General features: G+C 37.7%; 9 protein-coding genes and 1 pseudogene across 9 annotated transcripts; 4 read left to right on the plus strand and 6 right to left on the minus strand.

Moving 5' to 3' along the window:
- Positions 1 to 17,385: 17,385 nt before the first annotated feature.
- Positions 17,386 to 18,330, plus strand: LOC128055567 (olfactory receptor 2H2-like). Its single transcript, XM_052648177.1, has one exon. It carries the CDS (start codon positions 17,386 to 17,388, stop codon positions 18,328 to 18,330), a length of 945 nt encoding a protein of 314 aa, XP_052504137.1.
- A 4,948-nt stretch (positions 18,331 to 23,278) lies between these two features.
- Positions 23,279 to 24,224, minus strand: LOC128056893 (olfactory receptor 2W1-like). Its single transcript, XM_052649714.1, is given in 2 exon segments — positions 23,279 to 24,137; positions 24,139 to 24,224. Coding segments are annotated over 2 exon segments (945 nt in total).
- A 9,487-nt stretch (positions 24,225 to 33,711) lies between these two features.
- On the minus strand, positions 33,712 to 34,649 carry LOC128056721 (olfactory receptor 2W1-like; annotated as a pseudogene).
- An 18,993-nt stretch (positions 34,650 to 53,642) lies between these two features.
- On the plus strand, positions 53,643 to 54,605 carry LOC128055568 (putative olfactory receptor 2B8). Its single transcript, XM_052648178.1, has one exon. The coding sequence runs from the start codon at positions 53,643 to 53,645 to the stop codon at positions 54,603 to 54,605; it is 963 nt and encodes a 320-aa protein (XP_052504138.1).
- A 14,463-nt stretch (positions 54,606 to 69,068) lies between these two features.
- LOC128055368 (olfactory receptor 2G3-like) lies at positions 69,069 to 70,019 on the minus strand. Its single transcript, XM_052647903.1, has one exon. It carries the CDS (start codon positions 70,017 to 70,019, stop codon positions 69,069 to 69,071), a length of 951 nt encoding a protein of 316 aa, XP_052503863.1.
- Positions 70,020 to 87,252: 17,233 nt separating this feature from the next.
- Positions 87,253 to 88,185, minus strand: LOC128055936 (olfactory receptor 2G3-like). Its single transcript, XM_052648530.1, has one exon. The coding sequence runs from the start codon at positions 88,183 to 88,185 to the stop codon at positions 87,253 to 87,255; it is 933 nt and encodes a 310-aa protein (XP_052504490.1).
- A 6,921-nt stretch (positions 88,186 to 95,106) lies between these two features.
- On the minus strand, positions 95,107 to 96,039 carry LOC128055423 (olfactory receptor 2H1-like). The gene has a single exon (XM_052647983.1). It carries the CDS (start codon positions 96,037 to 96,039, stop codon positions 95,107 to 95,109), a length of 933 nt encoding a protein of 310 aa, XP_052503943.1.
- Positions 96,040 to 103,191: 7,152 nt separating this feature from the next.
- LOC128055570 (olfactory receptor 2G3-like) lies at positions 103,192 to 104,136 on the minus strand. Its single transcript, XM_052648179.1, has one exon. The coding sequence runs from the start codon at positions 104,134 to 104,136 to the stop codon at positions 103,192 to 103,194; it is 945 nt and encodes a 314-aa protein (XP_052504139.1).
- A 14,909-nt stretch (positions 104,137 to 119,045) lies between these two features.
- On the plus strand, positions 119,046 to 119,981 carry LOC128056282 (olfactory receptor 2G3-like). The gene has a single exon (XM_052648992.1). It carries the CDS (start codon positions 119,046 to 119,048, stop codon positions 119,979 to 119,981), a length of 936 nt encoding a protein of 311 aa, XP_052504952.1.
- A 6,810-nt stretch (positions 119,982 to 126,791) lies between these two features.
- On the plus strand, positions 126,792 to 133,151 carry LOC128055571 (olfactory receptor 2G3-like). The gene is made up of 2 exons (XM_052648180.1): positions 126,792 to 127,706; positions 133,086 to 133,151. Exons 1-2 carry the CDS (start codon positions 126,792 to 126,794, stop codon positions 133,149 to 133,151), a joined length of 981 nt encoding a protein of 326 aa, XP_052504140.1.
- The last annotated feature ends 11,028 nt before the right edge of the window (positions 133,152 to 144,179 follow it).

Raw genomic sequence — 144,179 nt, forward strand, 5'->3', positions numbered from 1 at the left:
AAATAAAGTTGATTTTCTTCAGTCTGTGGAAGTTTTCAGTTATTTAGTTATATAACCCAAGGGCACCTAAAGTCTTTCATCCTACTTTGCGAGTTTAAATTGTCATTAGACTCTTGAGAGTCCCTTGGACTGCAAGGAGATCCAACCAGTCCATTCTGAAGGAGATCAGCCCTGGGATTTCTTTGGAAGGAATGATGCTAAAGCGGAAACTCCAGTACTTTGGCCACCTCATGTGAAGAGTTGACTCATTGGAAAAAACTCTGATGCTGGGAAGGATTGGGGGCAGGAGGAGAAGGGGACGACCAAGGATGAGATGGCTGGATGGCATCACGGACTCGATGGACATGAGTCTGAGTGAGCTCCGGGAGTTGGTGATGGACAGGGAGGCCTGGCGTGCTGAGATTCATGGGGTCGCAAAGAGTCGGACATGACTGAAAGACTGAACTGAACTGAACTGAACTGAGACCTATCCCATTTGAATTTAGTGGGAGAGTGCTAAAATAGATAGTGCTGCTAGATTGACTTAAGAAAGAAGATAAAATAAGAAGAATTGACATATTTTATACCAGGATGGAATACTTTCCCCCCCCAAGTTAGTAACGCTGATATATAAACTATAACTTTAGCATGGGATGCCTACATGAGAATGAATAGAGATGGTGCTAAGATCTATAGTTCTTTCCATTAGATGTAGTTTTAATTTTGGCTTTTTAGCTACAGATACATTGTTATTTAGTAAATACCAATAATACACTTTCAGTGGAAAAATAGAAAAAGATGTAAGACAACTTATTTGTGTGTACATTTAAATTTTCACATGAATAAGTTCATGCAGTGATAAAGGATAAATGCAAGATGAAAAATGTGCAGTGCTTATGGCAAAGATGGTACCTAATAATTATGAGAAAAGACTAAAACTCTAGTAAAAAAGAGCAATGTATATAAATAAGCATGTTGGGGAAGAAAAAATATGATGCAAAGGTGAAATATTAGAAAAGATGTGCAACTTTTTCATCAATGAAGAAAAATCAAAATAGGGAAATGCTACAATGTCTACTCACTAGGTAATGTTTTTTAAAAAAAATCGCCTTAAAAGCTAGCTTTTCAGAACATTGCCTCTGTAGCTAGAATCTCCCAACATTTTATATCTGATGCGAAAGTGAAAATGTTAGTTATTCAGTTGAGTCCAACTCTTTGCGACCCCATGGACTGTAGCCTGCCAGGCTCCTCTGTCCATGGGATTCTCCAGGCAAGAATACTGGAGTGGATAGCCATTCCCTTCTCCAGGGGATCTTCCCAACCCAGGGATCAAACCCAGGTCTCTGGCATTGCAGGCAGATTCTTTACTGTCTGAATATGGTTCTGGGCAAATTGGTGAATATCCTTGTGGTCAAAATTCAAAGATTCTGTATTGATAATGAGAGTTATTGTATATCTAACACAGCAATGCCTACACATCTGAACTTAGGACAGCTCTGGAACATAGTAAGCATTTAGTGAATGTGAACTAGTTATCACTAATAGCATCAAGAGCATTAATCATTATCAGTAAGTATTAATAGAAATAATATATCATTATCTCCACTTTTCATGTATATGAAAAACAGACAACCAACTTACTATTGGTGGAACCAACACTTATTATAATTTTATAATATTATAGTATGAAATGATTAAATGTACAAGTCATTTTTTCTTTGTTTCTAGTGTAATACTGCGAACATCGTTTCCATTTAAATGACAGTCAAGTCAACGGTTAGTAGGAGATATTGAGTTGCCTTTGGGTATGGGAGATAAAAATGCTTTACTCATCAGCTGTTTTTTTCCTATTTCTGTTTTTCACATCTTCTACTCAGTACTCTTCCCCACATTTTGTATGACACTAATGTCAGCTCATTCATTAGTTCCCTTTTTACATTATCAGAAAAATGAACTTGCCCTTTGAAAAGGATATTTTCATCCCACTGTCATCATAACACTTCTCCCATTTCTATATTCTCTACTAATTAAAAGAATCCTGAAATACTCCTAATTTTATTTATTTATTTTTTTGCTTAAAAATCCTGCTGACTCTCTCTCTCTCTTTTTTTTTTAATGACAATATAATGGGCAAACATTCATTCAAAGGAGTGAAATGATAGGAAGTATTTTTGGAGCCACTGAAAATATTTGACATTTATTTCAAGATTCCCAAGAAGCAAACTGAACTCTGGTTACTTAATGTGAAGCAACCTAAAGACAGGGAAGTATATGAAATGATCTTGAGAGATCTTTCCCACTCAATGGTAATAACATAATTCTCATCAGCAGACATCACTCACCTTTTCTTTTTTCTTGTGTTGAAAAGATGTCTGCCCTATTCTTTGTGCCATGTTTTGAAGGAAGTTTAACCCAAAGACAAGATGAAAAATGCAGTGACTTTTTGACATTTTACCTCTTGTGAATTTCTTATTCAGCTACATATTGCCCACAGACTCAGAATGAAATTAGCACATAATTGGACTGCTTCAAAAACATGTGAGAAAAGTTCATATGTTGAGGTAAAAGTATATTAGATATAGTGTCTTCAGTCACCCAGGTGTTTTTGACTGAGCCTGGCTCTTCTCACCAAATTCCTAATACAATGAGAAGCTGATTTTATAAATACCAGCAACACTGACAGAGTCATGGAGAGAGGGTTTAACCTTTAACTCAAGGGCTTACCGTTCATACAATGCTCTGTGCTCTTTTAGCCCTAGGGATTCGAGAGTCCCTCAAGTTTAATTGGTCATTGTGTCCAGAGTGAAACCATGTGAACTCTATTCCCACCTGTACAGGTAGCATAATACTGGCCCATAGGTGGTTCACACATATTAAAAACTAGATTGAAAATAAATCATGAGGCATAATACTAATCATGAAAAATTAGCTTGGAATTGTTTAATCAGAAAAACACAAGTCTACATGAACTTTTAATCCATTCTTTTAAACAGTCTCAGGGTAAAATACCGAGACCACAAATGGTATATATGGGATAATAGTATTTCTATTGTTATTGGTTTTGTGATGAATGTGTTTGGTCGAAACCTGCTAGAGAGCTCCACGTTAAAAAAACTATATGATACAAAGTTCCAACATAAAAATTAACACATAAATTTGAGGTTAGTATGAATTCACTGGAGCAGAATTACAGCTGACTCTCCAACAACATGGGTGTGAGCTGCAAAATCCACTTATACACAGATTTTTTTCAATAAATATATAAAAATATAAGTATAGAGCATTGTGTGTAAGACTTGTGTGGAAGAGGATAGCATATCCTCATATAGGTGTGAGTGATACTTACTATAAAATTAATAATTTAGTTTTTTTATTGCTTGTAACTTTGCTTTCAAAGAATTACATTATCATACAGTAAGCCAACTTTTTCACTCTCCTCTTTCACTTTCATCAAGAGGCTTTTTCGTTCCTCTTCACTTTCTGCCATACGGGTGGTGTCATCTGCATATCTGAGGTTATTGATATTTCTCCTGGCAATCTTGATTCCAGCTTGTGCTTCTTTCAGCCCAGCGTTTCTCATGATGTACTCTGCATAGAAGCTAAATAAGGAGGGTGACAATATACAGCTTTGACGTACTCCTTTTCCTATTTGGAACCAGTCTGTTGTTCCATGTCAAGTTTTAACTGTTGTTTCCTGACCTGCATATAGGTTTCTCAAGAGGCAGGTTAGGTGGTCTGGTATTCCCATCTCTTTCAGAATTTTCCACAGTTTATTGTGATCCACACAATCAAAGGCTTTGGCATAGTCAATAAAGCAGAAATAGATGTTTTTCTGGAATTCTCTTGGATCCAGATCATGAATTTCCATGATCCAGAGGATGTTGGCAATTTGATCTCTGGTTCCTCTGTCTTTTCTAAAACCAGCTTAAACATCTGGAAGTTCACAGTTCACATATTGCTGAAGCCTGGCTTGGAGAATTTTGAGCATTACTTTACTAGCATGTGAGATGAGTGCAATTGTGCAGTAGTTTGAGCATTCTTTGGCATTGCCTTTCTTTGGGATTGGAATGAAAACTGACCTTTTCCAGTCCTGTGGCCACTGCTGAGTTTTCCAAATTTGCTGGCATATTGAGTGCAGCACTTTCACAGATCATCTTTCAGGATTTGAAACAGCTCAACTGGAATTCCATCACCTCCACTAGCTTTGTTCGTAGTGATGCTTTCTAAGGCCCACTTGACTTCACATTCCAAATTGTCTGGCTCTAGGTGAGTGATCACATCATCGTGATTATCTTGGTCATGAAGATTTTTTTGTACAGTTCTTCTGTGTATTGTTGCCACCTTTTCTTAATATCTTCTGCTTCTGTTAGGTCCATACCATTTCTGTCCTTTATTGTGCCCATCTTTGCATGAAATGTTCCCTTGGTATCTCTAATTTTCTTGAAGAGATCTCTTTGAGTGAACTCAGAGTTGGTGATGGACAGGGAGGCCTGGCGTGCCGCAGTTCATGGGGTCGCAAGGAGTTGGACGCGACTGAGCGACTGAACTAAACTGAACTGAACTGATACTTTTTTCTCTCTTTCACAGTTAAAGAAACTAGGTTTCAGCCTATCATCACAAGTAAGTAGTTTTTTTTTTTAAAATAACAGTATTCTCAATACTGTATTATGACTATGACTGTATAACGTATACCAAAAACATTTTATAATGATTCACTTATTAGTGTATAAGATATGCTACTGTGCAGCAATTATATCAGTTATTTATTTATAAAACATAAAGTAATTATCTAGCTCCTTTTTTATCAATGTATAAGTCATTATACCTTTAAATAAATATGAATTTATTTTTTGAATTCTTTTTATTTTTTGATTTCTAGTAATACATGTATACAGTGTTTTGTATCATATAAGGTGATATTAATGTAGGTACTGACAGATGATTTATCTTGTAAACAGAGGATGTAAACTTATGGTATTGATATATACAGTACATACTGTAAATATATTTTCTCTTCCTTACGCTTTTTTGGGGCTTCCCTGGTGGCTCAGATGGTAAAGCATCTGCCTGTAATGAGGGAGACTTGGGTTCGATCCCTGGGTCTGGAAGATCCCCTGGAGAAGGAAATGGCAACCCACTCCAGTATTCTTGCCTGGAAAATCCCATCGACGGAGGAGCCTGGCAGGCTACAGTCCATGGGTTGCAAAGAGTCAGACATGACTGAGCGACTGAACTGAACTGAACTGAACAATGCTTTTTAAATATCATTTTCTTTTCTCTAGCTTCCTTTGTCGTAAAGAATACATTATAGAATACACATAACAGGTGTTAATAAACTGTTTATATTATCAATAAGTCAACAGTAGGCTAGTAGCACTTAAGTTTAGAAAGTCAAAAGTCATGGATTTTTGCCTGAGTGTGGAGTCAGCACTCCTAACTCTTGCATTGTTCAAGGGTCAACAGTAGTAGAAATGTATGGAACTGGAACAGCAATAGTTTTTGAAAATAAGTTGATTTATAACTTGATATCTGCTCACCTAAGATGGGGTGATGAAATTGAACTGAACATCAGCATAGATATAATCTCAAAGACACCTTTTGCTAGTAGTTTAATGTATTTGTTTTCACTTGTTTCTCTTTTGTATAATGCATTTTTTTATAAATTGTAAAACCATCCGTGTAGAATATAATCATTTTCTAAATTATTACACTTTTAATACTTGTCTCTATTGTTCAGTTCAGTCTCTCAGTCGTGTCTGACTCTTTGTGACCCCATGGACTGCAGCATGCCAGGCTTCCCTGTACTTCACCAACTCCTAGAGCTTGCTCAAACTCATGTGCAGTGAGTCAGTGATACCACCCAACCATCTCATCCTCTATCCTCCCCTTCTCCTCCTGCCCTTTCCCACCATCAGGGTCTTTACCAAAGAGTCAGTTCTTCGCATCAGGTGGCCAGAGTATTGGAGTTTCAGCTTCAGCATCAGTCCTTCCAATGAATATTCAGGGTTGATTTCCTTTAGGATTGATTGGTTTGATATCCTTGCAGTCCAAGGGACTCTCAAGAGTCTTCTCCAACACCACAATTCAAAAGCATCAGTTCTGCACTCAGCTTTCTTTATAGTCCAACTCTCACATCCATATGTGACTACTGGAAAAACCAAAGCTTTGATTAGACAGACCTCTGTTGGCAAAGTAATGTCTCAGCTTCTTAATATGCTATCTAGGTTGGCCATAGCTTTTCTTCCAAGGAGCAAGTGTCTTTTAATTTCATGGTTGCAGTCACCATCTGCAGTGATTTTGGAGCTCAAGAAAATAAAGTCTCTCATTGTTTCCATTGTTTCCCCATCTATTTGCCATGAAGTAAAAGTTATGACCAACCTCGATAGCATATTGAAAAGCAGAGACATTACTTTGCCAACAAAGATCCGTCTAGTCAAGGCTATGGTTTTTGCAGTGGTCATATATGGATGTGAGAGTTGGACTGTGAAGAAAGCTGAGTGCTAAGAATTGATGCTTTTGAATTGTGGTGTTGGAGAAGACTCTTGAGAGTCCCTTGGACTGCAAGGAGATCCAACCAGTCCATTCTGAAGGAGATCAGCCCTGGGATTTCTTTGGAGGGAATGATGCTGAAGCTGAAACTCCAGTACTTTGGCCACCTCATGCAAAAAGTTGTCTCATTGGAAAAGACGCTTATGTTGGGAGGGATTGGGGGCAGGAGGAGAAGGGGACGACAGAGGATGAGGTGGCTGGATGGCATCACTGACTTGATGGACGTGGGTGTGAGTGAACTCCAGGAGTTGGTGATGGACAGGGAGACCTGGAGTGCTGTGATTCATGGGGTCGCAAAGAGTCGGACACGATTGAGCGACTGAACTGAACAGAATGGGACTGGATGTCACAGTCTTTGTTTTTTTCAATGTTGAGTTTTAAACCAGTTTTTTCACTCTTCTCTTTCATTTTCAACAAGAGGCTCTTTAGTTCCTCTTCACTTTCTGCCATAAGGGTGGTATCATCTTCATAGCTGTGATTATTACTATTTGATTCTGGCTTGTGCTTTATCCAACCCAGAAGTTTGCATGATGTATTCTGCACATAAAATAAATAAACAGGGTGACAATATACAGCCTTGTTATACTCTTTTCCCAATTTGGAACCAGCCCGTTGTTCTCTGTCTGGTTCTAACTGTTGCTTCTTGACCTGTATACAGTATTCTCAGGAGGCAGGTCAGGTGGTCTGGTATTCCCATCTCTTTAAGACAGTTTGTTGTGATCGACACAGTCAAAGGCTTTGGCGTAGTCAATAAAGCAGAAAAAATATTATTCTGGAACTCTCTTGCCTTTTTGATGATCCAACAGGTGTTCGCAATTTGATGTCTGGTTCCTCTGACTTTTCTAAATCCAGCTTGAACATCCGGAAGTTCATGGTTCATGTACTGTTGAAAGCTGGCTTGGAGAATTTTGAGCATTGCTTTGCTAGAGTGTGAGATGAGTGCAATTGTGTTGTAAGTCCTGATATTTTTTTATTTTTGCTCCAACATCTGGTCATTTGGGGATCCTCATGAGGCCATAAAGTGTAGTTTAAGAGTGCAGCACTGATAACAGAGGTAGGTGATTAGTATCTATGCCATTAGTTCACGTAAGTTATGTCCTCTGGACATGCTCTGGTCAGATCCAAATGTTTGGTTTCCAGTTGTATGTTGAACTTTTACTGCATGAATCCAACCCTATGCAATGGTGGATCTGACAATATCGAGCTTAATAGGAAGCCCCAGTTGCATAATCACTTGACGTCTATACTACATCAGAATAGGAGCTTTGAAAGTATTAGCTTAGTGCAAAAACAGTTATGGTTTCGGACTGTAAATATTTTTAAAGCATTATAACCAGGCTTAAACATATCTTCATTAATCAAAATAGGAGCCATTACAAGCAACACATTCTTGCCAACGACAAATAAGTCTGTTTAGTGAAAGTGAAAGTCGCTCAGTCATGTTTGATTCTTTGCGACCCAGTTCCTGGAATTCTCCAGGCCAGAATACTGGAGTGAGTAGCCTTTCCCTTCTCCAGGGGATCTGCCCAACTGAGGGATTGAACCTGGGTCTCCTGCATTGCAGGCGGATTCTTTACCAGCTGAGCCCCAAGGGAAGCCCAAGAATACTGGAATGGGTAGCCTATCCTGTCTCCAGTGGATCTTTCCAACCCAAGAACCAAACAGGGTGTCCTGCATTGAAGGCAGTTTCTTTACCAACTGAGCTATCAGGGAAGTCCAATTCTGTTTACTTCTGTAGCATAAAAATCTGTGCTTTGGGACTCAGTGTATTGGAAATCATTTTCTGTCTCCTGCTGGTTGTGACAGTGGTTTCCTTGCAAAAGGTTGTCAAAATCTTGAGGAAGTGGTATTCGATTGGTAAGAGGTCAGGTGGTTATGGCAAATGAGGCAAAACTTTGTAGCCCAATTCCTTCAACTTTTGAAGTTTGGTTGTGTGACGTGGGCATTGTCTTGGAGAAGAATTGGGCCTCTTCTGTTGACCAATGCTGGCTGCAGGCATTACAGTTTTTGGTGCCTCTCATCGATTTGCTGAACATGTTTCCAGATGTAATAGTTTCACTGAGATTCAGAAAGCTATAGCAGTGGATTAGACCAGCAGCAGACCACCAAACAGTGATCATGGCCTTTTTTTTTTTTTTTTTTTTTGGTGCAAATTTGGCTTTGGGAAGTGCTTTGGAGCTTCTTCTCAGTGCAACCAAGAGCTGGTCATTGTCCATTATCACATAAAATCCATTTTTTGTTGCACATCACAATCTGATTGAGAAATAGTTTATTGTTGTGTAGAATAAGAGTAGATGACACTTCAAAACGATGATTTTGTTGATTTGCAGTCAGCTCATGAGGCACCCACTTATTGAGCTTTTTCACATTTCCAATTTTCCTCAAATGCCAAATGACCGCAGAATGGTCGACACTGAGTTCTTGGGCAAATTTTCATGTAGTTGTAAAAGGATCAGCTTTGATGATTGCACTCAATTTGTTGTTGTCAACTTCTGATGGCCAGTCACTTTGCTCCTCATCCCCAAAGCTCTTGTCTCCTTTGCAAAACTTCTTGAACCACCACTGCACTGTACGTTTGTTAGAAGTTCCTGGGCCAAGTGGGCTGGTGTTGTGAGTTGTCTCCACTACTTACAACCCATTTTGAACTTGAATAAAAAGAATCGCTCAAATTTGCTTTTTGTCTAACATCATTTCTATAGTGTAAAATAAATATAAAGTAAACAGCAAGTAATGTCATTAGCAAAAATCATAAAGTGAAAAATGCCAATTAAAATGATGTATAACATAACCACATTTATTTAAGAATGTATTTCAATATCAAACAACAGAGTTCAACACTGAAAAACAGCAATTACTTTTACACCAACATAATACATTTAATTTTCTCTTGTGTGAGGCATTTCCCTGGTCCAAGACTCTAAAAGTCTGTATGCCACTCTTTTTTTTTTTTGGCTTTCAGAGATACCATATGAAAAGTGCTTACCTATTACAGATACTACTAGCACCACAAATATATTTTGTTACATGTTTCAGGCAACATGATAGCTTTCAGCACTGCTTCTACCTGCTAGAAATCTCTCTCTTGCTCTTAGCTCCATTTATAACTTACAGCCTTCTCAGTCACCTGACAGTTTATAGCAGAATATCCCATGTGGCATGCGCTGCCTCCAAATCCACTGGATTCCATCAAACATTGAGCCTCTTTGTGTTAAGTAGCAAAAATTAAATACATTTTTCTTAATATTAGAGAGAATGTACAAGCACACCTAAGATGATTGAACTTCTGAAACTTCACCTAATGTGGAGGGCCCTAAATCTTTGTAAGGTTTATCTTCCACCCTTTGACATGCTATTCAGACTTCTTGCAATTTCTTGCTCTTTAGATCTGATTTAGGGCTTCCCTGGCAGTTCAGTTGATGAGAATCCACCTGCAATAGAGGAAACCCCAGTTTGATTCCTGGGTTGGGAAGATCTGATGGAGAAGGGATAAGCTACCCACTCCAGTATTCTGGCCAGAAGAATTCCATGGACTGTGTAAACTAAGAGTTGGACACAACTGAGCAACTTTCACTTTCATTTGGATCTGATTAGGATGCTGTCATCAATATTGTGGAATAATTATGTTCTGTGAAATATCAGGACAGTCAAGATTTTCATGGACTGTATTTTATCAGAAAAGGGAGAGTTGATTTAGATCCAAGGTGGGACAGTGAGTATGTCCTGTTGTCCTCACATATATGTAAATTGCTTTTAATTCTCTGTACTGATGGGGATTGAAAATGATACACTTAATAGATCAACCATATGCTAGAGCCTATATTAATCTTTTCTTGTTAAGATTCTACAACAGATACACAGCTGCAAATGGGGCAACCACTTTTTAGGTTTAAGGTTATGCACTTTCATGTGCCTTAGTACCTCTGGTACTAAGTAGATGGGAGCCTTTATCAATTTATTCTCCATCTTCTGGTTCAAAGTCTGAACTAATCCATGCATTTTATTCAGGACACAGTATTGCTTCTGATTTTGGCTGATGACAGGCAGGTCTATGGATTTTCCCTTGGCTTTTATTCCATTAAGGTATCAATAAGAGAATTCTTCCATTGGCTAAATATATCTGTCCTCATTATGCATTGAGACCATTAAATACCATGGAGCAAGTCCACAAGCCTTCTGGACTAATTGTAAACTGAACTTAGGCCAAGACTCCATTTATCTCCTATTCCTCTAAGCCTTTGCTATCATTGGGGGTCATTGTGACATTTTTCATGTCCTGTATCAGATAAGACTCAATGTTGGATGGCCCTCACACTTTGGTCTCAGTACTTGTCTTTCCCCTTGTTCAGTTAATTTGGTAAATGGCCATAGGTTGCATTTAAAAAGTGAAAGTGAAAGTCGCTCAGTCGTGTCTGACTCTTTGTGACCCCATGAACTATACAGTCCATGGAATTCTCCAGGCCACTATACTGGAGTGAGTATCCTTTCCCCTCTCCAGGGGATCTTCTCAACCCAAGGATCAAACCCAAGTCTCCTGCATTGCAGGTGGATTCTTTACCAGCTGAGCGATAAGGGAAGCCTTAGAGTGCGTTGGAGAAAAGCTAAGTAGAATATTTACTGTATATTCTTGAAGTGGCATTTCAAAGTTCTTTCTTAAGGGACCTTTAATTGATGGAATCTAGGTCTGAGAACAGACTAGATATGAGAGCTGGGTGAAGGATCATTATTTTTATTGCCGTTCCCATTTCCATTTCAGCAACTCAATATTTTTGACGTATCTACTCCAGCAAATTTGTAATTGTCTCTACATATGTCTCAACCCTAGGAAAATTATAATGTATTAGCCATCACCATAGATATTTGTGTATTAAGGTTCTCTCACTGCTGAGCCAGCCCGCTGTCCATTCTGTTAATTGTAGCTGGATTTGAGTATTGAAGAGCTGCCATTTTGCCTCTGCTTATTTGAAATTTTATCATTAACATTCTTAGCAAGGATCTCAGTTTCTTGAAAACATCTCCTATTGTTAACCTTGGTCTGCAAAGGACATTAAGTTTCCCCAAAATACCTTGCCCCTTTACTAGTACATTCTCTAGTCACTTAGTAGAGTGTGTCCTCTGTAACATCACAGGAAGTGTGGTTAGATGATAAATTCTCTGTTGGTACATCATAAATCCATTCTAACATTCCTAACTCTGAGCCATGTTACACTTTATTATTTTGTCAAGGCAACTATAGCAATGTTATCATATTCACTGTACATCAGTTCAGTTCAGCTGCTCAGTAGTGTCGGACTCTTTGCAACCCCACGAACCGCAGCACACCAGGCCTCCCTGTCTGTCATCAACACTTGGAGTCCACCTAAACCCACGTCCATTGAGTTGGTGATGCCATCCAACCGTCTCATCCTCTGTCATCCCCTTCTCCTCCTGACCTCAATCTTTCCCAACATCAGAGTCTTTTCAAATGAGTCAGCTCTTCTCATCAGGTGGCCAAAGTATTGGAATTTTAGCTTCAACATCAGTCCTACCAATGAACATATAAATTTATAAAAGTTTTATACTGCATCCCTGAAGTACTAATATATTAGAACTGAATCCAGCATTCCTTTCAAGAAGTTGAATTCCTAAGTACTACAAAAGTGTTCTAATGTCTATAAACTTTTCCATACCCAGGTTTGTATTCTGTTTCTCCTCTAAGAGAGGTTGCTGATAGTACATGTTAGCCAGATACAGTAGATTTTAGAATACTCTATTTTCTCTTATAGTCGGGATCACAGTTATTGCTCTGGAGTTGTTGAGTAAGGACAATGAGAGACCGTGAGAAGGTCTGAAGCATCTTGCAAGGAACAAGTTTACATGACCTCTGGCAAGTGGAGTTTTCTCTCCTCTAACAAGAGGGAAGAGACTGCTTTTGTCAGTTTTAGAGGTTCAGAGAAGTCTGAATGGAAGTTCATGTTTTTGAGGTGCAATTGTACACAGATCCACCATCTTAGGTGTAAAGTTATGGCTTCATCCCTTTCAGTGTCCTGACTTTAATATAAACAGTCTGTTGAGACGTGCATTTTTTCTTCTTTGCAGTCCTGTCAGTCTTATAATCAAGTCCTGGGTCTGATTTTCAACACTCTTTCCTATGTAGGATATGAAAATCTCTTTAAGTGCTTCCATGGAAGTTTGCTTGCTTTTATAGCTTTCCCTAGTTATAGTTAAGGTTGCTCCCTGGACCTGCTGCATTATCATCAACTAGGACTTTATTAGAAATGCCAATTCTTGGGCCTTACTCCAAACCCAAGGAATCATAAACTCTGGATGTGGGGCCCAGATATCTGTGTTTTAACCAACAGTTTGAGAACCATAGCCTTAGGCTATAATTGGCTGACTGACTGGAACATACTACTCTTTGTGTTTGTGTTTTTTTTCCCAAGGCTTCCAAGATAGTCAATGAAAGCCAGCAATGTTGACAATTATCTGAGTATCATTACCCTCATATCTTTCAAAGGCTAGATGTACTCCAATGTTCCCTTCTATCTGTATGCCAAACCATAACATATAAGACTATTAGTAATAGTAATGTTAGAGCATGTTGAGTTACCACTATTCCATTTACCCCTATCAGTGGAAGGCTTGTCACAACTTGACTAGTGAGTGACTTATTGCCTGAATACTCTTCTAAAAGTCTGCTTTCAAATACTGCTTTCAGACCAATTCCATTTAGGTCCTCCAGAAGGCAGAGCTTGAGAATAGAAATTAGATTCAAGCAACTAACTTCAAGAATAATGAGTGAAAGACAGGAAAATTGAGACAGGTAAGAAAAACAGACAATATTAGGGCATATTAGTCAATGTGTGCAATGGAAGATCAGTTCTCCCAGGACCTCCTGGAAAACATAAGATTTTTTCACATGAAGGAAGGTTTGCTGGAACACTTATCCACTTGCTACCATTCTCCCTTGTTTGAAAGTTTCCTCTAGGGTCATTAAATCTCTTGCATTTGGGGGCAGCACTTGTCTTTGTGCCAATTAAACTCCCACAGTGTTATACAAGGCCTTGGGGCCAACCGGGAAGGCATATGCAGCATGCTTGAGCTAAGACACTGTCAGGGTAGATGAGATGAATCTGAATTCACACAGAACTGTCCCCTAAAGTTCTGCTGAAATCAGAGATGGGCTGTGCATTGAGATATACTTCACGAGAGGCATCTGTTTTAGAAGGTGAGATGTAAATATTGTATTCTACATTTGTAGCCACATTAATTGGGATGCATTGGCTCTCCACAGAATCTCCTCTAGATGTTGTCCCAGAAGCAGAGGAGATGAGCTAAAAGAAAAGCACAGGCAAAATTGATGTTTGTGAGAAGACAATCTCAACAGAAATAAATATAAAGAGAATTCTTGTGGTGTTTTGCATAGTGAATATGAACTAAACTAAGACTCTCTCTTCCTACCCAAGAATCTTTTGAGAATATTTGATCCAGAACAGGGCAGGGGATACCTCTTTCAATGATTTGTAATTAGACAAGAGCTTAGATAGATGCACGGAGACACAAATGTATTAGATAGAAATATAAATAGATATATACATACAGAGAGTATCTTTTAAAAGACAAAGAAAACCAGGAAAAGTAGAATAATCTAGCTTTATACAAGGAACACAAGCCGAAAGTTACTGGAAGTAGATAAAAGTCATAGGATGGAATAGGAGGTATTTTGATTTTGGAGATCGGAAACTCATCAACTCAGACTTTTTAAAACATTAACTTGTTTCTTCTACTAAATATTGAACTCAGATTCATAATCAAAGGCTAACATATCAATTCTAGTTTGCAAAAGTTTACAAAAAATAAAGGAAAAGAATAGAGGCTCAGAGGGTATATATGGATTTTCAAAAATTGATATCATTTTAAAGAAAAAAAAAGCTAAGTAAAATAAAAATATGAGATATGAAGGATCTTGTGCATCTTAATTCCTTTCAAAATATTTGTGTTTGTGAGTTCTTGTAGATTACTATCCCGTAAGAGATACTAATGAGAACTATTGATTGAGAGAACTTCAAATAAACCTACTTCTAGTATTTCGATAAAATCAAATGTGATTCATGATAGGTGGGTAAGAGTAGGGTGGATCGATAGAAAACAATAGGACCAGAATATTCAGGAAATATCTTCCAGCAGCTGTGTAAAAGTAAAAATATATACTGATGTAAAAAGCTGCATGATATTATGTTGTTGAAACTCTATTAGACTGAGATTAAGAATTCACCCCTATGAATTCATATAATAGATTGTAAATATCAGGGCATATCATAATTTTTCTTAGAATCTTGGCTTGAATGGTCCATTTGACACAATGTATTATTTTTGAAAAGAAAGTGAAAATATTAGTCACTCAGTGGTGTTTGATTCTTTGTGACCCCCATGGACTGTAGCCTGCCAGGCTCCTCTATCCATGGAATTCTCCAGGCAAGAATATTGGAGTATGTTGCCATGCCCTTCTCCAGGGGATCTTCCAACCCAGGGATTAAACTTGGGTCTTCTGCCTTGCTGGCAGATTCTTTACCGTATGATTTTAAATGTTTTCAACACATTTCATTTCCATGCATTTGATTTCCTCTAGTTCACATTTTCATTTTAAAAATTATTTTAAAGTGATAAAAATATATAGCACAATTGCTGACAAAATATAGGAAGATGACTCAGACATATTTCATCACCTGATACATTTTTGTATGTGTGAGGATTAAATAAGATAAGCCACTTATCAAATTATCAAGTTACATGGTAAGAACTCAGTCAAGCAGAGCTTTGCTGCTGCTACTGCTTAGCAATGTCTGTTTAGTTTATGGATCTCTGATTAAAATTTCTTTCTATCCATTGATTATATGTACATTTTCTTAAGTCTATGTTTGTTAAATGATTTGGTATATAAGGAATAAATTATGAATAAAGTGATAGATACAGTGCCTGAAATTTGCCATGAGAATTGTGATAATTTAGTTTGTGTGCTTAGTTGCTCAGTCATGTCTGACTCCCTGGCTCCTCTGTCCATGTGGACTCTCTAGGCAAAAATACTGGAGTGGGTTGTCATGCCCTCTTCCAGGGGATCTTCCCAACCCAGGGATCAAACCCAAGTCTCCTGCAGTACTGGCAGATTCTGTACCATTTAAGCCACCAGGGAAGTAACTGTTTTGGAAAAGGAATACTTTTATTTAAATGTTGGCATAAGTAATACTTTATCAAACATTGATTTGGATGAGAGAATGGAGTCCAAGATTTTACATTTCTTGAAGGACTGGCAGCTAAAGGGAGTCACTGAAAGGCATAGACTTGTAAAATCTATTTCAAATCTTTAACTTTGATTATTTTCCTTCTGTATGTCTTGCTGGGAGACTCTCTTGGCAAAAGCTTATTGTAAATGAAAATACTTAGAAATGTAAAAAGTATATCAAGCGTTAAGTGCATTAAAGTTGAAGAGCTGACAGATTTTGTTATGCTACACAAATAGGAAAACTGGTAGGGAACAGAAAAGCATGAAGGTGAAGGAAAAGAGTACAGAATCTTTAAAAAGTAACAAAAGAAAAAGGGAGAAAGAAGGAAAAGGCACAAAGGCCCGTCATCTTTCTTTAGGATGTTAAGAAAATACCACCAGTGCTTGAGTGGAAAGAATATTTCCCCAAACCTTCTTTTAATCTGCTGGAAAGATAAATAATAAATAGTACATATTTCAAATTTGTTTTGTAACCTCAGGTTTTGTGGGAAGAAAAGCATATTAAAAACTGATATGTCTGTATTGCAATATAAAGATAGATTATTTAAAGTAATGAGAAGTGGGTCAAATTACTTTTCAAGGGAGAAAACGTAGATATCTGACATTTCTGTTTTCTAAATGATATAACTTATATTCTCTGTAAAACTTTGCTTCTATATTTTGATGTTTTGCTGCTGCAACAATCAACTGAAAAGTATCATCATCAGGATTATGATACGTAATAAACACTGAGCAGTTACTATGGGCCAGGAACTCTCTTCACATTACTTTATTTTTGTGGCACATCCCACACATGGCATATGGGATCTTAGTTCCCTGACCAGGCATGGAACCCACACCCTGCCTTGGGAGGGCAGAGTCTTAACCACTGGATGACCAGGGAAGTCCCCATATTTAGTTTCTCCAACAGGCATTGGGAGGTTCTATGATTCCTCCACCTCCCCTCCATTTTTCAAAAGATAATCTAAAGAAATAAATAAGAACAGCAAGTTTAAATAACTTCCTTAGATCACATATCATAAAGTGTCTGAGGAATAATTCAAGCTCAAAAATCAAGAGAGATAGTGGCAAGGTGGAATGAAGAAGAGAAAGGGAAGATGAAGAGAGAGGAATGAAGACTGAGGGATGGGAGAAAGGTATTCAGACAAATTGAGATACAAAAACATAGAAATGAGAACAAAAGGAAAAAAGAAAAAGAGAATGTTATTGAACAGTGATTTATATAAAAATCCATGCAGAAAATGTAATAAATGTGTAGTCTTTGAGAGCAAGGATAAAATAATCTCATAATACTTAGCAAAGATATTTTGAGTAGAAGGTGTTCAGTATTTATGTAATATTTATAATATAAAGTTCTAATCAGATACAAAATATGAACAAGTTGGGAAAGAAAAATAGAGAAAATAAATTATGGGTATGAATGATTAAAACAGATTACTAAACTTTGTATTTTTTTAAATATAGAAGGGAAAAATCTCACTCTTGAGCCCCTGAGTAGAAAGTAATCAAATAATTCATACTGCCCTTCTCCCTGTCTCTGTGCAGGCCTTTGAGCAACTACTTTTGAACCATTGCCTGAAAAGACAATTGCTCCAGAAGCTATGTTCACAATTTGTAATGACAGCCATAGTGATTTCATCCTCCTGGGCTTCTCTGACAAGCCATATTTGGAGAAGACACTTTTCTGGGTGATTCTCATCTTTTATTGCTTGACTATTACAGGAAATTTGGTCATAATTCTTATCTCCTTGAAGGATCCAAAACTCCACAGCCCGATGTATTACTTTCTTTCCAACCTATCTCTGTTAGATCTCTGTTTTACCAGCAGCTGTGTTCCACAGATGTTGGTTAATTTCTGGGGTCCAGAGAAGACCATCAGCTACACTGGCTGTGCCATTCAACTCTATGTCTTCCTGTGGCTTGGGGCCACTGAATGCATCCTTCTTGTCATCATGGCTGTGGACCGCTGTGTGGCAGTGTGTCATCCACTGCAATATACCACTATCATGCACCCAAAACTTTGTCTACAGCTGGCTGTCTTAGCATGGGGGACTGGCCTGATTCAGTCTCTGATTCAGTCTCCGGCTACCCTCCGGTTACCCTTCTGCTCCCACCAGAGGGTGGATGACATAGTGTGTGAAGTTCCAGCCCTCATTCAGGTCTCTAGTGCAGACACCATCTATAATGAAATCCAGATGTCCATAGCCAGTATTATTCTCCTGGTGGTGCCCTTGATTATTATCCTTTGCTCTTACATTGCTATTGCTAAAGCTGTGCTGAGAATAAAGTTAACTTCAGGCAAGAAGAAAGCATTTGGCACCTGCACGTCTCATCTTCTTGTAGTGTCCCTCTTCTATGGCACTGTCACAGCTGTCTATCTTCAACCCAAGAGTCGCTATGCTCATGAACAGGGCAAGTTTCTCACCCTTTTCTACACTGTTGTAACCCCGACTCTTAACCCACTAATCTACACTCTAAGGAACAAGGAGGTAAAGGGGGCACTAATAAGACTAGGGAGGAGGACCTGGGATATTTGGAATAACTAAAAATGTTGGACTTTTGCTTAACCTGAGAAGAGAGAATGACCTTGTTCTCTCTGGGTCTTCAAAAAATCTGAAGATATACCTCCCAACCTTAAAGTAGTAAAGAGCTGCATTTTGTTCAAGCCGAGATCCTTATTTGCTTCATGGTGCTGATTTAGGCACAGTATGTGGTAGAAATGAATATATTTATTAGTCATATTTAAAGAGCACATAATATAGTTGAATTGGGGCAACAAAAGAATCACAAGGTTGCAAAATAAAAGACCAAGTAAAATGTCTCATGCTTTTACATTTATTTCTTTTTGCTTTGGTCTATTTTCCTCCAAACCCAACCACTACTTTCATCTAACCATCTAGTCCCAACAAGGCTCCTAACATTTTCAGAGATTGTTTAATAAGCACTCAGGAAATCTAATCAGTGGTTCTTGATTCCGAGTTTCTTCTGCCTCCTTGCCTCAGTCTGTCCTTTGTCTATGTGTAATGTACCTAGAAATCCCCAGTGCCAAAGTATTTGCCAAGCAGAGGTCAGTACTTATTGTTCCCGGTACTGCTGCTGCTCTACAACCCGGTGTGTCCAAGTTTCTTAGTCTGAGCCCCAATAGTATGGGCCACCAATTATGGGAATAGACTTCTTCTTTCTTCATTCTGAGTCTCTGTCATAATTTTTATCAGATCCAATTCTTATTCATTCATCTCAGAGATATTTATTGATTTTTAAAATTAGGCTTCTATTTTGTACTAGATCCTGGGTATATAATGCTAGATAAGATAGAAAAATTCATGAATGTCATGGAACTTACTGTCCAATGGTATGAAGAGATATTAAGCAAAGTATTTTTAATTTATCAGCTTAATATAGAGAGACTTGCTCTTCATCTTCTGCCTACATCTGATCACTATGCCACGTGCCTTTTGAATATTATCCACCAAAATTTATTTATTGATGCTTTTTTAGCTACTGTTTATAAGTGTTCACTACTCTATTTTATTTCACTGAATCCAGGTATAAATTGTTGATTCTCCTGTAAGATTGTCTAATCAAATATGCCTTCTATCTGTTTATGCCTAATTCATGATAGATAGAATTAGTATTAGGCTGTATTCCATCCCATTTTCCTGTACTGATAAACTGTACCAATACTTTCTGATTTGGAGATTTCATATCAAAATTTTTTAAAAACTTAAATTCTTATTTGCAACCTTAAAAAGCGATTGCTGCTCAAACCAACAGTAAACTGGTTAGAAATAACATAATATTTCTCACTGTTGATAAGAGAACAATGGTTATATAATAATTTTGTTATCTTTTCACTCAATTCAAAGATTAAAAGGAGTAAATGGGAAGAAATCTAAAAGGACAGAAGTTGTTTTGCGATATTTTGCTTTAAGATTGTACAGCTGGAGCAGCTCTAGGAGTGATGAGATTTATGATGTGGACATAATAATGAGTTCCTGAGACTGAGAGGTAGTATCTACCTTGGAGAGGGAAACAGGGATGCTGGCATATTTGAAAGTTCATCTTACTTTCGACACCGGCTGAAATGATACCAAGGCCTTTAGTAAGAGGAAAGCTGTGCATCTGATGCCAAAATGTAAATGCATGTGGAGAGAGGCCATGATACCAGTAAATGATAGCAGTAAGAGGGAAGATATACAGTCCTCAGACTTTACAATTCATAAGATTCACATGCTATACTTGTTAAAAATTAAAGTACTTGTGTTTCATACTCAGAATTTCTGATTCAATGCATCTGATTGTCCCCTGGGATGGACGTTTTGAATAACACCATGAGTGATTCTGATGCAAGCTGCCTAGGACCAACTGTGGGAAGTTCCAGTCTAGATCGTTGCTCAGCCAAAATGACATGAGTTTCAAATGAACCCATGTATTTTAAAAATAGGAGCAAAGGGAAGAATGGTCTAGAAATAGAATAAAACCAATAGCTCAAATCCCGCTTTCTGAAGTGAGGGTGGGATTATTTTCTCATAAGGGAGATGTGGTTGAAATATTGTCTTCAAGAGAGGGTCTCAATTCAGTTAACCTAGGAGGTACAGAAAATGTTAAGTAAATTATTTTAAGATATACGTGAATTATTAATTATGGGACAGGAGATCCCAATGGTACCTTGGAAGGTTTTAGGAAAGATAAGGGCAGGTATGTGGGAAAGGAAAGGGATTCCACTATGGGAATAACAGCATGGAAAATGTAGATGATCAAATGCATTTAAGTTTTGGGAGATGAGTGAGGAAATAGTGATCAGAGGCACTGTGGACTTAGCTTTGTACTGTCTTCTTTGTTGATATGATTTTGTTTTGCTCTAATCACAGATTTTTATGGAATGTATACTGAGATACAGGTACTGTTATAAAACCACAAAAAAGCCAAAAAATATTGATTCCTTCATAGATATTCTAGATAATAATCAATATTTCCTTGTATAAGTGACTAATTCAGGAAAAAGCTGGCTATATTATGGATTCAGGCATTCTATTCCTTTGAAATTTAGTGTCATATTCTGGCACATGTGCTGTAGATGATGGTAGATTGAACCTTCTGGTGGTTGCACGGTAAGTTCTGTTTATATATTGTCCTGTAATCCACTCAAAGTCCTGAACATAGGACCTGCTAGAGGGTAGGAATATATGTTCACCAGTATAAAAACCATAATCAGTGGTATGTTCATATATGTACCTGTGTTTGTTTGCATGTTTTTTAGTGTGTAGCCATAAAAATTCAGATATACATGAAAAAAGTAGCACTTAAAACATGGCTATTATAAAAGTTATAAATCTTGCCCCTTTTCAGGTGAACGGAAGGAGAATTCAGTAAGAACAGCATTTGAAAGAGCAAATAAGAACAATAAAAGCAAAAGTCACTAATCATCAGAGAAATATTTGAGAATATAGACTCCACATTTTTTTAACAATTGGCTTAAATTTACCTTTTGGATTCTTTTCTCTCTCTACCAACATAGCCTATACTTTAACAACAATATTATTATTCTGCAAAAAACATTCAAATGCCTATTTTGTCTGCCTTTAAATGTTACTGGATTTTTGTGTTTACTAAAAGAATAAAATGCATTGTTTATACTTAAAACCCGATTCAACTGTTAAAATGTATTATGTCCTCCTCAATGCATTTTATTCTTTTATTAATGAACTGCCTAGAAAATTTTATCAAAATTCACATATTTCTGTGATACTAGCCTGAGGATGGAATCATCTGACTCATACTGTGTGGTCAGTGCTGAAATATTTCAGCCTCTTGATAAAGCTTGAATTGAACTATAAGGAAGACACTTAAAGAATGGAACATGATTTATAGAACAGGAATGGTGAGTGAGGACTTTTTCTTTTACTTTTCATGCATTTTTTAACTTGAAGTATAGTCAGTTTACACTGTTGTGTTAGTTTCAGGTATACAGCCAAGTGTTTCAAATATATATGTATGTATATACATATATGAATATATATATTTTTTCAGATTATTTTCCATTATAGGTTATAGGCTGTTATAAGATATTGAATATAGTTGCCTGTGTTTTACAGTAGGCCTTTGTTTATCTATTTTATATATATTAGTGTATATATATTAATCCCAAACTCTGATTTTAGCTCCCCACACCTACTTTGGTAATCATAAGTTTATTTTCTATGTCTGTGAGCATATTTCTGTTTTGCAAAAAGTTTGTTTGTATCATTTTTTAGATTCCACATATAAGTGATATCATATAATATTTATCTTTGTCTGACTTATTTTCTTAGTATTATAATGTCTAAGTCATCCATGTTGCTGCAAATGGCATTATTCATTTTTTTTACTCATTTTTTATGGCTGAGTAATAACCTATGGACTGCAAGGAGATCAAACCAGTCAATCCTAAAGGAAATCAGTCCTAAATATTCATTGGAAGGACTGATGCTGAAGTTGAAACTTCAATACTTTGGCCACGTAAAGAGAAGAACTGACTCATTGGAAAAGACCCTGATGCTGGGAAAGATTGAAGGCAGGAGGAGAAGGGGATGACAGAGGATGAGATGGTTGGATGGCATCACTGACTCAATGGACTTGGGTTTGAATAAGCTCTGGAAGTTGGTGTTGAACAGGGAAGCCTGGTGTGCTGTACTCTATGGGGTCACAAAGAGTAGGACAAGACTGGATGACTGAACAACAACAAGAATAACCTATGCTCACCTATATTATAATAACCTATAACACATACACCAGGGCTTCTTTATCTCTTTTGTTAATGGACATTTAGGTTACTTCCATGTCTTGGCTATTGTAACTTGTGCTGCTATGAGCACTGGCTGGTGGAGCAGGAAATGGCAACCCACTCCAATATTCTTGCCTGGGAAACCCCATGAACAGAGGAGCCTGGAGAACTGCAGTCCATAGGGTTGCAAAGAGCCAGACATGACTGAGCACATACACACACATGAGCATTGGGGTGTGTATATTTCTTTTTTTGAATTAGAGTTTTCTCCAGATACATGTCCATATAATAACTTTATTTTTAGTTTTTAAAGGAACCTCCGCATGGATTTCAATTGTGGCTCCTCCAACTTACATCTCCATCAACAGTGTAAGAGAGTTCATTTTTCTCCACATCTTCTCCAGCATTTATTATTTGTAGACTTTTAAATGATGACCATTCTTACTGGTGTGAGGTGAAACCTCATTGTAATTTTGATTTGAATTTCTCTAATAATTGATGATTTTGAGCATCTATTTATGTGCCTGTTGGCCATTAGCTAGTGACTTTGAAAGGCATTTTTAGTTTATAATCAACCCTTGGCATTATAGGACACTGACATTAAAATATAAGCACATTTTTCTAGGTATTATTTTCACTTATAGGTAAAGGCTGCTACTAAAATAATTTCACAATGAACTAAAGGTTACATGAGGCCAATTTCTTTATTGGAAATGCCTTGTGAAAAGATGTTAGTGTCCTATTGTTTCTCCAGAAAGTTTTTCTTTTCTAATCAGCCTCTTCATGGCCCCCTTGAACTCCTTATTCCTTAGTGTATAGATCAGTGGGTTCAAGCTGGGAGTAACAATGGAATAAAAGATACTGAGTAGTTTACCCTCATCCTGAGATGGACTGTTTCCTGGTTGTATGCACATGTAGATAACAGTCCCATAGAAGATGGAGACCACAATGAGATGGGAGGAACAGGTCCCAAATGCTTTTTGTCTCCCTGCTGCACACTTGATCTTGAGCACAGCTACAGCAATGAAGCTATATGAAACCAGAATGAGAAGAAGCGGTGGGAGGAAAATAAAAAAACACAGTGCAAATAAGATTTCTTCCATGACTGTGGTGTCCACACATGTGATTTTGACCATTGCAGATATCTCACAGAAATAGTGATCCAGGTGGTGGTTTTCACATCGGGGAAGACTCATAGCATAGGGAGAGAGGATCATGCAATTAATGATACCAATTATCCAGGTCACGGTCACTAGGCCTCGACAGAGTTGAGGGTTCATTATTGTCATGTAATGTAGAGGCTTGCAGACAGCATTGAATCTGTCATAGGACATCACAGCCAGGAGCATACATTCAACTGTGCATAATGTCACATCAGTGAAAAGTTGAAAGGCACAACCACTGAAAGAGATTTTTTTGTCTTTACCCCAAACATTGACCAACATCTGTGGGACTCTATTTGTGGTATAAGAGAGATCCAAGATGGCCAGATTTCTAAGGAAGAAGTACATAGGAATTTGGAGACGTTCATCTAGTAATGGCAGCAGGATGATGGCGATATTTCCTATCAAGGCAATAGTGTAGAAGAAAGACAACCCCAGAGATGATCATCTCCAGTTGAGGCCATCCAGGGAAACCAAGGAGTATAAAACCACCAAAGTAGCTATCATTGATCATTTTCTTATTTTCTTAATATCAGCTGTGAACATAAAATATTAACATATTGGAAACCATAGTGAGTATGTTTTTAAACAATATTACAGGTATATATTGCTAAGATAAACATCACACAATTAAAAAATTAGTATTTAAATCTCATAATTATTTTAACTTTCCTGTTTATTCGATTTGGTATAAAATTTATTTAAAGGATACTTTGCCTCCAGAGTTTATACTCTCAATTACTTTGTCTCCTTTTATGTCAAGGCAAAAAAACTGCAGAAGTCTCAGAAGAAAATCCTGAGAAAAATGGTTGAACGAAGCCAGATGGACTTCCCTTTACAAATCAGGATGCTGGAAAGGGGGTTGGGAATCAGTAACAAATTGTTGCCTCCTTCATCCAAGGGTTCATAGAAAATGAAGGCTGCATAACTGTTATGACTTTTCCAATAGTTAAGCACAAAGGTTCAATCCTGCTGTCCATGTTCACTCTGCTATATAAATCTTCTGATCTTATATTTTAAAATGCAAACTTTCAACTAAAAACTTGTATTTCCAAACATTATTTTTCTTTTTCCATCACTCCCCAGAACAGTGTTCTCCCTCTTTCACTGCAGACACAACTTTTTTCTTTAAAAAAAAATGTTATTTATTTTAATTGGATGCTAATTACTTTACAATATTATGGTTCAACTGTACTTTTGATTCCAAATTATATCATTTCCTATGAAGTAATTCTTTTAAAATGTACCTATTTCTTAGTTTTATCTCAATCATTAATATTTATTTATGTCCTATCCCTCATCTTACAGGAGTTCCAGTTCTACTACTTATGCATTTAAAATGTTAAACAACTTCAAGAGGGGGAATTGTGTTATTTTTATGTTTATATCCCTAGTGACCTTTCTCAGGATTAGCACAGAAAAAAAAATATGTAAACATTTGATGTTGGTCCAAGGAGACTATGATGACCACACATGGACATTTCTTTTCCTATCTAACAAACCTAGTGTCTTTTTTCAAACTCATTTCTGCTAAGAAAATGTCTCTCAAGCCCACAAATAGATTCCTAGTTTCTAAACCAGAGGTCTTTTCTAAATTATTTTTCTGCTTGAATTCTCAATGGTAGGTTAATATCTTCTATATTAGACCTGCCCTTTGCCTTCATAAATAGTTCTTTTCAATTTTTCACTAACATTTCCCTCAGTGAAATTTCCATTCTTTCCCTCCTTTCTTCCTGCATATATAAACCACATTCTCTAATGGAATCCCCTTTGTCCCATATTTCCTCTGCCTCTGTGACTTCAGTTACTAATTCTGTGCACATAACTTAGAATTCAATTTTTTCTGGTCCCTTCATCTTTTGCAGCTTCAAACTTACAAATTTAGCTAATCTGTGGGATTTCCACTGGGTTTTTACTCCCATATCAATCATATATGCAAAATTGAATTCATTCTGTTTTATATCTTAAAACAAAAGCTTTTGATCCATATAGCTGCCTCATAAGGTATCTCCTAGGTTCTTAACAAATGTTTGTTAAAATGAATTTATGAATTTGGGGGGTAGAAATTAAAAACGCAAATAGACATTTTCAAGTGAAATCAATTTAGGATTTAATGTATGTTTTGAACTTTGAAGTAAAGAAGATTGCTATAGAAACCAGAAACTTTTATGCAAATTCTTTAAATTGGAAATCTTATCAAATGTTTTAAAAACAGCATAATTTCTTTTCCCACTTACCCTAATTAAGCTTAGTGAGCTTTTCTGTGGTAGTGATTTAACCAAGGACTTTCTGGAGGAGAAAAATTGAACTCTTCTAAAGAAGGAAATGTTCCTTTCTCTCTTTCCCTAAATAAGACTGAATATATAATTCTTCATTACTTATTTCATTATACCATTCCTCCCACTTGCCATTGAGATCCTATGTGATAGTGGCAGGAGGCAGCCACTGCCAGTCATCTTTCACAGTTCAAGTACCCATTCAAGAAGAACCTTACCATTATACATTTCAGAGAAGAAAACGTGTTCAATGTGAAAGATAACAAGTAGTTTTCCCTAACCAGCAGTGATAAAATTTGTTGAGTCTGGGAAGACCTTGGGGACAATGGGTTACTCATTAGCAATTAAATGTGTATTGTGTAATTATCCAAGGAAGAAGATCATTAAAAAAAAAAAATCTCCCCGGAGAAATTCTCCCAGGTAATCAATACTATTAATATAAGTTTAAATAAGTAACTACAATTTTACAAGTCAGTATACATTTCTTATATGCACTTTGATCAATAAAATACTTTTATTGATGGCTTTATTATTCTACTTTATATGGGAGAACATTGCTTGTCAAGAAGTTATAGACTATCACAAGGTAACAGACATAATGAACAATACAGATGAGACATACAAACCTACATATGATAGTAACTGTACTTTTTTAGTTTCTATCACCTCTAATTTGTATAACCTAACTTTCAAATATTTTTTCATAACAATGAAATACCCAATTTTGGCAAAGAAGGACAATTTCAGCAATAGGCGTACCTCACAGAAGTGTACCAGACTCACTACCACAGACAGAAAGGGTGAGAAAACTATGGTGGCAATCATTGGATAGCTTTAAGTTTGAAAACCATGATTTATTATTTAGACATTTGCCTGTTACTCCCATTGAGGGCACACTGATCAATTACACACTCCCTGGAAATTGCCATTTTGTATGTATGTAATTCCAAACATGAGAAACACTGGGCTGGAGAAGCACAAGCTGGAATCAAGATTGCTGGGAGAAATATCAATAACCTCAGATATGCAGATGATGCCACCCTTATGGCAGAAAGTGAAGAGGAACTAAAAAGCCTCTTGATGAAAGTGAAAGTGGAGAGTGAAAAAGTCGGCTTAAAGCTCAACATTCAGAAAATGAAGATCATGGCATCCAGCCCATCACTTCATGGGAAATAGATGGGGAAACAGAGGAAACAGTGTCAGACTTTATTTTGGGGGCTCCAAAATCACTGCAGATGGTGATTGCAGCCATGAAATTAAAAGACCCTTAGTCCTTGGAAGGAAAGTTATGACCAACCTAAACAGCATATTGAAAGGTAGAGACATTACTTTGCCAACAAAGGTCCATCGAGTCAAGGCTATGGTTTTTCCAATAGTCGTGTAGGGATGTGAGAGTCAGACTGTGAAGAAAGCTGAGTGCTGAAGAATTGATGCTTTTGAACTGTGGTGTTGGAGAAGACTCTTAAGAGTCCCTTGGACTGCAAGGAAATCCAACCAGTCCATTCTAAAGGAGATCAGTCCTGGGTGCTCTTTGGAAGGAATGATGCTAAAGCTGAAACTCCAGTACTTTGGCTACCTCATGTGAAGAGTTGAGTCATTGGAAAAGACTCTGATGCTGGGAGGGATTGGGGGCAGGAGGAGAAAGGGATGAAAGAGGATGAGATGGCTGGATGACATCACCCACTCGATGGCTGTGAGTTTGAGTGAACTCCGGGCGTTGGTGATGGACAGGAAGGCCTGGCATGCTGCAATTCATGGAGTCGCAAAGAGTCGATCATGACTGAGTGACTGAACTGAACTAAATTCCAAAAAATATTCAGCAGCTTTTGCTGTTGAATAGTTTTAGTAATGACATCAGAAAATGTAAGCCTTGTCAGTGACCCTAAGATTATTTGTAATGGCAGATTAAATTTCTATTACTAGTATGATGAAAAATCATTAATTCTCCTTCTCTGAGAAACTGCCTCAAAAAGGAAAATAATAAAAGCATGAAAGCAAATTTCATTTTAAAATCTGGCCTCTGAAACATACATAGATCATAAAATAGAAAAATATTTTGGAATTAGAGAAGACCAGACAGGTGTGGAACAATGGAGGAAAAGGATGCCCACTACTGCAAATAGCTGACAGAACCCCTCTCTCTCTGTGAATATGGCCTGCGGTGAATTATCTGACTCTCATTAAAACAACAGGAACAGGAAATGAGGCATTATCAATGGAAGAGTTCTTAACCCTGAAATGACTTCTAGAAGAAGCTAAGAAGAAACCACTGGGCTAAATGATATTTGAAAGATATAGTTTTTTGTTTGTTCACTGGACATGAGTGAGACTGCACTGTGAAAAAACATAATGTAGAAAATCTTAGTTGACAACATAAAATTATAGCCTAAAAAGCTCACTTCTACACACAACCCTGGGTCTGAAGAAACATTCATTTCTTAATTTAATTTGTATTTTATATTGGAGTAGTTAATTTACAATATTGAGTAGAATTCCCTGTGCTGTATAGTAGGTCCTTGTTGATTATCTATCAGTCTTCTTGCCTGGAGAATCCCAGGGATGGGGGAGCCTGGTGGGCTGCCATCTATGGGATCACACAGAGTTGGACATGACTGAAGCAACTTAGCAGCAGCAGCAGCGGCAGCAGTGTATATACATTAATGCCAAACTCCTATTTATTCCTCCCCCTGCTTTTCTGTTTGGTGACCATAAGTTTGTTCTCTCTGTCTATAGGACTGTTTCTACTCTGTAAATAAGTTCATTTGTATCACTTGTATGTAGAATCTTAAAAAAAAAAAAAAGCATACTATTAAATAGATTCCTGACTTCATTTAGACTTCATCAATTATTTCCTTAGTGTCCTGGTTCTGTCCCCGGACCCAAGCTAAGATGCCACATTGCATTTACTGTTTTATCTCACTATCCTCTGGTCTGTGACAGTTCCTGTCTCCTTTTTTCCCCCCATTTTTAAAATGACATTGACAGTTTTGAGGCATACTGTGAGGTATTTTACAGAATGTCCCTCAGTTTGTGTCAATTTAGTATTTTTCTCATGATGAGAGTGGGGCTGTGGATTTTTGAAAAGACCACTGCAGAATGCCACCTGTCTTGGTATTCTTTTCACATCATCTCAGGGGTACATGACATAACAACACACTTATGGAAACGTGTAGAATAGTGAGGAACCAGAAACACATGCTCAGAAACAGGAATAAATTTAGTATCTTTTGTTATATCTGTATACAGGGATATTTCATAGGCATTTTAAATTATGATGTAGGTTAATATTTTTAAGTATAAAAAGTAGATTGCAAAGCAGGAGACATAGTAAGATTTCATTTAGTAACTACAAAATATCTTTACGAATATGTGGTTTAAAACCTCTGCACACTGCCTCACAACAACCCTACAGGAAAAACGCCGTGGTCCCAGAACCTGCCTCTGAGGGCCCTGAGGCCCACGACTGTAATAGCTGTGTACCGTTCCCCAACAGGAGCCAGTGTCCACACCCACATGGAGGTTGACCCTAGGACCTGGGAAGCAGAAAAACATTCTCCATCAGAAGGAGTATGTGTTTTTCAAGACGTGATCTACGTGGTGGGGCTAATGATGACTCCTAGATTTACTGCAAAGAGTAAATAAGATAACAGGTGTGAAAACAGAAGACTGAAAAGGTAATTGTAGATGTTGGCCCTGGGAAGAGTGGGTCTATAGGGGAGGGCATTCTGCTGAGAAAAATCCTGTTTTTCCTTTAAATCTTTTTTGCGGACACATGGACTCACTTTTTCAGATTTAACCCTCTGCATGTTCATTGCCTGAGCTCATACTCTAGAGGATTTCCTTTCCACAAATGGGACCTAACTAAATTTAAAAGCTTTGCACAGCAAAGGAAACCATAAACAAGATGAAAACACAGCCTTCAGAATGGCATAAAATATTGGCAAATGAAGCAACTGATGAGGGATTAATACCCAAAATACACAAACACCTCATGCAACTCAATATCAAAAAAACAGCCCAATCAAAAGTTGGGTGGAAGACCTAAATAGATACTTCTCCAAATAAAGAAAAGAGGACATTTCAGTGACCAGTAAAGTCACATTTATTTGTGGCAGTTTTTCCGAATGCCAGAGCAAGAATTTTACCTTTTCTTAAAAGAGGTGCCGTGGTAATACCCCCATCAGTTTAGTTCAGTCACTCAGTCATGTCCAACTCTTTGTGACCCCATGAATCACAGCACGCCAGGCCTCCCTGGTCATCACCAACTCCCGGAGTTCACCCAAACTCATGTCCATCGAGTCCGTAATGCCATCCAGCCATCTCATCCTCGGTCGTCCCCTTCTCCTCCTGCCCCCAATCCCTCCCAGCATCAGAGTCTTTTCCAATGACTCAACTCTTCACATGAGGTAGCCAAAGTATTGGAGTTTCAGCTTTAGCAGCATTCCTTCCGAAGAATACCCGCGACTGATCTCCTTTAGAATGGACTGATTGGATCTCCTTGCAGTCCAAGGGACTCTCAAGAGTCTTCTCCAACACCACAGTTCAAAAGTTATAATTCTTAGGTGCTCAGCTTTCTTCAGAGTCCAACTCTCACATCCATACACGACCACTGGAAAAACCATAGCCTTGACTAGATGGACCTTTGTTGGCAAAGTAATGTCTCTGCTTTTCAATATGCTATCTAGGTTGGTCATAATTTTCCTTCCAAGGAGTAAGCATCTTTTAATTTCATGGCTGCAATCACCATCTGCAGTGATTTTGGAGCCCCCCAAAAATAAAGTCTGACACTGTATCCACTGTTTCCCCATCTATTTGCCATGAAGTGATGGGACCAGATGCCACGATCTTCGTTTTCTGAATGTTGAGCTTTAAGCCGACTTCTTCACTCTCCACTTTGACTTTCACCAAGAGGCTTTTTAGTTCCTCTTCACTTTCTGCCATAAGGGTGGCATCATCTGCATATCTGAGGTTATTGATATTTCTCCCAGCAATCTTGATTCCAGCTTGTGTTTCTTTCAGCCCAATGTTTCTCATGATGTTCTGCATAGAAGTTAAATAAGCAGGGTGACAATATACATCCTTGACGTACTCCTTTTCCTATTTGGATCCAGTCTGTTGTTCCGGGTCCAGTTCTAACTGTTGCTACCTGACCTGCATATAGGTTTCTCAAGGTCAGGTGGTGTGGTATTCCCATCTCTTTCAGAATTTTCCACAGTTTATTATCATCCACACAGTCAAAGGCTTTGGCATAGTCAATAAAGCAGAAATAGATGTTTTTCTGGAACTCTCTTGCTTTTTTGATGATCCAGAGGATGTTGGCAATTTGATCTCTGGTTCCTCTGTCTTTTCTAAAAACAGCTTGAACATCTGGAAGTTCATAGATCATGCATTGCTGAAGCCTGGCTTGGAGAATTTTGAGCATTACTTTACTAGCATGCGAGATGAGTGCAATTATGCAGTACTTTGAGCATTCTTTGACATTGCCTTTCTTTGGGATTGGAATCAAAACTGACCTTTTCCAGTCCTGTGGCCACTGCTGAGTTTTCCAAATTTGCTGGCATATTGACTGCAGCACTTTCACAGCATCATCTTTCAGGATTTGACATAGCTCAACCAGAATTCCATCACCTTCACTAGCTTTGTTCGTAGCGATGCTTTCTAAGGCCCACTTGACTTCTCATTCCAGGATGTCTGGCTCTAGGTGAGTGGCCACACCATCGTGATTATCTGGGTCGTGAAGATCTTTTTTGTACAGTTCTTCTCTGTATTCTTGCCACCTCTTCTTAATATCTTCTGCTTCTGTTAGGTCCCTACCATTTCTGTCCTTTATCGAGCCCATCTTTGCATGAAATGTTCCCTTGGTATCTCTACTATTCTTGAGGAGATCTCTAGTCTTTTCCATTCCATTATTTTCCTCTATTTCTTTGCATTGATTGCAGAGGAAGGCTTTCTTATATCCCCTTGCTATTCTTTGGAACTCTGCATTAAGATGCTTATATCCTTTCTTTTCCTTTGCTTTTCACTTCTCTTCTTTTCACAGCTATTTATAAGGCCTCCCCAGACAGCCATTTTGCTTTTTTGCATTTCTTTTCCATGGGGATGGTCTTGATCCCTGTCTCCTGTACAATGTCACAAACCTCCATCTATAGTTCTTCAGGCACTCTATCTATCAGATCTAGTCCCTTAAATCTACTTCATCATAAGGAATTTGATATAGGTCACACCTGAATGGTCTAGTGGCCCCAGTGATTTCCCCTACATTCTTCAATTTAAATCTGGATTTGGCAATAAGGAGTCCATGATCTGAGCCACAGTTAGCTCCCAGTCTTGTTTTTGCTGACTCTATTGAGCTTCTCCATCTTTGGCTGCAAAGAATATAATCAGTCTGATTTTAGTGTTGACCATCTGGTGATGTCCATGTGTTGAGTCTTCTGTTGTATTGTATTGCTATGTCCAGTGCATTCTCTTGGCAAAATTCTATTAGCCTTTGCACTGCTTCATTCCGTATTGCAAGGACAAATTTGCCTGTTACCCCAGGTGTTTCTTGACTTCCTACTTTTGCAATCCAGTACCCTATAATAAAAAGGACATCTTTCTTGGGTATTAGTTCTAAAAGGTCTTGTAGGTCTTCATAGAACTGTTCAACTTCAGCTTCTTCAACCTTACTGGTTGGGGCATAGACTTGGATTACTGTGATATTGGATGGTTTGCCTTGGAAACGAACAGAGATCATTCTGTCGTTTTTGAGATTGCATACAAGTACTGCATTTTGGACTCTTTTGTTGACCATGATGGCTACTCCATTTCTTCTAAGGGATTCCTGCCCACAGTAGTAGATATAATCGTCATCTGAGTTAAATTCACCCATTTCAAATACCCCCATGCTGACCCCTAAAATAAGAAATTTGGAAAATCTGTGGGAAAAATAAAAGCATTCCTATTGATATCTTAAAGATGGTTACTCGTGTGTGACATAAAATATTTTTCATTTTGTGCTCACAATTACTTTTTGGAGTAATAATATGGGTAGAGGAAAATATCAAAAAAAGAAATTTTTGATGTGGTCAATTAACATTGCATCACTGTGAAGATGATTGATAATTGGAACTCTTGTTCTTCTTGGTTAATAGTGGTTTTACTGCTGTCAGTAAAGAGCAGCTTTCAACCCCTTAAAATTATGAGAATATCTAGTTAGCATAATGAAAGGAAAATATTACAGTTAACTGAGGAATGTAAGTAAAATTTGCACATGTATAATCTAAAAGAATCAGTGCATATTGTAAAATATTTTTAGTTTTGGTGCCTCAGTTTAAAACTTATTTTAAATTTTTTTTGTACATGTATCATAATACATTAGCTATTAAATAATGCATTATATTTGATAATTTTTTGTATATTTCATGAGTACTTCTCTCAGGTGAGAAGTGACTTCTCTGGTAGCTCAGATGGTGAAGAGTCTCCTGGAGACCTGTTGGACCCCTGGGTAGGGAATATCCCCCAGAGAAGAAAATGGCAACCCACTCCAGTATTTTTGCCTGAGAATACCATGGACAGAGGAGCCTGGCAGGCTGCCGTCCATGGGGTTGCAAAGACTCGGACACGACTGAGTGACCTCACTTTCATGTACTTTATCTCAGGTGATGACGCAACATAAATTGTCAACATATAAAGGTTGTAAAAGACACATTTCCATAATAGAAATTTCTGGAAGGAAAAATCAGCATCCTATTGTTTCCACAGAACTTTCTTTTTCCCAATCAGTCTCTTTATGGCCCCCTTGAACTCCTTATTCCTTAGAGTATAGATCAGTGGGTTCATGCTGGGAGTAAAATGGAATAAAAGATACTGAGAAGTTTACCCTCATTTTGATTTGGACTGTTTCCTGGCTGGATGTACATATAGATAACAGTTCCGTAGAAGATGGATACCACAATGAGATGGGAGGAACAGGTCCCAAATGCTTTTTGCCTTCCTGTTGCAGATTTGATCTTGAGCACAGCTGCAGCAATGAAGCCATAAGAAACCAGAATGAGAAGAAGAGGAGCAAGAACGATAATCAGGCACATGGCAAATGTGGTTACCTCCATGGCTGTTGTGTCCACACACGCAATCTTGATCACTGCAGACATTTCACAAAAGAAGTGATCCAGGTGGTGATTTCAGCATCGAGGAAGACTCACGGCATAGGGGGAAAGTATCATGCAATTAATAACACCAACCACCCAGGCAGTGCCTACAAGGCCCTGGCAAAGTTGGGAGTTCATTATGGTCATATAGTGCAGAGGCCTGCAGACAGCGCTGAACCTGTCATAAGACATCACAGCCAGAAGGATACATTCAACTGAGCAGAGAACCATATCAGTGAAAAGTTGGAAAGCACAGCCACCAAAGGTAATTCTCTTGTCTTTGCCCCAGATATTGACCAACATTTGAGGGACTATGTTTGTGGTATAACTGAGATCCAAAATGGCCAAGCTTCTAAGGAAGAAGTATATGGGAGTTTGGAGATGGTCATCAAGAAAAGATAGCAGGATGATGGCCATATTTCCAATCAGGGCAATGATGTAGAAGAAAAATACCACCCAAGAAATAATCATCTCCATCTGAGGCTGACCTGTGAATCCAAGGAGTATAAATCCACCAAAGAAACTGTCATTGATCATTCTTTTTCTTTTTCTTAATAGCAATTCTGAAAGTAGAATAATCAATATAGTAGAAATCATATGGGTATATTCAGAAACTTCTCTATCAGATTCAAATCAGGATTATATGAATAATATAGATAACAATTTTATTATCAAACACATAAATGTGTTTTTTCAGTGATACAAATCATATAAAATTTAACATATGATAGTAATAGATTATTATATAAATTTTTGAATATCTAGTGAAATGTCCAAATGTGGATTATAGTGGAGAGTTTGATAAAACCTAGAAATTGACATCAATGACTGGAGTGTATAAAAGAGAACTTTGCTCAATTTAATGTCATTTAATGTAACTCTTTATTGAAAGAATTTTCTCTGTGCCTATAATATAGCATAGCAGTGCATGCTAAAAGATGAAGAATTTAAATCATTAACTTTGTTTTATCTTTAAAAATATAATTATATTTATATAGATCCCATTAAGAAACAAAGTCATTAATATTAAATAAAACAGAATAATTTCTGATTCTGTCTGAAGAAAAGATTCTTGGAGTTATTTTCAAATATGGAGATTCCTGGTACTTCTCTAAAATGTTTAATTAACTTATTGATTGATTGACTGGGAGATAAGTACAATAACCATTCTTATTATTCTAACAGTCACAGGAGGGTAGAAATCTGTTATCGGCCTGCTTCTTTTACACCATTATTGTAATATAATTACAATAAAACTTGAAATATGTGTTTATACCTCAAGAACAGGATACCCTAGAATGAGGGAAATATAATAATATAACTTATATCAACATTATTACCTATTCTGTCACTTTATTTTAGTGAGCACTAAGATTTATAAGGACTGATGCTAAAGCTGAAACTCCAGTACTTTGGCCACCTCATGCGAACAGTTGACTCGTTGGAAAAGACTCTGATGCTGGGGGGGATTAGGGGCAGGAAGAGAAGGGGATGACAGAAGATGAGATGGCTAGATGGCATCACTGACTCGATGGACGTAGTTTGAGTGAACTCCGGGAGTTGGTGATGGACAGGGAGGCCTGATATGCTGCAATTCATGGGGTCACAGTTGGATACAACTGAGCAACTGAACTGAACTGAACTGAAGATTTATAACCAGGTCTTTCTTTCTCAAGGGCCTTCTCTTCACCACCATGCGTGTCTCTTTTTGCAGATAACCTCCCACTTTCTTTCTCAAAAAAGCAAGTCTCATCTAGTTCTGTATGTACGACAGTGAATTCAAGTTTTAAATAAAATCAGGAATAAAAGGACTGGAAGACACTTGATATATCATGAGGGTCAGGATATTGGAAGTTAGGAGTGTAGGGCATTTGTAACAATAATATCTTTTTTTAAAAAAATATTTGCTCTAAACCTCTTTTATTTTTTTAAATTTAATTTAAAAATTTTAACATCAAATGCATTTTGGGGGGGGGGGTATAGCTGATTAACAAAGTTGTGATAGTTTTAGGTGAACAGCGAATGGATTCAGTCATACACATACATGTATCCATTCTCCCCCAAACCCACCTCCCATCCAAGCTAGCACATAACATTGAGCAGAGTTCCCTGTTCTATACAATAGGTTTTTGTTGGCTATCCATTTTAAATATAGCGGTGTGTACCTGACCTTCCCAAAGTCCTTAACTATCCCTTCCCCGCAGCAATCACGAGTTCGTTTTCTGTGTCTATGAGTCTGTTTCTGTTTTGTAATTCGGTTTATCTGCCTTCCCTGGTGGCTCAGAGGTTAAAGCATCTGCCTGCAATACAGGAGACCTGGGTTCAATCCCTGGGTTGGGAAGGTCCCCTGGAGAAGGAAATGGCAACCCACTCCAGTATTCTTGACTGGAAAATCCCATGGACAGAGGAGCCTGGGGCCACTAAGAGTCGGACATGACTGAGTGACTTCACTTTCACTTTCATCTGTATCATTTCTTTTTAGAGTCCAGATATGAGGGATGTCATATGATATTTCTCCATCTCTATCTGACTTACTTCACTCAGTATGAGACTCTCTAGATCCATCCATGTTGCTGCAATGGCTTATTTCATTCTTTCTAATGGCTGAGTAAGATTCCATTGTATATATGCACCACATCGTTTCCATCCATTCCTCTGTCAATGGACACCCAGATTGCCTCCATGTCCTGGCTACTGCAAACAGTGGTGCAATGAACACTGGGTGCATGTATCTTTTGGGGCCATGTTTTTCATCGGATATACTCTCTTCTAAAGCAGGATGTTATATCACTACTATTACTTCTTTTCAGTTCATTCTTTACCTTCACTTTTCTTCACTGTATCTTCTCATTCATTTCTCCTCCCCTCCAGTTAGCTCCAATGTTTTCTAACCAACTTCTGCTTTTCTCTTTGCTTCATTGATCCTTTATTCCTGTTAGCTTCAGTTACTAGCTCTGGACAGATAACTCTCCCAAATATCTTTATTAATTCAACTTTCCTTCTCTTTCAGATAGGCAATTTTACCAGTGTACTCAGCATCAACACAGGGCTTTAAATCAATACCACACAGGTTTACATCTCATTTCACAGCATCATAGTTCAAAAATGAGTTCATGATTTTTATTCCTACAACAAATCTACTGCTTTTTTTGTGTGTTGCACATTAATTTTATTAGGTGAATTCTCCCTAAAGTAATTAGTATGTTCTTGATAAATATTTGCTAAAACAGATTATGGGACTCATTAGAAAAGACCCCAATGCTGGGAAAGATTGAAGGCAGGAGGAGAAGGGGATGACAGAGCATGAGGTGGTTGGATGGCATCACCGACTTGATGGACATAAGTTTGAGCAAAGTCTGGGAGTTGGTGATGGACAGGGATGCCTGGCGTGCTACAGTCCTTGGGGGTAACAAGGAGTTGGACACAATTGAGTGACTGAATGGAACTGAACTGATGGGATAAATATTTAATCATGAGCACATGAGTAGAAAGGTATAGCAATTTTTATTTATAGGATCTCCATTTCAACAGATATTAGTTTAGAGATCAATAGATGTTCTAGATGATGTGGTGAGGAGAACACCTGGGGTGAAAGCCACAGGTTGTATGCAAATCATTTTGATTTTGAGAAACACCTTATAATATTACCCAAGAAAAATTAATTTCTCCTCCACTTACCTTAATTCAGCTGAGTAAACTTTTCAGTACTGATGATTCAGCCAAGAAAAATTTGGAAAAAATGTTATTTTATAAAATAGAAATGAATATTCGTTATTAAATATAAATAGAGCAGAACCATCCCTAGGCTTCCACTACTTCTGCCCAGTTCTCACTCTGAACCTTTATGCTTGCCCCTCACCATTCCCAGTTCATAAGCACAGTTAATAAGAATACTTTTGTCTCCTCCAGTGAAGAAGAATCCAACAAGGAGACACATGTGTGCTGTGAATAATAGCTAATTAGATTTCCCTTAAGAACAATGATGAAATTTGTTGAGCAATGATAAAATACCTTGGGATCTGGAGTATCTCATAAGCAATTAAAGTATATTAATAATTGTTCAGAAACACAAAACAAAGGAAAATAAAACAAATCTCCTTAAGAGAATTTATCAGTTTCAAAAGTCAGCTCCTTTTGTCCATTTTGGATTGAGACTAGCATCATCATTACTATTACTCTTATAAGTGAGGCTAATAGGAGTGAAAATAATTATAGTGGTTTTATATTGTGCTTTACTAGTCATATACATTTTTGGTATGTTATGTCTTATTGATCCTTAAAAACTTTTAAATGGATGTTACTTCTTTTTTTTATGTGGATGGAAACTGGGTATAATAGAAGTTTTGTGATAAGCCCTGCATGACCAAGTGAAGCACTTGTCTAAATCTTCTGACTCCATGATTTGTTTTTTAGTTGAATGCATATTATAAGTAATCTAATAGTTTGAAATAAATGTAATTGACAAATATATTTATGATTTCAGCATAGAATAGCAATTTATCAAAATGAAGGAGAGGAGAAAGAAATATAATGGATATAAAAGTAACACAGACATACCTATGATAATGATCGATAGAGGTAAACTTAGAAACATAGTGCAAAATTTAGAAATGTTGCTTCTTCCATTCATAATACATTTTACAGTGTAACCTACTGTAACTACCACTAGACATGGGTTATGAAATCAGCTTTGCCTTGTTTTCCTTCCTGAAGGTTTATTTTGTAGGAGCACATGTATCAGTCCTGTAATGATCTTAGAGGCTGATCATCAATGAAAGTAAAAATTTCAGTGATCTTCTAGTTAAATAAGAGCTTCCCTGTTCTTCTCTCAGAAATAAGCCCAAAATTAATAAATAGAATAAAATACAAAAATCTAAGATACATCTGAAAATTAAAACAATTAAATAATGGTTTCTGAAACTAGAGCAATCAAAGTGGGATGCTTAGGATAATGTCCATCATCACTGAAGTCAAAACTAACTGAAAAACCAGCTTCCTCTAAACAAATGGGAAGGTCTGGAGCAAACAACACCACCACCAAAAAAAGGAAAAGAAAATAGTACATCTATCTGTCTCTTGTTATAATAACAGGAATAGAGAATGAAGATTGGCAATATCAATTATCCTGGATCTCTTTATGGAGTCTATGAAAGGAAAAATAGAAATCATGATTTAAGTCTCTTCTGAAACAAGTAGTCTGTTATTGAAAGAGTGAATAAAACAGGCTTTGCATTATAGCAGATCTAGAGTGGAAAATCTCAACTATCTTTGAGATATAATTGACATATAACATTATATTAGTTTCAGCTGTACAATATTTGTATGTATTGTAAAATGTTCACCACATAAGTCTAGTTAGCACCTATCACTACACACAGTTACAATTTTTTCCCTGTGATGAGAACTTCTAAGATCTACTTTCTTAGCAACTTTTATTTATTTATTTATTTATTTGCTGGGTTTTTTTAAATTTTATTTTTACTTTATTTTACTTTACAATACTGTGTTGGTTTTGCCATACATTGACACGCAGTACAGTATATTAACTGTAGTCACTGTGCTATACATTATGTCAATATTTCCATGATGTTGATTTTATGACTGGAAAAATCTCAATTGAGGAAAAGTAAAGGCCAAACCTGGTGGCTCAGATAGTAAAGAATCTGCCTGCCGTGTGAGAGACCTGGGTTCTATTCCTTGGTTGGCAAGATCCCCTGGAGAAGAGACTAGGAACCCACTCCAGTATTCTTGCTTAGAAAACCCCGCAGAGAGGCGCCTGGCAGGCTACAGCCCATGGGGTCACACAGAGTTGGACATGACTGAGCAACTAACGCACACACACATACCAAAGGCCAGAGTAGCTCTCATACACATTTAACCTGTGTCATGGTGGTTTTGCTGTCAACAAAGATTGCTATGAGCAAGGTCTAGGCCAAGGATTAACCTCTTCTCCAACATGGATGTCTTATAAATAGTTGGTCTAGAAAAGTAAAAACTGATACAGTTAATGATGAATAATCAAAAAAAAGTCAAGGTTTTGTACAAAAGATTTATTACTGGCCATGTGCAAAATACTAAAATATGAAACCAAGAAAGTAATGAGAAAAGGATTGACAGATGAGAAATATTCATTACAAAATGCTGTGTTGGAGGTAAGAACTCTAACCAAACATAATGTCATTATTGCTAAAAAGCCAGCCATAAAATTGTGACCGACAGTATGAAACTATAACACAAAATAGAAGAGCAAAAAGTCATGGCAAATAAGTGGCAAAATAGCAAAGCTGAGATTGTATCATGAACCGGCAGAACTCAGGTCAGAAATAGAGGGGAAAATTGAAAATCAAAAAGAAGAAATAAAAATTAAAATTATAAAAATAGAAAGGAGACTAGGCACTGAATCATAGAAATAAATAAATAACAGAGTATTGTTAAAACCAAGAAAAAATAACCAACAAAGTGCACAATCAAAATTATAATAAACTGTGATTTACAAGTTATAAAGGAATATATAGATCTACAGACTAAAAAATTCTCACTTTATTCCAGCTAAAAAATACATTTACTGGTTAAAAACCCTACTAAGACTACTAGATTTCAAGGAGAATAATCTTCTTCTTAACAAAAAGTTGAAGCATCATTGATTTAAAATGTGTTAGTTTCAGGTGTACAGCAAAATTATGTCTTTACTAAGCTTACACGCTCAGTTGTGCCTGACTCTTTGCAACCCTTTGGGCTGTAGCCTGCCAGGCTCCTCTGTCCATGCAATTTTCCAGGCAAGAATACGGGAGTGGGTTGCCATTTCTTATTCCAGGGAATCTTCCTGACCCAGGGATTGAACCTGCGTCTCCTGTGTCTCCTGCATGGCAAGCGAATTCTTTACCCACTGAGCCAACAGGGAAGTTTTATATATATATATATATATATATATATATATATATATATATATATATATATATACTTTTTCAGTCTTTTCCATTATAGATTATTACAAGACAGTTCCCTGTACTATACAATAGGTCCTTGTTGTTTATTTTATATAGTAATGTGTATCTGTTCATCCCAAACTCCCAGTTTATTCCTTCCTCCCACTTTCACCTTAGTAACATGTTTATTTTCTAAGTCTGTGAGTCTGTTTCTATTTTGTAAAGTTCATTTGTATCATTTTTTTAGATTCCACATGTAAGTTATATCATATATTTGTCTTTGTCTGATTTACTTCAGTTAGTATGATAATCTCTAGGTCTCCAGGTCCATCCTTGTTGTAAAACTGGCATTATTTCATTCTTTTTTATGGCTTAGTAATATTCCATTACATATATATAGTAATATTCCATTATATATATATATACACACACACACACACACACACACACCACATCTTTATCCATTCATCTATAGGCAGACATTTAGGTTACTTCCATGTCTTGGCTATTATAAATAGTGTTTCTGTGAACGTTTAAGTACATGTATCTTTTCAAATTAGCATGTTTGTCTTTTTCAGATTTATGCCCATGAGTTGGATGGCTGAATCATATGGTAACTATTTTTAGTTTTTTAAGGAACTTCCATAATGTTCTCCTAGAGAAGGAAATGAAAACCCACTCCAGTACTCTTGCCTGGAGAATTCCATGCACAGAAGAGCCTGTTGGGCTATAGTCCGTGGGGTCACAAAGAGTCCGACACGACTGAGTGACTAACACACACAACACATAATGTTCTCCATAGTGGCTGCACCAGTTTACGTTTCCACCAACTGTGTAAGAGGGTTCCCTTTTCTCCACAATCTCTCCAGCATTTATCCTTTTTAATAATAGCTATTCTGACTGGTGTGAGGTGATACCTCATTGTAATTTTGATTTGCATCTCTCTGATAATTAGCGACATTAAGCATCTTTTCAGGTACCCATTAGCCATGTGTATGTCTTCTTTGAAAAAGTGTTTATTTAGGTCTTTTGTCCATGTTTTGATTTGGTTGTTGTTGTTGTTTTCAACTGAGCTGTATGAGCTGTTTGTATATTCTGGAAATTAATCTCTTGTCAGTAGGATCATTTGCACCTATTTTCTCCCAGTTTATAGGTTGTCTTTTTGTTTTGTTTATGGTTTCCTTTGCTATGCAAAGGCTTATAGTTTTAATTAGATCTTATTTGTTTATTTTTGCTTTTGTTTCCATTACTCTAGGAGACAGATCCAAAAACATATTTCTACAATTTATGTCAAAGAGTATTCTGCCTATGTTTTCCTTTAGAAGGTTTATAGTATCTGGTTTTACATTTAGATTTTTAAACCATTTTGAGTTTATTTTTGTATACAGTGTTAGAAAATGTTCTAATTTCATTCTTCTACAGGTAGCTGTCCAGTTTTCCCAGCACTACTTATTGCAGAAACTATATTTTCTTCATTTTATATTTTTGCCTCCTTTGTCATAAATTAATTGACCATATATGTATGGGTTTATTTCTGGACTTTCTATCCTATTTCACTGATGTATGTGTCTGGTTTTGCTCTAGTACCATACTGTTTTGATTACTGTAGCTTCCTGAACAATCAGATAAAGGGAGTTATCATTGGAAAGGTACAAGTCAGGCTAGCCCCAGTCTTCTTTACAATAATACTTACAGGAAGTAGAGCAAATCTTGCAAGTATTTAAATGAAAATGTGTGAGTTTAATTTTATTCCTGTAAATACTCTCCTTTAAACATAGAAAGAAGAATACTAGCAGAAACAGAACAGCACAATTACTATGAAATTCATCAAGATAATGGAATAGAAAATTAATATACAGAAATCCAATTTTTTCATATACATTAACAACATGTTAGGGAAGATAATGTAAAAGAAGATTGCATTAACAATAGCAAAACAAAAACAGCACAACTTTATAGCAAATGTAGAATCCATTAATAATGAAACCTTTAATTAAACTATTGAAGGAAACAAAACAAAAACTGAAAAACTGGAAAAATTACACTACACTATATTCTTACAGAAGAGAAATTCCTTTAGAAACTTGAAATAACTGAGATTATTTATCTATGAGTCAGAAACCAGAAGCCATAAAATGGAAAAAAAAAAAAAAAAAAACCAAAACTAAGATCAACTTGTAATCGTACTGAAACAAATAAAAGACAAATGACCAACTGGGAATTACAGTTCTATAAATAACACCAAAACAAGTAAAACTGACTGCCATTTATATCAAAGATAAAGCACCAATTTCCATCAGAGATAAAAAGTTCCTAAAATTGATAAGAAAATCCACCCCCTCCCTCAATAAAGGGTAAAGTATACAAACAGGTAGCTTTGAGGAAAGCAAATAAAATAACTCTTTTAAAATTACACATTCCTCAGTCACACTCAAAATAAGAGAAATGAGAAATAAGACGGTCAATTCAGTTCAGTCGTGTCTGACTCTTTGCAACCCCATGGACTGCAGCATGCTAGGCTTCCCTGTCCATCACCAACTCCCGGAGCTTGCTCAAACGCATGTCCATCGAGTCAGTGATGCTATCCAACCATCTCATCCTCTGTCATCCCCTTCTCCTCCAGCCTTCAATCTTTCCCAGCATCAGGGTCTTTTCCAGTGAGTCAGCTCTTTGCATCAGGTGTCCAAAGTATTGAGCTTCAGCTTCAGCATCAGTCCTTCTGATGAATATTCAAGACTGAAGAAAAGAAGAGAAGCTAAAGGCAAAGGAGAAAAGGAAAGATATACCCATTTGAATGCAGAGTTCCAAAGAATAGAAAGGTGAGATGAGAAAGCTTTCCTCAGTAATCAATGCAAAGAAATAGAGGAAAACAGAATGGGAAAGACTAGAGATCTCTTCAAGAAAATTAGATACCAAAGGAACATTTCATGCAAATAAGACTATAGGGAGAGACAATTTTTTGACTCTAGGTGTGATATTTTCCACACTCATGTGTTTGGTGAAGGCTAGTGCAGCCACTGTGTAGGGCAATTTGCCAACATTTCTCTAATGTAAAATTCATTTGCATAAGTTTGGGCCATTTTCTTTTTTCTTAAATCATTTTTTCTCTTGGAGTCCTTATTTGTATATTCTGAGAACTCATCTTTTATTAGTGACTTGTAATGCAGAAATCTATTTGGGGGGATTGTCTTATTATTGTAATTTTTCATAAATTATCATAATAAATAGAATTCTATTTATTATAGGTGAATGTATCCATAGTATTCTTTATGGTGTATTTTTTTTTGTTTCTAAGATATTCTCAAATAATAAATATATTCTCCTCTACCTAACTCTGAAAGTTAAAAAAATATGTCTTTCATTTCTGTGTACTTATTAACCTACAATGTATTTATGTATGTAATATAAGGTAGAGACCCAATTTTGTGTTTTCTCCAAATGGTTAAAAAGTTTCTCTTGTGACACCAAGGTGAGTTTCTGAGAAAATAATAATTTTTATACACTTCTAAATGGAGGGTATATTGGTATAGATATATTTCAGGTTTTTGGCATTATTCAATATGCAAAATTTATATGACCTTTGACGTAAAATTCTCATTTAGCATCCAACTGAAATACTATTACATACACAGCAATACATGTTCACAAACTGTCTACTGCAGATTTTGTAAAAGTGAAAAACTGGAAAGAACCAAAATGTCAATCATCACTGCAAGAGTAAATAATCCATTTAAGTATAAATTGTTGACATTGTTCTGCATTAAAATAATAAGATCTCTGTGTACTGATGTAGAATAATTTCCAGACACACTGGTAAATGAAGAAAGGCAGTTGCACAAAAATACATTTTCCATGATAAAATTTGTTTTTCAAAGTGTTCATGTAAACTTGAGTCTGTCTATGTATGTGTGTCTGCCCATGCAAGGCGGGGGAAGAGGAGGAGAAGGAGAGATGGAGAGGAGAAGGGATCAGGAAAGCTTGGTTATAGCCAAGAGGTTAAATCAGCAAAAACTATTTTTTTGTTTTTGGAAAGAACGTGTTATAGTACCAAGGCTACTTAGTCCTACAGCTTGATCTCATCAGCTCCCTCTTAGATTGTCTTCCTGCCAGGCATGAAGTCTTCCATTTCACTCTTCTCCACAGCAGTGCTCCTGGTATGCCTGTCATCCCAAGTCCAAGTTCCAAAGATTCCTAAATGTCCTTAGGGAGGTCTTACCCTCAGACCCCAGCCTAACTATCCTATCTCTTTATTTCTGCTATGCTAACTATACAGTCTATTTTGATGAATGCTGTATGTGTTTTGTAAAAAAAAAAAAAAAAAAAGTTTGATTCACTTCAACTAGTTCAAGTTGGCTGAGTGGTTTTCAAATACATTCTGTATCGTTATTATTTTCTTGTCTAGTTGTCCTACTCATTATTGAGAGAAATGTGTTGATAGTCCCAATGATGTTTGTACATTTCCTATTTGTCCTTTGATGTTTTCAACTTCTGCTTCATGAAGTTTGAGATTTTATTAGTTGTGCACACACTTGTGACTGTTACCTATTCAAGATAGAGTTGCCAACTTAATCTTTATATAATATTCCACTTTTTCTCTTATAATGCTCCTTGTCTTGGAGTCTGGTTTATTTGATATGAACATAGTTAAATCTTCTTTTAAAGCTTTGTGTTTGCATGGTATACTTTGCTAACTCTTTTAGTAAAAAGAGTTTTAAAAGAATCAATTTATCTTTTGTTTTTAAAGTCTATTTCTTGAAAACAGGATATAGTTGGATGTTGTTATTTATTAAGCATAACAATTTCTGCCTTTAGTTTGGAATGGTTTTTCTGTTTTTGTGTAATGTAAGTGAATAAAAAGCCTCTTGATGAAAGTGAAAGAGAAGAGTGAAAAAGTTGGCTTAAAGCTCAACATTCAGAAAACGAAGATCATGGCATCTGGTCCCATCACTTCATGGGAAATAGATGGGGAAACAGTGGAAACAGTGTCAGACTTTATTTTTGGGGACTCCAAAATCACTGCAGCCATGAAATTAAAAGACACTTACTCCTTGGAAGAAAAGTTATGACCAACCTAGATAGAATATTCAAAAGCAGAGACATTACTTTGCCAACAAAGGTCCGTCTAGTCAAGGCTATGGTTTTTCCAGTGGTCGTGTATGGATGTGAGAGTTGGACTCTGAAGAAAGCTGAGCACCTAAGAATTATAACTTTTGAACTGTGGTGTTGGAGAAGACTCTTGAGAGTCCCTTGGACTGCAAGGAGATCCAACCAGTCCATTCTAAAGGAGATCCGTCCTGGGTGTTCTTTGGAAGGAATGATGCTAAAGCTGAAACTCCAGTACTTTGGCCACCTCATGCGAAGAGTTGACTCATTGGAAAAGACTCTGATGCTGGGAGGGATTGGGGGCAGGAGGAAGAGGGGATGAGAGAGGATAAGATGGCTGGATGGCATCACCGACTCAATGGACATGAGTTTGAGTGAACTCCAGGAGATGGTGACGGACAGGGAGGCCTGGTGTGCTGCAATTCATGGGGTCGCAAAGAGTCGGACATGACTGAGCGACTTTACTGAGCTGAACTGAAGTGGATTAAAATATGGTTGGGTTCAAGTCTACAATTTTTTGCTTGTTTTCTATTTGTCTCAACTCTTCTGTTTTTGTTTTATTTCTCCTTTGCTGCCTTCTTTTTATGAATTCATTTTTTTTTTACTATTTCATTTTATCTCCTTTATTAACTTCTTAGATTGTGTCTTTTTTGTTGTTGAAGTTGCTTTAGTGGTTAAAATACATATTTTTAACTGATAGGAGTGCACCATCAAGCCATTTTATTTTAATCCAGAAACAATAAAATAAAATTAAAGCAGTATAATTCCATGTCCTCCTCTCTTCCTTGTGCTCTTTTTGTCATCTATAGATTTTATTTCAATATATGCCAAATACTACATATGCATTTTCCACACACATTTTTATTTTTTAAACAGTCAGTTGTCTTTAAACTGACTTATACATATGTACATAAAATAGACAAATCTTTGATATGTTTATCTACATATTAATACTTGTGTACAGACTTCCCTTCAGCCTGAAAGGCTTCTTGAACTTTTCTTATAGAGGTTTTCTTGTGCAGATGATCTTAAACATTTAAAAAATCTGAAAATGTCTTATGTTGCCTTAATTTTGAAAGTCCTTTTCCCTGAATATAATATTCTAAGTTGATAACTTTTTCCACACCTTAAATATGACATTTTATCGACTTTTGGCTTTCATTGTTTCTGATAATAAATCACTCATTGTTATCATTATCACCCTATATTCAATCTTTCTTTTTCTCTGACTTCTTTCAAGCTTTTCTCTTTGTTTTTTGCTTTCATCAGTTAGATGTAAGTTGGCTACATTAATTTTATTTTTATTTATCTAGATTTGGGTTTGGTGAATTTTTTTAAAATTTGTAGTGTGTTATTAACCAATTTTGTATTATTCCAAGCCATTACTTCCCTGATAGCTCAGCTGGTAAAGAATCCACCTGCAATGCAGGAGACCACAGTTTGATTTTTGGGTTGACTGGAAGACCTGACTCATTGGAAAAGACCCTTTCCCAATTGGGAAAGATTGAAGGCAGGAGGAGAAGGGGACGACAGAGGATGAGATGGTTGGATGGCATCACTGACTCAATGGACATGAGTTTGAGTAAGCTCTGGGAGTTGGTGATGGACAGGGAACCCCGGTGTGCTGCAGTCCATGGCTGCAGAGTTGGACACGACTGAGCAACTGAACTGACTGACTGAAACCATTATTATCTTTTCAAATAATCTTTATAATTCTTTTTTTCTCTTGTCATGTTATAGGACTTCAGTTACTCATATGTTAGAGGAGTTGATTTATCCTACAGAACATGAATGCTCTGTGTTTTGTTTTCTGACACTGTATTTTTTATATCTAATATTTACACTTTTTTGTATAATGCTCATCTCTTTGATGAAGTTTCCTGTATGTTCATAAATATTGTCTGCCTTCACCACTAAAAATTTAAACATATTTGTTACAGCTTTTTAAAATCCTTATAATCCTCAGGAAAATGCAAATTAAACCATAATGAGATATCCTTTATGTACCCAAATGGAAAGAATACTTTTTTCCAAAAGTTGACATTTCCAAGTGAAGAGGCTATAAAGGAAATAAATGCTCAACTTTGGAAATTTATTGGCAGTTTTTAATTAAAAATGAGTACACTCAATACCATTTACACCAGAAATTTCAATCCAAAGTATAGACCCAAAGAAATATTTGATTTTTTTCCCCTTGCCTATGCATGTGGCTTGTGGGATATTAGTTATCCAACCAGAGTTAGAACTCAGGCCCTTGGCAGTGAGAGTGGGAAGTCCTAACCACTGAACCAGCAGGAAATTCCCCAGAAATGCATACATTTGTCCACTGAAAGACATATCCGATAATGTATACATTGACACTATATGTAATAGCCTTCCAATGAAACTATCCAAATGTAGGCAATAAAAATAAATTGCATTATATTCATAAATGTATAAGCATATGGGAATGAGAATGAATGCCCTAAATGGTACATGTAAAAACATAGATGAATCTTACAGACACAAAATTGTACATCTTAGATGAGTTTAGTTATTTAAATTTCAAAACCAAGCAAATATGGCTTATGGTTTTGGTAATCAAAAGAGTGTCTTAGGGGATAGTGACTAGAAAGAGGCACAAGGAGAGCTTCTGACCTGATGGATATATTCTCTCTTGCTTCTATGTGCCACTTCACAGGAGTCTTTCAACTCTAAAAATTCATTGAGCTTATACTTATGACTTTTTCATTTTTCTATATATGTTTTACTATTATACAATAAAAAATGTAATAAGAGAAGTTAGAACACAAGTTACAATCAAAAAAATCGTATTCATATTGTTGCTAAAGGGCTAATCTCCTAATATATAAAAAGCTTCCTCAAACCAAGAGGAAACTTATAAACTCATAGTAAAATGGACAACAACATCTTCAAATACCAATAGCTATTTCACAAATAGGCAGCAGCATCTGAACATACAGAAAGAACATCAACCTCATTCATTATAACAGAAATACAAAATGCAGTGACACAAAGATACAATTTCTTAACTATCAGGTTGAAAACTAAACCCAAAAGTTTCACAACATATTATATTGGTGAAGCTCTGGATTACCAAATGATGTAATTCAGATTAAGCTTTAATAAAAAGGTGTCAAGCCCTGATAGCTCAGTTGGTAAAGAATCTGCCTGCAATACAGGAAACCCCAGTTCAACTCCTGGGACAGGAAGATCCCCTGGAGAAGGGATAGGCTACCCACTCCAGTATTCTGGCCTGGAGAATTCCATGGACTATTGGTCGCAAAGAGTTGGACATGACTGAGTGGCATTCACTCCAATTTCTTTCACTTTCACTTATTCATCTTAAGATTTGTGAGTTTATACACTATGGCAGAATTATGTATAATTCATTTGCTTTGTAAGCAGTTTATGACGCTATTTTTATTTTTTGTATTTTCCCCATGGCCCTAAGTGCTTTTCTCTATGAGTTTTAATTGCAACTGGCAGATTGGTTCCCCAAGGTCAGAATTTCCAGCATGCCCCATCCTAAAGTCACTACATTCCCTGAGGAGTAAAAAGCAAGGAGACCCTAGGTATCCTTGTATTCTTTTAAATATGGCATTAAAAAAAGAGGAGAGTCAATATTGTGATGAGATCTAGACACAAGGAATTTGTGCTAGGACTAGCGAGAGTGAGACACCTTACAAGCTGAACAATGCAGCAAAACAGAAGTAAGTGACACAGAACCTCTGAGAGGCTTCTTTCAGAGGAAAAGGAAACTTAGTTCCAAAAGAGGGGAAGTTACTTTTACTCTTGGTGTTATTCTTAGTCTTAGAAACTGTTGCTTAGAAGACTGTCACTTTGACAAGCAACAGGTTTGTTTGTGCAGACCAAGACTACGGACAACAGCAGGAGGGAGAGGTACTATCATGGCATGTGAATTAAAATAATTTTATTAAGGATAAAATTAATTAGAGGTAAAGAAAAAGGAATAATGATACTTAAATATTTGAATAGTAAGAGTGAGTAGAGTATTTAGGTTCCATCAGGTAACTTTTTTTCTGTTTTAATTTCCAAGATTGTTCATTTTGGGGAGAGCTCACTGCCAGGTGAGGAAAATTATGCTGAGTAATCCTTCTAAAGCATGAACTGATCTCTCCCCAACCAAGTCAATGTAGATTTGGTAAGATATCTTAGAGTTTTGGGAAACTACCCAAGTAATCAAGTGGATGAGTTCCTATTTACTAAGGAACCGTATTTCTACATATTTGTAATTTGTAATCTGGAAAGGATTGCTCGTGGATTTAGGGGTAGTACAAATTCATTTCAGCATAACAACAGAGTACAGAAACTTTGCGGATGTGCACAAGCTTCAGTGAATTTATTATTATGTCAGTTTGGTAGCATAAAATGTACAAAGAGATACTGTACTTGTTTCTAGGACCGATTTGATTACACACTTCCTGTTCACAATGTCTTATTCTGTCAAAGATAAAAAATTCCATTTTATACTATTTTATTTTAAGAATGCATACAGTAAGAAAGCATATACTAACTGTACTATATACTAAGAAAGCATGAGGAAAGATGTTTTGAATGACTGTTGTGAGGTATTTATTTAGATTAAGTAGGATGTAAAAGTATTTTCTGAATACATCTTCAGCTTATATTTATCATATGACACTTGGTCTTCAGAAAATGTCCCTATGTAGAAACTGTTATTCTTAGCAACTGTTCTTTTCAGGAAACATTAAAATCAGAATCCCTTCCTGCCTTTCTTTCCTCTTCCTGTCCTTGCTTCCTTCCTGCCATCCAAAAGGAGTAGTGAATAATATCCTTTGAGAGGTGAATATTACAACTGGCCACAGACTAATTTTTGAATTAGCTGAATTCTGACTTTGGTGACTTCATTTCTATTTCATAGTCTTATACTCCATTATGATTCCTTCTCAGTTTGGGAAGTTTTCTACACTGTCCACATAACCATCCATGCATAGAAGATTCCATATGCTGTAGAAGGCCCTCTTCTTTCCATAAGAATGACTCTCATATTCATATCAAACAGATCAAAATATGAATGATGAATGATGTATATATGGAAACAGTATAAATTTTACCAGGACACTATGGTAATCCAAAGGGTTTAAGCTTTTATTTTTTTTCCTTACTGCCTGTCAAATAATTCTGCATATTTGTATTATGGATTTGACTAATCACAAAAAACAAATACTCCGGTATTCTTTCCAGGAGAATTCCATGGACAGAGGAGCCTGGTGGGCTACAGCCCATAGGGGTCACGAACAGTTGGATACAACTGAGCAACTAAAACACACACACACACACACACATATAAGAAGAATGCTTAATCACTGAATATAATTTGGAAAAGTGAAGTGAAGTCACTCAGTCGTGTCCGACTCTTTGCGACCCCATGGACTGTAGCCTACCAGGCTCCTCCCTCCATGGGATTCTCCAGGCAAGAGTACTGGAGTGGGTTGCCATTTCCTTCTTCAGGGGATCTTCCCAACCCAGGGATCAAACCCTGGTCTCCTGCATTCCAGGCAGACACTTTAACCTCTGAGCCACCAGGGAAGTCTTTGGAAAAGTGGAACATAATTATATAATGAAAATCATTAGTAATCGCAAACCCCATTTTTTTTTGTAGTTTTCTCATTCTTTTGTAAGCATAATTTACATGTATTTTAGCAATATTCAAAAAATATGTCATATTTTATATTAGGCATGTTTCATATACCAAGATATTATGATAATGATGAATAGGCATTGCATGTATGTAATTAATTTTATTGACTGTAACAGTCTAATCAATAGATAAATTACATTCAACATTTTGCTCTTCTGAAACATTAAAGTTATTTTTTCTAATTTTTTAAATCATGTAAATATACCAGCAATGCCTATCCTAGCATGTAAATATGTATGTGCATTGATTTTATATCTCAAGTGTTTTCTTAAGGAAAGGTTGACAAATGATATTTTTAATATCATTTAAAATAACATTCCTATATACTTTTAAATTATTGGTGATGTTTAAAATTTTTCAGAATGAAATTTTATTTGCATTTATATGCTAATCTTTTGGAATTGCACCTTTATTTAGTATTAATAATTATTTGCTATATGAACTTAATTTTAATAGGATTTTTAATAATTAGATCTCAGGATAGTAATTACATATAAATTATGTCAAAATATTTTATTCTTCCTAGTCTTTTTACTTCTTATTTAATTTTATTATTTCACTGTGCTAGCTAATAAACCAGCTCACTGTTCTTTCCAGGACACAATCCTGTTTTGCTTAATGTACTTTGCCATCTTTAAGTTCAGACAAGAGTATCCTTGAATCCAGGCATACAGATAATTAAAGATAACAGATTTCATATCTTTACTAGCTAATATCCAATGTGACAAATAAAATGTTATTAAGTGAATGTTTATTCACACATTACAGGTTTATTCATGAATCCTATGGCTACATACAATAGTGTTTAAAAAACAGGGTTTTCTCGGAGGCAGAGACGAAGAGTCTGATGCTGATACTACCATTTACTACCTATGTAATTATAGGCCATTTACTATCTATGTAATCCAGGACTCACACAAGAGAGTTTGTATATTTTTCACAGCTTTTCCACTTTGCTACAGCCCATTATGAGAATTTTTAATCCTTAGAAGTGCGGCCAAATGGAGGGAATAGTAAAACATCCATGGAAAACAAACTTTTTAAATATAAATATATACATATCTACATATATATATATCAAAACTTTTTTGATATATATATACTATTTGGTAGAAATGTGTTCAACATAAGTAAAATAAGTAAAAATTTTAGTCCTACTTATGTTAGCTTCTACTAATTATTTCTTGGCTAAATGTGATAATAAATTAATTCTATAAGGGATTGTCTTTGGTCCTTGGAATTTTATCTCTATTAACTTAATTACAATAAGAGGAAAGGAGGCATACAGTAATTAAAAAGGAGGATTTATATTCTTTAACTGACAGTGCCTATCAAAGATGGTAAATTTCACCTGCTATAATATAAGTGCATTATTATCAGCAAGAAAGTGAACTGAATTGAAAAAAAATAAGTTAAAAAATATATCGAGTGAATTAGAGATTTAATGAAGCTCCAATGAAGTCTCAGTGTCTCTCCATCTTAACAGATCCAACACTTTCTTTTTGCAACGAATATTGTGTAATACACCTTTACAATATTTACTTTTGTAATACCTCTACTTAGTTAGCGATGTGCTTACCAAATGAAAGTCATGGCTTAAAATATGGTTGTTAAAATATAGATATATTATCGTTAACTCTCATTCTTCTTGCCTAGGTAATAAAAGGAAATACATTAATGATTTTATTTGTTTCAGCATCCCCTACCCAGTTCCTCTATTACATGTAGGTTCACGAACCAACATTAAGTTCTAAGCAAAGGCTAATCAAGCTCCAAAATCTGCCTGTGGTGTTTCCAGCAAGTAGAGTCACAGCAATGAGAAGATTCAATAACACTCTTCATCACTCTAAAGGCTTTGTTCTGGTGGGCTTCTCTGAATGGCCCAAACTAGAAATGGTTCTTTTTGTGGCCATCTCCATTTTCTACATGATGACTCTCCTTGGGAATTCAGCCATCATTATCTTGTGGCGCCTTGATCCTAGACTCCACACCCCAATGTATTTCTTTCTGGCTAATCTCTCTTTTTTGGACCTCTGCTATACTACCTCAACTGTCCCCCAGATGCTGGTCAACATACAGAACCGCTGGAGAAATATCAGCTACGGAGGCTGCATAGCTCAACTATTCATATTCCTTGGCTTAGGATCCACTGAATGTGTCCTTCTCTCAGTAATGGCCTTTGATCGTTATGTAGCTATCTGCCAGCCTCTGCATTACACAGTTATCATGCATTTTCGGCTATGCCAACAATTGGCAGCAGTGGCTTGGGCCACAGGTTTCAGCAACTCTCTGGTGCAAACAGTGTTGACTTTCCTGTTACCTCGCTGTGGTCAATATCAGGTGGAGAATTTCTTCTGTGAAGTACCCGCCATGCTTCAATTATCATGTGTTGATACATGGATCAATGAAGTGGAGATGTATGCTGCTGTGGTGGTCATAAAAGTTATCCCAGTGGGATTAATCCTGTTCTCTTACATCAACATTGTTAGGTCAGTGGTAAGAATCCAGTCTTCTGAGGGTCGAAAGAAGGCCTTCAACACATGTGGGTCTCATCTGCTTGTGGTTGTTATGTTCTATGGCTCAGCCATTAGTGGTTATGCATACATGGCACCCAAGAGCAATTCTGCCAAGCTGAAGGGCAAGCTTCTTGCTCTTTTCTATGGGCTCCTAACTCCAATGCTCAACCCCCTCATCTACACCTTGAGGAATAAGGATGCAAAGGAAGCAGTAAGGAAGCTGCTGGGGAGACAACTAGAGCAAGGGTGGAACACGGCTTAGGAGAATGTAGGCCTCTTTTAATTCAAACACCACACTCCCAGACTGTCTTTACCAACTTTCATTACTCCTTTCACTCCCAAGTAACAGTGGCTGATTGTTACTATTATCACCCAAGTATTTCATAGAAAGTCAAATGTTGATTATTCTCCTCTTGAAATAATGAAGCAGCTTGAAAAATGGATAATAAATGTTTATAGGTTTTAATTAAATATTTCATTTTTACTCTGTCTTTTCTAATGAAGTTTAAAAATTAACATCCAAATATAATTTCTTATACATAGAATACTAAAACTGGTGATTAAGGAAGTGATCTTGAGACTTCTTTAAAAAGCAGAAAGATGACTACTGGAAAAGACTAAATTATGCTACAAAATTAGCGGAATGCACCTATAGAGCATCAACAGGGCAATTCATTTCTTCTTTTCATATACTGTCTTCAAAATGCTGTCAGTGTAGTTGTTGTATATGTAATATAATTTAAATCAAATGAGAATGGAAGCTCCTCAGGGAGCCAAGTACATGCTGTGGTTCTCTACACTATTCTGAAGAAAAGGGGCATACCTGTAGAAGGCTCTGTGCCTATGACTGTTAGCTCACTTATCCTTTCCTGCTAGCGACCTCTTACAGAATATTTTTACAACTCTGCAGGCCATTCTACAGAAGTTTTCCCTCATGGCACTCATCTCACATACTAGCAAAGTAATGCTCAAAATTCTCCAAGCCAGGCTTCAACAGTATGGGAACCATAAGCTTCCAGATGTTCAAGCTGGATTTAGAAAAGGCAGAGGAACCAGAGATCAAATTGTCAACACCTGTTGGATCATCAAAAAAGCAAGAGAGTTCCAGAAAAACACATACTTCTGCTTTATTGACTATGTCAAAGCCTTTGACTGTGTGGATCACAAAAAACTGTAGAAAATTCTTCAAGAGATGGGAATACCAGACCACCTGCCCTGCCTCTTGAGAAATCTGTATGCAGGTCAAAATCAACAGTTAAAACTGGACATGGAACAATAGACTGGTTTCAAATTGGGAAAAGAGTACGTCAAGGCTGTATATTGTCTCCCTGCTTATCTAACTTATAAGTAGAGTGTACATCATGAGAAATGCTAGACTGGATGAAGCACAAGCTAGAATCAAGATTGCTGGGAGAAATATCAATAACCTCAGATATGCAGATGACACCACACTTATGGCAGAAAGTGAAGAGGAACTAAAGAACCTTTTGATGAAAGTGAAAAGGAGAGTGAAAAAGCTGGCTTAAAACTCAACATTCAGAAAATGAAGATCTTGACATCATTTCATGGCAAATAGATGGGGAAACAATGGAAACAGTGACAGACTTTATTTTTGGGGGCCCCAAAATCACTGCAGATGGTGACTGCAGCCATGAAACTAAAAGACACTTACTCCTTGGAAGGAAAGTTATGACCAACCTAGACAGCATATTAAAAAACAGAGACATTACTTTGGCAACAAAGGTCTGTCTAGCCAAAGCTTTGGTTTTTCCAGTAGTCATGTATGGATGTGAGAGTTGGACTATAAAGAAAGCTGAGTGCTGAAGAATTGATGCTTTTGAACTGTGGTGTTGGAGAGGACTCTTGAGAGTCCCTTGGACTGCAAGGAGATCCAACCAGTCCATCAGAAAGGAGATCAGTCCTGACTATTCATTGGAAGGACTGATGCTGAAACTGAAACTCCAATACTTTGGCCACCTGATGTAATTGACTCATTAGAAAAGACCCCGATGCTGGGAAAGATTGAAGGCAGGAGGAGAAGAGGACAACAGAGGATGTGATGGTTGGATGGCGTCACCGACTCAATGGACATGAGTTTGAGTATGCTCTGGGAGTTGGGGATGGACAGAGAAGCCTGGCATGCTGCAGTCCATGGGGTCGCAAAGAGTCAGACACGACTGAGAAATTGAACCGAACTGAACATGTGGGGAACATGTACATCTCTCAGTAATGGTGTTTTGTCTAAAAACATCTTGTTGCCCAAACAGTATATATTTTATTCTTGGTGCTCATTCATCTTTATCAGCATTGTAATAGCTGTTCTCAGCAGGCCAAATGGAAAAACTATTTTTTCTTTAAGTTGGAATGCAGGAAATCATATAGCTTCTTTACACAGGTTGTATTTCCCTAAACCCATGTTTTACAAATTCTATGTTTTTATGTAATGACTATTGGATGTAAAAGCCTGTGCTGTACTGTGCTTAGTCATTCAGTCCTGTGCAACTCTTTGCAACCGCATATACTGTACCCCGCCAGGCTCCTCTGTTCATGGGGATTCTCCAGGCTGTGTTGAGTTGCCATGCCCTCCTCCAGGGGATCTTCCCAACCCAAGGATTGAATCCATGTTTCCCACATTGTGGGTGAATTCTTTACCGTCTGAGCCACCAGGAAAGCCCAAGAATACTGGGGTGGGTAGCCTATCCCTTCTCCAGGGGATCTTCCCAACCCAGGAATTTTTACAAGCTGAGCTACCAGGGAAGCCTGGATGAAAAGCCTACTTCTCAGCAACAGTGTCTGGGCTTGAAACAGTCAAGAGCCTCTTGCATGTACTCTGAAAATAGCCCAAATATCTGAAAGAAGTTCCTACATGGATACATGCCACTATATATTAATCACATCTTTTCTTACCTTCTTATGCAAATTATGATGTTCCCATTGGGAACATAGGAGAAAAAAGCAGACTGAGTGGATTTAGCACAAAGTACAAAAAAGCATGCACTCTCAAAGATTGTAATGCAATAGGTCATTTTATTAATGGTGATGTACACTTGTCCTTTTCAGATATGTTTCAGCAGTGGATATATAGTTTATTTCTCCTAAAGAGTATGGAAGTGAGTTGCTTGAAGATGTTATAAAATTCCCATCAGAGTATTTTTTAAGAGCAGTTTTAGCTACAGGGGCTTCCCTTATGGTTCAGCTGCTAAAGAATCAGCCTGCAATGTGGGAGACCTGGGTTCAATTTCTGGGTTGGGAAGATCCCTTGGAGAAGGGAAATGCTACCCACTCCAGCATTCTGGCCTGGAGAATTCCGTGGACTGTATAGTCTATGGGGTCACAAAGAGTCTGACACAACTGAGCGACTTTCACTTTCACTTAGCTTTACAGCAAGTTTAAGAAAAATGTTCAGAGATAGTCCATATATCTTCTCCACCTCCCTCCCACCACCCCCCACCCCCATCACCCCACGACACAAACAGCCTCCCCCGCCCCCCCCCCCCCCCCCCGCCCCGGACTATCAACATCCCACCTCAGAATGCTACATTCATTTTAACTAATGAACCTGTACTGATACATCATTATCTCTCAAAGTCCATGCTTTACATTAGGGTTTATTCTTGGTGTTGTACATTCTATGAGTTTGAATACATTTCAATGACATATGTCCACCATTGAAGTATCATACAGGTTATTTTCACTGTCTTAAAAATCCTCTGTGCTCTGCCTACTCATCCTTCCTTCCACCTTAATGCCTGGCAAACACTAATCTTTTTGATCTCCATAGTTTGGCCTTTTCAATATATCAAACAGTTGGAATCATTATAAACTGTAGCCTTTTCAGACTGGCCTCTTTCACTTGGTGATATGGATTTAAGTTTCTTCTATGGCTTTTCAATGTTTGATAGTTCATTACTTTTTAGCACTGAATAAGATTCCATTGCCTGGAAGTATCACAGTTCATTTATTTATTCACTTACTAAAGGGTATGTTTTGGGGTGTTAGTTCTAAAAGGTCTTGTAGGTCTTCATAAAACCGTTCAACTTCAGCTTCTTCAGCATTACTGGTTGGGGCATAGACTTGGATAACTGTGATATTGAATGGTTTGCCTTGGAGACGAACAGAGATCATTCTGTCGTTTTTGAGATTGCATCTAAGTACTGCATTTTGGACTCTTTTGTTGACCATCATGGCTACTCCATTTCTTCTGAGGGATTCCTGCCCGCAGTAGTAGATATAATGGTCACCTGAGTTAAATTCACCCATTCCAGTCCATTTTAGTTCGCTGATTCCTAGAATGTCGACGTTCACCCTTGTCATCTCTTGTTTGACCACTTCCAATTTGCCTTGATTCATGGACCTGACATTCCAGGTTCCTACGCAATATTGCTCTCTACAGCATCGGATCTTACTTCTATCACCAGTCACATCCACAACTGGGTATTGTTTTTGCTTTGGCTCCATCCCTTCATTCTTTCTGGAGTTATTTCTCCACTGATCTCCAGTAGCATATTGGGCACCTAATGACCTGGGGAGTTCCTCTTTTGGTATCCTATCATTTTGCCTTTTCATACTGTTCATGGGGTTCTCAAGGCAAGAATACTGAAGTGGCTTGCCATTCCCTTCTCCAGTGGACCACGATCTGTCAGACCTCTCCACCATGACCCACCCATCTTGGGTTGCCCCGCAGGCATGGCTTGGTTTCATTGAGTTAGACAAGGCTGTGGTCCTAGTGTGATTAGATTGACTAGTTTTCTGTGAGTATGGTTTTAGTGAATGAAGCAGGGCAAAGACTAATTGAGTTTTGCCAAGAAAATGCACTGGTCATAGCAAACACCCTCTTCCAACAACACAAGAGAAAACTCTACACATGGACATCACTAGATGGTCAACACCGAAATCAGATTGATTATATTCTATGCAGCCAAAGATGGAGAAGCTCTATACAGTCAACAAAAACAAGACCAGGAGCTGACTGTGGCTCAGATCATGAAATCTTTATTACCAAATTCAGACTTTAGTTGAAGAAAGTCGGGAAAACCGCTAGACCATTCGGGTATGACCTAAATCAAATCCCTCATGATTATACAGTGGAAGTGAGAAATAGATTTAAGGGCCTAGATCTGATAGATAGAGTGCCTGATGAACTATGGAATGAGGTTCGTGACACTATACAGGAGACAGGGATCAAGACCATCCCTATGGAAAAGAAATGCAAAAAAGCAAAACAGCTGTCTGGAGAGGCCTTACAAATAGCTGTGAAAAGAAGAGAAGTGAAAAGCAAAGGAGAAAAGGAAAGATACAAGCATCTGAATGCAGAATTCTAAAGAATAGCAAGAAGAGATAAAGCCTTCTTTAGCAATCAATGCAAAGAAATAGAGGAAAAGTACGGAATGGGAAAGACTAGAGATCTCGTCAAGAAAATTAGAGGTACCAAGGGAACATTTCATTCAAAGATGGGCTCGATAAAGGACAGAAATGGTCTGGACCTAACAGAAGCAGAAGATATTAAGAAGAGGTGGCAAGAATACACAGAAGAACTGTACAAAAAAGATCTTCACGACCCAGATAATCATGATGATGTGATCACTAATCTAGAACCAGACATCGTGGAATGTGAAGTCAAGTGGGCCTTAGAAAGCATCACTACGAACAAAGCTAGTGGAGGTGATGGAATTCCAGTTGAGCTGTTTCAAATCCTGAAAGATGATGCTGTGAAAGTGCTGCAGTCAATATGCCAGCAAATTTGGAAAACTCAGCAGTGGTCACAGGACTGGAAAAGGTCAGTTTTCATTCCAATTCCAAACAAAGTCAATGCCAAAGAATGCTCAAACTACCACACAATTGCACTCATCTCACATGCTGGTAAAGTAATGCTCAAAATTCTCCAAGCCAGGCTTCAGCAATATGTGAACTGTGAACTTCCAGATATTCAAGGTGGTTTTAGAAAACGCAGAGGAACCAGAGATCAAATTGCCCATATCCTCTGGACCATTGAAAAAGCAAGACAGTTCCAGAAAAACATCTATTTCTGCTTTATTAACTATGCCAAAGCCTTTGACTGTGTGGATCTTAATAAACTGGAAAATTCTGAAAGAGATGGGAATACCAGACCACCTGCCTTGCCTCTTGAGAAATCTGTATGCAGGTCAGGAAGCAACAGTTAGAACTGGACATGGAACAACAGAATGGTTCCAAACAGGAAAAGAAGTACGTCAAGGCTGTATATTGTCTCCCTGCTTCTTTAACTTCTATGCAGAGTACATCATGAGAAACGCTGGACTGGAAGAAACACAAGCTGGAATCAAGATTGCCAGGAGAAATATCAATAACCTCAGATATGCAGATGACACCACCCTTATGGCAGAAAGTGAAGAGGAGCTAAAAAGCCTCTTGATGAAAGTGAAAGTGGAGACCGAAAAAGTTGACTTAAAGCTCAACATTCAGAAAACAAAGATCATGGCATCTGGTCCCATCACTTCATGGGAAATAGATGGGGAAACAGTAGAAACAGTGTCAGACTTTATTTTGGGGGGCTCCCAAATCACTGCAGATGGTGACTGCAGCCATGAAGTTAAAAGACGCTTACTCCTTGGAAGAAAATTTATGACCAAGCTAGATAGTCTGTTCAAAAGCAGAGACGTTACTTTGCTGACTAAGGTCCGTCTATTCAAGGCTAGGGTTTTTGCAGTGGTCATGTATGGATGTGAGAGTGGGACTGTGAAGAAGGCTGAGCACCGAAGAATTGATGCTTTTGAAGTGTGGTGTTGGAGAAGACTCTTGAGAATCCCTTGGACTGCAAGGACATCCAACCAGTCCATTCTGAAGGAGATCAACCCTGGGATTTCTTTGGAAGGAATGATGCTAAAGCTGAAACTCTAGTACTTTGGCGACCTCTTGCGAAGAGTTGACTCATTGGAAGAGACTCTGATGCTGGGAGGGATTGGGGGCAGGAGGAGAAGGGGACGACCGAGGATGAGATGGCTGGATGGCATCTCAGACTCGATGGATGTGAGTCTGAGTGAAATCCAGGAGATGGTGATGAACAGGGAGGCCTGGCATGTTGCGATTCATGGGGTTGCGAAGAGTAGGACACGACTGAGTGACTGAACTGAACTGAAGGGTATATTGGTTGTTTCCAAGTTTTGGCATTTACAAGTGAAGCCACTGTAAACATCCATGGTCAGGGTTTTGTGTGAACATAGGTTTTCAACCCCTTTGCATAAATACTAAGGAGTATGATTGCTAGGTCATAGGGTAAGAACATGTTTAGTTTTGTAAGAAACTGCCAAACTATCTTCCAAAATGGATGTACCATTTTGCAAACCCATCAACAATGAATGAGAATTTCTGGTGCTCTACATGCTCACCAGCATTCAGTGTTGTCAATGTTCTGAATCTTGGCAGTGCTTCTAAGTGTAGAGTGGTATCTCATTGTTTTAATTTGCATAATTTGCATTTCCTTGGTGGCCTGATATGGAGCATCTTTTCATATGCTTACTTGCCATCTGTGTATCTTCTTTGATGAGGTATCAAACTCTTTGGCCCATTTTTTAAATTGAAATATTTAATTATTATTGAGTTTTAATATTTCCTTGTATATTTTAGACAGCAGTTCTTTATGAGATTTTTTTTGCAAATATTTTCTCCTAGTCTGTGGCCTTTCTAGAGGTAGTATCTTTTAAGTTTTACCTATATAATTTATTCTTCCTGCTCTGTTCAAAGCCTCACATATTTTAATACTATAAAAATATAAACTTTCTTGTTTTTCCAATATGTATTTATATGTGATGTATGTACAGTCCAGTAGTTTTGGGCTCTGTCTCTTGGTCACACATGTTAACTATGACTTTGGACATAGTTTAATTCCATTTAAACTAATTTAAAATTTAATTTCATTTAAACCAACATTCATTGGGTCTTCAAAATTTTGCTAGCTATTGTTAGGCATAAGTAGTGATTTTCTCTTGTAAGACGTTTACAGCTACACTTTATCATATTAATAATGTTCCCCTCTAATGTTAGTATGCCAAATGTTATTATGTTTTTATGTTATCATGAATGGATGTTGAATTTCATCAAAGGACTTTTCATTTCGACCTATTGAAATGATGCTATGGTTTTTCCCCCCCTTTTTTTATTAAGACAGTATATTCCATTGATTGACCTTTCAACATTAATACAACTTTGAATTCTTGGAATAAAATCCCCTTGGTCATAATCTATTCTCCTTTTGATATATTTTAGATTCACATGTTAATAACTTGCTTAGAATTTTTCATTATGTTCATGAGAGAGAAATAGATCTATAATTTTCCCCTTCGAACAAAGTGGGAAGACTTGGGAATCTTGATATCAAGATTTATTTATTAATAATAAATGTCTCATGGGCACAAGAATAGACAAGGAAAATAATTAAACACAATGGAGAATCCAGAAAGAGACCCACATTATTTTAGACACTAGATTTATAACAAACTTGATCCTGAAGAGAAGAGAGGAACAGTGATTTTTAAATAGTGCTTTGTCAACTGGATATTCATAAAAAATAAATATTGACATTTCTCTCACAAAAATTATTTTAGAGAATATAAATGTAGATTTTAGAGACTATAAATGTGAACGGCAAACATGAAACCATCTGGAAAATAACACTGATGAATATGTTTTTGATCTGGAGGTTGAAAAGAAAAGTTTTTTAAAAAAATAATGCATAAGTGTACATAAGTTCCTGTGGCAGATTCATGTCAATGTATGGCAAAACCAATACAGTATTGTAAAGTAAAAAATAAATAAATAAATAAATAAAATAAAAATAATACATAAATAGCACTAATATAAGGAAGTCATTGATAAATCAGATGTCATTAGCAACTTTTTAAAGCACAAGATATCATTAAGAAAGTGAAATGTCAAACCATAGTGCAGGTTAATATGTTTATAAAACTTACTACAGCAAAAGTTAGACCAGAAAATAAAAATATCTGCAAATACAGAAGAAGGAAAAGCAGATAATCTAACATAAAAATGTCTTAAAATCTTGAATAGGTGCTTCACAAAAATTGATTCTTAAATGACCAATCAACATACAAAAAAGATGCTCAACTACTTTAGCCATCATGGAAATGCAACTTAAACTCACAATTTAATACTACTATAAGATTCCCAGAATACCTAAACTAAGACAGACTAATACTTCCAAGTGTTATTAAAAATGTGAGCAGAAGGAATTCTCATACATGGCTGGTGGGAGTCTACAACGGTTCCTCCACCTGAAAACTGTTAGGCAGTACGCATACTGAAGCTTAGCATGTGCATTCCATATTACTTAGAAATTCCATTACTAGATACACTCATCAAAATATTTAAAATAAAACATTCATACAAGCAGTACTATAATAAAACCAAATAGAAATTATCAAATATTCAGTAGTTAAATAATCAATAAAGTGTACTATATTCATAATATAGAATACTATCCAGCAATGAAAGCAAAATACTGCTACATGCAATGTTCTGGATGAATCTCAGAAACAAGTGAAATGAAAAGATTATGTGTGGCACCATTCAATCTATGCAAAGTTCATAAACACATGAAACAAACTTTGTTTTTAGACATCTGGATAGTGATTTCATACTGTTCATACTGTTCATGAGATCATCAAGGCAAGAATAGTGAAGTGGCTTGCCATTCCCTTCTCCAGTGGGCCACGTTCTGTAAGACCTCTCCACCATGACCCGCCCGTCTTGGGTTGCCCCACAGGCATGGCTTGGTTTCTTTGAGTTAGACAAGGCTGTGGTCCTAGTGTGATTAGATTAACTAGTTTTCTGTGAGTATGGTTTCAGTGTGTCTGCTCTCTGATGCCCTCTTGCAACACCTACCATCTTACTTGGGTTTCTCTTACCTTGGGCGTGGGGTATCTCTTCACGGCTGCTCCAGCAAAGCACAGCTGCTGCTCCTTACCTTGGATGAGGGGTATCTTCCCACCACCGCCGTTCCTGACCTTCAACGTGGGATACCTCCTCTAGGCCCTCCTGCACCTGCGCAGCCACTGCTCCTCGGATTGCTTCTCCCGGCCGCTGACCCTGGCCTCTGGCGTGAGGTGGCTCCTCCCAGCTGCTGCCCCTGGCCTCAGGCTCGGGGTGGCTCCTCAAGGTCACCGCCCCTGGCCACAGGCTCGAGGTGGCTTCTCCCGGCCGCCCCTGACCTCGGACGCGGGGTGTCTCTTCCCGGCTGCCCCTGACCTCAGACACGAGGTGTCTCCTCCCGTCCGCCCCTGACCTCGGACACAGGGTAGCTCCTCTCGGCCGCGCTTAGTTCCCCAGCCGGCTCTCACAGCCGCCTGCACTTAGTGCACTGGAACCAGAGATCAAATTGCCAACATCCACTGGATCATGGAAAAAGCAAGAGAGTTCCAGAAAAACATCTATTTCTGCTTTATTGACTATGCCAAAGCCTTTGACTATGTGGATCACAAGAAACTGTGGAATATTCTGAAAGAGATGGGAATACCAGACCACCTAACCTGCCTCTTGAGAAATCTGTATGCAGGTCAGGAAGCAACAGTTAGAACTGGACATGGAACAACAGAATGGTTCCAAATAGGAAAAGGAGTACGTCAAGGCTGTATATTGTCACCCTGCTTCTTTAACTTCTATGCAGAGTACATCATGAGAAACGCTGGACTGGAAGAAACACAAGCTGGAATCAAGATTGCCAGGAGAAATATCAATAACCTCAGATATGCAGATGACACCACCCTTATGGCAGAAAGTGAAGAGGAGCTAAAAAGCCTCTTGATGAAAGTGAAAGAGGAGAGCGAAAAAGTTGGCTTAAAGCTCAACATTCAGAAAACGAAGATCATGGCATCCGGTCCCATCACTTCATGGGAAATAGATGGGGAAACAGAGGAAACAGTGTCAGACTTTATTTTGGGGGGGCTCCAAAATCACTGCAGATGGTGATTGCAGCCATGAAGTTAAAAGACGCTTACTCCTTGGAAAAAAAGTTATGACCAACCTAGACAGTATATTCAAAAGCAGAGACATTACTTTGCCAACTAAGGTCCATCTAGTCAAGGCTATGGTTTTTCCAGTGGTCATGCATGGATGTTAGAGTTGGACTGTGAAGAAAGCTGAGTGCCAAAGAATTGATGCTTTTGAAGTGTGGTGTTGGAGAAGACTCTTGAGAATCCCTTGGACTGCAAGGAGATCCAACCAGTCCATTCTGAAGGTGATCAGCCCTGGGATTTCTTTGGAAGGAATGATGCTAAAGCTGAAACTCTAGTACTTTGGCCACCTCTTGAGAAGAGCTGACTCATTGGAAAAGACTCTGATGCTGGGAGGGATTGGGGGCAGGAGGAGAAGGGGACGACCGAGGATGATTGGCTGGATGACATCACGGACTCGATAGACGGGAGTCTGGGTGAGCTCCGGGAGATGGTGATGGACAGGGAGGCCTGGCCTGCTGCGATTCATGGGGTTGCAAAGACTCGGATACGACTGAGCGACTGAACTGAACTGAACTGGAGAGTGATTATATGTGGGTAAGAAAATTAATGAATGGAATAGGAATGAGAGGGCCTTGGAGAGTGTGTAATGTTCAAGTTTCATATCTGGGAAATGGCTCCATGTGTTTTTATTTTCTTTTTGTGATTAATCAAGTTGACAGTCATGTTTGGTATTTTCTTCTTTATGTCAAGATTGTATAACTAGAAATTTATGCTAACATTCTTACAAGGAGAAATACATAGAGCAGTTTTTAATGACAAAATTGTTAAGCAGTCTAACATTTCAAAAGAATAAACTTAAGTAATGATAATATATATATGTTTTCATACATAGTTACATATCACATTTAAAGACTTTAAAATTGTTCAAAACTAATGCAACTTGATTCAGTTTTATTTTATCATGTAGCCAATAATAAAAACCATTAATTAGATTCAGAAAATATTTTTTAACTTGTAGTTCCAATGTGAGGAAAAAAACTTCTAAAAAGTCAATCCGTAATTTAAAGCAAAATGATACATGATCTTAGAAGTCTAAATATCTTTTCCTTTAGGTTGATATAGCATGTAGCTTATCTTTGTAAATCAGCCATAACACCATGGCATTTTTAAAAAATTATATTTTAATTAATTATCTCCCTCTTCATGAAGAAAAGAAATACTGATTTGTTTACTTAAAAATATATTTATAAAAATTGAAAATTTTATCAGTTCATAAATATTAGATTAGTAAATGTAGTAGAAAATGATTTAAAGTAGAAGCAGAGCACTGCTACATAGTAAAGAAAAAAAGAAATAAAGACATATAACTAAATATCATTAGATCTCTCAAGAGGCCTCATTGGTGAGAAATCTTAGTAGTATTATGACTCCCTTTTGAATTTGACAGGACATTCTCTTTTCTCAGAATCCATGTCCTTTAAGAACGGCATTGGTTACCCTTAGTTTTCCATTAAAAGACTAATTTGTTTATGGTTTTGAGAATATTAAATCTTGATTGATACTGCTGTAGGAAACCCTCATTTTCCTGAATCATTTTGTCTGATTTGCAAGGGCATAACTTTTTTGTCTCTGCTTTACTCAGCCTATTTAAAGAGTCTTGAAAGAACACTGATTTCAAATAATCTAATCATTTGAAAGTTTTGGCAAACCAATCAAAGAAATGCAAATGTGAGAAGTGAGGGATTCAGTTTCCTTTTAGTTTAAGGCTTTTAAGTATAAAACTTTACTAAAGCCAAAAATGCAAGAGACTCAGGAGACCCAGGTTCAATTCTAGGTCAGGAAGAACCCTGTAGTAGGAAATGGCACCTACTTCAGTATTGTTGCCTGGAGAATTCCGTGGGCAGAGGAGGCTGGTGGGCTATAGTCCATGGGGCTGCAAAGAATCAGACACGACTGAGCACATTACACACAAAGCCAAAAATACCCTGTATGCGAGACAGCAAAAGAGACACAGAAGTATAGAACAGTTTTTTGAACTCTGTGGGAGAGGGAGAGGGAGAGGGTGGGATGATTTGGGAGAATGGCATTGAAACATGTATAATATCATATAAGAAACGAATCGCCAGTCTAGGTTCGATGCAGGATACAGGATGCTTGGGGCTGGTGCACTGGGGTGACCCAGAGAGATGATATGGGGAGGGGAGTTGAGGGGGCATTCAGGATTGGGAACATATGTACACCCGTGGCAGATTCATGTTGATGTATGGCAAAACCAATACAATATTGTAAAGTAAAATTAAAAAAAAAAACATGTAAGAGAGGGTGGCATATCAAGATATACAAACTCCATTTTTGCAGGCACTGACAATTACTGAACTGACAACGAATATATATTTTAAAAATGTGAGTGTTGGGAGGAGAAAAGAAGGATCTAACTGTTAAGATGTAGGAACACTCATACTGGGGCAAACACAAAACACACGGAGAGGATTCCTCCAAATGTCAGAAAGACAAAGGACTAAAAACCTCTCAACCCTCTATCTACCATATCAGGAAATACAATTGCTAGAAATACTGGTACCCTCAACACACACACACACTCACTTATGAAATGAAATGAAATGAATTAGATTTAAATGCCCTGTCACTTAGCACATGGCAAAGACTGGATCCTATAATCTGTCACTTGATAGAAATCATTTAATCATCTAAATGCAAAATGAAAACTTAAAATCCACATTCCTGGCACCAGTGTGGACACAATTTCTATGGACAATGAAAATATCAAGGAAAAGCTAACTTGACAATGACTCAAATTAGACTGTAAGAGTGAGAAACAAACAAACAAAAAATTAAACTGCAGACTTAAACAGGATGGCCAAGGGACAGTGAGTTGCAGAGTCAGTGCAGATAAGGTGGATTTTCAAGCTACACAGGTTTCTACTGGTCCAAGGGTGGGATCCAGATGGGCAATACTGCAGCAGACCACCAGAAAAAAGCTGCTAAAGAGCAGTTACTAGTACTCTTTGAAAGTGAAAGTGAAGTCGCTCAGTCGTGTCCGACTCTCTGCGACCCCATGGGTTGTAGCATACCAGGCTCCTCTGTCCATGGGATTTTCCAGGCAATAGTCCTGGAATGGATTGCCATTTCCTTCTCCAGGGGATCTTCCCAACCCAGGGATCGAACCCAGGTGTCCCACATTGTAGACAGATACTTTACCATCTGAGCCACCGGGGAAGTCCTTAGTTGTAGTAAAATTACTAGGTTAAAAACATCTAGCTCGTGAGAATCACTCTGTTTATTTATACAAAGTGAAAGTGAAGGTGCTCAGTCGTGTCCGACTTTTTTCGACCCGTGGACTGTAGCCCACCAGGCTCCTCCATCCATGGGATTCTCCAGGCAAGAATACTGGAGTGGGTTGCCATTTCCTTCTCCAGGATTTATACCAATAGATTGATTTCATTTAACAAGGCAAAGCCAAGACTTAAAAAAAAGGGCAGAGAGAGAAGAAAATTAGCCACAGAGATTTTGGAAATAGTAAGTCATGCTTGTAATTTATTGACTGACAGATAACAAAGATGTCTGTTTAGACAGTTTATCCTCTACTACTTTAAGTGAGGAAATGAAAGAAAGCAATTTTAGGCTTATGGATTCTCTAGAAAGTCTTGCAGGTTTGGTTTTGCAGCGTATATGTGAAGCTGTCTCCAGATAATGCCTTCTGGTGCATCTTTCCTTCAGCACCTCAACCTTAGTCAGGCCATGTCTATACATTAACCTCATCAGAGTTTCTCACTCTGCTGTGCTCTGTCTTTCTGTACCAGCCTCTTTAAAGCCCCCTTTACATCTTTGTTTCTCAGAGTGTAAATGAGAGGGTTAAGGGTGGGAGTTACAACAGTATACAAAAGGGTTATGAACTTTCCTTGACTGTGGGCATAAGAGCTGTTGGGCTGGATATAGATAGCTGTGATGGTTCCATAGAAGAGAGTTACTACCAAGAGGTGGGACCCACAAGTGCCAAGGGCTTTTCGCCAGGCTTGAGCTGACCTGATCCTCATTACTGCTTGAGCAATGCATCCATATGAGATCAAGATAAGTGTCAGAGGGAGGAAGAGAAGCACCAAGGAAGCCATGAAGAGCTGGACCTCATTGGCATGAATGTTTACACAGGCCAACTTGACCATGGCAGGCACTTCACAGATGAAGTGGTAAATCCTGCGGTTCCCACAGCGGGGCAGCCGAAGGGTGATGGTGCTCTGAATTAGGGTGTTGCCCACTCCACTCAACCATGCCATTCCTACCAGAGACTGGCAAAGTCGTGAGTGCATAACTGTGGCATAATGGAGTGGCCGACAAACAGCAGCATAGCGATCAAACGCCATGACAGCTAGGAGAACACATTCAGTGGATCCCAGCGCCAGGGATATGTAGAGTTGAATGGCACAGCCTGTAGGACTGATGGTCTTGTATGGACCATGGAGGTTCCATAGCAGTTGGGGAGCGATGCTGGTGGTAAAGCAGAGGTCAACAAAGGAGAGATGGGTAAGAAAATAATACATGGGTGTGTGGAGCATGGGATCCAGATAAGAGATCAAGATGATTGCTGTGTTGCCAACCAGTGTCAGGAGATAGGAGATTAACACAACCACAAAGAGGATCTTCTCAAGCTGCGGGTTATCAGAGAAGCCCACCAATATGAAATCCCCTGCCAAGCTCTCATTAATCATCACCATCACCCTGCTCTTGAAAAGGAGAGAGGTGCATGTGAAAATATAGAAGTCAGATAGTGAGAAACAGTTAAGATCAGAAATACAGTTGAGAGAAACTGATCCTGAAGGTGAGATAAGAGGGGTGTGCCATTTGGGGAAAGAGAGAGAACCGTTTGTCTCTAGGAGGAAATTAAAAGTGTGCAAGAGCTTACAGAAAACAATTAAACATATGATGACATAAAGTGGACCGTATAAGAAATGATTAATCATTAATTATTGCTCTGTTCTCCAAAGTGTTTCTTTTTTCTTATAAATCCACCATCTTATTCCCCAATAATATCCTGTAAGCTTGCAAGCTAAAGAAAATAAGGAGATGTTATCCAATCAAAAAACATCTTTGTCGACATTCTATCGCTTGTCAATAATAAAAATAGCAATAAGAATATTTTTTGATGAAAATTATATAATTATTTCCATACTCTATAGTAACACATGCAATTCTTAAAGTCATGTTAACGGTGAAAAACCTAATCATCATAGAGTTTTAATTAGTTATTTGATACCATCTATAGAAATAGTTTCTCTCAATATTTTTTCATAATAAAAAAATGGATAGATTAAATGGTGTTATAGAGTCTTCAGAGAGAACCATTGTTGCAAGTTGCAAGTAAATGTTTAGCTCCTCATTAAAAACATTTTGTTTTTAATCAGATATTTTATTTTTATATTAATTAAAGGACCCAACACTACTCAAAAATTTCATTTATTTCATAAAACTTTTTGGAATATTATGAATTTTTCTTTATATAACTTTGTATTATATAGTAGCAGAATATCAAGTCTGTTTGATTCCTTTGTGATATGTCACTAATTCATAACACTTTCATTTCATAGTAACTGCTGACTCGCTGCTGAAGAATTTGATGATAAGAGACAAAAACCACCATTTTTGGAAAGGAGATAAAGATGCAGTACATTTTGAAAATGACAGCCTCTTTTGGCAAGTGAAGTAGAGAGTGAATAAGAGCTAACTAGTGGATAAGATAAGGAAGGACTATTTTCAGCAGAGGAAGTAGCTTGGTAAGGCTTTAAACCGAAAAAGCATTGAGGAGCTGAGAAATATCTGAGAAATATCACTGAATAAGGAAAATGATGGGCAAAGTGTCTTATGGTTAGCCTGTAATAGTAAGCAAACAAAATAATCAAGAGAAGTGTTTGAGATTTGTATCTATCGAAAGCACCTTAATGGTTAGGCTTTGAGGGATTTATAAACAGGTCAAGGGGTAATGAATGTCAGGAGGGAGTCAATAACCGACATGTTGTTTTTGTTCATTTGCTAAGTCATGTCCGATTCTTTATGACCTCATGAACTGCAGGATGCCAGGCTTTTCTGTTCATCACTATCTCCTGGAGCTTGCTCAAACTCATGTCCATTGAGTTGGTGATGTCATCCAACTATCTCATCCTCTGTCAACCCCTTCTCCTCTTGCCTTCAATCTTTCCCAGCATCAGAGTCTTTTCCAATGAGTGGGCTCTTTGCATCAGGTGGCCAAAGTATTGGAGCTTCAGCATCAGTCCTTCCAGTGACTATTTGAAGTTGATTTCCTTTAGGACTGACGGGTTTGATCTCCTTGCTCTCCAAGGGACTCTCAAGAGTCTTCTGCAGCACTGCATTTCAAAAGCATCCATTCTTTTGAGCTCATGTTGTTTGTGTTTAAAAAACAGCTGGCCTCAGATTGCAGGATGGATTGACAAGTAGTGAATGAACAAGGGAACTGGTTAGGAGGCCGTTGCAATACTTCAGGAAACAGATGGCTTGGTGGTAGCAGGGAAGATTTGTATTTTTAGACACATTCTACAGATTAGTCTAGACAAACTTGAGACTCTGGATGTGGAAAGTGAGAAGGAAGTATCAATAATGGGTCACAGGTTTATTTCTTGAAAACTTGCATGTCATCTCCAGAGAAGCATGAAAGCTGAAAAATTTTTGTAGAGAAAATGCTAGATATACATATCTCTGTTGATGATTTTGAAAAAGCTGAATGGATAAGAATGTCAAGCATGATTCAATTCTACTTTTGATTATTTGTCACACATCTTCTTCTTAAGTTATCCAGCTTGGACATACCTCAGTTCAGTTCAGTCACTCAATCATATCCAACTGTTTGTGATCCCATGGACTGCAGCATGCCAAGCCTCCCTGTCCATCACCAACTCCCAGAGCGTACTCAAACTCATGTCCATTGTGTCAGTGATGCCATCCAAACATCTCATCCTTTGTTATCCCCTTCTCCTTCTACCTTCAGTCTTTCCCAGTGTCAGGGTCTTTTCAAATGAGTCGATTCTTCACATCAGGTGTCCAAAATATTGGACTTTCAGCTTCAGCATCAGTCCTTCCAATGAATATACAGGGTTGATTTCCTTAGGATGGACTGGTTGGATCTCCTTGCAGTCCAAAGGATTCTCAAGAGTCTTCTCCAACACCACAGTTCAAAAGCATCAGTTCTTTGGCACTCAGCTTTCTCTATAGTCCAACTCTCACATCTGTACATGACTACTGGAAAAACCATGCCTTTGACTAGATGGGCCTTTGTTGGTAAAGTAATGCCTCTGCTTTGTAATATGCTGTCTAGGTTAGTCATAACTTTTCTTCCAAGGAGCAAGCATCTTTTAATTTCATGGCTACAGTCACCATTTGCAGTGATTTTGGAGCCCTCCCCCCCCAAAAAAAGTCTGTCACTGTCTCCATCGTTTCCCCATCTATTTGCCATGAAGCGATGTGACCAGAGGCCAGCGTCTTAGTTTTCTGAATGTTGAGTTTTAAGCCAGCTTTTTCACTCTCCTCTTTACCTTTCCTCAAGAGGCTCTTTAGTTCTGCTATAATTGGAAACCTTCAGTACTTTCCCTGACAAAAAAATTGTTCACTTTGCAGTATTCTATCAATTGTATTCATCATTTGGATAACATAACTACCCAAATACAAGTTTGAATGTGATGATTACATTCATGCATTTTAACCAATATATTCTTATTTCATTTAATTTTCTAAGAAGACTTTTTAATTCATATCATCCTAGATGGCAACACATTCTAGACGATCTCATATCTTTTGGTTTGTATTCTTCATTACCTTCCTGTACATGATTGTCAGAATCATACAACAATGGGATATTTATCAAGATACAACTTCTATTTCTTAGAATGTAAAATTGACTTTAAGGCTCTGTACAATTTCAGTTTCCCTTTCTGCTTTCAGAATTATGTCCCATCATTTAGAACTTGTTCTGGCCAAATCAATCTCTCTGTTTCCATAAAGTTATAATGTACTGAAACTGCTTGCTAACTCCAAGTCTCCTCCTCTGAATGTCTTTGAACCCACTTCTTTCACCCTTGACAAACTCTACTTATCTGTTAATGTTCATCTCTATATCAACATCTAAGATGCACTCACATCCTTACTGTACAATATACTTGTCTTCTGAAATCCTGAATTACTTCCTAACACTGTGTCAATATGCATAAGGACCTTTTTCATTAAGCATGCCAAGTGTTATAAAATGGAAAGTAACCTCTTAATGGGCTAAGATATCTATCTTAAATATCTTTTGTATTATCCTTAGCATACAGGTCTTTTTTTTTTTTAACATAGTCAAAGCCAAATAAATATGTTTTGAATAAACTAATAACTTTGCTAATTCTACTAAACCACTCTTCCCCTGAACTAGCAAAAAACATGTCTAAAACATATATTTAAACATACAGCAACATAGTTACATATAATAATGTTAATTTAAAAACCAAGTATCTATTCAACTGCTGTACCAACTCCCTCATTATTTAGTCAGTGAATTTTAATGTCATCAGCAGCAATATCAGAAGACTCATTTTTAAAACTGTAAAGCTCTGAAATATACTTCCCAGAAACGTTAGGGGTTTTCTTAAGATAGATAGGTAGATAGATAAAATCTCCAAGTATTTCTTCTGATACAGTGATGATGCCCATATATATTTAACTCACTCATTAACCCAATGCCATTCATGCAACTTGTCCCTAGGAAAATAGGATACATGAGCATCACAGTTTACTGCATCCCACATTTTAAACTGCATACATTTAAATATGCATAGAGTCTCTTCAATTCTCTGCCACTCTTGAAAAAATAAAATGATTCCAAGACTAATGGGAGGAAAAACACATACATACAAACACAACATAAACATACATATATGTATGAATCCAAATGTATGACTTTATCAGAAGAGTTCATATCTTCAATACCTTAACAAACTGTATAAGTGGAAATAATTTACGAAAGCTAAGAGTGAGAAGGAAATTCTTCCAAATGTAGAGAAAGCACACTTTCTTTCTTTTCTGTTTTGCATTTACCCATCCTAAATGTACATTCTTCAAAATTAAAGGATGTGTACAAACATCTTACTTCAAATTGAGCTCCCTTCTAAACTAGTAAGTTTACAATGATGTTCAGAAATGAAAACACGTTATAGACAATGCACATGAAAGCTGGGAGAATTATTATTGGCCAGGGTGGCTTGAGGAAGACTGACATGAGTGATTGTAGAAAGTAATTATTATTTTGTCTTTATATAGATAACTTTTGGAATATGTAAATAAGCAAGAGAAAATATGTGGTTCTCATTATTTCCTCACCTCTGAAAATTTTGTCCTTCACTCTTCTAACTAGTTAAATAAGCCAGGAAAGTGATGCTTATCCATGAGCTTTCCAAACCACAAGGTTCTAAATATGTATCTCTAAATCCAAGACCAAGCTGAGGTGGTAGTGTTTATTTCTGGAGCCAGAATAAACTAAAGTTTGTTACTATAGCAGGAATTGATATCAAGTCTGGAGTGGAACCTTAGAGACTTTATATTCCTAATAGGACAATTAATACCAAGCCCAATAGTGACCAAGAACAAAGGTCTCATAGGAAAACTATGTGGAAAGAACTACTTCTGATTACACAGATCTTCAGTCTTGAAGACTTATAGACTCCAATGTACATGCTAAAATAAAATCTTAGAAAAGTGAAAATGAAGTTCTCACTCTCAGCACAGTGTATGTATCTTCCCAACCGAGGGGTCAAACTCATGTCTCCCACATTGCATGTAGCCGCTTTACTGTCTGAGTCACCAGGGAAGCCCAGTGTATGTGTAGAGGCATGATTTCCATGAATTATGACCGTTACTTTCATGTTTAAATAATCACTGTAGAATCATCAAGGGCTCAGAAGTGGAATACATGTGCCTGTGTCACAAGTTGAGGCCGCCAACAGGACAGGAGCCTCCCATAGAGGACTCGGGAGTGACACATTTACTCTGGCCAGCGTTTCCAACACTTTTCAAAAGTTTCTCTGGTCAAATAAGTTTGAGAAACTCAGCATATACACTCCTTAGAAATCCACAAAGTACACTGATATGGTAAAGGCAATGCCTGTTTTCATTAGATTTCTTCCAGAATATCCCAAGTTATTTGTCCACAAAACATTTTATTGAGTAATGCTGTGAACATCTTATGTAAAGAGGATAGTGGAATAAGTTTTCAGGGACATTTAAACAACATTTTACAACAAACATGGATTTTATGGAGAGTAATTATAAAATGTGAGAGTTGGACTATAAAGAAAGCTGAGCATCAAAGAATTGATACTTTTGAAATGTGGTGTTGGAGAAGACTCTTGAGAGTCCCTTGGACTGCAAGGAGATCCAACCAGTCCATCCAGAGGAGATCAGTCCTGAGTGTTCATTGGAAGGACTGATGCTAAAGTTGAAACTCCAATACTTTGGCCACCTCATGCGAAGAGTTGACTCATTGGAAAAGACCCTGATGCTGGGAAAGATTGAGGGCAGGAAGAGAAGGGGATGACAGAGGATGAGATGGTTGGATGGCATCACCGACTCAATGGACATGGATTTGGGTGGACTCCGGGTGTTGGTGATGCACAGGGAGGCCTGGCGTGCTGCTGTTCACGGGGTCACAAAGATCGGACATGACTGAGGGACTGAACTGAACTGAATTGAATTATAAAATGTCTGAAGTTACACAGAAGAGGATAAAGGTAATTTTTACCTACTTATGACTCTGAAAGGATCCTGAAATTGGCCCCAGTTTATTATGTCTTACAAAAAACAAGCTAATAGAAGACATTACATACAAATTTGTGAAATTGCTATATATATATATATATATATATATATATATATATATATATAACTATGATGGATTAAAAATAAGGGTGTTATTATATGCAGATGAAATTAAGTTAATAATCTTTCTTGAACAGATTAATTGGTAGATACAAAATAGCCAAAATTATAAATTATTTAAAAACTTAGAAGAGTATGAGAGCTAGGAAATGATAAATAAAAACATTTAAAAATTCTAATATCTTCTCACAGTTTGTAGAAAAATGTTTTAAAGTGATCAGTACAATTTTTTTAATTTAAATTTATTTATTTAAATTGGAGGCTAATTAGTTTACAATATTGTATTGGTTTTGCCATACATCAACATGAATCCGCCACGGGTGTACATGTGTTCCCAATCCTGAACCCCCCTCCCACCTCCCTCCCCATACCATCCCTCTGGGTCATCCAAGTGCACCAGCCCCAAGCATCCTGTATCCTGCATCGAACGTGGATTGGCAATTCATTCTTTATATGATATACATGTTTCAATGCCATTCTCCCAAATCATCCCACCTTCTCCCTCTCCCACAGAGTCCAAAAGACTGTTCTATACATCTGTGTCTCTTTTGTTGTCTTGCATACAGTTTGAAAGTAAAGGAAAACACGCACAAAGAACTAAAGCATATCAGAAAAATAATGTGTAAACAGAATGTGAAGTCATAAAATTGGTGAAATAGACGTTTTCTACCCTCTTTCCCCCAATAATGGTATTTTTGAGACTTTCATTATGGAACTCCAGGAATCCAGAGATTCTGGGGATGGAGGCATTGACAAAGGTCAAAGAACAGTTTCACGTTACTTGTGTCGCCTCTCCCCCATGGTGGCCCAGTTAATGCCAAGAGAGATGTTCTTGGCCTGTGACTTCTCCCATGGGAAAAAGTGAGACAAGAGAGTGAGTGCCCAGCTTCCTGGGCAGTGTGGGATGCTGCCAGAGAGACCCACTTCTTTTAGAATACTGAGAGCATGACTAGTGGGTAGGAAAAGGCTGGGAGAACAGCAGCCAGGGCTCTTGGAGTGCATCAGAGAGACAAGGATCCTACTAACTAAGTTCTGGAGCCCCTTAGGAAGCCTGGCCTTGAGTCACTGAGGATGTCTTATCTGAAGATCCCTCAAAGGGTCCATGGGTATTCCAGAGGCTCTGCATGCCTCAGCCACACACTTCTCTAGCCAGTGGCCAGCTTCGTTTATGCACTGGAGGCAAGCCTTAGCAGATGGCTGCAGAGTTTGTGCAGAAAGCTGATCCAACTCTGGGACTGGAAGAAAACACACGAATTTGAGCATTCAATACTGTCTTAGGGAAAGTAAACAGAAGACTATTGGTACCAAGTGAGGCTTTGCACTGTAATAAGAAGGCATACAAACTTAAAATTTTTCTCCCCAAAGGAGACATTTGTCCTTACTGTGTGAGCTGCTATGTGAGTCAGCCATCAGATTGAGTTCCAAGGCAGTAGATGGATTGTTGTTTAGTTGCTGAGTCGTGTGCGACTCTTTGTGACCCCATGGACCACAGCCCGCCAGGCTTCTCTGTCTATGGGATTTCCAAAGTAAGAACACTAAAGTGAGTTGCCATTTCCTCCTCCAGGGGATCTTCCTAAACCAGGAATCGAACCCATGTCTCTTTTATTGGCAGGTGGATTCTTTACCACTGAGCCCCACCAGGGAAGTCCTTGAGCATCTCACTCTCTTTCTGTAGACAATGATTGAAATTAAACTTTCTTTGTATGTACATAAATCTGACTTCTACTATATGGATCTCAGGGTCTCCAGACAAAGGTCAGTATTGAATAAATCCTGAAAATAGTAGAAGTGTAATGAAAAAAATCAGATATTACCTGGTTTGGCATTATTCTAAGTGACAGGGACAGAGAAGAGAATTTGACTGCAGTTGCTTCTATCCTTACCTCCAGTGAGACCTAAGTATTTATTTCTATATGATTTAGCATTTATTTCTAGACAGAGTATCATTATTTGTCAGTTTAAATATTTAAAAACACTCACAGACCTTAACTACTTCTGATATCTTATTTTCTTAACTGACCCTGAATTTTGTGAACATCTAGTGACATTTTTATGTACATACGTATTTTTGCTTTTCTCTTTTAATCATGGAAAATGAACTGGAGATGAAGATAATAAACGGGACGGGGGCTAATTATGGATCTGGGTGGCTTCTCTGGTGGCTCAGAGGTTAAAGCGTCTGCCTGCAATGTGGGAGACCTTGGTTCAATCCCTGGGTCGAGAAGATCCCCTGTAGAAGGAATGGCAACCCACTCTAGTATTCTTGCCTGGAGAATCCCATGGATGGAGTAGCCTGGTGGGCTACAGTCCACGGGATCAAAAGAATTGGACACGACTGCGCGATTTCACTTCCACTTTCCCTTTCAATTATGGATCGTGACATAAAATTCTACAAGAGAGAGTGTTGTTATTATTCAGTCTATCAGTCACATCCAACTTTCTGTGACCCCATGGACTGCAGCAATGCCAGGCTTCCCTGTCCTTCACCATCTCCCTGAGCTTGTTCAAACTCATGTCCATTGAATCAGTGATGCCATCCAACCATCTCGTCCTCTGTTGTCCCCCCCTCCTCCTGCCTTCAATCTTTCCCAGCATCAGGGTCTTTTCTAATGTCAACTCTTTGCATCAGGTGGCCAAAGTATTGGAGCTTCAGCATCATCCTTCGAAAGAATACTCAGGATTTATTTCTTTAGGATTGACTGGTTGGATCTCCTTGCAGTCCAAGGGACTCTCAAGAGTTTTCTCCAACAACACAGTTCAAAAGCATCAGTTCTTCGGTGTCCGGTCTTCTCTATGCTCCAACTCTCACAGCCATATATGACCACTGGAAAACCAATAGCTTGACTAGATGAACCTTTGTCGGCAAAGTAATGTCTCTGCTTTTGAATATGCTGTCTAGGTTTGTCATAGGTTTTTTTCCAAGAAGCAAGTGTCTGTTAATTTCATGGCTGCAGTCACCATCTGCAGTGATTTTGGAGCCCAAGAAAATAAAGTCTGTCACTGTTTCTACTGTTTCCCCATCTACTTGCCATGAAGTGATGGGACCAGATGCCATAATCTTTGTTTTTTGAATATTGACTTTTAAGCCAACTTTTTCATTCTCCTCTTTCACCCTCATCAGTAGGCTCTTTAGTTCCTCTTCAACTTCTGCCATAAGGATGGTGTCATCTGCATATCTGGGTTATTGATATTTCTCCTGGCAAACTTGATTCCCAGCTTGTGCTTCATCCATACCAGCATTTCACATAATTTACTCTGCATATAAGTTAATTAAGCAGGATGACAATATACAGCCTTGATGTACTCCTTTCCCAATTTTGAACTAGTCCACTGTTTCATGTCCAGTTCTAACTGTTGTTTCTTGACCTGCATACAGAAAGATAGGAGAGAGTGCATATGAAGGCAAATTTATTATGACAGTGTGACTGTATTATATATAGGTACTGCTGTAGCTAATGCTTATTAAGTACTTTGCCATTTTTCTAAGTGCTCTTAAGGAAATTAATCCACTTACTCTTCATTACAACCCAAATAGGGAGGTATTATTATCACATCTTTTTACAAATGGGAAAATTGAGAAACAGATATTTAAGAAAATTTTAATTTTGAACCTAGTTTAGATGGCTGTACTAGGAGCTGAACCCAGATAGAATATATCCAGAATACCCATTTCTATGCTATTCAGTATGGATTTGAATGTGTGTGCTTTTGTGAGTGTACATGGGTTCATGTATATGCAAAACTACACGTTTTATACATACTCTTTGGTGAATGCTCCCAGTATATTTGCTGTTCATAATAACTTGGAGCCTAAAAAAGCATGCTATTGTTTTTTTATATTCTGGAATCAAATGTTAATGAGGAATAAACAATAATGTGCTATGAACAAATATATAAGCATAAGCTCAGATGATGCTAATAAACAGATAAGAGTCCAGAGGAATGAAGATAAAACCTCTTCATTCTTCTGCCATTTTCATGGAAAAAATTGTTTAGAAATTTGGTTGATGACATTTCAGAAGAACAAACTAAGCTGTGGTACACCCACAAAAAGAACAAGGAATATTTTGTCAGGAATTGATAATGATGATCAGATTGAGAGAAAAATAGCCATAACATTTGAGATATTTGAGGAAGAGAGATTTATCCATAATTAACTTCAGAAAACAGAATATGTGCCAATGCGCAGAATATATGGACAGCCAGAGTAAAGCTTAGCATTCATAAAATTTTTCACTCTGTGTCTGTGTCTGAGACTATGCTCAGGAAGACGTGAACAATTAATTGTCCTTGGGGTAGTGTAAGTGTTCAAATAGCAGTTATAGAGTGGTGGAAACACATAGTGGAAGGGGCATGTAAGTGACTATTATGGGGCTAAGGGAGAGGAGTTGTTGGGAAGAAAGTTCAAGAGAGGAGATGAAGCTATGCTGGACTTGAACATAGGCTATTTAGTAGATGGACAAATGAGGAGGCAAATGTCAAGTCCCTTATCCCCAGGAAAATAAGCACAAAGAAAAGGAAATACATGCAATACTGGGCATAACAGTGTCATTTTTATTATTTTATTTAATGTGATGTCTATTTGAAATAATAAGAATTTAAATTATTTGGGTAATCATCTTGCTTATTAGACCTTTGGCTGCCCTAAACCATAAATGGAATAATTTATTTTGAATATTACTACAATAATGAGGCTTCCCCGGTGGCTCAGAGGTTAAAGCATCTGCCTGGAATGCAGGAGACCCGGGTTGGATCCCCAGGTCGGGAAGATCCCCTGGAGAGGGAAATGGCAACCCACTCCAGTACTCTTGCCTGAGAATCCCATGGAGGGAGGAGCCTGGTAGGCTACTAGTCCATGGGGTCGCAAAGAGTCGGACACGACTGAGAGACTTCACTCACTCACTCATTACAATAATAATTATTGGGATTCCCTGGTGGCTCAGACAGTAAAGAATCTGCTTGCAATGCAGGAGACCTGGGTTCAATCCCTGGTTGGGAAGATCCTCTGGAGAAGGGAAAGGCTACCCACTCCAGTATTCTTTCCTGGAGAATTCCATAGACAGAGGAGCCTGACAGGCTACAGTCCATAGGGTCACAAATTAATACTAACCAAAGTTTGTCTTATGAATAGAGAAATACAGTTTACAGAGATAACACTTAAGTTACCTTATCAATGGCTTCTGACTTCATCATGGTTTTCTTCTCCAATATGGTTGAATACTCTTTGACAATTCCATTTAACTTTGTATTATATTCAGCTAGAGTTTCTTATCTTTGTTGAATGATTCCTTAGGATTATCTTCTATTAAATATATTCAAAAGCCACACTTTTAAAAGAACCACATGGGGAGGGAGGTGGGAGGGGGGTTCATGTTTGGGAACACATGTAAGAATTAAAGATTTTAAAATTAAAAAAAAAAAAATAAAAGAACCACATGTTGCAAGTATGCCTACCCAGGCTCTAGATTTAAAGCCAGTAAGAATCTAGATGATCCTGATGAAGAGAAGTGAAAGGCAAAAGAGAAAAGGAAAGATAAACTCATTTGAATGCAGAGTTCCAAAGAATAGCAAGCAGAGATAAGAAAGCCTTCCTCAGCAATCAATGCAAAGAAATAGAGGAAAACAATGGAATGGGAAAGACTAGAGATCTCGTCAAGAAAATTAGAGATACAACAGAAACACTTCATGCAAAGATGGGCTCAATAAAGAACAGAAATGGTAGAGACCTAACAGAAGCAGAAGATATTAAGAAGAGGTGGCAGGATACACAGGAGAACAGTACGAAAAGGATCTTCATGACTTAGATGATCACGATGGTGTGATCACTCACCTAGAGCCAGACATCCTGGAATGTGAAGTCAAGTGGGCCTGAGGAAGCACCACTATGAACAAAGGTAGTGGAGGTGATGGAATTCCAGTTGAGCTATTGCAAATCCTGAAAGATGATGCTGTGAAAGTGCTGCACTCAATATGCCAGCAAATTTGGAAAACTCAGCAGTGGCCACAGGACTGGAAAAGGTCCGTTTTCACTCCAATCCCAAAGAAAGGCAATGCCAAAGGATGTTCAAACTACCACACAATTGCACTCATCTCACACGCTAGTAAAGTAATGCTCAAAATTCTCCAAGCAAGGCTTCAGCAGTATGTGAACTGTGAAATTCCAGATGTTCAAGCTGGTTTTAGAAAAGGCAGAGGAACGAGAGATCAAATTGCCAATATCCTCTGGACCATTGAAAAAGCAAGAGAGTTCCAGAAAAACATCTATTTCTGCTTTATTGACTATGCCAAGTCTTTGACTGTGTGGATCACAATAAACTGGAAAATTCTTCAAGAGATAGGAATACCAGACCACCTGCCCTGCCTCTTGAGAAACCTGTATGCAGGTCAAGAAGCAACAGTTAGAAGTGGACATGGAACAACAGACTGGTTCCAAATAGGAAAAGGAGTACATCAAGGCTGTATATTGTCACCCTGCTTATTTAACTTATATGCAGAGTACATCATGAGAAATGCTGGGTGGGAAGAAACACAAGCTGGAATCAAGATTACTGGGAGAAATATCAATAACCTCAGATATGCAGATGACACCACCTTTACGGCAGAAAGTGAAGAAAAACTAAAGAGCCTCTTGATGAAAGTGAAAGAGGAGAGTGAAAAAGTTGGCTTAAAGCTCAACATTTAGAAAACGAAGATCACGGCATCCGGTCCCATCACTCCATGGCAAATAGATGGGGAAACAGTGGAAACAGTCACAGACTTTATTTTTCTGGACTCCAAAATCACTGCAGATGGCAACTGCAGCCGTGAAATTAACAGACACTTCTTGGAAGAAAAGCTATGACAAACCTAGACAGCGTATTAAAAAGCAGAGACATTACTTTGCCAACAAAGGTCCATCCAGTCAAAACTATTGTTTTCCAGTGATCATGTGTGGATGTGAGAGTTGAACTATAAAGAAAGCTGAGTGCAGAAGAACTGATGCTTTTGAGCTGTGGTGTTGGAGAAGACTCTTGAGATTCCCTTGGACTGCAAGGAGATCCTACCAGTCCATCATAAAAGAAATTAACCCTGAATATTCACTGGAGGGACTGATGTTGAAACTAAAACTCCAATACTTTGGCCACCTGATGTGAAGAACTGACTCAGTTCTCTGACGACTGTGATGCTGGGAAAGATTGAATGTCGGAGGAGAAGGGGACGACAGAGGATGAGATGGTTGGATGGCATCACTGACTCAATGGATCTGAGTTTGAGTAAACTCTGGGAGTTGGTGATGGACAGGACTGGCATGCTGCAGTTCATGGAGTTGCAAGGAGTCAGACACGACTGAGCAACTGAGCTGAACTGAACTGACTGAAGGATTTTGATAATATTTTATAAATAAATAATCGCTGTGAATATATGGAGAAAAGTCAATATTTTAAAGAATGTTATTGGAACAGATAAAAATGTTATATTCATTCTTTTACAAGTGGTTGACCAGTTTTCCCAGCACCACTTGTTAAAGAGATTGTCTTTACTCCATTGTATATTCTTGCCTCCTTTGTCAAAGATAAGGTGTCCATATGTGTGTGGATTTATCTCTGGGCTTTCTATTTTGTTCCATTGATCTGTATTTCTGTCTTTGTGCCAGTACCATACTGTCTTGATGACTGTGGCTTTGTAGTAGAGCCTGAAGTCAGGCAAGTTGATTCCTCCAGTTCCATTCTTCTTTCTCAAGATTGCTTTGGCAATTCGAGGTTTTTTGTATTTCCATACAAATCTTGAAATTATTTGTTCTAGTTCTGTGAAAAATATGGCTGGTAGCTTGATGGGGATTGCATTGAATTTGTAAATTGCTTTGGGTAGTATACTCATTTTCACTATATTGATTCTTCCGATCCATGAACATGGTATATTTCTCCATCTATTAGTGTCCTCTTTGATTTCTTTCATCAGTGTTTTATAGTTTTCTATATATAGGTCTTTAGTTTCTTTGGGTAGATATATTCCTAAGTATTTTATTCTTTTCGTTGCAATGGTGAATGGAATTGTTTCCTTAATTTCTTTTTCTACTTTCTCATTATTAGTGTATAGGAATGCAAGGGATTTCTGTGTGTTTATTTTATATCCTGCAACTTTACTATATTCATTGATTAGCTCTAGTAATTTTCTGGTGGAGTCTTTAGGGTTTTCTGTGTAGAGGATCATGTCATCTGCAAACAGTGAGAGTTTGACTTCTTCTTTTCCAATCTGGATTCCTTCTGTTTCTTTTTCTGCTCTGATTGCAGTGGCCAAAACTTCCAGAACTATGTTGAATAGTAGCGGTGAAAGTGGGCACCTTGTCTTGTTCCTGACTTTAGGGGAAATGCTTTCAATTTTTCACCATTGAGGATAATGTTTGCTGTGGGTTTGTCATATATAGCTTTTATTATGTTGAGGTATGTTCCTTCTATTCCTGCTTTCTGGAGAGTTTTTATCATAAATGGATGTTGGATTTTGTCAAAGGCCTTCTCTGCATCTATTGAGATAATCATATGGTTTTTATTTTTCAATTTGTTACTGTGGTGAATTACATTGATTGATTTGCGGATATTGAAGAATCCTTGCATCCCTGGGATAAAGCCCACTTGGTCATGGTGTATGATCTTTTTAATGTGTTGTTGGATTCTGATTGCTCGAATTTTGTTGAGGATTTTTGCATCTATGTTCATCAGTGATATTGGCCTGTAGTTTTCTTTTTTTGTGACATCTTTGTCAGGTTTTGGTATTAGGGTGATGGTGGCCTCATACTAGATCACTTTCTAACACTACACACAAAAATAAACTCATAATGGATTAAAGATCTAAATGTAAGACCAGAAACTATAAAACTCCTAGAGGAGAACATAGGCAAAACACTCTCCAACATAAATCACAGCAGGATCCTCTGTGATCCACCTCCCAGAATACTGGAAATAAAAGCAAAAATAAACAAATGGGATCTAATTAAAATTAAAAGCTTCTGCACAACAATGGAAACTATAAGCAAGGTGAAAAGACAGCCTTCTGATGGGAGAAAATAATAGCAAATGAAGCAACTGACAAACAACTAATCTCAAAAATATACAAGCAACTTTTGCAGCTCAATTCCAGAAAAGTAAATGACCCAATCAAAAAATGGGCCAAAGAACTAAATAGACATTTCTCCAAAGAAGACATACGGATGGCTAACAAACACATGAAAAGATGCTCAACATCACTCATCATTGGAGAAATGCAAATCAAAACCACAATGAGGTACCACTTCACACCAGTCAGAATGGCTGCGATCCAAAAATCTGCAAGCAATAAATGCTGGAGAGGGTGTGGAGAAAAGGGAACCCTCCTACACTGTTGGCGGGAATGCAAACTAGTATAGCCACTTTGGATAACAGTGTGGAGATTCCTTAAAAAATTGCAACTAGAACTACCTTATGACCCAGCAATCCCACTGCTGGGCATACACACTGAGGAAACCAGAATTGAAAGAGACACATGTACCCCAATGTTCATTGCAGCACTGTTTATAATAGCCAGGACATGGAAACAACCTAGATGTCCATCAGCAGATGAATGGATAAGAAAGCTGTGGTACATATACACAATGGAGTATTACTCAGCCGTTAAAAAGAATACATTTGAATCAGTTCTGATGAGATGGATGAAACTGGAGCCGATTATACAGAATGAAGTAAGCCAGAAAGAAAAACACCAATACAGTATACTAACACATATATATGGAATTGAGAAAGATGGCAATGACGACCCTGTATGCAAGACAGGAAAAAAGACACAGATGTGTATAACGGACTTTTGGACTCAGAGGGAGAGGGAGAGGGTGGGATGATTTGGGAGAATTGCATTCTATCATGTATACTATCATGTAAGAATCAAATCGCCAGTCTATGTCCGACGCAGGATACAACATGCTTGGGGCTGGTGCATGGTGATGACCAGAAAGATGTTATGAGGAGGGAGGTGGGAAGGGGGTTCATGTTTGGGAATGCATGTACACCCGTTGTGGATTCATGTCAATGTATGGCAAAACCAATACAGTATTGTAAAGTAAAATAAAGTAAAAATTAAAAAAAAATGTTATATTCAATATGAGGAAAAACAATTTTGCAAATTCTATAAAATTATATTATATATAAAAGTGAATAACATATCAGAGACAAAAGACAATTTTTGTAAAGATATCTCTTTACTATGTCAAATTAAATATTCACATTTAATAACAATACTTAAAGCTCTATTTGCATATTTAATTAGATTCCAGATATAAAGCTAAATAATTGATCAAAAGAGATTGAGAGGTATTTTGTGCTGACAAGACATGTATGAAAGAAAAATACTCATCTCATGGCTCATAGCCATTGGAAGCTTTCCCTGTGGGTAGAGGAGATCTGAAAAATCCCAAATGTACTTATTCCCAGATTCCTCTAGTGAATGAACTGGAATCAACAGTCCTCCAAATAGGAAAAATTTTAGGTAATTGTGGCTCTTTCAGTGGACCTTTTCATTTTCATATAAACTGTGTGCAGAACACATATGGCCTAGGAACTACTGAGTGTGAGACCCGGAGAGCAATAGGAAGGTCTCAGGTAAACCGCCATATCTGCAGCTATGATGTGAGCTCTACCACAATGAGGCAGAAGATTTCTTCTGTGATGAGAAAACAGATCTGTCATAACAGTATCATTATCATTAATGAGTATCTGTCACTAGTTAATCACTAGAGTAGTAACTCCAGACTTATGAAAGCATAACACAAATACATACGCACATCATATAAATATTTATTTATTCATAGAATCTTTACAAAATAGCTGAAAGAAAGACACACAACATTTCTGAGAAGAGAATAAGAATTTAGAATTAGTAACTTCAAGACGTCATTGAAAAAAAAGTTGACACCATTTTATTCAGGAGATTTAGCTGTGATCCTCATAAGTGAAAGGAAAAACCAGAAGTAGATGATCTTAAAAGTTCCCAGCATTTGAAGGACTGGATGAGGATGGCTCACATTTCTCTTTAGCTTGAATCTCTTCCTACTAATCTTCTTAGCGCCCACTTAGCTTCTTTGTTTCTCAAGGTGTAGATCAAAGGATTAAGTGAGGGTGTCACTACAGTGTAGAAGAGGGTGAGGAATTTACTGTACTTCTGTGTGTATTTGCTCCTGGGTTGAATGTAAATGGAAGCTAGAGTCCCGAAAAACAAAACCACAACAATTAGGTGGGACCCACAAGTCCCAAATGCTTTCCTCCTGCCTTCAGTGGATTTTATCCTCAGCACACTCCGAACAATGCAGCCATAGGAGGCCAGAATAAGCCCCAGAGGTATCACCACATAGAGGACAGAAGCTATGGAGAGCTCATTTTCCAGGAAGGTTGTGTCCACACAGGCAATCTTAATCAGGGCAGGCTCCTCACACGTGAAGTCATCCACCATGTGATGGCTGCAGAGAGGCAACTGGAAAACAAGGATGGTCTGAACCATGGACCCCACAAAGCCACTGATCCAGGCCAGAGCTGCTAGTTGCTGGAGAAGCTTTGGGTGCATGATCACTCCATAGTGGAGGGGTCGACAGATAGCATTGAAGCGGTCATAGGCCATAACAGTCAGCAGGACACACTCCGTGGAGCCCAGCCCCAGAGCAACATACAGCTGGGTCACACAGCCAGTGTAGCTAATGGTCTTGTCAGGCCCCTTGAGATTCCAAAGCATCTGTGGGACAACACTGGTGGTGAAACAGAGGCCCAGGAAGGAGAGATTGGAGAGGAAGAAATACATGGGTGTGTGGAGTTTGGGGTTAAAGTATGAGAGCAGTATGATCGCTGTGTTCCCCATCAGTGTCAGAATGTATATGATAGAGACGACAAGAAGGAGAAGCATCTCCAAGTGGGGCTGGTCAGAAAAGCCCAGTAGGATGAAACCTGCCGGAGTGCCAGCATTTGTTCCTTTCATTGCTTAATTGTGAGTCACCGTTCTTGGTCATTCCTATTTTCTTCCCTTGGGAAAGAAAGTCAGATATCATAACCAAAAAAATATAACAAACTTAGTAAAATGAGCACTTTGACACTGATTTTTTAATATAGAGAAATGACAGAGTAAACGTATGCAAAATAAATAGTATAATAGATTGTCTTGTTACAGAAAGACACACAGAGTCTGAAAACAACAAATGCATTGCAAGGAAATATATAAACATAGAATAGACTTTAGAGAATAACCCAGAACAGAAGTGAGAAGTATCCCAAATTCTCTGAAGACAAAATACACGGGCCATCAACTTGCATAGTGTGAAAAACAAAGAAATGGAAAGTAAGATGATTGTTATACATACACATACATGATAGATGATAGATATAAAGGAAAATATTGACAAATACACTGAGTGAGCAAGAGCCTGAGAAACAAGGCATATAGAATTCGAAACATGGAACAAAATAGGAATTGTTAGAATTTTCAAAAATGAAGGGTTAGAGATAATTATCATTAATATTCATTGTTTTTCTCTGAAGCAAATAATTACTGATCTAAAAAGTGTGGAGGAAAACTTCTGGAATCTCCCCATTTGAATCCCAGGTCTGCTATTTTATGAATATGCTCTCCAGGAAATTCTATTTACAATCCCCAATAAGCAAGCTCTACCCTATATGACATGAATAGTTCATATGCTTTAGTGTAGTTTTATTACAAGAGTTCATGAATTCTGCCACTAATGCAATCCTATGACCTTCCCTAAAGTCAGTTATGTTGAATTTATCAGTGTCTTTACACTATTACTTGCAAAGATTAAGAAACACAGGTATGAGAATTTGTACCTCTAAACGGTCAATTTTGAGGTCTTCAAAACAGGTGCAGTCACTTATCTTGGAGATCGAATCTAAACAAGTTGCTTTAAAACAAGCAAATAAACAACAATACCATCCAATGACAATACTGATCTCCCTTAAGTATCCTAGCAAGAAAATTAAACTTACTTCTAAGAAACCTTCACCTTTATAGCACCTCTCAGACAATTATTGCACAGTCCAGTTTAGAGAGAATAAGTGGCTTATTTTCTTTGGCATCCACAGTAATAATCAGTTGCATTTTAAATTTTGGCCAAGACAAAACTCTCATGTGTTTTGCATAGAGGATGATAATTATTTCCAGAATTATAGCAAAAGAAAGAAACTGATCTTGGTGGTCACATTTGTTAGCATTTTTGTATCCGCCTATGCATTTTGGTGGTAAAATTAAAACCCTGAGTGTTATGATGCACCAAAATTGACATTGACCTTACCTGGCTAAATTTCCTCTATTATTCAGTAAAGTGTAAAACAACTGTGTTTTTGAGAGATCCAACATCTCCTGGGGAAAAGACAGCATGTGAGTGGCCTCACTTTGCTTGATGTAATTCTACAGTGTAATAATATTTCCTTGTGTGTTTATGTTACAAGAAAACCCAAGAATTTCCAGGCAGACACCACACTTAAACTGGTCTCACTCCTTTTCATATTTCTGTTCTTAATCAAAAGGAGGATAAAGGGATTTATATCTGCAAAGAGACAAAGCTGGAAGGTATTCCATAATTTAGAATAAATGTTAGTTTATACATGAAAAACTGCTTTTGTTCACTGCTAAAGGCAAATAGCTCTGGATTTCCTCAACTTTTAAAATTGATTTTCTGCCCCACCCCACCCCCCCCCCCCCCCCCCGCCCCGACCTAAACAGCAAAGTACTACTTTCCAGAAAGAATGACAATCCAGCTGTGGACATTCTTGGGGATTTTGATGAGAAGTTCAATCATGATCACAGATCTTGGACAAGCAGTGGAGGAACCCCATGTCTGCAGTTTGTTGGCTCCCTTTTTCCTGTAAATTTCAGGACTCAAGTCTCTTCAAATAGATAGCTTGCTTACTCTGCACATACCTGTGGAATTCTTCCCAGGCAACTTCCAATCATTATATTAGAGAGGGAGACAGGTCCCTGGAGAGGGAATACTCACAGAGACATGTGCTCCTGTTGCTGCTAGAAGACAATCAATTGCAAACCTGCTTCTAAACACTCATGTGCAAAATTGTCAGTGTTATTTAGATATTATCTTAAAAGATTTATATTTGAAATTAGTTCATTAAAATTTTTATTAAACTCAGTTTTGAACATAGTATGGAGACATGCATATATCTGGAAATACATGCTTGAAGTTTACACACAATTAATGAAGATCCAAGAATAGATCTATAGACTTCTGGGTAATAGGAAATGCTGGGGAAGAAGTGGAGTCTAGTATAAAAGTGGAGAGGCTATTGCAAATTCACGAACTTTTCTATGAAGTGGCTAAAAATAAAGTTTTCATATCAGGAAAGATTCATTGTTACACATATAGCATTGTTACTACTTCTTGAAGAACTGGCATTTTTTTATAGTTGCTTTTAAAACACATGATGTATATTCTGCTTTGTGTGAAATGATCCCCTTGGTGCAGTATTTTTACAATGGATATAAGTATATTATAGAATAATACTTGCATGTATTATACATGCATAATTATAATACAATTTGATAATAAAGTTCATATAGTGAAGTTGTCTATCCAAAAATTCAACCTAGTAAATTTGAAGATCTAATTAGTTTTATTGAAAGAGTCATGAGTTGGGCAGCATTCCAGTACCAGCTATACAAAACAGGAGGAATTTCTAGGCAGAAGGGGAAAGAGTGGAATGTTTCAGGCTTAGGTCACTTGCGTGTGAGGGATGGTCTGGGTCTACGTGTCAGATTACCTCACTGGTGCTGACTAGAAAATTGCAGCCTGATTAAGACTACATTCCTCGGAGAGGTTGTATTTAAATTAGGGAGTTGGTCTTGTTTTGCTGAAGTGGTCTGAGAACAGCTGCCTCTATTTGGGCTCTTTTGTTTCTTTTTTGACACCGAGTAAGAGTCTCAGTTCAGTTCAGTTGCTCAGTCGTGTCTGACTCTGCGACCCCATGGACCGCAGCATACCAGGCCTCCCTGTCCCATCTCCAGTTCCCGGAGTCCACCCAAACTCAAGTCCATTGAGTCGGTAATGCCATCCAACCATCTCATCCTCTGTTGTCCCCTTCTCCTCCTGCCTTCAATCTTTCCCAACATCAGGGTCTTCTCAAATAAGTCAGCTCTTCGCATCAAGTGGCAAAAATATTGGAGTTTCAGCTTCAACATCAGTCCTTCTAATGAACGCCCAGGACTGATTTCTTTTAGGATGGACTGGTTCATAGCACCAAATATGATTCTCCATATTCTTACTCTTATCTTTCACAATATTCATCTTATGTTCAATCAGTATGTACCCAGCTGTTTCCGAATATTTTTTCCTTTCATTAAATTCATGGAAATTACATTGCATCTACTTTTCAAAGTCCAACTTAAATCTCATCTCTCACAAATGTGTCTTTCATGTGTTAATTAATAAAAATATGAGAAAAGGGGATCTTTTAGGAAATTCAGGTACTCTATTATAAGAGAGTATGTTAGGAAATGACAAGAAATACACTTGGAAGATTTAAAAAAGGACCATATCACAAAGGGACTGATGTATATTATGCTAAGGAGGTGGGACTTCCTACGATCCCAAGGAGAGTATTTCATATTCGATAAGGTCATGGGACTCCAGATTCTGACTAACTTAAGTTCTAATTCCCAGGGCAAGCTATCGAACTTTTAGAAGGTAAAGATTTCTAAACTATAGTGAGTGAAATAACAGTTTCAAGTTCCTAGGGTGGAAGGCGATAAGCGAGGTACCACACGTGACATACTTGAGTACCTGGCACCTAGCAAAACTCAGTGCATGTTTACCCACTGATATAGTAATGGTGAGGTTACTCATGGGATGTGGTTAAAACACAACAATATTTTTATTCCTTTATTCATCTTGCTTGTACCATGGAGCATTCTTTCCTTGGCCTGGTTTAAAGCTTCAGAGTGTGCTATAATCTTTTTGGTCATTTACAAATGGTAAAAGTGTCCACTTACAGTAATAAAGTATTTTCACATTAGTAATTAAAATGTCCGCTGTCAAGTGACAGTTAATCTACACGTAAAGATTCTGTGTTTCCTGAGCTTCAGCCTGCTCCCGTCCGAGACCTTGCAGTGGGGTACGGGTGAGCTGAGTCCCTGCCTTCCATCTTGTGCATCTTCCCCTGTGCCTCTGGCTTGATAAGCACAATTTCAGAACTTGCCGGGACAAACCTGTGCAGAGGGAAAAGGGGAGGTTAGGCAGGACAGTTTAGTTGACTAAATAGATGAAACAAAATTGGCATGATATTGATAATTTTAAAGTGCTTGTTAACATACATGGGTTGATTTTAAATTATTCTATATCCATTTTCCATTATTTGAAAGTTTTACAAATTAAGAGCACTAATACTTTGTTCACCGTGTTTCTGATTTCTGGCCTCATTTTATTTTTTTTGAGCCAAAATGCTCTTATGCTTTTAAACTTCTGAAATGTATTCATTTATAATTCAATATATGGTCAATGTTTTATAAATGTCCTGTGTGTGCCTGAAAAATTTTTGTATGTCTTTACACCTTCAGTGGTTTCACTATATTTATTTTGTAATTTTTGCTGTGCTGTTTATATTTTCTATATCCTTATTCATTTATGTTTGTATATCTTTTCTACCAATTTTCCATCTAATTCTGGCTATGAATTTGCCAATTTCCTTTCTTACTTGTTAGGTTTTGCTTCATATTTTGAAGTTATTTGATAGAAAGCATATTAATTTAAGATTATTATAGTTTTCAAGTTAACTAAACAGTTTACATTATGCAATGTCTCTCCTTGTTCCTAATAATAGTTCTTCCCTTAAAGGCTACCCTTTCTGATACTAGTAAGATCATGCCAGCCTTCTTTTTCGGCTAGTATTCGCATGGTATATCTTTTTTGTATTCTTTATAGTGCATCTTCTTATAGACTTATCTTATTTTTTAAATTACTCTACTATATACAAAAAGAATATATGGAAAGTATTAATGTTCTATCCTAATATGGACATAAGGATATCATTTTCAATAGATTTTAAAAATGTATTGTATACTTAAAATTATAAGATTTTAAATGATTTGGGTAATCTTATTGCTTAGTAAGCATTTACCTGTCCTAATCAATCAATGAAGTAATTTGATTTGAATATAACCAGTTTTAATTATTAATGTCAATAAAATTTTATCTATGAACAGAGATATAGAAAGTTTACTTAGACACCACTTGTTAACCTTATCAATGCCTCTGACTAAATCATATACTTTCTTCTCCAATATAGTTGCTTTTCTTTACTAATTTATTCTACTTCTTAATATAGCCAGAAAGAATTTATCTTTGTTAAAATGATCTAGGAATTAATCTCTATTAAAAGAATTAATTTTTTTGACAGTAGCACACAGCATCTGGGAAATTAGCTCCCCAACCAGGGATCAAACCATGCATCCTGCTTTGGAAGCATGCAGTCTTAACCACTGGACTACCAGGGAAGTCTCTATTTAAGAAAAAAACAGACTATAAAGCCATAGCATGTTGCTAGTATATCTAAGCAGGTTCTAGAATTAAAGCCAATAAACTATTGATAATATTTTATAAACAAGTAACTATGTGGAAATGGGTAAAATAAGGTCAATATTTTTATACTGAACATATTACCAACATTTTAAAGTACGTTATTGCTGCTGCTGCTGCTGCTAAGTCGCTTCAGTCCTGTCCGACTCTGTGCGACACCATAGACAGCAGCCCACCAGGCTCCCACGTCCCTGGGATTCTCCAGACAAGAACACTGGAGAGGGTTGCCATTTCCTTCTCCAGTGCATGAAAGTGAAAAGTGAAAGTGAAGTCGCTCAGTCATGTCTGACTCCTAGCGACCCCATGAAATGCAGCCTACCAGGCTCCTTCATACATGGGATTTTCCAGGCAAGAGTACTGGAGAGGGGTGCCATTGCCTTTTCTGAAACTATGTTATAAGAATAGAAAAACTTTATATTCAATATGAAGAGAATTATTTTCTAAAGTTATGATATCCATAAAAGTGAATAACACATAGGAGGCCAAACATATGTTTTGGTAAAGAAATCTATATATTGTGAAAAATATACATATTTGAATTAAATGACAATACTTAAAATTCTAATGCATATTTGCTGAGATTCCAGATAGAGAATTAAAGAATTGATCAAAAGAGATTGAGAGCCATTATGTGAGGACAAGAGACATATAAATGAGAAATACTCAGTCTCATGGCTCATATCTCTTGGAAGCTTTCTCTGTGGGTGGGAGAGATCAGAAAAATCCCTGGATGTACTTAGTCCCAGATGCCTCTAGTAAATGAACAAGAATCAGTAAACCCCCAAAAGAAAAACTGTTAGGTAATTGTTGATTTTCCAGTGGACTTTTATGTTGTATGTAAACAACAGACAGAACAGTTACAGCCTGTGGAAATACTGAATGAGAGATCTGGAGAACAGTAGAAAGTTCTCAAGAAAGTTCTATTTCTAAGAGGCAGGTGATTTCATCTGTGATGAGAAAATAGATCTGTCATGAACATATCCACCCTGCCATTAATTAATCTCCAGAGCAATAACTCCAGGATTTGGAAAATTATAATACATATACATATGCACCACTATAAATGTTTATTTATTTCTTCGTAGCATATTTAGAAAACAGCCAAAAGAAAAAAGAGACATAATATTTCTGTAAAAGAATCTGAGAAGGATTTACAGTAGGCAGCTTCAGGATGAAAGAAAATTTCATACCATTTTATTCAGGAGATTTAGCTGTGATCTTTACAAACAAAAGGAAAAACCAAAATTAGATGATGCTAAAAGTCCTTAATATCTGAGGGATTGTATGAGGATATTTCACATTTCTCCCTAACTTGGGTTTCTTCCCAGCAACCTTCTTAGCGCCCACTTAGCTTCTTTGTTTCTCAAGGTGTAGATCAAAGGATTAAGTGAGGGTGTCACTACAGTGTAGAAGAGGGTGAGGAATTTACTGTACTTCTGTGTGTATTTGCTCTTGGGTTGAATGTAAATGGAAGCTAGAGTCCCGAAAAACAAAACCACAACAATTAGGTGGGACCCACAAGTCCCAAATGCTTTCCTCCTGCCTTCAGTGGATTTTATCCTCAGCACACTCCGAACAATGCAGCCATAGGAGGCCAGAATAAGCCCCAGAGGTATCACCACATAGAGGACAGAAGCTATGGAGAGCTCATTTTCCAGGAAGGTTGTGTCCACACAGGCAATCTTAATCAGGGCAGGCTCCTCACACGTGAAGTCATCCACCATGTGATGGCTGCAGAGAGGCAACTGGAAAACAAGGATGGTCTGAACCATGGACCCCACAAAGCCACTGATCCAGGCCAGAGCTGCTAGTTGCTGGAGAAGCTTTGGGTGCATGATCACTCCATAGTGGAGGGGTCGACAGATAGCATTGAAGCGGTCATAGGCCATAACAGTCAGCAGGACACACTCCGTGGAGCCCAGCCCCAGAGCAACATACAGCTGGATCACACAGCCAGTGTAGCTAATGGTCTTGTCAGGCCCCTTGAGATTCCAAAGCATCTGTGGGACAACACTGGTGGTGAAACAGAGGTCCAGGAAGGAGAGATTGGAGAGGAAGAAATACATGGGTGTGTGGAGTTTGGGGTTAAAGTATGAGAGCAGTATGATCGCTGTGTTCCCCATCAGTGTCAGAATGTATATGATAGAGACGACAAGAAGGAGAAGCATCTCCAAGTGGGGCTGGTCAGAAAAGCCCAGTAGGATGAAACCTGCCGGAGTGCTAGCATTTGTTCCTCTCATTGCTTAATTGTGAGTCACCGTTCTTGGTCATTCCTATTTTCTTCCAGTGGGAAAGAAAGTCAGATCATAATCATAAAAATACAACAAACTAAGTAAAATGAGCACTTTGACACTGATTTTTTTAATATAGAGAAATAACAGTAAAATTACACAAAATAAATTGTATAACAAGTTTTCTTTCTTTGTAAAGAACACACAGAGTCTGAAAATACCAAATTCATTGCAAGGATATATATAACCATGGAATTGAGATAGATATACAAGCTGGATTTAGAAAAGTCAGAGAAACCAGAGATCAAATTGCTAATATCTGCTGGATCACTCAAAAAGCAAGAAAACATCTACTTTTGCTTTATTGACTATGCCAAAACGTTTGGCTGTGTGGATCACAACAAAGTGTGGAAAATTCTTAAAGAGATGGGCATACAAGCACACATGACCTGCCTCTTGAGAAATCTGTATTCAGGTCAAGAAGCAAGTTAGAAGTGGACATGGAACAACAGACTGGTTCCAAATCGGGAAAGGAGTACATCAAGGCTGTATATTGTCATCCTGCTTATTTAACTTATATGAAGAGTACATCATGTGGAATGCTGGGCTGGATGAAGCACAAGCTGGAATCAAGATTGCTGGCAGAAATATCAATAACCTCAGATATGCAGATGACACCACCCTTATGGGAGAAAGTGAAGAAGAACTAAAGAGCCCCTTGATTAAGGTGAAAGAGGAAAATGAAAAAGTTGGCTAAATTTAATGTTCATAAAAATAAGACCATGGCATCTGGTCCCATCACTTCATGGCAAATAGATGTGGAAACAATGGAAATAGTGAGAGACTATTTTTCTGGGCTCCAAAATCGCTGCAGATGGTGACTGCATCCCTGAAATTAAAAGACGCTTGCTCCTTGAAAGAAAAGCTATGACAAAACTAGACAGCGTATTAAAAAGCAGAGACATTACTTTATCAACAAAGGCCCTTTTAGTCAAAGCTATGGTTTTTCCAGTAGTCATGTATGGGTGTGAGAGTTGGACTATAAAGACAGCTGAGCACCAAAGAATTAATGCTTTTGAACTGTGTTGTTGGAGAAGACTTTTAGAGTCCCTTGGACTGCAAGGAGATCAAACCAGTCAATCCTAAAGGAAATCAGTCCTGAATATTCATTGGGAGGACTGATGCTGAAGGTGAAACTCCAATACTTTGGCCACTTGATCTGAAGAACTGACTCATTGGAAAAGACCCTGATGCTGGGAAAGACTGAAGGCATAAGGAAAGAGGATGACAGAGAATGAGATGGTTGGATGGCATTACTGACTTGATGGACATGAGTTTGAGCAGGCTCTGGGAGTTGGTGATGGACAGGGAAGCCTGGGGTGCTGCAGTCCATGGTGTCACAAAAAATCTGACATGACTGATTGACTGAACTGAATTGAAATGAGAATAGACATTAGAGCATAATCCAGAACAGATGTGAGAAGTATCTCAAATTCTCTGAAAACAAAATACATGGGCTGTCAACGTGCATAGTATGAAAAACCAAAGAAATGGAAGGTAAGATGACTGTTACATGTATTTGTACAGGAAAGATGATAGATATAAAAGAAAAATATTGCCAAATACACTGAGTGAGCAAGAGTCTGAGACACAAGGCATATAGAATTCGAAACATGGAACAAAATAGGAATTGTTAGAATTTTCAAAAATGAAGGGTTAGAGATAATTATCATTAATATTCATTGTTTTTCTCTGAAGCAAATAATTACTGATCTAAAAAGTGTGGAGGAAAACTTCAGAAATCTCCCCATTTGAATCACAGGTATGCTATTTTATGAATATGCTCTCCAGGAAATTCTATTTACAATCCCCAATAAGCAAGCTCTACCCTATATGACATGAATAGTTCACATGCTTTAGTGTAGTTTTATTACAAGAGTTCACGAATTCAGCCACTAATGCAATCCAGTGACCTTCCCTAAAGTCAGTTACGTTGAATTTATCAGTGTCTTTACACTATTAATTTGCAAAGACTAAGAAACACAGTTATGAGAATTTGTACCTCCAAATGGTCAGTTTTGAGGTCTTCAAAACAGGTGCAGTCACTTATCTTGGAGATCGAATCTAAACAAGTTGCTTAAAAACAAATAAATAAACAACAAAACCATCCAATGACAATACTGATCTCCCTTAAGTATCCTAGCAAGAAAATTAAACTTACTTCTAAGAATCCTTCACCTTTATAGCACCTCTCAGGCAATTGTTGCACAGTCCAGTTTAGAGAGAATAAGTGGCTTATTTTCTTTGGCATCCGTAGTAATAATCAGTTGCATTTTAAATTTTGGCCAAGACAAAACTCTCATGTGTTTTGCATAGAGGATGATAATTATTTCCAGAATTATAGCAAAAGAAAGTAACTGATCTTGGTGGTCACACTGGTTAGCATTTTTCTATCTGTCCACGCATTTTGGTGGTAAAATTAAAACCCTGAGTGTTATGATGCACCAAAATTGACATTGACCTTACCTGGCTAAATTTCCTCTATTATTCAGTAAAGTGTAAAACAACTGTGCTTTTGAGAGATCCAACATCTCCTGGGGAAAAGACAGCATGTGAGTGGCCTCACTTTGCTTGATGTAATTCTACAATGTAATAATATTTTCTTATGTATTTATGTTACAAGAAAAACCAACTATTTCCGAGCAGATACCACACTGAAACTGGTCTCGCTCCCTTTCACATTTCTGTTCTTAATCAAGATGAGGATAAAAGGATTTATATCTGCAAAGAGACAAAGCCGGGAAGTATTCCATAATTAAGAATCAATGTCAGTTTATACATGAAAAACTGCTTTTTTTTCACTGCTTAAGGCAGGTAACTCTGGATTTCTTCAACTTTTAAAATGGATTTTCTTTTCCTTCCCTCACCTAAACAACAAAGTACTACTTTCCAGAAAGAATGACAGTCCAGCTGTGGAGATTCTTGGGGATTTTGATGAGAAGTTCAATCATGATCACAGATCCTGGACAAGCAGTGGAGGAACCCCATGTGGCAATTTGTTGGCTCCCTTTTTCCTGTAATCTCATGGTTCAAGTCTCTTCAGATGGATGGTGGTTAGCTTGCTTACTCTGCACACACCTCTGGAGTTCTTCCCAGACAACTTCCTATCATTATATTAGAGAGGAAGACATTCCCTGGAGAGAGAAGAGCCATGGAGACTATGCTTCTGTTTCTGTTGAAAGACAATCAATAGCACACCACCTTCTAAACACACATGTACAAAATTGTCAATGTTATTTAGATAGTATCTTAAAAGATTTATATTTGAAATTAGTTCATTAAAATTTTTATTAAACTCAGTTTTGAACATAGTATGGAGACATGCATATATCTGGAAATACGTGCTTGAAGTTTACACACAATTAATGAAGATCCAAGAATAGATCTATAGACTTGTGGGTAATAGGAAATGTTGGGGAAGAAGTAGAGTCTAGTATCTAGTATAAAAGGGGAGAGACTATTGCAAATTTATGAACTCTTCTTGCTGCTGCTGCTGCTAAGTCGCTTCAGTTGTGTCTGACTCTGTGCAACCCCATAGATGGTAGCCTCCATCACTGGGATTCTCCAGGCAAGAATACTTGAGTGGGTTGCCATTTCCTTCTTAGAAGTGGCTAAAAATAAAGCTTTTATATCAGAAAAGATTTATGCTACACACATAACATTGTTATTACTTCTTGAAGAATTGATATTTTTTTATAGTTGCTTTTAAAACACATGGTGTACATCCTGGTTTGTGTGAAATGATTCACTGTGTGCAGTTTATTTTTACGATGGATATTTGTGTAGAATAATACATGCATATAATTTGAAAATAAAGTTCATATACTGCAGTTGTCTATGCAAAAATTCAACCTAGTAAATTTGAAGATCGAATTGGTTTTATTGAATGAGTCATAGGCAGCATCCCATTTATCAAGTAGAGAAGAGCTGTACAAAACAGGAGGAATTTATATGCCGAAGGGGAAAGAGTGCATTGTTTCAGGCTTAAGTCACTTGCGTGTGAGGAACGGTCTGGGTCTCTGTGTCAGGTTACCTTACTGGTGCTGACCAGAAAATTGCGGACTGATTAAGACTACATTCCTCGGAGAGGTTGTATTAGGTACTTGGTCATGGTTTGCTGAGGTGGTCTGAGAAGAGCTGACTCCATTTGGGGCCTTTTGTTTCTTTTTTCAGTTCAGTCCAGCTCAGTTTGGTTGCTCAGTTGTGTCTGACTCTTTGCAAGCCCATGGACTGTAGCACACCAGGCCTCCCTTCCATCACCAACATGTGAAGTCTGCTCAAATTCATGTCCATCGAGTTGGCTATCCAACCATCTCATCCTCTGTTGTCCCCTTCTCCTCCTGCCTTCAATCATTCCCAGCATCAGGGTCTTTTCCAAGAGTCAGTTCTTCGCATCAGGTGGCCAAAGTATTGGGAGTTTCAACTTCAACATCAGTCCTTCCAATGAATATCCAGGACTGACTTCCTTTAGTATTGACTGGTTAGATCTCCTTGCAGTCCAAGGTACTGTCAAGAGTTTTCCCAACACCACAGTTCAAAAGCATCAATTCTTCTGCCCTCAGCTTTCTTTATAGTCCAACTCTCACATCCATACACATGGCCACTGGAAAAGCCAGAGCTTGACTAGACAGACCTTTGTCAGCGAAGTAATGTCTCCTTTTTAGCAAGTTGTCTAGGTTGGTCATAGCTTTTTTTCCAAGAAGCAAGCATCTTTTAATTTTATCATTTCAGCCACTGTCCATAATGATTTTGGAGCCCAAGAAAATAAAGCCTGTCACTGTTTCCATTGTTTCCCCACCTATTTGCCATGAAGTGATGGGCTGGATGCCATGATCTTAGTTTTCTGAAATGTTGAGTTTTCAGCCAACTTTTTCACTCTCCTCTTTCACTTTCATCAAGAGGCTCTTTAGTTCTTTGCTTTCTGCCATCAGGGTCATGTCATCTGCATATATGAGGCTATTAATATTTCCTTTATATATTTTTCTTTTTTAACATCAAGTAAAAGCCTTATGGCAGAAAGTGAAGAGGAACTAAAAAAGCCTCTTGATCAAAGTGAAGTGGAGAGTGAAAAGTTGGCTTAAAGCTCAACATTCAGAAAACGAACATCATGGATGGCATCTGGTCCCATCACTTTATGGGAAAACAGTGGAAACAGTGTCAGACTTTATTTTTTGCGGCTCCAAAATCACTGCAGATGGTGATTGCAGCCATGAAATTAAAAGACACTTACTCCTTGGAAGAAAAGTTATGAGCAACTTAGCATATTGAAAAGCAGAGACATTACTTTGCCAACAAAGGTCCATCTAGTCAAGGCTATGGTTTTTCCATTGGTCATGTATGGATGTGAGAGTTGGACTGTGAAGAAAGCTGAGTGCCGAAGAATTGATGCTTTTGAACTGTGGTGTTGGAGAAGACTCTTGAGAGTCCCTTGGACTGCAAGGAGATCCAACCAGTCCGTTCTGAAGGAGATCAGCCCTAGGATTTCTTTGGAAGGAATGATGCTAAAGCTGAAACTCCAGTACTTTGGCCACCTCATGCGAACAGTTGACTCATTGGAAAAGACTCTGATGCTGGGAGGGATTGGGAGCAGGAGGAGAAGGGGACGACCCAGGATGAGATGGCTTGATGGCATCACTGGCTCGACGGATGCGAATCTGAGTGAACTCCGGAAGTTGGTGATGGACAGGGAGGCCTGGCATGCTGCGATTCATGGGTTGCAAAGAGTCGGACATGACTCAGCGACTGAACTGAACTGAAAAGTCTGAATAGCAGAAAATTCAATTCTCCATATTCTAACTCCTGTCTTTCACGACATTCATCTTACGTTCAATCAGTAGACACCAGCTGTTTCTGAATATTTTTTCCTTTCATTAAATTTTTGGAAATTACACTCTATACTTCTCAAGTTCAGCTCAGTTCAGCATCTGGGAAATTAGTTCCCCAACCAGGGATCAAACCATGCCTCCTGCTTTGGCAACATGCAGTCTTAACCACTGGACCACCAGGGAAATCCCTATTTAAGAAAAAAGCAGACTACATTCATAAAACCATAGCATGTTGCAAGTATATCTAAGCAGGCTCTAGAATTAAAGCCAATAAACTATTGATAATATTTTATAAGCAAATAACTATGTGGATATGGGCAAAATAAGGTCAATATTTTTAAACTGAACATAATACCAAATTTAAAGTATGTAATTAGAATAGATAAAACTTTATATTGAATATGAAGAGAATTATTTTCTCAAGTTATGATATCCATAAAAGTGAATTACATATAGGAGGCCAAAGACATGTTTCGGTAAAGAAATCTATTTATTGTGACAAATATAGATATTTAGATTAAATGACAATACTTTAAAATGCCAATGCATATTTGCTTAGATTCCAGATAAAGAGTTAAAGAACTGATCAAAAGAGATTGAGGGCCTTTATGTGAGGACAAGAGATGTATAAATGAGAAATATTCAGTCTCATGGCTCATATCTCTTGGAAGCTTTCTCTGTGGGTGGGAGAGATCAGAAAAATCCCTGGATGTACTTAGTCCCAGATGCCTCTAGTAAATGAACAAGAATCAATAATCCCCTGAAAGAAAAACTGTTAGGTAATTGTTGATTTTCCAGTGGACCTTTATGCTTGTATGTAAACAATGGACAGAACAGTTACAGCCTGTGGAACTACTGAATGAGAGATCTGGAGAACAATAGAAAGTTCTCAAGAAAGTTCTATCTCTATGAGGCAGGTGATTTCATCTGTGATGAGAAAATAGATCTGTCATGAACATATCCGCCCTGCCATTAGTTAATCTCTAGAGCAATAACTCCAGGATTTGTAAAATTATAATATGTATACATATACACCACTATAGATATTTATTTATTTCTTCATAGATTCTTTAGAAAACAGCCAAAAGGAAAAAGAGACATAACATTTCTGGAAAGGAATATGAGGATTTACAGTAGGCAGCTTCAGGATGTCACTGAAAGAAAACTTCATAACATTTATTCAGGAGATTTAGCTGTGATCCTCATAAGTGAAAGGAAAAACCAAATTAGATGATGCTAAAAGTCCTTAATATCTGAGGGATTGTATGAGGATATTTCACATTTCTCCCTCACTTGAATCTCTTCCCAGCAATTTTCTTAGCGCCCGCTTAGCTTCTTTGTTTCTCAAGGTGTAGATCAAAGGATTAAGTGAGGGTGTCACTACAGTGTAGAAGAGGGTGAGGAATTTACTGTACTTCTGTGTGTATTTGCTCTTGGGTTGAATGTAAATGGAAGCTAGAGTCCCGAAAAACAAAACCACAACAATTAGGTGGGACCCACAAGTCCCAAATGCTTTCCTCCTGCCTTCAGTGGATTTTATCCTCAGCACACTCCGAACAATGCAGCCATAGGAGGCCAGAATAAGCCCCAGAGGTATCACCACATAGAGGACAGAAGCTATGGAGAGCTCATTTTCCAGGAAGGTTGTGTTCACACAGGCAATCTTAATCAGGGCAGGCTCCTCACACATGAAGTCATCCACCATGTGATGGCTGCAGAGAGGCAACTGGAAAACAAGGATGGTCTGAACCATGGACCCCACAAAGCCACTGATCCAGGCCAGAGCTGCTAGTTGCTGGAGAAGCTTTGGGTGCATGATCACTCCATAGTGGAGGGGTCGACAGATAGCATTGAAGCGGTCATAGGCCATAACAGTCAGCAGGACACACTCCGTGGAGCCCAGCCCCAGAGCAACATACAGCTGGGTCACACAGCCAGTGTAGCTAATGGTCTTGTCAGGCCCCTTGAGATTCCAAAGCATCTGTGGGGCAATACTGGTAGTGAAACAGAGGTCCAGGAAGGAGAGATTGGAGAGGAAGAAATACATGGGTGTGTGGAGTTTGGGGTTAAAGTATGAGAGCAGTATGATCGCTGTGTTCCCCATCAGTGTCAGAATGTATATGATAGAGACGACAAGAAGGAGAAGCATCTCCAGGTGGGGCTGGTCAGAAAAGCCCAGTAGGATGAAACCGGCTGGAGTGCTAGCATTTGTTCCTCTCATTGCTTAATTGTGAGTCACCGTTCTTGGTCATTCCTATTTTCTTCCTGTGGGAAAGAAAGTCAGATATTAAAGTCAGTGGAAAAATAACTGAGTAAAGTGAACATTTTTTAGTGATTTTTATATAGAGAAATAACAGACAAAATAAAATTGTGGAAAATAAAAAATGTAACATGTTGACTTGTTATACAGAAAGAAATATACAATGTCATGAAAACACTCAGTGCTTAAAAAAAAAAAATATATATATATATATAGAATAGAATTAGAACATATAGAAAAGCAAGTTTGAAACGTGTCCCAAATTCTCTGAAAATAAAATATGCAGGCCATTAATGTGCATAGTGTAAAAACCAAAGAAATTGAAAGAAAGATGATGGTTACACATATGGATACATGACAGATAATAGATATAAAAGATAAGTTGAAAAATACATTGAGAGAACAAGAGTCTAACAAGGTACACAGAACTGGAGACCTACAGACAAATTAAGAAGAGTTAGAATTTTCACATTGCAAGTGTTAGATATGGTTATCATTAATATTCATTCTTTTTCTGTGAAGCAAATAATTACTAAACTGATAATTGTATTAAAGGAAACTTCTGTGATCTCCCTAATTGAGTCACTAGTCTGACAACTTTCTAGAGAGAAATACTTTCTGGTATTTACTTTCTAGAGTGTAAATACTACTCTCTAGAAAAATCTACTTTACAGTCCCTAAAGTAGCAAACCCTTGCCCTTAGTAGCCCCTCAGGTCACATACTTTAATGTCATTTTATTACAAGAGTATATGAATTCAGCCATCTAGTACAATGTGTTGACTCTGTTAAAAGTAAATTATGTAGAACTTACCTGTATCTTTTTAACTATTAACTTGCAAAGATTAAGAGATATAGTTATGAAAATTTGTGGTTCTGAATGTCAGTTCAGAGATCTCCCAAATAGTTGCAGTCATTTACTTGTGATATCAAATCTAAACAAATTCCTTAAAAACAAAGTATTAAAAAACAACAATAAACGCTCCATTGAAAATTTCTGATTTTCCCTTAAATATCTCCACTAGAAAATAAAACTTACTTCTAAGAACCCATGGCCATTACAATGACTCTCAGACAATTATTGCATAGTCCAGTAGAGAGAATAAGTGGCTTATGCAAGGGAAAAATCAGTTAAAATTTGAATTTTTGCTAAGACAAAACTATCATGTATTTTGAGTAGAGTATGATTGTTTTTCCAGAATTAGAGCAAAAGAAAGTAACAGACCCTGGTGATCACGTTGGTTAGCATCTGTCTATCTGCTCATGCATTTTGGTGGGAAAATAAAAACCCTGAATTAAAATTAACACTAGATACACTAAAATTGACATTGACCTTATCTGGCTAACTTTGACTCTACTATTCAGTAAAGAATAAAATAACTGTATTGTTGAAATATTCAATGACTCCAGGAAAAATGTCAGCACATGAGTGACCTCATTTTGCTTGATGTAATTCTACGTTTTCACAAATTTTTCCTTGTGCATTTATGTTGCAAGAATAACCAATATCTTCCAAACAGACCACACTGAACCTGTTCTCTCTTTCATATTCCTGTTGTTAATCAAAGTGACAATACGGAGATTTACATCTGCAAAGAGGAGAAGGTAGTCAATTATTCATCATTAGTCAATGTTGGGTCATACATTAAAAAAACTACTTCCATTCACTGCTGAAGGTAAGTAGCTCTAGATTTCTTCAACTTTTAAAATGAATTTTCCTTTTTTCCACTTTTTTGTTTTTGAGTATATGTGCTGCCAAAGTGAGCACTATCCCTTTTTCCCAAAAACAACAGAGAGTAAGTTCTACCTTCTGGAAAGAATGGCAATCCAGGGTAGAGGTTCTTGGGGGTTTTGATGAAAAGTTCAATCATGATCGCAGATCTAGGACAGGCAGTGGAGGAACCCCATGTGGGCAGTAAACTCAGTCTCTCCTGTTATCTCATACTACTGTAATCTCAAATCCCTCTAATCAGAAGCTCTCTTCAGATGGATGGTGGTTAGCTCGTTTACTCAGCACAAATTTCTTGAGTTTTTCTTCCCAGGTAACTTCCCATCACTACATTAAAGAGAGAGAGACAGGTCCCTGGAGAGAGAAGACCCACAGAGACTTGTGCTTCTGTTGTCAGTGGAAGATAATCAATTGCATAATGCCTTGTAAACACATGCCTGCATGTACACAGGCATTTTGCTGTAAAGGCATTCAAAAGAGATACTTTCATGTTGTCATAGTATACTGCATGACAGATAGAAAGGACCAATGAAGTTCCAGTCTGTGAGAACATCCTTTAGTTCTACACATAATAAAATTTGCAGAGCCTGTTAAGGTCTTTCACCTACTTTCTATTACATACTATTAAATAAAGCTAGATAATATTGTGTCAATATTATTTAAATAGTACCTTAAAAGATTTTTTATTGAAGTATAGTTGAGTTACAATGTGTTAATTACAGGTGTACATCAAATTGATCCAACTTTATACATATATAGTTTATATATTCTTGTATTTTTAATATATATTTATATCTGATTTATGATGTTTAGTTGTTAACTCATGTCCAACTCTTTTGTGACTTCATGGACTGATGTCCACCAGGCTTCTCTGTCTATGGGATTTTCCAGGCAAGAATACTGGAGTGGGTTGCAATTTCCTTCTCCAGGGGATCTTCCTGACCCAAAGATTGAACTCATGTCTCCTATATTGGTAGGCAGATTATTTACCACTGAGCCACCCTGGGAAGCCCCATATATAATATATATGTACATCTACATTCTTTTATTATTCTTTTGCATTATAGATTATCACCAGCTATTGAAGTCCATATGCTCTACAGGGACTGATATTCAATAGCCTTTTAAAATTTACTTTATAGTACTATATAGTAGCGTTTTTCTGTTAACCTAAACTTCTCATTTATTCCTCATTAAAATTTTAATTCGTTAAAGTTTTTGTTAGAGAACCTCGGTTTTGTACACACACATGCCACAGAATATTTTAAGGAATGGTTAAAAATAAAGCCCTTGTGGGGAACCTGGTCAACCGCTTGTAAAAGAATGAAACTAGAACACTTCCTAACACCATTCACAAAAATAAATTAAAAATGGATTAAAGATCTAAATGTAAGACCAGAAACTATAAAACTCCTAGAGGAAAATACAGGCAAAACATTCTCCAACATAAATCACAGCAGGATCCTCTATGACCCACCTCCCAGAGTAATGGAAATAAAAGCAAAAATAAACAAATGGGACCTAATTAAACTTAAAAACTTTTGCAAAACGAAGGAAACTATAAGCAAGGTGAAAAGACAGCCTGCAGAATGGGAGAAAATAGTAGAAAACAAAGCAATGGACAAAGAATTAATCTCAAAAATATACAAGCAACTCCTGCAGCTCAATTCCAGAAAAATAAACAACCCAATCAAAAAATGGGGCAAAAAACTAAACAGACATTTCTCCAACGAAGACATACAGATGGCTAACAAACACCTGAAAAGATGCTCAATATCACTCATTATCAGAGAAATGCAAATCAGAACCACAATGAAGTATGATTTCACGCTAGTCAGAATGGCTGCTATCCAAAAGTCAACAAGCAATAAATGCTGGAGAGGGTGTGGAGAAAAGGGAACCTTCTTACTCTGTTGGTGGGAATGCAAACCAGTGCAGCCACTATGGAGAACACTGTGGAGATTCCTTAAAAAACTGGAAATAGAACTGCCATACAACCCAGCAATCCCACTGCTGGGCATACACTCCGAGGAAACCAGAATTGAAAGAGAAACATGTACCCCAGTGTTCATTGCAGCACAGTTTATAATAGCCAGGACATGGAAGCAACCTAAATGTCCATCAGCAGACAAATGGATAAGAAAGCCGTGGTACATATACACAATGGAATATAACTCAGACATTAAAAAGAATACATTTGAATCAGTTCTAATGAGGTGGATGAAACTGGAGCCTATTATACAGAGTGAAGTAAGCCAGAAAAAAAAAATCAATACAGTATCAGTTCAGTTCAGTTCAGTCGCTCAGTCATGTCCAACTCTTTGTGTCCCCATGAATTGCAGCATGCCAGGCCTCCCTGTCCATCACCATCTCCCGGAGTTCATTCAAACTCATGTCCATCGAGTCAGTGATGTCATCCAGTCATCTCATCCTCTGTCGTCCCCTTCTCCTCGTGCCCCCAATCCCTCCCAGCATCAGAGTCTTTTCCAATGAGTCAACTGTTCGCATGAGGTGGCCAAAGTATTGGAGTTTCAGCTTTAGCATCATTCCTTCCAAAGAAATCCCAGGGCTGATCTCCTTCAGAATGGACTGGTTGGATCTCCTTGCAGTCCAAGGGACTCTCAAGAGTCTTCTCTATACTAATGCATATATATGGAATTTAGAAAGATGGTAATGATAACCGTATATGCAAAACAGCAAAAGAGCCACAGATGTATAGAACAGTCTTTTGGACTCTGTGAGAGAGGGCAAGGGTGGGATGATTTGGGAGAATGGCATTGAAACATGTATATTACCATATGTGAAACAGATCGCCAGTCCAGGTTCAATGCATGATATAAGGTGCTCGGGGCTGGTGCACTGGGATGACCCAGAGGGATGGGATGGGGAGGGAGGTGGGAGGGGGGTTCAGGATGGGAAACACATGTACACCGGTGGCTGATTCATGTCAATGTATGGCAAAACCACTACAATATTGTAAAGTAATTAGCCTCCAATTAAAATGAATAAATTTATTTTTTTAAACCTTTGTATCAAAAAGGAATTATGCTCTACACACAGCAGTATTATCACTTCATGAAGTATTGCCAGTGTTATTCTACAGTTGTCTCTTAAGTAGATGGTGTATATCAGGTTTTGTGTAAAATAATCTGTTCAGGTGCAATTTATATTTTACAAAAATTATAAATATATAGATAAAATATAAGATATAAATATGTACATCTAATTTGAAAATTACAGTGTTCATGTATTGGGGTTGCCTGTAAAAGTTTCTGATGCGACTGGGCTTCCCTGGTGGCTCAGGCAGTAAAGAATGCCTGCAATGCAGGAGATCCGAGTTCGGTCCCTGGGTTGGAAAGATCCCCTGGAGAAGGGAATGGCAACCCACTCCAGTATTCTTGCTGGGAGAATCTCATGCACAGAGGTGCTCTGTGGGCTACAGTCCATGGGGTCTCAAAGAGTCCGATACATCTTAGCAACTAACACTCACATAATAGTAAACATTAGAAACAACTGATATGTAGACTATGTCATAATTTTCCTTCCATAACCTTTTCTTTCAACTGTAGTGACAAAGTGTGAAAATGTAGTGCCAAAAAAGGGATAAAAATCTTTGCTAGGTGTGCCAGTCCTGGGTTTGTTTGCCCTCAAATTCTTTCATTGTCCCTTTTCTTCACTGTTCCGTATTACAGGAGGACTGAGGTCTGAAGGCTGCTTCCTCCAGGCTCCCATATTGACTGGCTTTCACATGGGAGACACTGACTGGAGGAGAGCAGAATGAATAGAAAAGAGAAGCCAGGGTAATTCTGCCTTCCACTGTGCTGTAGGATGTTTTTCAAGGTGAGGTGGCCATCTCTTCTTTTCGTTCTAGTTCTGTTGGCAAGCTTATCATTGTCCCTGCTTGCACCGAGTTATCCTGGGCCTTTGGCTTCTTTGCTTCTTCAAGTACAGGAGTGGGAACAGCTGCCAACTATTTCTAGTCTCAAGTTCAACTCTCATTTCACTGTTTGGTTTTCCAGCTATCCCATCACTTGTGAAACCCACTTATACATTAAAGTCTCTCCACGCCCAAGGTAAGAGAAACCCATGTAAGACGGCAAGGGTTGCAAAAAGGCATCAGAAGGCAGACACACCGAAACCATACTCGCAGAAAACTAGTCAATCTAATCACACTAGGACCACAGCCTTGTCTAACTCAATGAAACTAAGCCATGCCCGCGGGGCAACCCAAGACAGGTGGGTCATGGTGGAGAGGTCTGACAGAATGTGGTTCACAGGAGAAGGGAATGGCAAGCCACTTCAGTATTCTTGCCTTGAGAACCCCATGAACACTACGAAAAGGCAAAATGATAGGATACTGAAAGAGGAACTCCCCAGGTCAGTATGTGCCCAACACACTACTGGAGATCAGTGGGGAAATAACTCCATAAAGAATGAAGGGATGGAGCCAAAGCAAAAACAATACCCAGTTGTGGATGTGACTGGTGATAGAAGCAAGGTCTGATGCTGTAAAGAGCAATATTGATAGAAACCTGGAATGTCAGGTCCATGAATCAAGGCAAATTGGAAGTGGTCAAACAAGAGATGGCAAGAGTGAACGTCAACATTCTAGGAATCAGAGAACTAAAATGGACTGGAATGGGTGAATTTAACTCAGATGAGGATTATATCTACTACTGCGGGCAGGAATCCCTCAGAAGAAATGGAGTAGCCATCATGGTCAACAAAAGAGTCCGAAATGAAGTACTTGGATGCAATCTCAAAAACGACAGAAGGATCTCTGTTTGTTTCCAAGGCAAACCATTCAATATCACAGTTATCCAAGTCTATGCCCCAACCAGTAATGCTGAAGAAGCTGAAGGTAAACGGTTCTATGAAGACCTATAAGACCTTTTAGAACTAACACCCAAAAAAGATGTCCTTTTCATTATAGGGGACTGGAATGCAAAAGTAGGAAGTCAAGAAACACCTGGAGTAACAGGCAAATTTGGCTTTGGAATGCGAAATGAAGCAGGGCAAACACTAATAGAGTTTTGCCAAGAAAATGTACTGATCATAGCAAACACCTTCTTCCAACAACACAAGAGAAGACTCTACACGTGGACATCACCAGATGGTCAACACCGAAATCAGATTGATTATATTCTATGCAGCCAAAGATAGAGAAGCTCTATACAGTTAACAAAAACAAGACCAGGAGCTGACTGTGGCTCAGATCATGAACTCTTTATTACCAAATTCAGACTTAAATAGAAGAAAGTAGGGAAAACCGCTAGACCATTCAGGTAGGACTTACATCTCTTATGATTATACAGTGGAAGTGAGAAATAGATTTAAGGGCCTAGATCTGATAGATAGAGTGCCTGATGACCTATGGAATGAGGTTCGTGACATTGCATAGGAGACAGCGATCAAGACCATCCCCATGGAAAAGAAAGGCAAAAAGAGCAAAATGGCTGCCTGGGGAGGCCTTACAAATAGCTTTGAAAAGAAGAGAGGGCGAAAAACAAAGGAGAAAGGGAATGATATAAGCATTTGAATGCAGATTGCCAAAGAATAGCAAGAAGAGATAAGAAAGCCTTCTTCAGCGATCAATGCAAAGAAATAGAGGAAAACAACAGAATGGGAAAGACTAGAGATCTCTTCAAGAAAATTAGAGATACCAAGGGAATATTTCATGCAAAGATGGGCTCGATAAAGGACAGAAATGGTATGGACCTAACAGAAGCAGAAGATATTAAGAAGAAGTGGCAAGAATACACAGAAGAACTGTACAAAAAAGATCTTCACGACCCGGATAATCACGATGGTGTGATCACTCATCTAGAGCCAGACATCCTGGAATGTGAAGTCAAGTGGGCCTTAGAAAGCATCACTACAAACAAAGCTAGTGGAGGTAATGGAATTCCAGTTGAGCTATTTCAAATCCTGAAAGATGATGCTGTGAAAGTGCTGCAGTCAATATGCCAGCAAATTTGGAAAACTCAGCAGTGGCCACAGGACTGGAAAAGGTCAGTTTTCATTCCAATCCCAGAGAATGCTCAAATTACCGCACAAATGCATGCATTTCACATGCTAGTAAAGTAATGCTCAAAATTCTCCAAGCCAAGCTTCAGCAATACGTGAACCGTGAACTTCCTGATGTTCAAGCTGGTTTTAGAAAAAGCAGAAGAACCAGAGATCAAATTTCCAACATCTGCTGGATCATCGAAAAAGCAAGAGAGTTCCAGAAAAACATCTATTTCTGCTTTATTGACTATGCCTTTGACTGTGTGGATCACAATAAACTGTGGAAAATTCTGAGAGAGATGGGAAAACCAGACCACCTGACCTGCCTCTTAAGAAATCTGTATGCAGGTCAGGAAGCAGCAGTTAGAACTGGACATGGAACAACAGACTGGTTCCAAATAGGAAAAGGCGTATGTCAAGGCTGTATATTGTCACCCTGCTTATTTAACTTCTATGCAGAGTACATCATGAGAAATGCTAGACTGGAAGAAACACAAGCTGGAATCAAGATTGCCGGGAGAAATATCACTAACCTCAGATATGCAGATGACACCACCCTTATGGCAGAAAGTGAAGAGGAACTAAAAAAACCTCTTGATGAAAGTGAAAGAGGAAAGTGAAAAAGTTGGCTTAAAGCTCAACATTCAGAAAATGAAGATCATGGCATCTGGTCCCATCACTTCATGGCAAATAGATGGGGAAACAGTGGAAACAGTGTCAGACTTTATTTTTTTGGGCTCCAAAATCACTGCAGATGGTGACTGCAGCCATGAAATTAAAAGAGGCTTACTCCTTGGAAGAAAAGTTATGACCAACCTAGCTAGCATATTCAAAAGCAGAGACGTTACTCTGCCGACTAAGGTCTGTCTAGTCAAGGGTATGGTTTTTCCAGTAGTCATGTATGGATGTGAGACTTGGACGGTGAAAAAGGCTGAGTGCTGAAGAATTGATGCTTTTGAACTCTGGTGTTGGAGAAGACTCTTGAGAGTCCCTTGGACTGCAAGGAGATCCAACGAGTCCATTCTGAAGGAGATAAGCCCTGGGATTTCTTTGGAAGGAATGATGCTAAAGCTGAAACTCCAGTACTTTGACCACCTCATGCAAAGTGTTGACTCATTGGAAAAGACTCTGATGCTGGGAGGGATTGGGAGCAGGAAGAGAAGGGGACAACAGAGGATGAGATGGCTGGATGGCATCACTGACTCGATGGAGGTGAGTCTGAGTGAACTCCGGCAGTTGGTGATGGACAGGGAGGCCTTGCGTGCTGCGATTCACAGGGTCCGAAAGAGTCAGACAGAACTGAGTGACTGAACTGAACTGAACTGAACTGGGATTAATCAATGTTTCTTTCTTCCTTGAAATGCTGCTTGAGAAAGACTGATTCTGAATATTGAAAATATTGACCTTTCTTTTGAATGAGGCTCAAGAACTCAATTACTGATAGGTATGATATTATAGATTACACTGAGACATTCATTATATAAAACCAAATCTCGCTTAAGGGGATCCCTGACAGTTTAGTGGTAAAGAATCTGCCTGCAATGCATTAGACCCTGGTTCCATTCCTGGGTCAGGAAGATGTGCTGGAGAGGAGATAGGCTACCCAGTCCAGTATTCTTGGGCTTCCCTTGTGGCTCAACTGGTAAGGAATCCACCTGCAATGCAGGAGACCATGGTTCAATTCCTGGGTCCAGAAGATCCAATGGAGAAGGGATAGGCTACCCACTCCAGTATTCTCGGGCTTCCCTTGTAGCTCAGCTGGTAAAGAATCCACTGCAATGTGGGAGACCCTGATTCGATCCCTGGGTTGGGGAATATCCCCTGGAGAAGGGAAAGGCTATCCACTCCAGTATCCTGGCCAGGAGAATTCCCATAGTCCATGGGGTTGCAAAGAGTCAGACATGACTGAGCAACTTTCACTTCACTTTCACAATCTCATTTAATGCCACAAATGCCTTTTGGAAAATTATCGACTACACTTAAGATTCTTTATGTGCTGAGAATAATTTATCAATATTTTCTTTTACTTTTATTTTTACTATATTTTACTTTACAATACTGTATTGGTTTTGCCATACATTGACATGAATCTGCCACGGGTGTATACGAGCTCCCAATCCTGAATCCCCCTCCCACCTCCCACCCCATATCATCTCTCTGGATCATCTCCGTGCACCAGCCGCAAGCATCCTGTATCTTGTATCGAACATAGACTGGCGCTTCGTATCTTACATGATAGTATACATGTCTCAATGAAGAAAAAGGCCTATGGCAACAAATCTACAGATGCTTTCTCTAGCACTAAACTCTGACTAGGCTTCTCTGGTGGCTTAGAGGTTAAAACATCTGCCTGCAAGGTGGGAGACCTGGGTTCAACCCCTGGATCGGGAAGATCTCTTGGAGAAGGAAATGGCAACCCACTGCAATATTATTGCCTGGAGAATCCCATGGATGAAGGAGCCTGGTAGGTTATAGTCCATGGGGTTGCAAAGAGTCGGACACGACTTCAGTTTCAAACTCTGACTACCCGATAAACAGCTTATTATTCTAATATATATTAAGAGTAGTTTAATTCTCAGAAAGTGTTTCTGAATAATTCACTTCAATATCGTTTTTCTTTTTTAATTGGAGGATGCTTGCTCTATAATGTTGTGTTGGCTTCTGTCATACAACAATGCAAATCAGCCATTATTATACACATTTCCCCTCCTTTTTAGCCTCCCTCCCTCCCTCCCATCCCACCCCTCTAGGTTATCACAGAGCACCAGCCGGGTGGTCTGTTTTATACAGTAGCTTTCCACTAGCTATCTATTTTATACATGGTAGTGTATATATATCAATATTACTTTTCAGTTCATCCTACTCTCTCCTTCCCCTGCTGTGTCTACAAGTCTATTCTCTATGTGTCATCTCCATTTCTTCCCTGTAAACAGGTTCATCATTACTATTTTTCTAGAATCCATATATATGCGTTAATATATGATATTTGTTTTTCTTTTTCTGACTTACTTCACTCTGTAAAACAGGCTCTAGATTCATCCATCTCACTACAATTGACTCAAATTTGTTCTTTTTTCTGGCTAATATTCCATTGTATGTGTGTAATTGAATATATTTCTTCTTAATCATTAATATTCAAAGATGATAACAACTACAAAATATTCAATATGTCAAATCAGTGAGGAACTAATACATTATTTAAGAGGTCAATGATGATCGAATATGAGAGCTCTGGTTAACCAACTTAGTGAAAATATACATAAAAGGATGAAATATGTAAAGATTTTACTGAAGAGTATGAATTTTACTTGGATAATGGAAAAAAACTGTAGATGAAAACTTGCATAAACTTAGTATTTGGAAGATTTTCATAGGCAAATCAAAAACCATGGTGATGTGTACATTTTTTGTCTAACAAATTGAAAGTGAAAGTGAAGTCACTCAGTCGTGTCCAACTCTTTGCAACCCCATGGACTATAGCCTACCAGGCTCCTCCATCCATGGAATTCTGTGGGCAAGAATACCTGAGTGGGCTGCCATTTCAGATTACATGACAAAAATAATCACTGATTTGGAATGAGCTCTCATATTCGATCATCATTGACCTCTTAAATAATGTATTAGTTCCTCACTGATTTGACATATTGAATATTTTGTAGTTGTTATCATCTTTGAATATTAATGATTAATATTAATGAGTGGACTCTTAGGCACTGACCTTATGAGAAATATGGACTTTTTTCAACTCATTTAAATATAACAATGTTATATCTGTAAAGTAAATATGTAATATTATGAGGACATATTATAAAGCAAATATTTTATTATAAAAAATTTCACAGAAATTAACTTAAGGTAAAATGGTAAACACATTTAATGACTAAAAATATGGAACTTATTCAAATAACTTGGTGCATTCTTATAACAAAGTATTACTCAGGCACTGGTGTTACAGTTAATATTTATTGATGTTGAAAAATATTTATATTTGTTAATGAAGATAATAGATTACAAATGAGAAACAAGTCTCACTTATCCAATTATGTAACTAAAGCCTAATAGCAAAGGCATTGCTCTTTTTTTCTTTTCTTCACCCACAGAAAATAATATAAGAATGTATACACTTGAGGGGCTGGGGTGAAGGTGATGGAGTTTGGCTACAATATTGCCTGGCTGGAGATAAAGCAAATATCCAGTTGAGGAATGCCTTCCTTTACACTTCTGCCTTGAGAAAGCCCTGTTCTGGACACTCTAAACTCCATGTTAATTTGAAACTTGGAGATACAGATCCCTGAGGTCTTGAACATCTATCTCCTATGTACTTCTCAGTTTTTTTTCTAATTTGATTTTCTCAAAGGACTACTGCTCAAGAACTATTTACTTCTACTGAGTTCATTGGTATTGGGCAGTGATATTCACTTCAGTGAAGCAATTGTAACATGTTTAAATCATGTTGCCCATCTTCTTTTCTGCATGCTGACAAAGATATAAGGCAGAAGGAGGATGACCTAGATGACGGAAGAAACCCTTCTTAGTTTCTTTTATTACCACCTCTCTCTCCCTCTTGAGTGGCCTCTAGGTACATTAGCCAGCATTGACTGACTCAGCAACTTTAAAGACTCACTGTGTCTCTCCTCCAGATTCCCTTTCAGGAGTCCTTCCTCTACGCATCTTTGCCAAATATAATCATTTTTCATACCACAAAAATAATCAGAAAAGGGCATGGCAGAAAGAAAGTTTTGAACTTTTTGCCCAAAGGTAAAAGATGTTCCTCTAGATATTTCTTCCATTTGACAGTAGTTAAAATCTTGATATAAGCTAAATGTTCTTCAGTGGAAGAATGGATAAAGGAAAATGAGATTATCTATCTATCTGGTGCAGCCATGAGAAAGGAGATCCTACCATTTGCTACAACCTGTATGAAAATACTATATGGTATCACTTAAGTGCTGAATTAAAAAAAGACAGAGATACAGAGAATAGAGACTAGAATAATGGGTTCCAGAGACTGGTGAGGTGAGTTGAGGTGAAGTCACTCAGTCGTGTGCGACTCTTTGTGACCCCGTGGACTGTAACCTACTCGGCTTTTCTGTCCATGGGATTCTCTAGGCAAGAATACTGGAGTGGATTGCCATTTCCTTCTTCAGGGGATCTTCCTGACCCAGGGATCGAACCCGGGTCTCCCGCATTGGAAGCAGACGCTTTAACCTCTGAGCCACCGGGGGAGCCACCAGGGAAGGCCCCTGGGGAGGGGTAAATGGAGCTTGAGTCGTGTCCGACTCTGTGCGACCCCATAGACGGCAGCCCACCAGGCTTCCCCGTCCCTGGGATTCTCCAGGCAAGAACACTGGAGTGGGTTGCCATTTCCTTCTCCAATGCATAAAAGTGAAAAGTGAAAGGGAAGTTGCTCAGTCATGTCCGACTCCTAGCGACCCCATGGACTGCAGCCTACCAGGCTCCTCTACCCATCGGATTTTCCAGGCAAGAGTACTGAAGTGGGGTGCCATTGCCTTCTCCGAAATGGAGCAATGTATGTCAAAGGATACAAATTTTCAGTTATAAGAGTAAGTTCTGAGGAGCTAATGTGTGACATGGTGACTTTAGTTAATAACATGGTATTGTAGACTTGAAAGTTGCTGAAGGTAGATCATAAGCATTCTCACCTCACACAGAGAAAATGAGTTAACCAATGTTATCTACATGAGGTGATGAATATGTTAATTTTCTTAATCTTTGTAATCATTTTGCAATATATATGTATAGCATGTTATCATGTTGTACACTTTAAGTACATACAATTACATTTGTTCAACTTTCTTCAATAACATTAAAAAAACAAAAATTTGAAAGCATGTTTATTTCACTTAAGATGCCATGTTACTTGTAAAAGTATGTACATACCTGAATAAGCTTACAAATTTAGTTTTCATTATTTCTAAATGATTCAACAAGATACTGATTTTAGAACATAAAGGGGACTTCCCAGGTGGTGCAGTGGTGAACAATCTGCCTGCCAATTCAGGAGATGTGGATTCGGTCCCTGAATTGGGAAGATGCACTGGACAAGGAAATGGCAACCCACTGCAGTATTCTTGCCTGGAGAATCCCATGGACAGAGAAGCCTGGCGAGTTATAGTTCATAGGGTTGCAAAGAGTTGGACATAACTGAGCACACACGCTTGATGAGAGCATAAAATTTGGGGACACAGAAGATGATATTTTAGAAAAATCGTAAATGAAGAGGTATGGCAAAATATAATTTGGACTGATTCTGTTTTGCAGAATGTAAAACTGATGACAAAGACATATTTTGCTTTTTCATGACGTTACCAAATGCTAATTCCTTGTCTTTAATTAAGTGGGTGTGTGTGAGTTTTTACCTTATTTTTTTTTTAAATCTGAAGACATTTTATCAAAAACTGAACAAATTGCATACCTGAGTTTGTACATCTGTGTTATTATGTGCATGTATCACAAATATCTTTTTTTCATCAACTTTGAGGCATAAAAACTTGTGATCAGTTGTTAAATAGGTTATAAAATTATTTAGCTTTCCTCTCTACTGAAATTCACCTGTGTCTGACCCTATACACACTCTGATCAAATATTTAGTTATAAGAAACATTTTCAGAATTTTCTTTGTCTTTGAGTAATAAAGACACAAAATATGTTCCATTTATTTTTTTTTCTGATCTACTGACTCATTATTCATTATTTTTGCATTGTCATTTCTGTGGAAGCAAGCAATGATCACTCATAATTCATTTCATACTAGGCGCTTAAATTTGCTTCAGCATTCCTATCCTCTTTTCCTCCCACTTCTACTAACAGAATTAGCTACTCTTCTTCGAAAAATTACCTTAAATAATACTTTTCAACTAATGGGAAAATAGAATGGTCACACGCACAAAAAACAGGATGGGTCAAATATTTATTGAGTCAAGAAATGATGACACAAAACAATGCTTTCGTTTTTAAGAATGCTTTTTTAATAATTACCATTTTTCCTTCTCTGTGAAAACTGGCTAGCTATGAAAATCTGAGTTTACTTCAAATTTTAGAAGTAAGTAGCAATAATGTTATTTCCCTCAATTGAATTTTGTGTCCATTTTTCTCTTTTACAATAACAGACTAATGGAACAAAATAATGAAACATCTGAGGGAGATTTTATTTTGCTTGGATTCTCAGACCAGCCTCAATTGGAGGCCATCCTTTTTGTGGTCATTTTGATATCCTATCTTTTGACCATCCTGGGCAACACAGCCATTATCCTGGTCTCCTGCCTGGACTCCAAACTTCACACACCTATGTATTTCTTCCTCACAAATCTCTCCTTTCTTGACCTTTGCTTAACTACCAGCATCGTCCCACAGTTATTGTGGAACCTGAAGGGACCAGCCAAGACCATCACATCAACAGGCTGTGCCATACAACTCTATGTGTCCCTCTCACTGGGTTCCACTGAGTGTGTTCTCCTGACCATCATGGCATTTGATCGCTATGTAGCAGTCTGCAGACCTCTCAATTACACCAGTGTTATGCACCCATCATTTTGTAAGTCCTTAGCAGGAATAGCCTGGCTATGTGGAATAGGAAACGCTCTTATTCAAGGAACCATCACCCTTCGCCTTCCTCGCTGTGGACATCACCGTGTGCACAACTTCTTATGTGAAGTGCCTGCCATGATCAATTTGGCCTGCTTTGACATCCATGCAAATGAAGTCCAGCTTTTTGTAGCCACATTAGTTCTCCTCCTTCTTCCTGTGGCATTGATATGGGTCTCTTATGGATTCATCGTGCAAGCAGTAACAAAAATTAAGTCATTCCAAGCTTGGCGTAAGGCTCTAGGGACCTGTGGTTCCCATCTGCTGGTGGTGTCCCTCTTCTTTGGGACCAGCTCAGCCATATACATTCAACCAAAGAGATTCTATGGCCATAGCCAGGGGGAGTTCCTTACACTCTTCTACACTGTTGTAACTCCCACCCTGAACCCCCTCATATATACTCTGAGGAACAAGGATGTGAAAGGAGCCCTGAGAAGAATGCTGAGACTAGAGCAAAATTCCTAAGGAAAAATCAAGGAAACAGTGACTTTTCATTGAGGAAAATTATTAAGGAGACCTAAGATTTAATAACTACTCCCACGTGACTGCTTACCTTTCTGTCTGTATTTACCACCAATATGGCTACTGTGGTTTAGAAAAAAGAAGCACATTTAGACTCTACTTGTGTATCTCATGGAACTACATCTGTGTGTATGTGTGTGTTTTATAAACATATTCATACTTTCTTCTACTAAATGTCTTTAAAGGGCATATCCCAGAATAGGGAGATTTAGTGATCTACCTAATATGCATGTGCTTACATATTTGATTAGGGAATTAAATAGTGTTTAGTATGAAACAGAAAATGGAAAAGTATGTATTAGCATGAGGAAATTACTGTTCTTTTGTAAAAAAAAAAAAAGCCCTAGTGTGATATTGTTTAAAACATTCTACCACAGTATCCCAATTCTTTCAAGGAAAAAAAAACAACAACAACAAAACAAAACTTGAAAATATGGGCTCTTTTTACAGTAATGTACCAGATTTGTGAATCTACTTAAAATGCTATTATGGAAGAAAAAGCTTTGCTTTTAAATGAAAGCAATAGAAATAATTGTTAAATAATTATAGAAGTTACTTAATGAAATACTAAAACTTAATGTAACTTAATGTAATCTAATTTCAAATGGACCAAGGTTCTACAGGGCAAAACCTTGTATTGAATCTTACTCGATGCTGTATTTCTTATTTCAGGGTCTCTGAAACTGTAAAACACATGGGTTCTGAAGCCAGACTTGGTTTGAAACTTTGCTCTTTCTATTTATTAGCTATGTAAAACCTTTTGTTCTTTACTTAATCTCTCTGTTTCTCAGCTTAATCACCTCACAGGTTTGCAGTGAGAATTAAATACATTAATTCATGCAATGTACTTTAAAATGACTCATGGCTCTTGTAAGTGCTGAATAAATCTTAAAGATTATTAAATACTTTCAAAAACACTATGGTGTTCTATAACCTCCAAATTCTGCAGTCTTCTTCCATCCTTCTTAACTTGTGCTTGGTTTGTTTGCAATTGTCTTGTATTCTGCATTGTCCTGTACATTGCGCTTCTTTTTCATTGTGCTGAAAATGCTGAGACCAACCAAAATCTCTCTTTACTTCACTTCTCTTTAGATCAGCACCAATTTTCACTTCTTAAGAGCCAGTTTAGATTGTGTAATCTGTGCTGTAGAGAATATGATTGATATTTTGGGTCAAAATGCTTGAGTTCAAAACCCAATCTATCAAGCTAATCAAGTAGATCAGTACTTAATACTTGAGTGGTAATGAGTTCCTAATTTACACGACTGTTGTGATAAATAAATCTGAGTTTAGCCAATGATCTGTTATATATTAATAGAAATCACACAATAATTAAGGCTATTTCTATACCACTTTTGTGATTTAAAAACTCGTGTTGACTTGATAGACCTTAACCATCTGATCTCTCTGATAGAAACTTTCACCACTTTCCAAAATTATTTTAATAACCTTTAAATGGACCAAAGGATCCCCATTCCTTTTCATAACTCCTCTAACTCAGCATAAAATCTAAATATGAGTTCTACTTTACAGTTAGGTCTACCTGACGCTCACATGAATATGAAAGTCTTCTTAATCTTATTCCTTATTGTTATCTTAACCCTTTTCCTCCATCTTATTCACATTCCATTGCCCTAATTCAGATTCTCTATCTTGATTTTAAATAAGTTTGCAAGCACGTGACCCTGAGCTGAAAAGAGTTTATGGATATATTTGGCGTGGAGATTATAGTTATTTCAATAACTGTGAGTGCTTTCAGCTGTGTAATATGCTCTCTGCTGCACAACAGACCTTTACACCAACCCAAGCAGCTCATGTAGTTCAGCTTCTAGTCTCTGAGACACTTGTTGTTATCTAAGACTGAATTTCTAAAACCTCCAAACTGTTTCTTCAAACCCTTCTTTTGTCCATGATAAGTTTGATTATTCCATAAAATTATTTTCCATATATAATTCTATTTTTCTAATTTTGGAGAAGGAAATGGCAACCCACTCCATGACTGAATTTCTAAAATCTCCAAACTGTTTCTTCAAACCTTTCTTTTCTCCATGATAAGTTTGATTATTCCATAAAATTATTTTCCACATATAATTCTACTTTTCTAATTTAAGTGGCTTCAAAGGATTGCTGTTCTTTAGTTGCTAAGCCTTGTGCTACTCTTTTGTGACCCCATGAACTGTAGCCCACCAGGCTCCTCTGTCCATGGGATTTCCCAGGCAAGAATACTAGAGTGGGTTGCCATTTCATTCTCTAGGGTATCTTCCCAGCCCAGGGATCACACCTGCATCTCCTGCATTGGCAGGCAGATTCTTTACCACTGAGCCACTGATTACTAACGTCCAAAAACAAAAATTCAGCCTAGTAAATTTTATGATTTAATTGGTTTTATTTAGCAAGTCATAAATCAAGTAGCTTCCCATCTACCAAGTAAAGAGAAGTTATACATAATAGGAGACTTTCATAGGCAGAAGGCAAAAAGACTGGATTGTTTCAGGTTCAGGTAAGCTATCTAGGGGGATGAAAAGGGACTATGTATTAGATTACCTCATTGGCGCTGTCAACAAAAATTTAATCAGCTTCAGCCTATCTAAGAAAGAATTGGAAAATTTTATTCGAACCACATTTAACAATTATAACCCAAGAAAAGCATCTCAGAAAGCTCAGAGAACTGTTCCCTCATTAGAAGTCAAAACACAGTTTATATATGTTTCTTGAGACAGAGGGCTGCACATCAAATGAGGTATTCTTGACAGTTTATATAATTAGATTTTAGCACCTTCATGGTGAGTCATATGACCCTAAACAAGACCAAGAAAAAATGTTGTCTTTTAAGGAGTTGTCTTGTGGCTGCCTTTATGGATAATCAGGTGTTCCTGCCAATGGGACAGGTTTAATCAACACATAACGTAGAGACACAATTCACTGTGTGGGGAAATGGGAGGCTAAGGACAGAGAAGAAATTTTATTTTTAAATTTTTATAGTACTATCAGAAAATGTTAATTTTATTTCATCGTATTGACAAGAAAATTCCAGACTGACTAGCTAAAACCACACTCCTGAAGGAGGCTGTAACTACAATTAGGTTAGGTTTTGTGTCTCTGTTTACTTTTCTGAGCTTAGCACAGTGACTCCATCTCGGGTTGGTCATTTCTTTTTTAAATAAAGTATCAGTAGCACAGAATTCCAGGTTCTCTAGCATTATGATCTAATGTATCCCTTATCTTCTACAACATGCTGTCATTCATCTTTTGTTCTATTAGTATTTAAACACCCAGCAGTTTCTTAATATTCAGGGCAAGTTATTGAACTTGTAGGTAAAATTATTCCATTATAGTAAGTGGAACAATAATACCAAGTTCCTAGGGTGGTGAGTGATAAGTGAGGTACCTCATGTAACATGTTTGGCAGAGTACCTGCTACCTAGCAAAACTCAGTCCATATTTACCCATGATATACTAACAGTAAAAGTACTCATGGGTGTGATTATAGTAGAAGAACGACAATTTTATTCCTTTATCCATCCTTCCTGTACCATGTAGCAGTTCTTTCCCTGCTCCTGGATTACATCTTTAGAATGTCCCATAATCTTTCCAGCCATTTTCAAATGTTAAGTCAACTTTTAGTAATAAAGTGTTTTCACATTAGTAATTAAAATGTCCACTGTCGAGTGACACTTAATTTATGTGTAAAGATTCTGTGTTTCCTGAGCTTGAGCCTGTTCCGGTCTGAGACCTTGCAGTGGGGATTTGGGTGAGGTCAGTCCCTGCTTTCCATCTTGTGCATCTTCCTCTGTGCCTCTAGCTGATAAGTGTAGTTTCTGAACTTGCCAGGGTAAACCTGTGCAAAGGGAAAAGGGGAATCTAGGCTGGAATGTTTACTAGTCTCTGTAGTAAAAGACTGACTTTTCCGTTTCTCACATTTATGTTATTTTTAATCAATTATCAGGAAATTAATGTGAAATCAACTAGCTAACTTCATCAGTTATCAGGGGAGTACAAACTGAAATCATGAAATATACAACCAGATTGGCTAAAATTTAAAATACAGAAAGTATGAAGAATATTTGTATCTTCAATTCAAATATACAAGATTTCTTTTTGTATATTCTTAAATATACAAATAGTCAAGATTACAATTCAATTTGTAACCTTCAATTACAAACATAACAGAATATATTTGTAAATAGCAGGTACATATATGTATAATATAGATTATATTATTAGAAATTTAACATGAATATGGCAGAAATGAGAAAACAACTCAGCACTGGGTGGTAATGAGGGCCGACTTTAAATATCTCTGTTGTTTGGCCTAGATGGAAACAAGAAAAATCAGAGGAACAAACTCTGTCTTTCAGGATCATCTCCTGGGACAGTTCTTATGATGCTACAGGGCCTGATATTAATTGCCATGTTGGGAGAACTGTTTCCATGGAACTTTTCCATATTTGGTGTTCTGTAACCTTTCCAGTCTCTCCTGACTTGCTGACCTTAAGGAAGCTCCATCTTAAATAACAGTCCCTAAAACTAGTACATGGGCCTTCAGAGTTCATTTCAAAGTAATAATAATTTGAATCCTATGACTTTAAGTTTTTTTCACAATGAGAGTATCAGTATACAAAAAAAAAAGGGAATCTGGAAATGTTCCTCTTTTAACTTATTTACATCTTATGATGCCTTGCTTTTATATCTACATCATACTTTTGACTCTTAACTTTTAATGGCAAATTGAGATTCTATTTTAAAGTGATGTTCATCCAGGTGTGAAGATCATATGGTACATGAGTGATGATAAATTTTGCATCATAGTGGAATAGAATCCTTCTAGAAACCTAAACTAAAAATACTGTTATAACTTTCTGTATAAATAAGGAGCAAGTTCATGACTGTGAATTGATCTTTCATGGTATTTCTGTTGAGGTATTGCATATATGTGGGGGGGAATGTGGTAGGAGTTAAAAGACAGGAGAAATTCTCATTTGAGAGGATAAGGTAGCAACCTGCAGTCTGAATGAAAGAAAATCAAACAACAGACCTGGGTTTGGCTTTTTGTTACTCCTTTGATAGGAAAAATGAGTACTTTTTAGGGGACTAAATAGTTGGGAATTGACCATGAATTATAGAATCGAAGGAATTATGCACATATGCATGTATTTGTATTTTTGTGCATGCATATGAAGATATATAATTGTGAGAGTGTTTGTAAGAAAAATATGTCTGTATAATATAAACTGGTTTGTTCCTTAGAGGTCCTTTGGTATGCTCATTTTACTGTTATTTACTTTTGCTATTTTGAGTGATCACTCAGTGACATCATGCTGCTGTTGAATGTCGAGATCCCACACCAGATGCTCCCCTTAACTTCTTTCCTTTTCACTGGGTTCTACTAAGTATCATTTTTATGTGATAAGTTAAATCAATACATCTTATATATGAGTATATTTTATGTCCAAGATTAATTTTCCCAACAAGTAATAAAACAATTTTAGGATATGCAATTATTAAGGAAGAATTTTGAAATCTGAGTGATTTTCACTTATGACATGTAAAAGTACCTGTTTGTCTTAAACAGGAAATAGAGTTACGGTCTTTGGGAAATAAGGTTTGTATCAGTGAATATACTTTAAACATTTGCATTTATAGCTGTTTGGACTTTTTAAAAGTCCGTTACAAATCCTGGCCTTTTAATCTTCCTGAAGATAAAAATTCAATGTGGATTTGAAGTGCATTGAAGCAGCCTTTTTCATCCCATCAAAGATGCTTCCTTTCCTGATCCTCATTCCTTTCATCAGATTCAACCACCTCTTCTTTCAACACACAAGACAGGAAAGCTGACTCCCTTCCTCAACACCACACACCAAAGAAGGCAAGGAGGTTTGCTCTGAATATGTTCATGAATTTACATCACTAATAAGTGGTAGGACAAATGAGTTGACTAATCCTTAAAGGAAATAGATTTTTGAAATCATGTGTGCATAATGATTCAATATTTAGATATAAATGTTAATATTATTCCTTTCAATAGCCAAATGTTTGCCATTTTATAGGAAAAATAATCTCTATAATCTCCAGAAGTAAGCTGTTATTTATATATATGAAAATCCTGGGGAAAAAATGCCCAACTCAAAATTACAGTTGAATAATTGAAATATTATTTATACATATTATATGTCAGTATTACTAAGTTTTCCCCATTTAATTTGAATGATTTTTCATAAGCTGATCATATGCATTTTATTCTTCTGCTATTCTTTATTTTTTGTGATCAATTTTATCTCACCTTCTAATAGTTATCTCTCAAGAAAATTCTTTCTTCTAAAATTAGCCATCATGTACCTCTCTTTGTAGTCTGGGCTTTATTGTCATTTGCTGCAGCTTCTGAAGGACACTGCCAAAATTTATTCTATGGGGCACAGTAATTTCTCTCAGAGTCAGTGTTTCAAAGAGAAATTTTAAAAGGTTGATCTTGGCTTCCCTGGTGGCTCCACTGGTAAAGAATCTGCCTGCAATGTAGGAGGTGCAGGTTAGATCCCTGGGTCAGGAAGGAGGAAATGGCAACCCACTCCAGTATTCTTGCCTGGAGAATCCCATGGACAGAGGAGCCTGACGTGCTTACAGTCCATGCGGTTGCAAGAGGCAGACACAACTTAGCAAGCAAACCACCACCACCACCACCACATTGTGACCAGAGGCCAATACATTATCCTTTCTCTAAATTCTTACAATGTTTTCCTCCTTTTTGTGAACAGGGTGATGGGCATGAACAGTAGCAGTGTCAAAGAAGACTTTGTCCTGGTGGGCTTCTCTGATCAGCCCAACCTAGAAAAGATACTCTTTGTGGTTGTTTTGGTATCGTATCTCCTGACTCTGGTGGGAAATACAGTCATTATTCTGATCTCCTCTACAGACTCTAAACTCAGAACACCCATGTACTTTTTCCTTACTCACCTCTCCCTAGTTGATATCTGCTTTACTACCAGTATTGTCCCCCAGCTGCTGTGGAACTTAAGAGGACCAGCCAAAACCATAACAGTCCTGGGCTGTGCTGTCCAGCTCTACGTCTCTCTGGCTCTGGGCTCCACTGAGTGCGTCCTCCTGGCTGTAATGGCTTTTGATCGCTACGCTGCAGTGTGCAAACCTCTTCACTACGCAGCTGTAATGAACCCACGGCTGTGCCAGGCTCTGGCAGGGGTTGCGTGGCTGAGTGGAGTAGGAAACACTCTCACCCAAAGCACTGTTACCCTCTGGTTGCCTCGCTGTGGACACCGGTGGCTGCATCATTTCTTCTGTGAGGTACCCTCAATGATTAAACTTGCATGTGTGGCCATCCACGCCAATGAGGTCCAGCTATTCATTGCTTCATTGGTCTTGCTCCTCTTGCCCTTAGCACTGATATTGATGTCCTATGGACATATAGTCAAGGCAATTATTAGGATCAAGTCAGTCCAGGCCTGGCGCAAAGCCCTGGGGACATGTGGATCCCACTTGATGGTAGTATCCCTCTTCTATGGGACCATTACAGCTGTTTACATCCAGCCCAACAGTTCTTATGCCCATACGTATGGGAAATTCATCTCCCTCTTCTACACAGTAGTGACTCCAGCCCTCAATCCTCTCATCTACACACTGAGGAATAAAGATGTGACAGGAGCACTGGGAAGACTTTTTCACAGAGCCAGAGACCTAGGCTCATTTAAAAAAATGAAGCTGAGCATGAAGAGGTCAATTTTTTGATGGCAAAATGAAGCTGAAGTCATCTTGTACATTCTTTCTCTAAAGAAACACTAACCTATAAGGAACACACACAGTCATCACAGTCTGCTATTCGGCCTCAGAATCATCTGTCCTTGCAACCTCTTTCCCAGGCTTATTTTGGACCCTTTGAAGCCGCTATTTCCCCACACCCTTTAATTGTCCATTATTCACGTAATTTCTGTTTCTTGCCCTCCCTTCCTGCTTTTCTTCAACCTTCCTTCCCTCTTCCCACAGTTCATTCTATTTTTCCAATTGTTCTCTCCTGTATTACCCCTTGCCTTCCCTTCCCTCCTTTTTGTTGCTTCCTTCCTTTCCCTCTTTTTAGTCTTTCATTTTTATGATGTGCTTAACAACTATTTCCCTGGCTGCTTCTACACTATATCCCTTCCCAACAGTATTCTAACAATTCCTCGAAACAACTCTGTCTAAAAGTAATTTCCCATTTGTCACAATAAAGAGCTTTCATTTGCTCTGTGGTGTCCAGTGCAGAGAATAGACTCTAAATGTGTGGATTTTAACTCCACAACTTCCTTTCTGAGCTTGTGCAAGTTTTATTAAAGATTTTTTGTATCATATTTACTTAGGAGTAAAAAATGAATGAAACGTCATTATTATGTTTATCAAAAGATCCAAAAGGCAACGTAGTGTAAGTTTAAGAGGCTTTTCTTTGTTCATTTTGTAATGCAAGTGCCTGACTTAAGCTATGATTATGGAGGCATCCACTTCAAATGTTCTTAAAAAGCACCATTGCTAATCACATGAACAGATAAAGAGCCAGGCTGCCCCCAATTCCATACTCTTAGACTCTTTTGTTTCAGAGATCTTGGTTGATTTTGGGTAACTGACAATTTGGGCCACTTATTTTTCACTTCCTTCTCTTTTAATTCCCTCTCTTATGTTTTAACCAATGAAGAGGGAACCGAGAAACCCAAGGCCGCCACCTTCAGCCTCATTGAAAGCAAAACCCTAGACCTGCTCTCTCTATATCCAAGACTAGACTTGCCGTGTATACTCTTGAACTTGTTAGTTAGTAATGAACCTTGTTCTTTTTTCAAGTTTCTCAGTGGTTATTGTTGAGGATATCTTGCAATCAGAATAAGAACCACAAAGGGCTAATCCAGCCACAACACTGTTTACCCATAGGCTGAGACCAGCACAAAACAATAAGTAAAGCATATGCAAAAGGTGATCAATAAATAGCAATTACCATCTTTTCAATCTTCTGATTTTCTGATCATAATATTCCCTCTATTTTAGTCTATATATGCTTACTGCTTACAGTTATGTTCAATTTACATAGTCAATAATTAGTTACTGTCAGGCGAGTGTATTCTCCTTGGTTTTTGTCTCATAAAAACAAAGATTTGGAGTGACAGACATTAAAGCCCCCTCAGCATGTCACAGTTCTCGGGTCTTGGACAGACCCTGTTATAGCTCTCAGGTCTCGAATGGACCGTGTTATAGCTCTTAGACAAATCAGTGTTATAGAGTGTTACAGCTCTATTTTATTTAGAAGATAGCTGGAAAATTCATCTTCGAGGTGTGAGGGCACTTCGATCCAAAGACTCAAAGAGAAGAGGGCCCCAGCACGCGGGAGAGAGAGAGAGCCCTTTGGCTCCTCTTTTATATGTTTTTTTCTTCCCCCTGGGCCTGCACTATGCAAATTGGGCTTAGCCAGGAGTGCTGTTTTACCTGAAGTCTTCACTCCGGTCCTCGGACCTTCCTTTGACCTTCCTTTGTTCTATCTTCGAGGACTTTTCCCTTCCTTGTCTTTTAGCCACCACCATTTTGGACTCCTTTTCCCTATTGCAGCTTCCGCTGGATCATGGAAAAAGCAAGAGAGTTCCAGAAAAACATCTATTTCTGCTTTATTGACTATGCCAAAGCCTTTGACTGTGTGGATCACAGTAAACTGTGGAAAATTCTGAAAGAGGTGGGAATACCAGACCATCTAACCTGCCTCTTGAGAGATCTGTATGCAGGTCAGGAAGTAACAGTTAGAACTGGACATGGAACAACAGACTGGTTCCAAACAGGAAAAGGTGTACGTTAAGGCTGTATATTGTCACCCTGCTTATTTAACTTCTATGCAGGGTACATCATGAGAAACGCTGGACTGGAAGAAACACAAGCTGGAATCAAGATTGCCTGGAGAAATATCACTAACCTCAGATATGCAGATGACACCACCCTTAATGGCAGAAAGTGAAGAGGAACTAAAAAAGCCTCTTGATGAAAGTGAAAGAGGAGAGTGAAAAAGTTGGCTTAAAGCTCAACATTCAGAAAATGAAGATCGTGGCATCCAGTCCCATCACTTCGTGGGAAATAGTTGGGGAAACAGTGGAAACAGTGTCAGACTTTATTTTTTTGGGCTCCAAAATCACTGCAGATGGTGACTGCAGCCATGAAATTAAAAGACGCTTACTCCTTGGAAGAAAAGTTATGACCAACCTAGACAGTATATTCAGAAGCAGAGACATTCCTTTGCCAACTAAGGTCCGTCTAGTCAAAGTTATGGTTTTTCCAGTGGTCATGTGTGGATGTGAGAGTTTGACTGTGAAGAAAGCTGAGCGCCGAAGAATTGATGCTTTTGAACTGTGGTGTTGGAGAAGACTCTTGAGAGTCCCTTGGGCTGCAAGGAGATCCAACCAATCCATTCTGAAGGAGATCAACCCTGGGATTTCTTTGGAGGGAATGATGCTAAAGCTGAAACTCCAGTACTTTGGCCACACCATGCGAAGAGTTGACTCATTGGAAAAGACTCTGATGCTGGGAGGGATTGGGGGCAGTCGGAGAAAGGGACAACAGAGGATGAGATGGCTGGATGGCATCACGGACTCGATGGACATGAGTCTGAGTGAACTCCGGGAGATGGTGATGAACAGGGAGGCATGGCGTGCTGCGATTCATGGGGTAGCAAAGAGTCAGACATGACTGAGCGACTGAACTGAACAGTTACTCATTTATATCTGGATGGAAAAATAATCACCTGAGGAGAGCTGTTCTGAGAGACTGCTTCCCAGGCCTGAAGTCCTCAGAAAGTCTGCCAAATAAAACAGAATTCTAAAGAAAGAAAGAGAGAAGGAAGGAAAGAAGATGAAAAATAGTCACCTGAAAATGTGGCAAAAATGTTAGTCCTTTTTTTTTTTTTGTCTTCATAATATGGGAAAAACATGTTTATTTTCTCCACTCAAAAAGTGTGACACATTTGCTTTCAATGGTGACAACAGAACCTAAGCTGTTATTTCTGAAAGGACAAGTATAGGAATGTGGTAGTAAAGAATATTTGAACTCAGAGATCAGACTCTATGTCCTGTCTCCATCATTTATTTCCCAACTGCATAACTCCATGTAAATCACTAAGAATTTCTAACCCTCATTTTCTCCATTTCTAAACTGAGGACAGCCTTAGAAGGCATATAGTAAGAATTTGGTCAATGTTAGTTATCATTAATAAACTTTGTTGATCTTGGTGATAAGCATGGTGTCAGACTGAGTGACCTTGATAGTAAATATATGTTTTCCAGGCATAAATTTTGTGGGTTGTTGCAACTCACAACTCTACTAGTTTCAGTTATGAAAATCAAATGAGTTCTGCTTTTGACATCTAATCAAATATGTTGGTAAGTTGTTTCATTCAAACATGCTTTTTATTTTCATAGACAAGCCAATAGCAATTAGTCTCAGTTCAGTTCAGTCACTCAGTCATGTCTGACTCTTTGTGACCCCATGAATTGCAGCATGCCAGGCCTCCCTGTCCATCACCATCTCCTGGAGTTCACTCAGACTCATGCCCATCGAGTCCGTGATGCCATCCAGCCATCTCATCCTCTGTCGGCCCCTTCTCTTCATGCCCCCAATCCCTCCCAGCATCAAAGTCTTTTCCAATGAGTCAACTCTTCGCATGGCGTGGCCAAAGTACTGGAATTTCAGCTTTAGCATCATTCCTGCCAAAGAACACCCAGGGCTGATCCCCTTTAGAATGGACTGATTGGATCCCCTTGCAATCCAAGGGACTTTCAAGAGTCTTCTCCAACACCACAGTTCAAAAGCATCAATTCTTCGGCATTCAGCTTTCTTCACAGTCCAACTCTCACATCTATACATGACCACTGTGATCTAATAATTTTGAATCAATTATAATATCTAAGTCTTGCTTTGATTTTGGTGGTTTTCCATTGCCAGAGCCGAGGGGAAAATGTGTTCCTCATGGAAACTCTCAACAAAGATATCTCTATTCCTAGTCCACTTCATATTTGCTTATAGTTCACCTCCCAACCTCCAGACTGAATTCATCTACTATAATAGTAACAGATGAAGTCTTCATTGGCAAGGTTCTCCTGAAAAGCTGTATCAGCAGGATCCATTAATCACCTGTATAATTATCCATATTTTTTCTCTTAGTTTTTATAACTGTAAGCTGTGTCTTTTTTCCTATTATCCTCAGTTACTTAATTTTCAGTTACTTAATTTCTCACATTAAACCTAAATCAATAAGAAATTTATACTAAAGAAAATGAACCTGTGATCTCTACCGTTTAAGAACTCTCCTTAAGATGAAAACGTGCACTAAGAACCGACAAACCAAGTCATAAATCAACATATAAGTTTATCCCTAATTTACTCAATCAGTAATAACTTATGCACCATTGTATGTTTATCACTGTGAAGAATTAGAATATCCTAGAATTAATGAGGAATAATATATAATGCTGCTGCTGCTAAGTTGCATCAGTCTGTGCGACCCCAGAGACGGCAGCCCACCGGGCTCTCCCATCCCTGGGATTCTCCAGGCAAGAACACTGGAATGGGTTGCCATTTTCTTCTCCAATGCATGAAAGTGAAAAGTGAAAGTGAAATCGCTCAGTCGTGTCCGATTCCTATAAAATATATTTCATTATTTATGAAATGATTAAAATTAATTGAAGATCATGATAGATGCAAAATAAAACAAAAGGGCAAGTATATTGAATATCTATGTGTTTAAGAAATTCGTACTAAAGGATAGATCTATTGTAATTGCTTCATAAATCATGAAATTTATTTTATAGGGGATTCCTGAGGTTCCCTTATAACTCAGATGGTAAAGAATCTGTCCACAATGCAAGAGACCGGTTCAATCCCTGTGTTGGAAAGATCCCCTGGAGAAGGAAATGGCAACCCACTCCAGTATTCTGGCCTGGGAAATACCATAGATGGGGGAGCCTGATGGGCTACAGTCCATGGGGTCGCAAAGAGTCAGACATGACTGACCAACTATCACTTTCACTGTTTACTATGTAGTACTTTGAAGGAAGAGATAAAACTGCAAATATACATGGAATCAAGAAAGTTGCTTTCCAGGAAAGAATATCCTGAATCTGGTAAGGCTTAGAGGGCATAATCTTTGAAGGATGAAAATCACATCATTGGCTTCCAATGATATACATCAAGAATAAAAATAATATGGCACCTTACATTTTATAATTGTATAAATCTTTGCTGAATAAAAAGTTAAGGTGCATTTTTCCAGCTTGACATATATTTTCTATTATTTTATCCTCATAACCAGCTATCTAAATAGATTTTTTTGAAAAATGGTTCTGATTAAACATAGTAAATTTAGCAAAAATATTTATTCCCATTCCTTTCCAAAAACCATAAAAATTGTATTAAATGAAAAACTGTATGAATCTGTAAGAACAAATCAAACTGGAGCCAAACTATGAGCAGAGAAGAGATCTATAAACATTAGGGAGATGGAAAGTAGGTGCTTGTGTGCTCAGACACTTCAGTCATGTCCAACTCTTTGAGACACAATAGACTGTAGCCCAACAGGCTCCTCTGTCTGTGGGAATCCTCCAGATAAGAATCCCTGGAGTCCAGGACTCATCCTGACCCAGGGATCAAACTTGAGTCTCTTTTTTAATCTTCTGCATTGGCAGGTGGGTTCATTACCACTAGCGGCGGAAGACAGTAGGTGATTTATAGAGAAAAGTATAACAGCTGACTGCTTTTAAAAGATTGGGAGGCAGAAATAAAACACAGCAGCCAACATCCAATGCCTCAGGAAATCCTATTATCTTCAATTTCAAAGATATCCAGAATTTCACCACTTCTCTTGCTAAGATCCTGCTCTGAGTCTCCCTCATCTCTCAGCTAGATTGCTGTCTTAGTGTCTGTTTTTTGTAATCACTTCCATGCTTCCAGGGAATTCTAGGCACAACAGCTATTCTGAAATTCAAGGTCAATCATTCATTTTCTCATTTCTCTTTTTAAAGCCCTAAATGTCTAAACACAGGAAAAGCCCCAATTTTTACAGTGGCATCTACTGGCCTCATCTCCCAACTCCCTCCTGACTCACTCAGCTCAGCCTGTTGGCCTCCATGTTGTTATTAAAATACACCAGGTAAGGCCTTTGCCATTCTCTGGCTGGGAAGCTTTATACCTGCTTGGCTCACTTCTTCCTCTCCTTCAAGTGTTTAAATCTCACCTTCTCAAGGAGAGCTCTCCTGACGGCTCCGTTTAATTCTACCAGCTGTCTATCTCATCCGCCGGATGCTTCTCTTCCTACTCTATGGTTTCTTTCACCCAGAGCACTTTTCCTCTTCTGAAATACTCTACAGCATAATTTATTAGGCTTATTTGTTATTATCTTCCTCCTTCCCCTTAAATTTTAACTTCAAAGAGACAACAATCTTTGTTACTGGCTGATGCATTCTAAGTGCATGGAGTGGTATCTAGCACTCTTAAGCAATGAGTGACTATGTTTGAAAATGTTGAAATAATTTAGAAATATTCAAGAAACTGCCAGGTAAAAAATCTAGAAGAGCTGAATGTACTTTCTTGTCATAACAGAAAACGGAGGTTGAGAGGATATGGAATACTAGCTGCTGCTGTTTGTTTTTTTAAACTATGTAGAAATATTTGACTTCATATTATTTACATATATCTTTGAGAAATCATTGAATAAAAAATCAAGTCTTATGAAAAATAAAGAGATGCATATAAGGGGAATTTGGTTAAGGTAAGATGTTGGTTTATTTAATTTCAAGCTTTGAAAGTGAGTGAAAGTGTTAGTCACTCAGTTGTATCCAACTCTTTGCACCCTTATGGACTGAAGCCCACCAGGCTCCTCTGTCCATGGGGTTCTCCAGGCAAGAATACTGGAGTGGATTGCCATTCCCTTCTCCAGGACATCTTCCCGATCCAGGGATTGAACCCAGGTCGCCTGCATTGCAGGCTTTAAGCACATTTTTTTCACAGCTGTCAACATATTCTCTTTACATCCCTCAGGAAACCTCCCATGAAGGACACCATAGTTGTGTAGAGTTGTTTTGTCCTTATTATTGTTAAAAGTTTAAAAAATGTGAAAAACCTATATTTCTTGAAGACAAGAAATACACATAGTAAGACTATTCATGGGGCAAATAAACTTCTCCTTCACTCCTAACTCCATGATTGCACTCTGCTCTTCCTGATATCTTCTGTATGCAAACTAGCACACTTAGGGTATGTGCAAGTGTGTTTTTATACATACATTTATTTATACATGTATGCTGATAGATAAATAAATAGCATCTTGTGTCATCAGTACCCTCCTGTTACTTTTTTTCTCAAATATATATACCTTAGAGACCATTCTAATTCTGCAGCCATAGACTTCCCTTGTTAATTTTAATAAATACATAATGTTACTTTGTAAAGACATATTTAACAACTCCAGGGCTGGTAGACACTTATGATGATTGTAGCCTTTTGCTAATGCAAACAGTGCTGCAGTAAAGGTCTTTGCACATCCGTCTCTGCATGCCTATGTGAGAATATCTGTCTGGGTGAATTCTGGAAATGGAAATGCTGTGTCAGTAGATGTACATTTTTGCACATAGTATATAGTCTTATGGGATTCCCTGGTGGCTCAGATGGTAAAGTGTCTGCCCGCAATGCTGGAGACCCGGGTTCGATCCCTAGGCCAGGAAAACCCCCTAGAGAAGGAAATGGAACCCACTCCAGTATTCTTGCCTGGGAAATCCCATGGACAGAGGAACCTGGTGGGCTACAGTCCATGGGGTCGCAAAGAGTTAGACATGACTGAGCAACTTCACTTTTCACATATAGTCTTAAAATACTCTAAAAAAAAAAAAAAAAAAGCTAAAGCAAAATGGCTTTTCAACATGACATAAAGTATTTTGCTGTTTGCAATTTGATAAGCAAAAATTATTACCCATTTAATATAATTTGCATTTTTGTATGTATAAGAATAAACCACTTTATCATATATTTGAAAGTCAACCAAAAGCCTATGTTCTGTACCTTTGCTGTTGTTTCAGTTGGATCTTTTTTTTTCCATACTGATTTTTTTTTTTAATAATTGACATGTATATGTTGAGTTTAGCCTGTTTTAGTCTTTCACATGGACTTCCCTGGTGGCTCAGACAGTAAAGAATCTGCCTGCAGTGTGGGAGACCTGGATTCATCCCTGGGTTGGGAATATTCCCTGGAGAAGGCAATGGCTATGCACTCCAGTGTTCTTGCCTGGAGAATTCTATGGACAGAGAAGATGCTTCACAAATATTTTTGGAAGTTTATCACATTTTTTGTTTCATTTTGTGTATCTTATTCGTCTTTACAGAAATTTTTATGTAACGAATGGTTCAATCATTTTAAGCCCTGAGTTTTAGTGATTTTTTGAGTGATTGTAGATCTTTTGTATGCTATTATCTTGTTTCTACACTTGAAGTTTGTATTGTTTTGGAGTTAATTTGAAAGTAGGAATTCATGATCTTTTTAAAAAGATTTTAATCAGTTGGCACAATCACATTCTATTAAAAAATTGTCTTGATGACATGAAATTATAATAATATAAAGTTCTACCTTTATTGTAAAATAAACCTTCATGCACATTTGGGTTTATTTCTGAAGCCTGATAGAAATTCCTCTCAAAAAATTAATTTCATATCATAATCTGAAGCCAAGTAAGTCAGGAGTTGAATAACCAGAATTTTTATGATAAAGAAGTACAAAGTCTGGCTTTTGGAGTTATTTGTCCAAAATTACAGATTTAATATTTATAAACAATCACAGCAGCTATATGTCCATTACTTTTCCTACTCCATATGTATTGTGAAAGGAAAAAGGAAGGCTAGTACAGCAGAGACATTAGATAAAAACATGTCGAATTTTAATTTTGACATTCGAACTGGGGAGTCTGGATTAGTATTACTCAGTAACTTGGAGGAAGAAAACCTAGATCGAATTTAGAGGCACTAGTTTTATTCCTGGTTGAGTCCCTTGGACTTCAAGGAGATCAAACCAGTCAATCCTAAAGGAAATTAGTCCTGAATATTCATTGAAAGGACTAATGCGGAAGCTGAATCTCCACTACTTTGGCCACCTGAGGCAAAGAACTGACTCATTGGAAATGATCCGGATGTTGGGAAAGATTGAAGGCAGGAGAAGGAGACGACAGCGGATGGGATAGTTGGATGGCATTACTGGCTTGATGGACATGAGTTTGAGCAAGCTCCAGGAGTTGGTGATGGACAAGGAAGCCTGGTGTGCTGCAGCCCACGGGGTCACAAAGAGTTGGACATGAATGGGCGACTGAACAGATTCTGATTCTACTTGGCTGTATATTTTGGGCAAGTTATTTTATTTTTCTGAGTTTTAGAATTATCATTAGCTAAACCTAAATTTTGGAGAAGGAAATAGCAACCCACTCCAGTATTCTTGCCTGGGAAATCCCTTGGATGCAGGAGCCTGGTCTGGTGGCCTACAGTCCACAGGGTCGCAAAGAGTTGGACACGACTGAGCGACTTCACTTTCAAACCTAAATTATCAAAATGTATACCCCTAATTTATACAGTGACTATGACTACCAAATAAATAGACATCTTATGTTGATTAAATAGCTTTTATAATAAATACAAATATAGAGTGAGAATGAGGAGCCACTATGGTGGTGAAACATGAAAAGAATCATAATTTAGAAAGATTATTTTTGCAACTATACCTAGTTGTCCTATTTTTCTCAGAATAGTAAGCATATGTAAAGTATGGTTTTACCTATTTAATATTGCATAATATTAATATAGTTATTAATATATTGACATACATTAATGTATCAATAAAATCTATAATATATAAAATTATATATAATATCTATATGCCATATACTCTATCTTAATGTAATTATCAATAGGTATTAATATAATCATTAATATAAAATATCAACAACCACTAAATCTTATTGGAATTGATTTGGTTTCCTCTTAAATGACTCTCCATACTGATATGCCCAATGTTTGTGTATCATTAGAAACATTTCCCTGGTTGTCTTTGCGGTTGTCTCACCTTCTAGTCCCTCTGGTTTTTTCTCCTGGACTTGCTGGTGGTATCAATGCTAATTATGCTGAATCTCGGAGGTTTAAATGGAAGGATGAGCCAAGATAGGATTAGCATGACAACTCCTGGGAGAGCTTCCTGTGGATCTATGAATTCTATTGATAACCTTAAATTGGAGTTAGCTTCTTAAAGTTGACCCTTCAGTAGGTCAGAGAGAGCCTGGCTGAAACTCTGCAGAACTGAGAAGAAATGCAAACAGAAAACCAAGGTCTGGGTATTATGGTATTATGTTTCAGCCACAGGTCAGTCTCCCATAACTCCCCCACTCTGTCATGCACTGAACAACTGATGAATTACAACTCAACATCAAGTAAGTGCAGAAGGAATTTGGGGACGTAAGGCTAGTAAAAAATCAAGTCACCTTGCTCTGTCATTGGTTGCTTTATAAGATGGAGTAAAGGGACCATTCAGCAGGAGAATGCTAAGTGATTTTCTTTTAACTTTAAAAGGTTGATTTCACAGATGCATATATTTTTGTTTGAGAGGAGAACAATGAAATTAGGAAAAGTGTACAGACCTAGGATTCAAAATCTTATTTTATTCAAATTTTTGCTTCTGAATTTTCTAGGTTTATATACTTGGGTAAGTCCTGTAACTTCTCGCTGTTCGAGTTTCTTCTCTTCTATCATTAAAAAAAACTTTTTTACTTTAGAAGGTTATTATGATAACAAAACAAACATACATGTGAGGAAGATTGCTATATGAGTACCAAAGCAAATATATATGGGTGTGTATATATATATATATATGGTTACATATATGTTTATGGGAAATTTGATATATTCTGGTGTTTCTAAATCTTAGGTATACATTATTTTATTATGAGGAAAGCTATGGGAAAATATAAATTTACTATTAGTGTTAGGTAACTTTGGGACTGTATATTTTCATTTAAATATTTTTAGGTGTTCTTTTTTTTAATCACTTCTCTAGATTAAAACTGCTATTTGTATTACAAAGTTTGTGAACAGCAAGATATTGATTTTGTCTAGATAGCAATTAAGCTCTGAAGGTCCTACTGTTCAAACAAATCAGACTGTTTAAATCTATGACAATTTAGAACAAAGGAATCCAATAGGCAGAGAGCATGGCATTGAGATCACAGCAAAGATCCTCAGATAATATCTGAAATAAATTAGAGGTGAAATGAATTGTTTTTATTTTGTCATAACATATTATATTTGAATCATGCTTATGAAGTTGTTAAAGAGTATATCAAGATGCAAACATCTATAAAAATGGCCAATGTTTCCTTAAGCCATGTTTTAAGATACTTCTTTCTTGCTGCCCTTTCATTCCTTTGCAGGTCCTATTTGTGGAGAAGCACAGATTCTTCTGTCTTCCCAGCTCCATGTTCTCATCCTCTGGGGGGTTCATCAGCATTTCCTTTAACTTCCTATTTAGACAAATTAAGCTCTACTAATCCCATAGTTTTCATACACAACCAGAAAGGCAAAAACTCCCCACAGCCCTTTCCAGGCAAATTAACAACTACTGGATTTGGACTCACCCCTGTAATCTTTGCATTCTATTTTTTTCTGTTTCTCTCTCCTGTTGCATATTCAGAAGACACATTTAACTGATCATCGGCAATGTGTCGGACAAAACAGTATGCTCTTTCTGTCTATGTATATCTTTTCTCTCTCATTCCCATTTTTCTTTCTTTTTTCCTAAATAATTCTATCGATTCTTTTTTCTTTTTTTTTTTTTTCTTTCTGCCCTTGCCACATAGCATGAGAGATCTTAGCTCCCCAACCAGGGATCCAACCCATACCCCCTGCAGTGGAAGCACTGAGTCTTAACCACTGGACCACCAGGAAACTCCCTCTTTCTCTATTTTCTTTCTTCATTTTTCCCCCTCTTTACTTAATTTTATCATCACATTTTGTCACTATGTTTCAATATGCCTTCAATGTTTAGGAATGCTATCATGTATTCTGAAAACCAATAAAACATGCTACATATATTCCTTAAAAAATTTTTACTCTTCCTGGAATAAGTATGTGATTTGATTTTATTCATAACAGTCCAACCTTATCTCAGAAACTTAAAGGCATGCTGGATCCATTTAGAGGGATATAAGAGAAAATAATAAAGACTGGGAAAATAGCATAGCAGTAATCTATGAAAGGTAGGAGAAAATTTTCAGCTTTCTTTAGATTTGAAAAGAGTGTCTGAGTGCAGGTAACTACAAAATGAGATTCTGAGTCTTTATTTAGTAAGAAAGCAATTCAGAGACGGTGAATTCTATAACTGTATCTTTTATGATTCTAATTGGAAATACTCATGTGCTCATTGAGGGGCATCCTTCTATAAAGTAACCCTGCAACACGTGAGTGATTTTTCTTTGGTCAAAATGGATGAGGCAAAATTTGGTTCAGACATTATGTATAAAGATAAAAATGTTTCTCAATGTTGAATCAGGATCCAATGTTTTATTTCTATAATTCTCTAATCAACTGGCAACGATATCTGTGCCATCTCTTTGCAAATAAAATATAATGCCAAGCATAATCATATTTGCAAGATTCTATTTCTAAAGTCCCACTATCATATGATAAAAAAATGGGAGAAGAAAAGACAGTGGATGAGACCAGTTTTAAATGAAGAGTGTTATTCTACATATAAGGATAGGATTTATAAGGGGGAGTCTCAGAAGATAATCAACTTGATTTTCCATAGAAGTTCACAGGCACTTGAAAATTGCCAGAAACATTTTAATATAATTTTACCATGTAAGTAGTCCTACTAATATTTCACCTACTGCTTATATTTCCCTTAACATTATAGTTTTTTCTTGATCCAATTATCATGCAAGCAGTGTGGAGTTCGAAGTGGCAATCAAGGGATTTTGATAAGTAAAATAAATGTATTTATTGATTGATTAGTTGCATTGTTTTGGGAATGAGCAGAAAAGCCTTAAAATATTTGCTCTAAGGGTAAAACAGGGTATATTTAAACTCTGCGTTAGTTTTGGGGTATGAAATGAAAAAGTGTATCTTGGTTCTGTTGTGATAAAATAGCAATGAAATGGATTGAGGTCATAAAGAAAAAAATAATAAATTCAAGGGTGCTAACATAATTTAACATTTAGGAAATCCAAAGGGAAGAGGTTCACAGTTGTTGGTTTCAATTGAATTAAAGTGAATTCAGTTCAGTTCAGTTCAGTTGCTGAGTCGTGTCCGACTCTTTGAGACCCCATGAATCGCAGCACACCAGGCCTCCCTGTCCATCACCAACTCCCCAAGTCTACCCAAACCCATGTCCATCGAGTCATTGATGCCATCCAACCATCTCATTCTCTGTCATCCCCTTCTCCTCCTGCCTTCAATCTTTCCCAGCATCAGGGTCTTTTCAAATGAGTCAGCTCTTCACATGAAGTGGCCAAAGTATTGGAGTGTCAGCTTCAACATCAGTCTTTCCAATGAACAACTAGGACCGATCTCCTTTAGGATGGACTAGCTGCATCTCCTTGCAGTCCAAGGGACTCTCAAGAGTTTTCTCCAACACCACAGTTCATAAGCATCAATTCTTCGGCACTCAGCTTTCTTTATAGTCCAACTCTCACATCCATACATGACCACTGGAAAAACAATAGCCTTGACTAGACAGACCTTTGCTGGCAAAGTAATGTATCTGCTTTTGAATATACTATCTAGGTTGGTCATAACTTTTCTTCCAAGGAGTAAGCATCTTAATTTCATGGCTGCAGTCACCACCTGCAGTGATTCTGGAGCTCCCCAAAATAAAGTCTGACACTGTTTCCACTGTTTCCCCATCTATTTCCCATGAAGTGATGGGACCAGATGCCATGATCTTGAATGTTGAGTTTTAAGCCAATTTTTTCACTCTCCTCTTTCACTTTCATCAAGAGGAAATTAAAATGTAGTAAATGCTTATTATGTTTAACATACACTCTTACCTCTATCACATGCTTATTCTTTAAGAGTATACAATCCATCTGGTCAGGAAAATAGGACAGGTACAGAAACAAAAACAAATTGCATATATATATATATATATATATATATATATATATATATATAATTTTTATAAAATATGGAGTGTACCAAAAGAGAATTACAAATAAAGTGCTCTAGAGAATTAGAAAAGGAGTGCATAGTCATCCAGTTGTGTGCAACTCTTTGTGATCCCATGGACTCTAGCCCACCAGGCTCCTCTGTCCATGGGATTTTTCAGGCAAGAAATACTGTAGTGGATTGCCATTTCCTTCTCCAGGAGATCTTCCCAAGTCAGGGACAGAAAAAAAGGAGAGTGGGGAATAATTTGGAACACTTTAGTACTTGAAATGGCCCTTACAGGATGGAAAGCAACAACAGTGTCTCATATCAGCATAAACACCAGTGAGAGAATGAAAAGTTTGGATAAAATGGAATGGTTTGAGCCATGATTATAGGAGGCATTGAATCTGAGTCTGCATTTTAATAAAATGTGTTACAATGTGGAGATGCTGAATTTTGAGCTGAGATGTGTGTGCATGATCAGATTTGAACTAAGGAAAGACTGTTCTACAAACATGTTAAGGTGCTTTGAAGATGAGAGAGCCATTGTAAATGAGGAGACCACTTTGAAAGCTATAAGCCATGGAACACTGAATTATTTTCAGTGTGTCTGTTTTAACTTTTCTGTGTAGATATAAATTTAATGGATAGATGCAAGAGACAATGTTAAAGAATAGTTGGTCCAGTCTGACAACTTGGATGACACATCGGCAATTGTAATTCAAAGATGACAATTAGGATCCCCCCAAAATTGTGAGTTTATAACCAGATCAAAGAAATCAGAAGTGTGAGACAGACGGGTAAGAAGCTCTGTTTTAGAGTTAACAATTCTGAGCTTTGGTCTATGAAGCAAGCCCTTCTTCCTATGATTTCTCACTGTCACTCACCCCCCCCCACACACACACTGTCTAATTCCACAGCTCAATGACACCAATGTGAAAAAAAAAAACAAACCTGACCAACTAAATCCAATAATTCTACCATGTTAAGGACACAAGAAGATTATAATGTAAGGCCAATTAAGAGAATCAGAAAAATAAGTAATCAGAGGTTCCAGGGCTATTTTCCTAGTAGTCACATCATATTTATTATCTGTCAGTATTTATTAATTATCTGTTACAAATACCATTCAACGCTGTTTATAGCTGCACAAAAATAAGGAAAGTCCAATATTTTAGGGAATTCATAATTTTGGAAAGAAATCAGTTATTGAATTATTAGCATATGAAAATAACTGAGTTTGCATTAAATCACTTAGTCCTGTGAGATGCATATACTGCTACTGCTAAGTCACTCCAGTCGTGTCCAACTCTGTGCGACCCCATAGGCGGCAGCCCAGCAGGCTTCCCTGTCCCTGGGATTCTCCAGGCAAGAACACTGGAATGGATTGCCATTTCCTTCTCCAATGCATGAACGTGAAAAGTGAAAGTGAATTTGCTCAGTCGTGTCCGACTCTTAGCGACCCCATGGACTGCAGCCCACCAGGCTCCTCCACCCATGGGACTTTCCAGGCAAGAGTACTGGAGTGGGGTGCCATTGCCTTCTCTAATTACATGCATATAATTATGCTCATTTTAGAGAAAAGAAGATTGAAGTACAAAAGGATTAAATGACATTTCTAAAATCACTCATCTAGTAAAAGGAATCACTGGGATTTGAAGAAGGAAAACATCTTTTATAAAGTAACTTTAAATGCAAAATTTGCCATAACCAGTGAATCAAACCTAAAGAGATTTTAGAGAATAAAAAATTAATCATCAGAGTTTCCTTCAGAAATCTATAATAAAGGAATCGTGTGATTTCAATGGGGGAAGAGTGAGATAGTGGCAACTCAAATGGTAGAGATATTATAATTAATAAGTAAGAAAACAAAAAAGGAAGGAAGGGAGAGGGGGAAATGTTTAATGTGCTCTTAATTATCTTGAGGAATTAGAAATTTGTGTATAAAAATAAGAGAAGTTTACTTAAAGGAGCCAAGTAT

This window comes from Budorcas taxicolor, chromosome 11 (genome assembly GCF_023091745.1).
Source record: "Budorcas taxicolor isolate Tak-1 chromosome 11, Takin1.1, whole genome shotgun sequence".
In the NCBI taxonomy this organism is placed as follows: Eukaryota; Metazoa; Chordata; class Mammalia; order Artiodactyla; family Bovidae; genus Budorcas; species Budorcas taxicolor.

Excerpts from the sequence above, each read along its gene's own strand:
- LOC128055567 (XM_052648177.1), top strand. The coding sequence starts at position 17,386 with ATGTTCACAATTTGTAATGACAGCCATAGTGATTTCATCCTCCTGGGC.
- LOC128055568 (XM_052648178.1), top strand. The coding sequence starts at position 53,643 with ATGAGAAGATTCAATAACACTCTTCATCACTCTAAAGGCTTTGTTCTG.
- LOC128055368 (XM_052647903.1), bottom strand. The coding sequence starts at position 70,019 with ATGGTGATGATTAATGAGAGCTTGGCAGGGGATTTCATATTGGTGGGC.
- LOC128055936 (XM_052648530.1), bottom strand. The coding sequence starts at position 88,185 with ATGAAAGGAACAAATGCTGGCACTCCGGCAGGTTTCATCCTACTGGGC.
- LOC128055423 (XM_052647983.1), bottom strand. The coding sequence starts at position 96,039 with ATGAGAGGAACAAATGCTAGCACTCCGGCAGGTTTCATCCTACTGGGC.
- LOC128055570 (XM_052648179.1), bottom strand. The coding sequence starts at position 104,136 with ATGAGAGGAACAAATGCTAGCACTCCAGCCGGTTTCATCCTACTGGGC.
- LOC128056282 (XM_052648992.1), top strand. The coding sequence starts at position 119,046 with ATGGAACAAAATAATGAAACATCTGAGGGAGATTTTATTTTGCTTGGA.
- LOC128055571 (XM_052648180.1), top strand. The coding sequence starts at position 126,792 with ATGGGCATGAACAGTAGCAGTGTCAAAGAAGACTTTGTCCTGGTGGGC. Across the intron at positions 127,707-133,085 it reads GAGCACTGGGAAGACTTTTT|GGAAGAGATAAAACTGCAAA; the intron begins CACAGAGCCAGA and ends TAGTACTTTGAA.